Source organism: Eleutherodactylus coqui, chromosome 7, assembly GCF_035609145.1.
Source record: "Eleutherodactylus coqui strain aEleCoq1 chromosome 7, aEleCoq1.hap1, whole genome shotgun sequence".
NCBI lineage: Eukaryota > Metazoa > Chordata > Amphibia > Anura > Eleutherodactylidae > Eleutherodactylus > Eleutherodactylus coqui.
Genome location: NC_089843.1, coordinates 58,881,701 through 59,025,879, shown reverse-complemented (window position 1 = coordinate 59,025,879; position 144,179 = coordinate 58,881,701). Strand labels below are relative to the sequence as shown.

Below are 144,179 nucleotides of genomic sequence, written 5' to 3'. Positions count from 1 at the left end.
TAAATGTTAGTCTAAAGCAAAATGTGAAAATTGCTAGTTTTGGATGTTTGTAGTTTATTGTAGTGTTTTGGGACTTTAACAAATCATGCCTTCGGTATACTTAAGGTATACACATGCACAAGATCACCCAGTAACTTGGAAGATACCCCTACAAGAGGGGGTGCTAATTGGTGGAGCCCGATTACAGAGACCACCACCAGTCCAGAGCATAATGCAATAAAGGCAGCATGGTCAGTCACATGCACACAACAGCTCCATTTATTTCAAAGAGACCACTGTAGATGGCAGAGTTAAAGGGGTTGTCCCACGCCGAAACGGGTTTTTTTTTTTTTCAACCCCCCCCCCCCCGTTCGGCGCGAGACAACCCCGATGCAGGGAGGTAAAGAAAGCTCACCGGAGCGCTTACCTGAATCCCCGCGCTCCGGTGACTTCTCTACTCACCGCTGAAGATGGCCTCTTCCTCCGTGGACCGCAGCTCTTCTGTGCGGTCCACTGCCGATTCCAGCCTCCTGATTGGCTGGAATCGGCACGTGACGGGGCGGAGCTACACGGAGCCCCATAGAAGACTGCAGAAGACCCGGACTGCGCAAGCGCGGCTAATTTGGCCATCGGAGGGCGAAAATTAGTCGGCACCATGGAGACGAGGACGCCAGCAACGGAACAGGTAAGTATAAAACTTTTTATAACTTCTGCATGGCTCATAATTAATGCACAATGTACATTACAAAGTGCATTATTATGGCCATGCAGAAGTGTACAGACCCACTTGCTGCCGCGGGACAACCCCTTTAACGCATTTGGCCACCTCTGGAGGTCCCACTGAAATGAAGGGAGCAGAAGTACATTTGTGCAACCACCAATGTCTTCACTGCAGTATACTCTGAACTACTGTTCTCAGTGGAGGTCCCAGCTGTCATCACCACTGATAACCAAGTTGCCCCTTATCTTGAAGCGTAAGCTCTTTATATGGGACAGTGCCTTTACAAAGTTTGTACAGGGTTGTACAGAGTACCAGCCTTGTCTGATAATGGGACCTGAGCTGCAGTGACTCCAATGAAGCTGCAATCTCACCCAGCCCCAAACCCTATGGACAAGGGTGGCACTGTTTAAGAAAGCCATGCTTTCCTAATGCTAGACAACCCCTTTAAGAGTTTACAGTGCCACAAAGTACATTTAAAGGAATTTTCTGGGCAAATACTGTTTATGCCCCATCCCCAGGATAGGTCAACAATACTGGCCAGCTGGGGTCTACCACTCAGGACACCAACTGAGCAGCCGCCCTCTGTCAAATCCACAATATTTTACAGAACATAAACAGATTGCGCTGAGCAGGTTCAGCTTTCATTAAGATCAATGTACTGCAGTTACCAGCACTGGGCACTACATGAGGGTCGGAGCAATCTGCTGAGTTCTGAAACTCAGGGCCTCAGCTGATCTATTGATGACCCTGAGAATAGATCATCAATAGTATTTGCCAGTTAAAGCTCCAAGTCTGGTATAAGATTACATGTGGCAAATTGAGGGCAAGTCCTCCAAACCGCTAAAGTTTGCCAAACAAAACTTAGGTTCTTAAGAGTTGTCCACAAGATGTGAAGTCAGCAGCGGTGTAAGCGCACATGTAGAGAACGGTCAGATGTAAAACGGAGCTGCAACATTTCTCACTGCACGAAGCAGATGACATGTACTAACCAGGTCAATGTCTTGCACTAGAACAACAAAATGACAATGCAAACACACCCGTGTCTTCCAGCATGATGACGTGGAGTTTAGGGTACGCTGGAGCATTTATTTAGCCGTCTGTTTCGGGGCACTAGCCTGCTGTTTGTCCTCAGCTGTTTCGGAATTGGCCCATTCTCTGTACACACGGGACACTGTTGCACGTGAAAAGCCAAGCAGTTTTGCAGCCTCTGCTACACTCTTGCCCGTAAGAATTGTGCCAATTATCATGCCGCGTTCAAATTCATTCAACTCTTTCATTTTCCCCATTTTGAAGCACTGACTACTGGCGCACACAACAAGAAAGTCTTACTTATAAAAAGTTCCACTGTTGGAAGTTTCACTTCAAAGTCACTGAAAGAGCAATGGATTTCCAGGGGAATTCCTACAAGACAAGAAAAACAGATACATTTAGTACATGTAGTTCCTACAGACATGCAGGAAGATGTATCAGGAGTACCAAGAGGAACCAACTGATTGTGTCAAGTATTCCTTCTGGCTACAAGTGCCCTCAGTAACCAGGGTGTCCAGTCCTCTGACAGATGTGGCTGTACTATTATACAGAGGCGCCATGGAACATGGAGGTAGCAAAGGGTATGGCTGTAATGTATTAAGAGTCCCGAGTCACTTCTGGGGATCCCTTTATGTCATTTTATGAACAAAGGAAAACGTATTTCTTAAATGGACAAGAGATAAATGTATCATTGGGGGTCTGAGCACAGAAACTATGTGGCAATTCCCAGACAGTGAATAGAGGTGGTCATGCAGACAGCTTTCCATTCACACAATGGGGACTACTCGTGACCAGTTTGTTCCAGCAGTAAGGCACCAGAACGATTGTTGGGCATCTGCAGACAAGTTGTCTCATGTAAGAGGGCCCCATGTTAGATGACCCGTTTGAGGAGCTAGCAGCACAAAGGTTATGTGTATTAAAATGAAATCCCTCAAAACAAACAACTTTCTAAAGGGAGGTCAAAGAACTTTGCAAACATTCCACAAATCTAAGCGTAAAAAAAAACACCAGACTCGCCATACTGCAGGAGTGGGGACTAAACTTCAGGGCTGTGGGGTTTCTGGCCTGCACAACATGGTCCCACCAGAGACTAAGGACACAAGATCTCACTGCTGAGACCAAGGCCGGCTGCACACAACTGGTTTGAATTTCAGCACCTGCACCAGTCTCACGTGCGGACGTAGCATTCTGCATTCATTCAGACCAACGGCACATCCGTATATCCGCCCAACTCGTGGAGGAGGGGTAGAAGAAAAAAAAATTCTCAGCATGCTTTATTTTTTGTACTGGCTCTATCCGACCCGCGATAATAGTTTTGGCTAAACGCACCATGAGAGCCATCAGTCCAGCTGATCTCTTTAGGCCTCCTGTCCAAGGGGAGATATTACATTGCGTTATCTGCAGCCATAGCCCACCCGCGGGTATAGCGCATGAAATGCTTAACTATAGGATTACTGTGCAAAGTGCAGCCCGATGCACGAGTGCAAATCTGCTGCGAATTTCCGCTTGCGTATAAAAAACGTGGCATGCTCCAATTAACTGCGGTTGCCGCAAAGACAGCTATTGAAGTCAATAAAAGCTATCCGACCCGCAGTCGTCATTGCGGATGCGCCACGAATTCCGCAGGAAGAGCAGATTTAAAAAAATAAAATAAAAGTGAGTTGGCATGTGCGCTGGCCAACACATCCGCAGTACAGCAGAAAAACACCACGTGGACCAGTACGCAGGGTCAGGATTCTACATGGGCCCGTAGGCATGAGGCCTCAGGCCGATACTGCAGTGTCTGTATATAGTGATCTACAGGAGCTGCAGAAGTCAAAGCTTTTAAGATCACCCCTGCAGCTAGCGCAAAAAAAAATAAAATATTTTTTTAACCTCCCTTCAGGGGATTCCTATCTGCAAATGACCGATTGCTCCGATAATACATTGCAGTACTTCTGTACTGCAGTGCATCATGTGATCTCCTTGCCATCAGGGGCCTCTCACACAGGTTTAGCATCTGCTCCTGTATACAGGCAAATATATGGTTAACAGCCAGTCAGTATTAAAACCAAATGATGATTTCACCAACCGGCAGACCAACCCTCCTCCAATCGGCCGCGTTTACACCGAACGGTCGTTCCCATTCAAAGGATCCATCAATTTAATGATAATCACTTAAAGTAATCGCAGCTCTAGGCCTCTGGTTGCCATGCCAACTCATTGTCCTCCCAAGGCAACTTGGAAGAGTGCCATCTTTGTTAACTCCATGTATACCACAATCACTGATTCAACACATAAGGGGTTAATGGCATAAATTAGGGTGAATTAATCCCCCACAGCAACGAAAAAAATTCCACATGAGCCCAAAATACATTTAAAGGCGGTCATATCAGCTAAAGCAGAACACCATTGTCCTGCAATATACCAGAATTTAGGTGACCACCATTATGTGCAAACTGCCCCCCTAAGTGACCCCAGCCTTTAAGGACCGTCGGGGTCACGTGCCGCCAGCAGGACGTGCGCGGACGGAGCTCCCGGCGAACAATAAGGTTCTTGTACCTCCCGACAGGATACGGAGCGGACAGCGCCGCCCCGCGTTAGAGAGAGGACGTACTCTGCCCCCTCCGTTACCACCTCAGGGCACCGCAGCAGCTCTGAGTGGGTCATGGAGGGGCGGTCCAGGCAGCACAATAACCGCAGGCGGAGCCACAAAGCGGCCCGCTGCGGAGAGCAGGCGGCAGCCCCACACCGTCTGTATAAGGACGGGTAAGACGACCGCCGCCATCACCCCGGCCTCCTCGCTGCAGCCGCCTCATAATCCCGCCACACAAAGGAGAGCGTCGCCTAGTGCAGCCCGAGCCCCGCAGCTCACACCAACACTTACCAGCAACCAAACCCAGAGAGGAAGAGGAGGGCCCCGCCACAAGCTAATAAAGGAGAGCAAGTCTCGCGAGAGTTACCCACTCCCGCGATATTACCAGACACCACGTGACTTATATTTTCCTCTTGTGCGCTCAACTGTGCACGGAACTACAATTCCCGACATGCCTCACCGCTACATTATGTTGTCTTGGATAATGGGAGTTGTAGTCTGTAGGGGGTCGTTTCTGTTTCCAATTTAATAAACCTACACAAGCAACACCAGGAAATAAACCATAAAATACCAATTTGTCACTAGTAAATACAGAGTGTAATGGTCTTTTTTTCACAGGCCAAGCATTCCTCAAAGCATCTAATTACCCAACAATGAGGCCGCTCTCACACTACCGTTTTTTACAGCGTATCACAGACATAATGCGCGCTAACTAACTCTACATTACCGGCAATGGTGCCTCTTACACAGCACGCAAAATGGGCGTGCAACAACTAAAAAAAAAAAAAAAAAAAAGACATGCCCTTTTTTGGCGCGTATTACAGGCCGAGATAGCTTATGTGGATTTGTCAGCACGCACAGGAGATACCGTATGACCCGGCACATGATTGTTTAAGAGAAGCCTAAGACTGCCTGTTCACGGGCGCTTTTGCATTGCGTTCCCCGCGGCCATAAATCTGCCGTGGGGAATGCAGTGCACGTTTTCCATAGCGTTGCTATGGAAAGCGCAGCCCCCCTGTCCACGAGCGGAGAATCATAGCGATTTTCTGCTCACGGACGGGACATCGCATGCTGCGAATTGCCGCGATTCACCGTGGTGAGCCTATCTGTCAGATAGGCTGCCCACGGAGATCCTTCAGCTGGCTCCTGCTCCCCGGCAGCGGTGCCCGCAGTGGAGATCCACTGCGGGATATGGCAACGCCCATGGAAAGGAGCCCTAAGGCTGGCTTAACACAGCGCACAATTGCTGCAGGAAAACCAGTAGTAAATAGACAGCGGTGATAACGCACCTAAATGGTGGCGATGTGACAATGGATATACTTGCAGAAATGCTGCGGATTTTAACTCTTGCATTCCAATTGTTGTAATCCGTCGCATAAATAGAATGGCTGGGGATTACGAATCCGCAGGGTTATAAAAAATGCTGCAGATTTGTTGCGGAAAATTTCCATACCACGAGAGGAAGATTTTTGAATTCTCCACGTGGCTCTTACTATAAGTGTATACTCACATGGCGGAATTCACCGCTGCATTTTCCGCTCAAATTTAGTCTCTAAAGACCGTGTTAAAATCCACAACTTTCTGATGCCGACGTAGCTCTGTCAATGCGCAAAATACGTCTGTCACTTCTTGACGTGGAAACGCTAGTTTCTGCATCAGAATTCTGTATACGGATTTTGCCCATTGACAGACTTAAATCCACGCGCAGATCCAAGATGGGTATTGTGACGTAGAGTCAGAATTCGTGTGAACGAGGCCTAAATGCTGTGGATTTTCTTCCGTAATATCACTTGTGGAAGTTCCATAGAATTTCCAGCATCTGTGAAGCCGCCCTTAAAGGGGCCAGTGATCAGCCAATGAATGGGCGTTTGCTCGTTCATCAGCTGATCAGCATATTTAGGTAACCATAAAAATGTTGGCTTATCGGCGGTACATCTCACCATGTGAACAGGGAAATGTACAGCTGGCACATAGAGACCAGCGATCATATCAGCAATCGTTCATCCCAATAAGCCATTTCTTGGCCGAGTAAAACGAGAATCAAACAAGTGCCGATCAACATGCTTGTCAATCCGCGTTCCTTATACTGGGCCGAAAATTCAGCCCTTGTAAGTCTGCTTCACATCTGTGTCAGGGTTCCGTTTTCCTACTCCGTTCGTGGAGCAGGAAGGGGAATCCTCTGACCGAACGGGATCCGTTTTATGATGGAGCTAAGCAGTGCCAAATGGACCCCATTGATTTGTTTCTGATTCACTGTCCGGCATTTTACCTAACTGCAACTACCAGCATGCTCTGCCAACCTATGACTAGCAGGGCACGGTTAGTGTTGTTTACCGACAGCTGCACAGCCACAAGTTGGGGAAAAATGCCGTATAAGGTCTAATCAAATCATGACCTCCAACTATGACTCACCGTTCCAAGGCATGGCCTGAGAATGGCCGCATAGAACATCCAGCCTGACTCCATCCATCACACACGGACGGAAGCCATGTATTCTGAAAGAAATAGACACCACATTGCTCAGCATGAAGACTGGCACCTTGCTATAAGGAGGAGCGTTGTACAGGTGCAATATATAATAATGAACAACCACTTACACACCTTCGACATATTGGGGGAACCCAGGGTGGCGGTGCCAGTGTGATTCACTTCTGAGATGCAGGGCAACCTGAATCATATGTGGCATCAATAATAGGCTGTAAACCTGCATGGTGCACTACACGTATCATTTGCCCTGGCACCCTTTGTATAACTTGTCTTTGTGCAAGTGTTATACTAAGCAGCTACTCCCTTCAATATGTGGTAGCTGTGTATGTGGTGGTTATCAGTATTTTGTACTTGTGCAACACTCCTCCATATAGTAATCTGCTGTCTGCATGCTGAGGGATGTGTTGTCTATAAAAAAGGGGGCCCCTGGATGGCATTTGGGTCCCTAGACAGGAAGGGGCATAAGTGGCCTAAGCAGGGAGCCAAGGATGTGAGAGCAGTTTGAAGAATTCCCGTGGTGTGAGGCATGGGCCCGGTGCTTTCAGAGGTGGTGGGAAATAGTCAACTTGCTACCGCCCTTGCCCGTCTTCGGCATGAAGAAGGACATCGTTATAACTGATTCTGCTTGCAAACAAGAAGTCTTTATATTAAGGAAGAAGAAATGATTTTGCAATAACTCTTTACAGAACACTTGTCCTGGAGAGACCACATGGCGGGCTTTAAGGCTCCAAATGTGAGGCTAGGCAGCGGTTTACTGGCGATAGACTTTTCTCGATTCCAGTGTTCCACTTGGTTCAAAGCTGTAGGTCTGTAGCTGTTGTAGAGAACTCAGTACCCGGCAGCGCACCTAGCAGAGACTGGAATGGAATGTGATATGTGGTGTTAATGTTCCCCTCATTGTACTCTGCTGGGGAATTCTCATTGCATGTTCTTCTGTGTTCTCTAGATTTATGAACTGACGTTACATTACACCCAACACCGGGACCACAATGTGGTAACGGGGGCCCTGGAGCTGCTGCAGCAGATATTCAGGACGCCTCCCATCGAGCTTCTCCATGTTCTGACCGCAGCGGGAGGCATTCCCCATGTCAGTGTGTGCCGCGACGAAGCTCAGGGCCGCAGCATTGTGGAGCTTATAGACAAGCATTGTGCAGATGTGTAATGAGGCCACATTATTTTATAAAGTTGTCACATCCAGATGTTTCTTCGTTTTTCTTCTATATTTGTTGAGCTTCTAGAGCCTAGTATCAGCCCAGATATGGACATAACTTTATCTTCTCCACAACATCCTGCAGAACCAGTCAGATTGGACTGTGTGATGCTGGACTACGAGATCCTTGGATTATCCAAGATTATTAATTGTTTAGGCAACAATTGTTTTGAGTAGTTTGCAGTAAAATTGCTTTCTGTAGAAGAAAGAGCTGAGGAAGTGACATTGCTGGATGCAGGCTGCCATTTACTGCAGTCTGTAGTTTCTCACTTGTTGTAAGTTCATCTGTTAAATTTAGAATTAATTGCAAAATAATTATTTTGGGATTACCTAAAAGTAGAAGCTCTCTTTGAATTTCTTATCTCTTGGATTTTTGTAACACCTTGTAGTCCGCCATCACACAGCTGTCAGGAGATCTGTAGTAATCTGGCTGCACGGTAATTGTTGGACATTAATATCTATCCATGAATGACTCTGAGCTGATCCTCTAACATGAATTCCGCGGGAGAGGGGCTCCTCTAATACTGCATGCTCGCTATTAATCTCTCTGCGCTCTTCCATTCTCTGTGATTGCAGCCGGCGGGAGCTCTACCTGCAGCTCTGCTCTGTCCAGGAAACACAGAGGTGATTAATGTTACTTCTTCCCTCCGCTTATTGCTTTCCTAATCTCTCCAGTCATTTGCTTGTCAATGATATCACCATATTGTTTGCCCATGCTGTTGACCGGTAGCTTGTGGGTCTGATACAGAACAATTTATGCACTATACATATACACCAATTGGCCAGAACATTAAGACCACTGACAGGTGAAGTGAATAATGTTATTGCATAACAAGACCAACAGCCTAATGTGTGGGGTATCTTGGGCAGCAAATGAACAGTGAGTTCTGGTAGTTGTTTTGTTGGAAGGAGCAAAAAACGGGCAAGCATAAGGATAAGAGGGCTAAACTTTAATAACTAGACAAATAGGTCAAAGTATTTCCTAAATGGCAGATTTGTGGGGTGTTCCCAGTATATAGTGATTACTACTTTCCAAAAGTAGTCCAATGAAGATCAATTGGTAAACCAGCAAGAGGCTCATGGAACAAACCATGCTTTTTTTGTGTGAGCATCGGTGTATCTCACTGTACTGTGCAATATGGACAGTAGTGTCTGCTACCAGTTCAGTCTGCACTGATGGTGGCCTGGCAAACAGCTGCTCATGCTTAGTGGGTATCTTGAGCAGCAGACCCCTGCCAATCAACTATTGATGACATCCTGGGGAAAGGTAAAAGTCATGGACAACCCCTTTACATATTACAAGGCGCTTTGACCAGTATATTAAGTTGCAAACCCTCAACTGTGTCTTATGCACTCTTTGTAAAAAAAAAAAAACAAGCACCTCGGAGTAGTCGTTTTGCTGCAAAACGCAGCATGCAGTTACATCTCAGGCATAACAGAGTATGTTAGGCTGAAAGAAGACAATGTCCATCTAGTTCAGCATGTCCCCCCCCCCCCTTCCTTATGGTGCAAATGATTCGAGTTGTGGTGTGATTAGATGAATGGTCTTGCCACCTTTGGCCCTAAAAGTGGTTCCACCCATGGCCTTTAAAATGGCTCTCAGAGGCTACTTGTGTGTTGTGGACCTCTTTTTCAGCTTGTATAGAGCATGTTGACCATTAGACACCTCTATGACATAGAGAAGAGATTTCACACCGTTACCAGGGTTGAGAGGGGTGCATTATTGGGATGTGAGAAGCTGGATGGTCGTATCAACGAATTGCCCCCCACCTGGGCCGTTCTGACCAGACTATGAGGAGGTGTTGCGACCAGTGGATGTATGGGTGCACACACAGATGGCAACCGAGCTGAGGATGGCCTCAACAGACCACCAGTAGAGAGGATCATCTGACAAGCATGAGCAGCTCTAACTATTTAGTTGCCGTCATCTAGAGACAGGTGGCACCATCGTTACAGGCCCCTGTGTCTGTCAGAACCATTTTCAGACGCTTGGCTGAAGGACATTTGGTCTCACTGCGCCCATTATATGTACTGCCTTTGACACCCACCCGTCATTACCCCTGTTTGCAGTGGTGTCGTGAATGATAAAACTGTACTGCTACATAGTGGCACTGGGTTGTCTTCAATCCTGCCTATGCTGAGGAGCGACATACTGCCCCCTGCTGGTGTGATGGTCTGGGGGGCCAACGCATATGACAATCAGTTCCCTCTAGTATCGGTGTGTGTTGTCTCTCATGTCAGGGCTTACAAGAGGCATTTTCTAGCAGGATAATGCTCGGCACAAGAGTGTTACAGGAATGTCTCCCTTCCGGGCCCTGCCCGGTTGCCAAATTGATCGCCAATTAGAAGTAAGCTTGCAAAAATGTACCCTTTTATGTATTTCAACTTTATTAACGCCGTACTGTCCTTTTGATATTATCTTCCGATTGCAGTGTTGTTTATAATTTTTATTATTACATAGTAACATAGTATGCTAGGGCGAAGAAAGACATATGTCCATCCAGTTCAGCTTATTATACCCCCTCCCCAATGTTGATCCAGATGAAGTAAAAAAAAAACCAATGAGATAGAAGCCAATTTTCCCCATTTAAAATAAAAATATTCCTTCCTGACTCCAATCTGGCAATTTGAATAATCCCTGAATCACTGACCCTTCTGAAGTAATCAGTGACTATAACATATAATATTGTATCGCTCAAAAAAGGTGTCCAGGCCCCTCTTTTACTCTTTTATTAAGTTCGCCATCACCACGTCCTCAGGCAGAGAGTTCCATAGTCTCATTGCTCTTACAGCAAAGAACCCCCTTCTATGTCAGTAGAAACCTTCTTTCCTCTCGACGTACAGGATGCCCCCTTGTTAGGCTGCCTGTCCACAGGTGAATTTTCATTGTGTTCCCCGCGGCGATAATCTGGCCGCGGGGAACGCAGTGAACGCTTTCCATAGCATTGCTATGGAAAGCGCAGCCCCCTGTCCATGAGCAGAGAATCATAGTGATTTTCCTCTCGCGGGTGACAAGTCGCAGCATGCTGCGAATTGTCACGATTCTCCGCGGTGAGCCTATCTGTCAGATAGGCTCAGTGCAGAGAACTGTCAGCTCTCTCCTGCTCCCGGGTGGTGGCTCCCGTGGCGGAGATCCGCCGCGGGATATCGCTATGCCCGTAGACAGGCAGCCCTACAGTCACGTTATTGTTATTTTAATAATATAAACACAGATTTAGCCTTAAAGGGGTTGTCTCGCGAAATCAAGTGGGGTTATACACTTCTGTATGGCCATATTAATGCACTTTGTAATGTACATCGTGCATTAAATATGAGCCATACAGAAGTTATTCACTTACCTGTTCCGTTGCTAGCGTCCTCGTCTCCATGGTTCCGTCTAAATTCGCTGTCGGCTTGCTTTTTTTAGACGCGCTTGCGCAGTCCGCTCTTCTGCTCTGAGCACGAGCCGCTTCAGTGTGCTCGCCGCTACAGCTCTTCTGCGCATGCGCAGATGAGCTGTATCCTCACGGGAGCGCGCTGGAGCGGCCATTCTGCTACCATCCTCTCTTAGAGGAAGGTGCAGAGCCGCCCAGCTGCCCAGCAGAGCCGCCCAGCCCAGCCGCCCAGGTAAGTGATGGGTGACGGACTGACGGGGGTGACGCGTGACGGACTGCCGCTGTGGCCCCGGAGCCTACCGCTGTGGCCCCGGAGCCTACCGCTGTGGCTCCGGAGCCTACCGCTGGGCCCCGGAGCCTACCGCTGGGCCCCGGGGCCTACCGCTGGGGAGCCGGGGCTAGCGCGAGGAAGCCGGGGCTAGCGCGGGGGAGCCGGGGGCTAGCGCGGGGGAGCCAGGGCCTAGCGCCGGTTACCCGCTGCCTGGCGGTGGGTGACTGGTCGGCCGCGTTCAATCCCGGGGTCCGGTCGGCGGCTGCGGGGCGTCTGGTTGTCAGGGAGACACAGCTGGTAGCGTCTCGGGAGCGCGCACGTCGGGCTACAGCAAGCAACGGGAAAAGAGCCAGCGGCCATCTTGGGGAAACTTTTTATAAGTTGCTTTTTAGGTCAAAGGCTATTGATTGGCTTTTTTTCTGGGCTTTTTGAATGGTTTTCTTTATAGGACATAAAAAGCGCTAGAAAGAAACGCGGGTTAAAAATGTGTGTATGCAAAAAAAGGCACCCAAAAAACACAGATACCATCGACCTTTTATTAGGATAAAAAATACACCTCAGATAGTGTGTGTGACGGAAGTCTAATATTAATTCTCTTATCGAGGATAGGGTGAAGACTTTGAAAAGGAAAGAAAAACGTTGGCAATGAAGTATTTGGTTTCCCTGGCAGGTTAGGTCAATATGATCACTCAATAAAAGGACAGACATTCTTCGGATAGATACCAGACATATTCATACCGAAGTCACATAATAAAATGAAGAATAGAAGAAACATTGATTGATAGCTAACCTGCCTACTTGAACTAGAGCATCACTCAAAATCATTTGTCTTTCTTTTCCTAATTTGGTTGAGGACATTTCTTAGTGAATTCCGCTTTTTATACAGATTATTATACATAGGAACAGGATAGTTTAGTAAATATTATATTTCTAGGCAATGTCAATGACAATAATCTGCTTGCATTTTGCAATGTATTAAATAAAACTGACTTCTGGTTGATGGACCAGGGTTTTTGTGGTCTCATTTTAATTGTTTCTTTTTCACATCGTCAAAGAACTCGCTGGTTAAGGCCCATTTAGACAGAACAATTATCGCTCAAAATTAGCTCAAAAGCCGTCTTTTGAGCGATAGTTGTTGTGTCTAAATGTGCCCCTCTTTCACTGCTTGGCCGAACAACAGTTTTCAGTTCTGTTTGAAAACCATTGTTTGGCAGAACAGCCGATAAGCAGGACCGCACTCTGTGTCTGCTGTCCATGGTGCTGCATTCTCCACAGGGAGCCTGTGGCTGAACAATGGAGCTAATTGCAGAGCTCGGACCTCCTGCTGAGTTCTGTAACAGCTCACAGAATTTCATTAGCATTTGCATAATTAGTGCCTATTAGTACTTTATGCAAGTGGGTAGGAGCCCTCAGGGTATGTCTACAAGGGGAGGATTTCTTGTGAAATGTCTACTTTCCCATGGGGCAGAAATACTGCAGATTTTCGCACCAGAAAATTCACACTAATTCCATAGCAATTGGTGGTATACCAAATATACAAACTTATTTTATGCAAACACAGCAAGCTCAGATAGACAAGATCTATAGATTTATTTAATACAAATGCAGATAGCACAAATGGCATATAAGGAACAAAACAAGGAAACTGACCCTGATCTCATGGATACGGGGTGATCGCCCTGATAAGGACAACTCCATATCAGGAACTTGGAGCGACCCTGACTTTCCCTAGATGGAAACAGGGAACAGTAGCAAAGATGTACATTATAATACCACAAAGTATATGGAACATTATGTAATAACATGTAAGTAAACAACATAATGACTTATCTTAACAGAAGTGCAGGGCTGAACCAGGTGTTGCAGATGAGACCACAAAACACATTCAGTGTCTTCATACAGGACTCAGAAAGAGATCTGAACAGCAAACTGGGGAATAACCAGCATCCTCTGAGAGGAGGGGCCAGAAAAAATATGCACAGACAATCGTGATTGGCTGAAATCTTGTGCACCCCTCTGACTATGTCTTCTTGTGTATGCGCAATGCTCCGGTGAAGTCAAAGTGAATACCTCTCACTTCACTGCACGTGTGCGAGGATGGCGTGGCGGGAGGGGTCCACAGCACATTCGCTAGATTTCAGCTATACCATTGCTGACATCAATACATAGGGAGAGGCGGTAAGCAGGAAGAGAGGTTGGGTTTTGGTTGTGATGCGCTGACTCAGGGGTATGCTGGCACCACCATTTTGACAGGAGCCAGTGCATTTGCTTACTGGGTGCTCAAAGTACAAATTTCTGGTGAAGCTAAAAGGCTTCTTTTTTGTACAGTTGTGTGTACCCTGCTTGTGTCATTCTACATAGCACTACGGGGGCGGTTTTAAAATGATTTTTCAGCTGACAGGTTCCCTTTAACTTGACCCTTAAAGTATGTCACAGAACTTTTTCTTGCCTTTCGAATGGCTTTTGTTGTGCTTAGATAACTTGTTGCGTTATACAATTTGCCGCATCTGTAACACAAATCACAAAAATGGCGGTATGCAAGATTCCTGGCCATTTTATCTACTTAAAGATAAAATGGTTCAAGAGAACTACTCTTGGTAATAAATTCAGTTTGTGCCCCTCAGTCAGTCTTATTTTAAGCGATGTAGCCTCTCATCTGATAAAATGTATTTCTGCATAGATTACCACAATTCTCTATTAAAGGCAGACGTCATTACTTTCTCTTAGCATGTGATGTGTTTTCTTCCTATGCCTTGCTATATCTAATCAGCATTAGCTTTTACAGTCTGCTCAACATACGCTTCCATTTAATCTATACAGTCAAAAATGCATTATCTATATATTTTAAAGGGGGCGCCGTGATAAAACAGTCCGCGTTAATGCAAAAAATCTGGATGTAAAACAGATTGCTATGACAGATTTATTTATTATAGCAGAAGAATGCGCCTGCTGTTTTCATTCAGAAGCCTGGCCGCTGGAATGTAAAGGCATATTTAGGTATAATAGGACAAAAATAAAAGTTTTGTTTTCCTTGATATGTGCCAAATACTCACTCCCCAAAAGCAGGCAGAGCTGACACCCATGTGAAAGTCCTGCATGATCGACTATGATGAAGAAGTGGGGCTAACATATAAAGAAAAGGCAAACTATTTTGCCCACCACCACTTTTCCATATTCCTACTTATGGTACATCACATATTTCTATGTAGAGTGATTTCGGGATTACTGAAGGTATGCAATGTCCCTAGTGGATCAGGGGAGCTACATATGGAGGGAAAAAATCAGTTGCAAGTCCGGCTACACAATTTGCAGCAAGAAAGTTAAAGCGACCATCTGATTTTGGGACAAAATTCTTTCCCAAGACCAGAAGGCGAGAGAGTATATTACCTGCAGTTCTGGATTCTGTTTTCGGCTGTCCAAGACAGCTGATGCAATCTTTAGACTACTTAATCCCCACAGTGCTCAAGAGATCAGCACTGGCCAATCAGAGAGCAGTGCATAGTATGCATTAGGAACCCTGTTTCCCCCCCCCCCAAAAAAAGACCTCCCCTCAAAATAAGCCCACCCCCTAATTTTTCAGGATTTTCGGGGAGGCTTGAAATATAAGCCCCACCCCCAAAATAAGCCCTAGCAGCATTACATAAAAAAAGGAATAGGTAACCTAGCAGTCTCGGTCTAGGTCCCTCCTGCTGGTCTCCAGAGCTCCGGCACGGTTCCTGCAGTCCTCAGCTGATCATACAATATCCCTTCCTGGTTACGGGATTCATAAATCCCGCATCCAGGAAGTGATGGCTCTGATTGGTTCTTTGAGCCCTGTTCAGCTAATCAATGCAGCACTTGATGAAGCTATGCGATGACTTCATCAAGCTCTACATTGATTGGCTGAGCAGCGCTCGAAGAACCAATCAGAGCCATCATGTTGTGCAGGTGGGATTTAAGAAGCAGCCATGGCTCAGCCAATTCATAAATCCCACCTCCACAACGCGATCACATTGGTTCATTGAGTGCTGCATGCATTGGCTGGCAGCACTTGAGAACCAATCAGAGCTATCGCTTCCTGGAGGCGGGATTTATGAATCCTGTAACCATGAAGTGATCTTCTAGGGGCAGCCGAGAACTACAGGAAGCGCGACAAAGCTCTGGAGAGCAACAGTAAGGACCCGGACGGAGCCTGCTAGGTAAGTATAATAACACCTCCCTGAAAATAAGACATTGCGCGTGTGGGTCCCCATGTGAAAGAGGCCTAATGGAGGGTCTATGGCAACAAGAGGCTCAAAAAATGGGAAGTACCACCTGAAAATCAAAACTGAGATATGAAACGGTGCAAACAGCAGAAACGAGCAGGTATGGAGAACTTGGTGTATTTTAGAAAACTTGTTGAAAACTCAGGTATGCTTTTATTTAATATATATTCATTTCATTAGGTCCGGTGCTAATTTAAGGGGTTTCCAAGTAATTTTTTCAAAATTCTGCTGGCTCATGCCCAAAAGTGATGAACTACCATATAATCGCCTGTCCCAGGTTCACGCAGCTCTGGGGTGAATGGAAAGGTGTCAGTGCAGCTGTGAGGATCCAGGACAGGTGAGTGTAGGATACCTAATTATTTTGGGGCATGACCAGCATGATTCTGAAAAACTAAAATTACTTGAAAAACCGCTTTAATTTCACCATGCTTCCTATTCCCAATCATTGTTATAAAGACCTGTATAAATGTCTGACATTGATTTGAAGGAATGCTGCCATCCAATAGGTGGCGCTGCAAAGGTATTGTTCCATCTTTCTTAAGAACGGCACCTAAACAATGCAGTCTCTGATTGTCTGCAGCAGTCACATGGTGTTCGTTCCACAATCCAAACCATGAAGACCGCAGGGCTGCACCGCCGGATCGCCAGAGCTCAGGACGGGTAAGTGCCATTGGTTTTATCCTTTTAACTAATTGGGATTGAATTTTAAGCAGGCGTTTTGTAGCCGAACAACCCCTTTAAATGACAAAATTATTTCTACCTGCAGGCACCACAAACTGATATGACAGATGAACTGCTGTATAATTTCGTATGTGAAGAGGTCCCTGTAGTAGCTGCAGGAGACTAAGAATTTTAGAGAATAACTGCTCGTGGAAGCTGTCTTGAACAGAGTCCCCAAGTGCACCCCTGTGATACCTTGAAGAGGTATCAGGCATATTCATTTTCAATATGCCTAATCCTTTATTCCTGCAAGCACTTTTTTTTACAAGACTGCCTGAATACTGTACTTCCTTAGGCTCCCTTTTGACTTGTCAAAAATGTCAAGATTTTTATGCATTTTTTTAAGTGTTTTTTTTCTTGTCACTTTCCAGGCCGCTTCACACTGGCGATGGTGATCTCACCCCTCCATGTGTTTTTTCCAAGGATTTCTATGGAGGTAACTACCAGCTAATTACTACTATATGCTGCACCAAATGATCCTGCTCAAGAGTCAATTGGAAAAAGTCTGAAACTTGTCTGCTCAGTAGAGATGAGCGAACGTACTAGTCCGAGCTTGATACTCGTTCGAGTATTAGCGTGTTCGAGATGCTCATTACTAGAGGCGAGCACCACGCAATGTTCGAGTTACTTTCACTTTCATCTCTGAGACGTTAGCGCGCTTTTCTGGCCAATAGAAAGACAGGGAAGGCATTACAACTTCCCCATGCAACGTTCAAGCCCTATACCACCCCCCTGCAGTGAGTGGCTGGCGAGATCAGGTGTCACTCGAGTATATAAATCGGCCCCTCCCGCGGCTCGCCACAGATGCATTTTGACATAGCACAGGGAAAGTGCTGCTGATGCTGGAGCTGCTATAGGGAGAGTGTTAGGAGTGATTTTAGGCTTCAAGAACCCCAACGGTCCTTCTTAGGGCCACATCTGACTGTGTGCAGTACTGTTGAGGCTGCTTTTAGCAGTGTTGCACTTTTTTTTTTTTTTTGTATATCGGCCATGCAGAGCATTGCGTCCTCAGTCTGCAGTAATTTTACATAGTATAGGGCTAGTAGTAGTGAGGCAGGGACAGAGAAAAACGTGAAAGAGATATACTGTCCATATAGGCAGTGGGCTTTTTCCCAAAAATTTGGGGAAAAAAAATCTATTTGGGCTGCCTGTGACCGTCCTCAGTGTACTGCGTCTCTGCTGGGGGTAGTAGTCCTAATTAATATGCAGCCAGCTAATTGTTACAGCAGGCTTGCGCAAAATTCTTTCTTGGCTCTGCGTTGCCCGTTACATCACCGCTGTCATCCTGTCCAGAGGGAAACAGTCTGCAGTAATTTTACATAGTATAGGGCCAGTAGTAGTGAGGCAGGGACAGAGAAAAAGGTGAAAGAGATATACTGTCTATATAGGCAGTGGGCTTTTTCCAAAAAATTTGGGGAAAAAAAATCTATTTGGGCTGCCTGTGACCGTCCTCAGTGTACTGCGTCTCTGCTGGGGGTAGTAGTCCTGATTAATACGCAGCCAGCTAAGTGTTACAGCAGGCTTGCGCAAAATTCTTTCCTGGCTCTGCTGTGCGTTCTGTAAGCGAAGTCCGCCTCCAACCACAGGCCAATAAGCGGCACATTTAATTACAGCGTTCTGTTTCTGCACTACTGGTAATACACCATGCTGAGGGGTAGGGGTAGGCCTAGAGGACATGGACGCGGGCGAGGACGCGGAGGCCCAAGTCAGGATGTGGGCACAGGCCGGAATAAGGAAATAGTGACTGGCAGCATTCAGCAATGTAGAAAAATACAAGATTTATTTCCCCATTACAAAAATTACGGCAACGTTTCGGTCGTAATAGACCTTCCTCAAGCCAATACATATCATACAAAGTGCACCATATATATAGGAAATGTGAACACCATTAACCAATGACATACAAACATGCACAGGAGTGTCTCATCACTGATTACCTCTCTCCACACGTCTCAGCTGTTATCCGGCGCATCGTTGATGATGTCATATGAGCCTCGTGTGGTGCAGAGTGTAAGCTCTCGCCTACGACCTGGAGGTTGCAAGTTCGATTCCCACATGAATCAGGTAGCCGGCTCAAGGCCGACTCAGCCCTCCATCCCTCCAAGGCAGGCAAAAATGAGAACCCAGCTTGGTGGGGGGCAATAAGTACTAATTACCCGAAAGCGCTGCGGAACAAGTTGGCGCTATACAAATACCATGATTTGATTTTTTTGATGTCATCTTTAGTTGACCTCCTCACACATTGGTGCGTCCATCTAAGTTGAACCGCACCCTCTGCACATGTGCCGAGCTACAACTATCGCGAGAACACGCTCTAAGCCACAGTAGGGCACAGCGGCCATATCAGACATGGGCAAACCGCACTAAAGGTGCGTCTGCGCATGTGCCGGTCGTCGGGCCCAGCGACCACGTAAAAAATGGGCAAACCGCACTGATAGTGCATCTGCGCATGCGCCGGTCATCTGTCATCACAGAGGCCGATACTCGGTCCCATCACCGCGCCACAACCTTACTTCCGCATTCCACCTATATATTATATTATCTACTCGGATACCTCCTCAGTGCATTGGTCACCCGTAGTGATGCAATGCAAAGTGTCAGGATCGCCGATCATGCGTTACCACAACTGACACTGACCGCATACCGCATAACCTGCAGCATCTACTGAGAGGACCCCGATGTATATATCTTATCTAATAATATACATTCTCACCCATAGAGTATGAATAGTCCAATGTTAACCCATTGTATAAACCAATAAAACAGAACAGAACACCAACTGTTAACTGCCTAGTCAAATTGTGATTTTATTGATACTATACATCACTATGCATGAATCTATATTTTTTCTTCAAGATGATGAAATAATGGACCGTCATATCTCAGACGTGTGGCGAGGGAACCAGCGAGAGACCAACAACCTGTGTAAACAAAACAAAAAAAATACAATTACACATATACCCATAAAAAATTCATTAATAAAACATATGTACAATTCATATACTGATGTGTGTAACAAGATTTACAAGAACGGCTGAAAAATGTACTCCTGATTAAGTCCTTTTGGGTGCATGGTGTCCAACTCGTATATCCATTTTAACTCACGCTTTTTTAATAAAAATTCTCTATCACCCCCCCGTGGAAGTACGGGGACATGATCAATGACCCTAAATTTGAACTGGCTGATGTTGTGTTTAGCCTCCAAAAAATGTCGCGATACAGGTAATTGTAGATTTTCCGTCCGAATTGTACTCTTGTGCTTCACCATACGTGATCTCACCTCCATAGTGGTTTCACCCACATACCCAAGGCCACATGGGCAGGTAATGAGGTAGATCACGTATGGTGAAGCACAAGTATATCTCCCCTGTATCTTGTACCTATTGCCCCTGAGAGGATGCCGAAATTCGTCACCCCTCACCAAATTGTTACAACAACTACAGGCAAGGCATGGGAAGTTCCCCTTTCTAGGGGGTTTAAAGAAACTCTGGACGGCTGATTTGTGTGAAGCAAAGTGTGAGTGGACCAGTTGGTCACCTATGTTTCTACCTCTTCTATATGCATTTATAGGCTTATTTTTAAATTCAGGTATTACAGCCCCATCTAATGTCAGCAGTGGCCAATGTTTTTTGATAATGTTACCAACGGTTCCACTAAGATTATTAAAGGTACTGACAAACGGAATCCTGTCCATTGTCTGTTTCTTTAATTTAGGTGTCAAAAGATCTTGTTGTGGTATTGCCCTAGCTCGTATGGCAGCTTTTGTGATGATTGGTGCAGGGTATCCCCTATCTAGGAACCTCCTACACATCTCATCCAATCTTAAAGGGGTTGTCCCGAGGCAGCAAGTGGGTCTGTACACTTCTGCATGGCCATAATAATGCACTTTGTAATATACATTGTGCATTAATTATGAGCCATACAGAAGTTATAAAAAGTTTTATACTTACCTGTTCCGTTGCTGGCGTCCTCGTCTCCATGGTGCCGACTAATTTTCGCCCTCCGATGGCCAAATTAGCCGCGCTTGCGCAGTCCGGGTCTTCTGCAGTCTTCTATGGGGCTCCGTGTAGCTCCGTGTAGCTCCGCCCCGTCACGTGCCGATTCCAGCCAATCAGGAGGCTGGAATCGGCAGTGGACCGCACAGAAGAGCTGCGGTCCACGGAGGAAGAGGCCATCTTCAGCGGTGAGTAGAGAAGTCACCGGAGCGCGGGGATTCAGGTAAGCGCTCCGGTGAGCTTTCTTTACCTCCCTGCATCGGGGTTGTCTCGCGCCGAACGGGGGGGGGGGGTTGAAAAAAAAAAAAACCCGTTTCGGCGCGGGACAACCCCTTTAAATCAATGGTTTGATCGTGTGCTATTCTTCGCACTCGTAAAAGTTGACTCCATGGTAGTGAGTCCTTCATGGCGACCGGATGGTTGCTACTATAGAGCAATAAACTGTTCCGATCTGTCTTTTTTGTGTAAAGATCCGTTACCAATCCCATTCCTTGTCTTTTAATCAAAACGTCAAGGAATTGGATTTCCACAATAGAGTAAGACATAGTGAACTGAAGTTCTGGGTAAATAGCGTTTAGAAAGGTATGGAATTCCTGTAATGTTTGGAGCGAACCCTTCCATAGAGCAAACACGTCGTCGATGTACCGACCCCAGTACACCAACGACGCCGCATATATGGAGGTATAGATATACTTCTCCTCAAATTGGTGCACAAAAATGTTGGCGTATGTTGGCGCCACATTAGAGCCCATAGCAGTGCCCTGTCGCTGTCTGTAGTACACCCCCCCAAACAAAAAATGATTGTTGCGGAGGATGTACTCCAGCAGCGACAGGGCAAACTGCATGCACTCAGAGGACATATCCGATGCCATCAGAAATTGTCTGACGGCATCTATCCCTTTATCGTGACTGATAGAGGTGTATAGCGCAGTCACATCAAAGGTGACCAGAATAACATCTTCGGTCATATCAAACGATGCAATTTTTTTCAAAAAGTCAGATGTATCCCTGATGTGTGAATCCGCCTCATCTGCAAAACGCCTCAGGACCTTGTCCAAAAATCGTGCGATATTGCAGAAGAGTGAGTTTCTGCCTGAAACAATCGGTCTCCCAGGGGGATTCTGGGGATCCTTGTGGACCTTTGGGAGGGTGTATAAAGTGGGAACAATGGGGTGCTGGATATCAAGGAATTTCAACAGCTTTTTATCGATCAAACCTGCCCATAGTGCCTCATTCAACATTCCCCTGTGGGCACAGGCCGAGCTCCTGATCCAGGTGTATCGCAGCCGACTGCTGCGGGATTAGGAGAGAGGCACGTTTCTGGCGTCCCCACATTCATCTCACAATTAATGGGTCCACGCGGTAGACCTTTATTAGAAAATGAGCAGTGTGAGCAGGTCCTGTCATGGATGGCAGAAAGTGCATCCAGCAATCTATCGACCACCCAGAGTTCTACGCCGTCCACTGCTGCAACTCTGAATCCTCTGGCTGCTGCTCCTCCTTCCTCCCAGCCTCCTCACTCCATTACAATGACACATTCTGAGGAGCAGGCAGACTCCCAGGAACTGTTCTCGGGCCCCTGCCCAGAATGGGCAGCAATGGTTCCTCTCCCACCGGAGGAGTTTGTCGTGACCGATGCCCAACCTTTGGAAAGTTCCCGGGGTCCGGGGGATGAGGCTGGGGACTTCCGGCAACTGTCTCAAGAGCTTTCAGTGGGTGAGGAGGACGATGACGATGAGACACAGTTGTCTATCACTCAGGTAGTAGTAATTGGAGTAAGTCCGAGGGAGGAGCGCACAGAGGATTCGGAGGAAGAGCAGCATGACGATGAGGTGACTGACCCCACCTGGTTTGCTAAGCCTACTGAGGACAGGTCTTCAGAGGGGGAGGCAAGTGCAGCAGCAGGGCAGGTTGGAAGAGCCAGTGCGGTGGCCAGGGGTAGAGGCAGGGCCAGACTGAATAATCCACCAACTGTTTCCCAAAGCGCCCCCTCGCGCCATGCCACCCTGCAGAGGCCGAGGTGCTCAAAGGTCTGGCAGTTTTTCACTGAGAGTGCAGACGACCGACGAACAGTGGTGTGCAACCTTTGTAGCGCCAAGATCAGCTGGGGAGCCACCACCACCAGCCTCACCACCACCAGCATGCGCAGACATATGATGGCGAAGCACCCCACAAGGTGGGACGAAGGCCGTTCACCGCCTCCGGTTTGCACCACTGCCTCTCCCCCTGTGCCCCAACCTGCCACTGAGATCCAACCCCCCTCTCAGGACACAGGCACTACCGTCTCCTGGCCTGCACCCACACCCTCACCTCCGCTGTCCTCGGCCCCATCCAGCAATGTCTCTCAGCGCACCGTCCAGCCGTCGCTAGCACAAGTGTTGGAGTGCAAGCGCAAGTACGCCGCCACGCACCCGCACGCTCAAGCGTTAAACGTGCACATAACCAAATTGATCAGCCTGGGGATACTGCCGTATAGGGTTGTGGAAACGGAGGCTTTCAAAAGCATGATGGCGGCGGCGGCCCCACGCTACTCGGTTCCCAGTCGCCACTACTTTTCCCGATGTGCCGTCCCAGCCCTGCACGACCACGTCTCCCGCAACATTGTACGCGCCCTCACCAACGCGGTTACTGCCAAGGTCCACTTAACAACGGACACTTGGACAAGCACAGGCGGGCAGGGCCACTATATTCCCCTGACGGCACATTGGGTGAATTTAGTGGAGGCTGGGACAGAGTCAGAGCCTGAGACCGCTCACGTCCTACCCACCCCCAGAATTGCGGGCCCCAGCTCGGTGGTGGTATCTGCGGCGGTGTATGCTTCCTCCACTAAACCACCCTCCTCCTCCTCCTACGCAACCTCTGTTTCGCAATCAAGATGTGTCAGCAGCAGCATGTCGCCAGCAGTCGGTGTCGCGCGGCGTGGCAGCACAGCGGTGGGCAAGCGTCAGCAGGCCGTGCTGAAACTACTCAGCTTAGGAGAAAAGAGGCACACGGCCCACGAACTGCTGCAGGGTCTGACAGAGCAGACCGACCGCTTTTTTGCGCCGCTGAGCCTCCAACCGGGCATGGTCGTGTGTGACAACGGCCGTAACCTGGTGGCGGGTCTGCAGCTCGGCAGCCTCACGCACGTGCCATGCCTGGCCCACGTCTTTAATTTGGTGGTTCAGCGCTTTCTGAAAATCTACCCACGCTTGTCAGACCTGCTCGGAAAGGTGCGCCGGCTCTGCGCACATTTCCACAAGTCTCACACGGACGCTGCCACCCTGCAACATCGGTTTAATCTGCCAGTGTACCGACTGCTGTGCGACGTGCCCACACGGTGGAACTCTACGCTCCACATGTTGGCCAGGCTCTATGAGCAGCGTAGAGCTATAGTGGAATACCAACTCCAACATGGGCGGCGCAGTGGGAGTCAGCCTCCTCAATTCTTTACAGAAGAGTGGGCCTGGTTGGCAGACATCTGCCAGGTCCTTGGAAACTTTGAGGAGTCTACCCAGATGGTGAGCGGCGATGCTGCAATCATTAGCGTCACCATTCCTCTGCTATGCCTCTTGAGAAGTTCCCTGCAAAGCATAAAGGCAGACGCTTTGCGCTCGGAAAGGGAGGCGGGGGAAGACAGTATGTCGCTGGATAGTCAGAGCACCTTCCTGTCTATATCTCAGCGCGTTGAGGAGGAAGAGGTGGAGGAGCATGAGGAGGAGGGGGAAGAGACAGCTTGGCCTACTGCTGAGGGTACCCATGCTGCTTGCCTGTCATCCTTTCAGCGTGTATGGCCTGAGGAGGAGGATCCTGAAAGTGATCTTCCTAGTGAGGACAGCCATGTGTTGCGTACAGGTACCCTGGCACACATGGCTGACTTCATGTTAGGATGCCTTTCTCGTGACCCTCGCGTTACACGCATTCTGGCCACTACAGATTACTGGGTGTACACACTGCTCGAACCACGGTATAAGGAGAACCTTTCCACTCTCATACCCGAAGAGGAAAGGGGTTCGAGAGTGATGCTATACCACAGGACCCTGGTGGACAAGCTGATGGTAAAATTCCCATCCGACAGCGCTAGTGGCAGAAGGCGCAGTTCCGAGGGCCAGGTAGCAGGGGAGGCGCGGAGATCAGGCAGCATGTACAGCACAGGCAGGGGAACACTCTCTAAGGCCTTTGACAGCTTTCTGGCTCCCCAGCAAGACTGTGTCACCGCTCCCCAGTCAAGGCTGAGTCGGCGGGAGCACTGTAAAAGGATGGTGAGGGAGTACGTAGCCGATCGCACGACCGTCCTCCGTGACGCCTCTGCCCCCTACAACTACTGGGTGTCGAAGCTGGACACGTGGCCTGAACTCGATCTGTATGCCCTGGAGGTTCTTGCTTGTCCTGCGGCTAGCGTCTTGTCAGAGAGGGTGTTTAGTGCGGCTGGGGGAATCATCATGGATAAGCGTACCCGCCTGTCAACCGACAGTGCCGACAGACTTACACTCATAAAGATGAACAAAGCCTGGATTTCCCCAGACTTTTCTTCTCCACCAGCGGACAGCAGCGATACCTAAACAATACGTAGGCTGCACCCGCGGATGGAAGCATTGTTCTCTATCACCATCAAAAACGTGGACCTTCTAGCTTCATCAATCTGTGTATTATATTCATCCTCCTCCTCCTGCTCCTCCTCCTGAAACCTCACGTAATCACGCCGAACGAGCAATTTTTCTTAGGCCCACAAGGCTCAGTCATATAATCTTTGTAAACAATTTTTATACGTTTCAATGCTCATTAAAGCGTTGAAACTTGCACCTGAACCAATTTTTATTTTAACTGGGCTGCCTCCAGGCCTAGTTACAAATTAAGCCACATTAACCAAAGCGATTAAAGGAGATGTCCCGCGCCGAAACGGGTTTTTTTTTTTTAACCCCCCCCCCCGTTCGGCGCGAGACAACCCCGATGCAGGGGTTAAAAAAACCACCCGCACAGCGCTTACCTGAATCCCGGCGGTCCGGTGACTTCAATACTTACCGCTGAAGATGGCCGCCGGGATCTTCTACCTTCGTGGACCGCAGCTCTTCTGTGCGGTCCACTGCCGATTCCAGCCTCCTGATTGGCTGGAATCGGCACGTGACGGGGCGGAGCTACACGGAGCTACTCGGAGCCCCATAGAGAAGAGGAGAAGACCCGGACTGCGCAAGCGCGGCTAATTTGGCCATCGGAGGCCAAAAATTAGTCGGCTCCATGGAGACGAGGACGCCAGCAACGGAGCAGGTAAGTATAAAACTTTTTATAACTTCTGTATGGTTCATAATTAATGCACAATGTACATTACAAAGTGCATTATTATGGCCATACAGAAGTGTATACCCCCACTTGCTGCCTCGGGAAATCTCCTTTAATGGGTTTCACCTGCCCTCTTGGTTGGGCATGGGCAATTTTTCTGAGGTACATTAGTACTGTTGGTACACCAATTTTTGGGGGCCCTCGCCTACAGTGTAATCCATTAATTTTTTGCCCACCTACATTAAAGCTGATGTTACATCAGCTGTGCTGGGCACTGCAATGGGATATATTTATGTACCACCGGTGGCTTCCTGGCACCCACCCATGCTGTCGGTCCACATGGACTTCCCATTAGGGAGATGTACCTGCCTGTGTATACTTATAAAAAATTCGAGCCTGACTGGGGCATGCAGTTTGGGCCGAAGCCCACCTGTATTTAATCAGACGTTAGCTCTGCTGTCCAGGGCACTGCAATGGGATATATTTTTGTACCGCCAGTGGGTTCCAGGGAGCCACCCATGGTATCGGTCCACACGGACTTTACATTAGGGAGTTGTACCTGCCTGTATCTATGTATTAAAAACCCTGGTCTGACTGGGGCATGCAGTGTGGGCCAAAGCCCACCTGTATTTTATCTGACGTTACCTCAGCTGTGCAGGGCAATGCAATGGGATATATTTATGTACCGCCGGTGGCTTCCTGGCACCCACCCATGCTGTCGGTCCACACGGAGTTGTAACTGCATGTGTCCACTTCTAAAGAACCCCAGTCTGACTGGGGCATGCAGTGTGGGCCGAAGCCCACCTGCATTAAACATGACATTACCTCAGCTGTGCTGGGCACTGCAATGGGATATATTTATGTACCGCCGGTGGGTTCCAGGGAGCCACCCATGCTGTCGGTCCACACGGAGTTGTAACTGCATCTGTTTCCACTTCTAAAGAACCCCAGTCTGACTGGGGCATGCAGTGTGGGCCAAAGCCCACCTGCATTAAACATGACATTACCTCAACTGTGCTGGGCACTGCAATGGGATATATTTATGTACCACCGGTGGCTTCCTGGCACCCACCCATGCTGTCGGTCCACACGGAGTTGTAACTGCATGTGTTCACTTCTAAAGAACCCCAGTCTGACTGGGGCATGCAGTGTGGGCCGAAGCCCACCTGCATTAAACATGACATTACCTCAGCTGTGCTGGGCACTGCAATGGGATATATTTATGTACTGCCGGTGGCTTCCTGGCACCCACCCATGCTGTCGGTCCACAGGGACTTCACAATAGGGAGTTGTACCTGCCTGTGTCTATGAATTAAAAAACCCCGGTCAGGTTGGGGCATGCAGTGTGGGCCGAAGCCCACCTGCATTTAATCTGACGTTAGCTCTGCTGTTCAGGGCACTGCAATGGGATACATTTATGTACAGCTGGTGGGTTCCAGGGAGCCACCCATGCTGTGGGTGCACACGGAATTCCCATTGCGGAGTTGTACCTGCCTGTGACTATTTATAAAAAACCGCGGTCTGACTGGGGCATGCAGACACCTTGACAGAATGAATAGTGTGTGGCACATAGGTTCCCCATTGCTATGCCCACGTGTGCAGCTCCTGATGGAGGTGGCACAGGATTATATTTCTCATTGCTTCAGTACAGCATTGTGGGCTATCGCCCCGCACCTTTTAAAGAGGGTCGCTGCCTAGCCGTGCCAACCCTCTGCAATGTGTGCCTGCGGTTGCTCCTCATGTCAGACGCACTTATAAATAGACATGAGGGTGGTGTGGCATGAGGGCAGCTGAAGGCTGCGCAGGGACAATTTGGTGTGCGCTGTGGACACTGGGTTGTGCAGGGGGGGGGGGTTGGGCAGCATGTAACCCAGGAGAAGTGGCAGCGGAGTGTCATGCAGGCAGTGATTGTGCTTTGTTGGAGGTAGTGTGGTGCTTAGCTAAGGTATCCATTGCTAATGAGGGCTTTTCAGAAGTAAAAGTTTTTGGGAGGGGGGGGGGCCCACTCTTGCCGCTATTGTGGCTTAATAGTGGGACCTGGGAACTTGAGATGCAGCCCAACATGTAGCCCCTCGCCTGCCCTATCCGTTGCTGTGTCGTTCCCATCACTTTCTTGAATTGCCCAGATTTTCACAAATGATAACCTTAGCGAGCATCGGCGATATACAAAAATGCTCGGGTCGCCCTTTGACTTCAATGGGGTTCGTTACTCGAAACGAACCCTCGAGCATCGCAAAATTTTCGTCCCGAGTAACGAGCACCCGAGCATTTTGGTGCTCGCTCATCTCTACTGCTCAGTATACAAAGTGGATATTACCTGTGCATGACTTGCTGCATTCCTCTGTGACGAGGCCAATGGGCTTGTACAGCATTGCACATCCTTAGCAACCAGACACTAACAGAGGCCAGGTATGGAGTCTAACTGTGAGTCTCTTCATATACATTCTCTTATGGGGTGGGATGAAAATATGCGTGTATTGCTGCTGTGTGTATTAGCTGACTGTATGGGTAGTGTATTGTAGCACATCATAGGTCAGCCAATGTTGAGAGCAGCCTATAGTCTGGAAGACAGGTAGGTGCAGGTCCGTTCATGTCCTGGAGGCGTTGGTAACCTAGAAATAATAAGCCTGAAATGTTCGGATTTAGTTCTCTGTTGTAGCCAATGCCGGATGTCCGGAGATTCCAGAGTTTCTAATACTTTTTTAGATACAAAAGAAGTATGAATGAAGGACTTCTATACTGTATACTTCTATGTTTTTGTATGTTTTGTTAAATAGTGATTCTTGGATCATAGCAAAAATGGGAGGGTCCTGCTAAGGAAGTGGCTTATGATTTTTGCCGTGATTTTCTTCTGGCGATATTGCGATCGCCAGTGTAAGGGCTCCTTCACACTGGCGATCACGATTTTGTCATGTGAAAATCGTGTCAGAACGGCGTCTTTTTCCCCCGCAATTTTTGAGATTCATCGCTGCTTTTTCTCGCAAAAACATCACTACCGCTTGCGATTTTCTTACACAATTTTGCCGCGATTTTCTTTTTAGCGATAAAGTCAATAGAACTTTCCGATGTTAAAAATGCATTGCATCGTGGTTTGCGATGCCCTAAAAAGGAAGCTCCATAGGGAAAATGGGATATTAGAAAAGGAAACTTAGCATGCTGCGATTTTGTTTTTTGTTTTTTTTCACGCAACATCGCATGAGTGAAAACATCGCAAATAGGAATGAAACCATTGCAAATCATTCGTTTCATAATCATGCATTTTCACTCACTTTCGCATCGCGCAATTTTATCGCAAGTGTGAAGGCACCCTAACGAGCCCTGAAAAAAAAGAGAGCATGAATAGAGAAAATAAATACAGAGAATGAAAAGAAAGAGAGAATGAAAACGCAGTGAATGAAATCCATGATTTCAATAGGTTCATTCCCCCGCTTCCTTTTTGCACCCGCGTATTGTTTGCTGAAAAAACCCCTGCAACATGTTCTATTTTTATTTACATTTGCGCACCAAAGGTCCCCATAGGAGTTTATGCATTAATCACTGCGCACATATGTATGCGCAAAATGCTGCACATACCCGCGAACACCGACTCCTCAAGAGGCTAATTAGCCTTTTAAATCCAGGCAGAGGTGATTCCCCCACCAGTGTGAACAAGCAATGCCTGCACAAATATGTTCGCAAATTTTACGTATGTGTGCAGCCCCCCTAAGAGAATAGAACCCATTGTGTGAGCATTTCTGGTGCACGCAAAAAAATATGACCTGCTCTATTTTCCTGCATATTTGCATATTAAATGGCCCCACAAGAGTCTATGGGAGGTGCACAAATGCACGTGCAATATGCAAGGGGATGCGAGAAACATTGCGCAAAAGCACAGCGAAAAGAACACGTCTGAACCTCATTAGGCTAAATAGCCTTTTAAATCTGGGGAGGGGCTGTTGTGCGCACATTAACATGCCCTGCGTGTGCAAAATAGCACAGTTCTATGCGCAGACATGCGCGCAAATCAACCTTGTTCACTGCGCAAATTTGTTGCACTGAGGTGAGCGTATTTGTGCGTATGCTCATCTGAAGCCTCCCTACGGGCTTAGGCTGCATTCACACGTACGTATATCGGCTCGGTTTTTACGCCGAGCCGATATACGTTGTCCTCATCTGCAGGGGTGTGGGGGGGGGGGGGAGGATGGAAGAGCCAGGAGCAGGAACTGAGCTCCCGCCCCCTCTCTGCCTCCTCTCTGCCCCTCTGCACTATTTGCAATGAAAGGAGGCAGAACGGGGGCGGGGCTACGTTTTGAGAATTAGCCCGCACCCGTCCCACCTCTCCCCATTGCAAATAGTGCAGAGGGGCGGAGAGGAGGCAGAGAGGTGGCGGGAGCTCAGTTCCTGCTCCTGGCTCTTGCACCCCCCCCCCCCCCCCCGCAGATGAGGACGACGTATATCGGCTCGGCGTGAAAACCGAGCCGATATACGTTCGTGTGAATGGAGCCTTAAACCGACGGGCGTGATTTTGTCCCATTATGTAGCTGTAATGATCATGGGCCATAACAGGACAAAAGAAAACCATTGATTTCAATAGCTTTATTTAATTAGGTGTATTCTCGCTTGTTGATAGTACGGATGAGTAAAGATAGAACTTCCCCTGTATTGGTGGGTTTTTTTTCAAACTCGTTCGCAGTTGCGCAATGTGCCACCTGTTTTTACCCTAAGGCTACCTACACACGGCCATGTGTGATATCAGGCCGTGAAACTCATCTTGATATCGCACTCGTGAACATGCGATGTAGCCGCAAATGTGAGGCGTTTTTCTATCAAAAACGCCTCCCGTAACTTTTGTGAGGTTGCGATCCTCAAGCGCAGCTTTCAGTTGCATCGGGGTATTGGGAACTGTTTCTCATTGTTTCCAAGGGAAACCTCGCATCGCACTCGTATGCACATCACACGCTGTGCAATGTGTTATCCTGTCCCATTGAAAGCAATGGGTAATGAGCTCCCAGGAATGCGCAAATATAGGACATGCCGCAATTTTTTCCCGCACTGCGATGCGGGAAAGAAAATCACTCATGTATTCAAAAGAATGGGGTTCATGTTCGTGCGAGATCTCTCACAGCGCACAAATTCTGCACGCTTTTCTGGGCTGTGTGAATCCTGCCTCAGGGTGCCTACCCACTTGTGAGAAAAACATGAGTATTTTGAGCGATGTGAGAGTAAGTGAAAATGCAGAATTATGAAACCAGTGATTTTCCATGGTTTCATTCCTATTTGCCATGTTTTTACTCAAGTGGAGTGAAAAAAAAAAAAATCGCAGCATGTCCTATCTTTCTGCGTTTTCCTTTTTCTTATCTCTCATGTTTCCCAATGGAGCCTCCTTTCTATTGCATCGCACGAACTTGCGATTTTCCTGTGATGCATTTTTAACGCTAGAAACTCCTATTGTCTATTGCAAGAAAAACGTCATCATTCGCTCGTTGGAACGATTTCTCGCTCCGTGTTATAGTCTTTTCTGCTGATTACAGCTCTCCTCCTAGTCAGCTGAGCAGCGACTTGAGTTGACCACCTGTCAGAGTCTGTGAACGCCAGTGAGTCTTCTGCTGTGCTCCATGCTCTGCACAGGACTGGCTTCTGAACGTAGTAGCATAGTATCAGAGGAGTAACTTGAAGCTTCCGGGCCCCAATGCAAAACCTGTAACAGGGCCCCCAACTATAATGCTTTATTCATAGTACTGGGCTCTCTATATGGAGAAGAGAGGCCTTATGGGCCCCCTAAGGCTCCTGGGCCCGGGTGCAACCGCATCCCCTGCATCCTCTATAGTTACGCCCCTGCATAGTATGTAAGGCCGATAAAAGACACATGTCCATCCAGTTCAGCCTATTACCCCCGAATGTTGGTCCAGAGGAAATTCTTCTAATGACATAGACAGAAGGAGGAGCCATTGCTTCCAACTAGTGGCACGCTGCGGCATTTCAGTGCCTAGTGGTCCCTGCAATACAGCGCTGACACAGGGAAGAGCAGGAGAAAAGAGTCCATTAAAAAAAACAATTAGGGCGCATGTCCACGGGCAGGTTTGAATTCCGGGATCCACGTGGTATACCAGCGTGGATGATCTGGACTTCACGCCGCCCATAGGCAATTCATGGGCACCTGCAGCTTACTTAAAGCATGCAGGTTTGTTTTGCGGACTATCCGCTCTGGAAAACAAATCGCAGCATGCTGCGTTTTGCTGTGGGGACAGCTTCCATTGACGTCAATGGAAGCCGTCCGCTCCGCGGCACACCCGGAACTATCACTCCGGGTGTGCTGCGTGTCCCGTGGGAAAGCAGGAGATAAATAAAAAAAAAACTCCCTGTGCATTTGCGGGGGTCTGTCGGTCCACATGTACGGAGGAGACGCCGGACGACCCACACACGTCCGGCATGTCCTCATGCCATGGGCAGGGTGGGAACCACGCGGATCCCGGAATTCAAACCCACCCGTGGACATGAGCCTTTAATAGGGATTATCTCTACACTGCCAATACAGAACAAGTGAATGACACCAGTCTCTGGGCGTCTGTTTGAGGGGGCATGAAAACTGAGCAACTCCTGGCAAATATGTTGATAAGTCTGTGGATGTTCTAATATAGGCATTGGGCAGAAATATGATGGATGAGGAGCGAGTCTGATCATAGTAAGACCCATTAATAAAGGGTTTACATGTTCCATCTCAGCACTTTGTTACCCCAACTACAAGCCCTGCATACTTGAATCCTAAGAATTTGTGACTGTAGTAACTTATAGACACAGGATGTTCCCTAGAGCAAGAAAATGTTAATCTAGGTCAGATCTGTGCTAGAAGCATTTACTTATTTCACTTTAAATGCTTAAGAAAAGATAAATCTATATCATGTATGAAAGATGAATAGATAAAGAAGAGGGGCTGTCAGAAAAGATAGAGTGCAGAGCCGTCCATATGGTCCTACATGGGGGCCGCACCGCTAATCTCTAGATCATAATTCATATAGTACTAACAACTAAACACCTATGGTCCCGAACTGTCCGCACCCTCCACTCTTTATGGTGTATATTAACAAGTCCAGATGTAAACCATAAAATCAATGCAGCTAGAACTGGTTAGAACAGGCCATTCTGGGAGAAGTGGTCATGTCAGAAGAGGACTAGAAGACGTTATGCAATGGATCATTATAGTATAGCGTAGAAAAAGAAAAAATCATAATTATCTATAGTACAAAAAGTAAAGGGACTTTGTGAGCTCCTATAAGTCCCATAAACTAAACTTATAGGCTCATAGGAGCTGAAGTGCTAAATCGGGGGATGTGACTATCATACTTACCATCCTCAGCGTCCCTCAGCTGCATGCTTGCAAAGCGGTGGCTGCATGCATCCCATTGACTACTTATGTGTGTACACAGAATGGGACAAGTCCTCCCGTTATGAGTATGCACCCAGTGTTCGACTGAAGACCACTAGTAAAGTTAATTCTGGGGACCCCCCAATACAGCTACACAAAAATAGTACCTGATCTCCATTTACAACTTCATTAATCAGCTACACACAAATAGTACCTGATCTCCATTCACAATTTTGTCAACCTCCATTTTCCATATGCTTCAACAGAAAGTTGGCATGTGGTCATGTCTCCACTGAAGTATATGGAGAATACAATGGACAGGAATTGGTAGACTTAGTTAGTTAGTTATCTCGCTGGGACGATGAGGAACCGTAGCGCCGATCTAGAATGTCCACGACCGAGAGCATTGTTCCATTCGGTGTTGATGTCGGAGGAGGTACCGTTGCCTATCTGTTGCACCCACGAGTGCCAGGGGGCCTCCGCCATTCGGCAGGGGGTCGTCTCCCGATTTTCCTAGCAATTTCTGCGGTTGGTGCACCGTGGGCCGGAACAACTTCTGACAAGCGTGCAACATGACCAAAAAGTGCAAGTTGTCTCCTTGTTATTGTTTTTGGGATTGACTCAAGCCCCGTGCAAGCTTGGATCTCGCTGTTTCTGATGAAGTCAAACCAACGGACACGAAGAATCTAGCATTGGCATCGCAAGTGAAAGGACTCCAGACGCTCAGTGGTTTGCAACAGCAAGGTCCAAGTCTTCGAGCCGTACAATAATATTGGCATAACGCAGGTCTGGTAGAATCGAATCTTGGTCCTGAGTGTTATGTTCTGCCTGCACCAGAGTTTATCCAGGGACCTCATCACTGAGGCTGCTAGTGCTATTCTCCGCAGGATGTCCAGAAGCGCCCTCCCATCTGTGTGCTGAACGCTTCCGAGGTACACAAACTCACTGACAGTGTTGACTCTCTGTCCGTTTATGTCTAGGTCCGGAGGGATTGCACAGGCTCCTAGATTCTGCAACTTGTTTTTTTGCCAGGAGATGTGAAGCCCAAGACAGGACACCTCAAAATCGAACTGTTTCCATGAGTGTCTCAGATTATTAGATAAAAAAGGATGTGAAAAGAACTGGTATGGAGGCGCAACACTCTAAGCTACTAGAAGATGTAGATCAAAGTCCAATGTGTGATGGTGAAAGCACTTCTTTTTTATTATTTTTTCAGAAATTAAAAACCAGCAATGGAATACGCGTTTCGGGGAAGAACCCCTTCGTCAGTTCGGCTGGATAGGACAACAGGATGCCTAGGGGTGACACGATCCCAAAGGTATATAGGATGTGTCGGAGGTCCTGTGTGCAGGAGGACAGGGGAGAAAAAAGTGCTTGGTTAAAGCACTTTTTTCTCCCCTGTCCTCCTGCACACAGGACCTCCGACACATCCTATATACCTTTGGGATCGTGTCACCCCTAGGCATCCTGTTGTCCTATCCAGCCGAACTGACGAAGGGGTTCTTCCCCGAAACGCGTATTCCATTGCTGGTTTTTAATTTCTGAAAAAATAATAAAAAAGAAGTGCTTTCACCATCACACATTGGACTTTGATCTACATCTTCTAGTAGCTTAGAGTGTTGCGCCTCCATACCAGTTCTTTTCACATCCTTTTTGCTACACTTACGCCCACACTGGTGGAGCGTCATCTGGTTGGCAGCACCTCCACCATTCAAAATACTCAATCATTGAAAACTCTGTGTACTCCATAAATATTCCACTACCCTCACTGGGTCTTGCTCCACCCTCCTTTTTCATTTCTTTTACTCAGATTATTAGATGTGACATCCAAGAGTGTACTATCGTCGGCATAGTCCAGGTTGATGAAGTGGTACTCCGGAAGAGTGACCCCATTACATTGGACAATACGCTGAAGAATCCAGTCCATGGCCCTGCAGCAGACTGCAGGAGCTAAGACACAACCTTGTCGAACACCAGATGAGGTCTCAAAATTAGCAGAGGTTGAACCGTTGATACGGACTTTGGCGAATGTGCCCTGATGCATGTCTTTTAGTAGGTTTAGAAGGGATGTGGGGACGCCAATGCCACGCAAGACCTTCCAGAGCGCTTCTCTATCGTCCTAGTCGAACGCCGCCTTGAATTCAACATATGCGACGAGGAACAGTTTGCTAAATTCTCTATGTATTTCTAAGAGGAGCCTAGAAGCGAGTATGGCATCCATGGTGGTACGGCCTGCCATGAAGCCTGACTGCTGGGGTCTCTGCTCGGAGGTCAGGAGTGGTTGAACCCTTGAGAGGAGAATGTGTGCGAAGAACATTCTTGCCAGGAACCGAGAGGAGCGTTATCGGCCTGTAGCTAGTGTATGTTGTTTTTGGGCCTTTCCCCTTGTACAGGACGAGGATTATACCCTCCTTCCATTCGACAGGGACTTTCCCACAAGACCAGACGCGCAGAAATAGTTGATGAAAAGCAGTGCTTTTCGGCTCAATTGCACATTTCAGCTGTTCAGGTGGAATGCCATCTGAGCCGGCGGCGCGTCCGTATCTAATTTTCTGCATAGTAGAACGGACCTCTTCCCATGATGGGAGCATCCGTAGGCACAGAATGGTCATCCACAGCAACGGATGCGAGGTCATCGAGGTCATGGCATGAACTAGCCAGTGGATGGTTTAGGACGGATAAGAAATGTTCACGCGCCAGCGTTGAAGTGTCTTGTCATAGTTGGACCCTGAGGACCCTCGGATTCTGTTGACTGCTTTGTATGCTGCTCTTACATTGTTTGACTTCAGACCCTCCTCAGCTTCATCAGCCAGAGCATTATAGTATCGCTCCCTGTCTTTCTTGGCCTTTTCCTGGAACACGTCCTTCAGCCTCTTACATTCCGCTTGGTCATTTTTAAGATGGGCTTTCGCCTTCGCTTCAAGGACCTGCATAGTCTTGTCTGTTAGCCAGGGATGCCTACGGGGACGCCGGTATCCAAGAACGGTCTTTGCGGTTTCACGGATAGCGTCTCTTGTGACATTCCAAGCTGCCTCTGGTTCATTGCCTAGAACGTGGAACCAGGTTTGATTGCAATATTGTATTGACATTCAAGTGTTGGATTTTCCCTCAGGGTGTCAACATTTAATGAAGGTTGTGATCTAGTCTTATGGGGCAGACAGAGTGGAACTGCTATTTCGGCAACAAGCAAATGGTGGTCTGTGTTTGCTGGAGCTTCTGAGCGGTATCTCAACACAATTTGACAGAATTGCGATGACAAATGAGTATATGGTCCAGTTCCTTTTTTTGTACATCCATTGTTGGATATGCAGGTAAACCTATGAATGCTACGTCTCTGGAACCAGGACCCTGCCACTGTGAGGTCCATTGAGGCACAGAATGACAGCATCTGGTGTGAATTGTCATTGGTTGAGCCTGCGCCAAAAGGTCCAACGACGTCTTCATAGCCAGGAGTCTGGGGACCTGGGTTTGTATTAACAGATCAGCTGTTTCCCAGACTGAGCTGATTTCTGCAGAAAGCCAACAGCTCTATTCCCACTGCAGTGGCCAGGTTTGATATTACAGACAAAGTGCCCATTTACTTTAGTAGGAACTTTGCCTGTAGTACCAAGCCTGGCCACTGCAGTGGAATGTTGCTCTCTGCTTCCTGTAGAAATCAGCTCATTGCAGAAGCACAGCAAACAGCCGAGGTATTAGTGTATCTTGACGCCACCGGAAGGTAGGGGTGTGACAGGGCTTACATACAGGGACGGCCCTGTCACACCCTACCTCCGCATTGGCAGTTAGTGAGCGTGTAGTGCCATGCCTCCACAGCAGTGTTACTCACCAGCCAGGCGCCTCGTTGCTCTGTGGTTCAGCGCGGGTCTGCTGGGTGCTGCTTGTGGTGCGGCGGAGGACCTTAGTGAGGACTCCCACTGCAGGGCCGGAGGAGCGGGTGAGCACAGTGGCGCTGGGGAGCAGCGCCACGGACATAGCAACGGCAGAGCATGCAGCGGAGCACAGGGGAGACTACAGGCAGCCCCACCTCAGACTCCGGAACCCAGTGGCGAGCATGGAGCACAGCGAGTGACAGAGCAGAACAATGCACATGACTGGGGACCGGAGGCTTTAAAGGGGTGGTCTCGCGAAACCAAGTGGGGTTATACACTTCCGTATGGCCATATTAATGCACTTTGTAATGTACATTGTGCATTAAATATGAGCCATACAGAAGTTATTCCACTTACCTGCTCCGTTGCTAGCGTCCTCGTCTCCATGGTTCCGTCTAAATTCGCTGGCAGCTTGCTTTTTTAGACGCGCTTGCGCAGTCCGGTCTTCTCTATTCAGCACGAGCCGCTTCAGTGTGCTCCCTGCTACAGCTCTTCTGCGCATGCGCAGACGAGCTGTCACTGCTCGGGAGCGCGCTGCAGCGGCCATTCTGCACCTTCCTCTGTTAGAGGAAGGTGCAGAAACTGGAGCTGCCCAGCGGAGAAGCCCAGCCCAGCCCAGCAGCCCCGAGAAGCGTCCCAGGTAAGTGATGGGTCGGGGGGGAACTAGCGCTGCGCCGGGGGAACTAGCGCTGCGCCGGGGGGGGGCTGTCGCTGCGATGGGGGAACTAGCGCTAGGCCGGGGGGGCTGTCGCTGCGATGGGGGGGCTGCCGCTGCGCCGGGCTGCGCTGGGGGGGGGCTGTCGCTGCGCCGGGGGGGGGGCTGTCGCTGCGATGGGGGAACTAGCGCTAGGCCGGGGGGGCTGTCGCTGCGATGGGGGGGCTGCCGCTGCACCGGGGGGGGCTGTCGCTAGGCCGGGGGGGGCTGTCGCTAGGCCGGGGGGGGCTGCCGCTGTGATGGGGGAACTAGCGCTAGGCCGGGGGGGCTGTCGCTAGGCCGGGGGGGGCTGCCGCTGTGATGGGGGAACTAGCGCTAGGCCGGGGGGGCTGTCGCTAGGCCGGGGGGGGCTGTCGCTAGGCCGGGGGGGGCTGTCGCTAGGCCGGGGGGGGGCTGCCGCTAGGCCGGGGGGGGCTGCCGCTAGGCCGGGGGAACTAGCGCTGGGCTCCGGAACCTAGCGCTGGGCTCCGGGGCCTTCACCTGGGCTGAGGGTCTAGCGCTGGGGAGCCGGGGGCTAGCGCCTTACCTGCTGCCTGGCGGTGGGCGTCTGGTCGGCGGCTGTGGGGCGTCTGGTCGGCGGCTGCGATGCGTCCGGTTGCCATGGAGACACAGCTGGCCGCGTCTCGGGAGCGCGCACGTCGGGCTGCAGCGAGCGACGGGGAAAGAGCCGGCGGCCATCTTGAGAAAACTTTTATAAGTTGCTAAAACGCTGGAACGGTAAGTACAAACCAGCTAGAAATGTCATTTACAGGGGTAATTAGTAATGTGTACTTAATGGGGGGGACTGGGCAAAAAAAAAATTTAACTGCTTCCTCGAGACATCTCCTTTAAGCCACTGCTAGAGTCCAGCGCAGCGCAGACAACTGGAAGCAGAGGGGAGCTGAGGAACTCCTTGAAGCGCACCGCCGGAGGCTGCAGAGCAGCTGGTGGTGAGGTGAGCAGCGCAATCGACCAAGCACGGAGCTGAGACAGGGGGACATGAGCCTTTAAGAGCAGCGCTGTAGCCCGTAGTGCAGCCGGGGGAGGTGAGCATCGCAAGCGGTGGAGCGGGGAGCAGAGACGAAGGGTGAGGGGAACTGAAGCTAGGCTATCCTTCAGTTCTTGAGCCAATTATAAGCTAGAGGTGTGAGAGGGGTGTTCCTCCTGTCAAACCCCTAGCTTCTGGTGGAGTCAAGATGCACTAATACCAACAGCCGATTGGTGGGGATTCTGAATGGCAGAGCCACACTTATTTACCATTGATAGCCTGTTCTAATGATAAGCCATAAATTTTACAACTGGACAACCCCTTTAATATGTGCAGATCCTGTGTGCAGCTGGGGTGGGGTCCTGGGGCCCACCCTAGCTCGGTGACCACCAGGGAATTTACTTGTTCCCCTGTGGGCCAGTCCCAGCCTTTGTGTACCCATGTAATCTGTGGGATGCATACAGGTGTGACTTTTCAAGAGAACAGTGGGGAAACGCTGAGGAATATAAGTATGAAACTCACATCCCCGGATTCAGCGCTGCAGGTGCTATAAGTTCCTTTAAAATTACATTATTGATGTTGAAGTTTTCTATAATTTTACTGCCTTATTTTTTGTACTCCGATAGCAAATATATCTAGCAGTGAAACATGTGTAAGGCTGGCTGCACACGAAAGGATTTGCATTGCGGAATCCGCGGTCAGCATCTCCACCGCGGATCTGCAGCAAGCATCGTTCGGAACATGCTATGCAAAAACACTTCTTCCTACACACTCGTGGAAACAATTTGCGATTTCTGCGAGTAGAGAAAAAAATTGCTGCATGTTCTATTTTCATGCGGATTTCACATGGACGGCTTCCATTGAAGTCAATGGAAGCCGTCCGACCAGTGGCCCGTCCACAATTGACAATGTGGATAGGTCGCGGGTACCCGCGTCATCGTGGGGAAAAACACAGATGTAAGAAAAAAAAATCTGTACTGCGCATGTACGATGTTGAGCAGCGTTGGCCATCAGCAATATAGGTTTAAACAGGTATGCACGTTCGCCGGCTGCGGTCAGAACCGGATTCCGCTGCGGACTCCTGCATATGGAATCCAAACCACCAGGCTAAGGATGCATTCACACGACCGTATATTGGCTGGGTTTTCACGCCCAGCCGATATACGGCGTCTCTCTCTGTAGGGGAGGAGGCTGGAAGAGCCGGGAGTAGTGCTCTGAGCTCCCGCCCCCTCTCTGCCATCTTCCCACCCGCTGCACTATTTTCAATGAGGAGAGGCGGGACAGGGGTGGAGCTAATTACTGGAACTTAGTCCCGCCCCTGTTCCGCCTCCTCTCATTGCAAATAGTGCAGAGGGGCGGAGAGGAGGTGGAGAGGAGGTGGAGAGGAGGCAGACAGGGGGCGGGAGCTCAGAGCACTGCTCCCGGCTCTTCCAGCCTCCTCCCCCTGCAGAGAGAAACGCCGCATATCGGCTGGGCGTGAAAACCCAGACGATATACGTTCGTCTGAATCCAGCCTTAGGGTGAGTGCTGCATGCAGCCTTGTCCTTGTGCAGACACCGGATGCAGTTTCTGGATGCATGCTGCGCAAAGAATTGACATGGATGAGCAATGGCGCAGCTTTTCATAGCATTCAATAATATGCTAAAGTCATACATGTTTGCTGTGGATTTGGGTGCGGAGTCTGCGGAATTACACCATGTGAATAAAGAAGCCCTGTGTCACTTATTGTTATGCTTAAGCGACCTACCATCTGACTGCAGCAGAATACTACATTAGCAGTTTACCAACTTTAAAGTGATGTGAGGCGGCCCACAGACTTACGCCCAAGAAGTGAAGAGGCTTGGACAAAGGGCACTGGGTCATCATCAGCAGTCCCCAAGGACAGCACTGATCATGGGCAACAGGACCAGCCACGGACAATATAGAGGAGCCGGAGAGTGCTTGTGCAGGCAGTGATCAGTTACACCATGTAGTAGCCTTATTACTAGCCCCTACCCTTCCAGCTCCACACAAATATGTCACCTGACTGACTTGCTGGAAAAACCACACAGGTAAATGCGCACACTGCGGTGACTTCACCGTTACTTCCTCTCCCTCTGATTGGATAATGCTGCTACCCTCTGACAGGGTGCAACTGCCCCTTTCCCCTATTCTTTAATCTCTTTAGTGCTGCACAGTTAGTGCTGCACAGTGGCCTGCTGGCAGCTACAATAAAACACATGGTGCAGTGAGGTTTTTTTCTTAGCTTAGAATCCTTTTCGTAATTGTGACTGCAGCGAACTTTATAGGTGCGCTACTGCGTCCAAAGAACTCCAAAAGGTTCACTTAATTTTGCTTGCAACTGTAAATATTATTAAGGAAGGCTGGTCTGTAGTTTCTGCAATGTGCTATGCTACATGATGAGTCCTTCAATGCTCTGCTTAGTGTAGGACCCCCCATATATGGCACATAACCTAGCCCTGCCTGATCTTATGGCACTTGATGTGCCAGATGTTGGAAGAGTGCATGGGGATAGATGATGGATGTGTAGGTGAGTATCGGCCAGCCAAGTGGGGATGGTAATGCAGGCAGCACGCCACAAGACAGGGAACCAGGGTTATCGGGCTGCATGGTGGTTCTTGTTCCCAGGAGCCTCCCAAGTAAGGGACATGGAGGGCAGAAGTCAACAGATGAACAGACAGAGACCACATGTTGCAATGGTGAAGAACTTTTAAGGGGATACAATCCACATTGTGAGTTAAGTGTCACTCGTGGAAATAGCTCAAATAGTTCAATATCAGAGCAACAGCACAGGTTACTTTCACCTGTACCCAGCGGTGTTCAAAGAACAGCGGAGCAGAGAAGCTCAGCGTTCCAGCTGCATTCCACTTGTCAGCGGTCCAAACGGTGGTCTGCTGGTCAGAGACAGGCTCAGCATTAGTCTGGTTCAATAAACAGTCCCAGCATAGAGGTGTCCACGACTCCCAGATGGATGCAGAGCTTGGAGGTCAGGCCCTGCGCTCAGCACTTGGTAGTAGACTATCTTTTTCAACTGAGTCACCGGATCACAGAATGAGCTTGTCTCTCCTATTACAGTTACTTCACTTCTGGCCTTAGGCCTTCCTGGGAGGGTCCGGAAGCCCTGGTCATTTCCTGTCTTGTCACGAACACTAATCTCCTCTACCCTGGGCCCACCTTTTATGACCATAAACAAAAGAACTACAGAGTAATTAAATAATAAAAATGCAGGAGTGTGTGATGTCATCCATCATGAAGAAAACACAGCCCCGCATGATCACTCAACCTTGACCGCAAGATAACTTTAGAAACCATATTGAAAGTTTGAGTAGGTGCTTTCACTTTATGTAAAAATAGCAGTAATTAAAAAAATTTCTCAGAAAAGCCCTTTAATGCTGACACATATTTTAACTTTTTACTCATTTTAGTTACAATGGTCTCACATCTGTGTCGGAATCTCAGGTCAAGGATGCGGCTGAAAATACTGGACGAAAAGATGCTGCATGCAGTGCTTTTTCTTTCGTCCAAAAGCCGGACAGCAGGGCGGAAAGCAGGCGGACCCCATTATAGTCAATGGGGTCCGTCCAGCACTGTTCAGTTCTGTTCAGAGACTGAACCATTCGGCCGCAGGGATTCCCCTTTCCTGCTCCCAGAATGGAACAGAAAAGGGGAATCCCCAGCGCAGGTGTGAAACCACTTTTAGGCTGCATTCACAAGAAGGTATATCGGCTCGGTTTTCATGCCTAACCGATATACGTCCTCCTCATCTGCAGGGGGGGGAGCCTGGAAGAGCCAGGAGCAGGAACTGAGCACCCGCCCCCTCTCTACCTCCTCTCCGCCTCTCTGCACTATTTGCAATGAGAGGAGGTGGGGCGGGGCTAAGTTCAGCAAATTAGCCCCGCCCCCGTCCCACCTCTCCCCATTGCAAATAGTGCAGAGGGGTGGAGAGGAGGCAGAGAGGGGGCGGGAGCTCAGTTCCTGCTTCTGGCTCTTCCAGGCTCACCCCCCCTGCAGATGAGGAGGACGTATATCGGCTCGGCGTGAAAACCGAGCCGATATATGTTCTTGTGAATGCAGCCTTAGGCCTTTTTCACACTGACGGTATTTTGACGTGATGTACGTGTGTCAAAAATCGCATCCATTAGAACCAATGGTTTCCTATGGATTCCTTCAGACCAAAGATAGGAAATAAGCGCATTAGTTCAGCGCCAAAATTTCTTGGTGCGCTAAAAGATAGGTCTTGTCCTATCTTTTGATGGACCAGTGCAGGAGGCTCCATAGACTCCTATGGGAGCCTTCCGAAAAAGGGAGGGAGAGGCAGTTTAGCTGACGGCTGCCTCTGATTAAAGTACTTTTGCCGACTAAGGAATTTCGGGGCTGGTGCGTTAATTCACCGCAGCCAGCCATGTGAATGGACAATAAAATCACAAAAAATAGCCACAGCCTGGTCGCGGCTATTCTTCATCCATCCGATTTTCAGCAGAGTTAGTCGCAATTTTTTTAGCGCGGCTCACTTTGCTTCAAAATAACGCCTGTGTGTAAGAGGCCTAAGTTTGCCACACATTGTAGGTACATCAAGCCTAGAAAGGTAACTTAAAACTTGCAGGGAACTTTCAGCCCACTATATTCGGACTGTATTGCCTAAGTTCTTCATATATGTTCAAATGATGTAACTTTTTATATATGACAATACAATTCAATGAAACAGACTATAAAATTACATTGTTAATCTGTAGCAAATAAGGTGATACATTCCCTTAAGATAACACCCCACAACTCCTGACCATGTATAAATGTACAATAATAACAAACACATTTTACCGGAGGGACGCAATGATGTATGAACAACTAAATCTCACTCCAACTCTGCAATTAGCCCAAACTGGCTCGTAATGGGCATTTTTGTCGAAAGCTCAGTCAATAATAATGTCATTTGTTAAAATGCACCCAATAAACATTCTTCAGGGTCTGAACCCAGGCTAGTATGTCATATGTGAGAGGAATGCAGGAAATAGCTGACACATCTTTACTGAAGGACTCCGAAGTGCCAATAGTGGTCATTATAAGTCTTTAGAGAAGCAGAACCGTTTATGAAATATAGCGGTTTTCTATTGCGTAGTCGTTCCCCAAACCTCTGCCGTCCCCTTGTTCCTGCAGAGGAAACCTTTTGTAGATAATATTACACATTATATTGTTGCAGCCCACATCCATATATGCTGCAGTTTGTAAAATTGTGTAATTACCATATAAAGGCTGCATATTATATACAGGAGGTCTACAAATCAGTAAGAAGGTGTCATGTATAACAGCTAGAAAAAAAACAAGTGTCCAACAGGGGTCCACATCATGCTTAAAGGGGTCTTACCAAGATAACAAGTTCCTATGAATAGGGGATAACTTGCTAACTAGTGGGGATCTCACTACTGAGAACCGCAGTGATCTTGAGGTCGGGGGTCCTCACTACAAAATTACTGCACTCCCTGCACTGCGTGGGAGACTGAATGGAGCACTGGTAGTGCAAGCGCGCTGATGCTCCATTCACTTTCAATGGGATTCCGAACACAGCCGAGCAGCAAGCGCATTAGTCCCAATGCATGCTCAGCCAGCGCTCCGTTCACTGTGACATCACTGCGGGAAAAGAAGTGACCCCCACAGTGACAGGCAGAGGGAGGCATGTGATCCCCATTCTCAAAATCGGGAGGAGTCTCAGTAGTCTAACCCCCACCAATCAACAAGTTATCCCCTATCCTTTGCAATCCCTTTAAAGCGTCCCTAACTTTTCAGATGACTTTTCAGAATAAACTGCTTTGTGTATATACATGAGGAATAGCAGTATATCTGACCATTATTTATCACCAGCTTTCCCCTCTCTAGGCTGTGTCTCTAATTTTCAGTAAGCTCCATCAGCACATCTGTGTGAGTCACTGCCTCTACCCCCCCCCCCCCCCCCCCTCCTCCACCTCGTCCTTCCCCTTATCTCTCCATAGATTTCTATGGGTAGGATAAGTCAGCATTCTCTTCCATGTCTTGTGCTTTCTCTTATTATCTCTGTTACTAGAGACTGACTTCGCTTGACAAAAGGCAATTGACAGCAGATTAGAAGGGAGGGAGATCCCCAGTGCGCAGCACTTTAGAGGGATTTTTCATCACAAAAAAGTGTTGTTTTTTTTTTTAACCCTTTCCAATCCAATTTTGGATTCAGGGTTTCCTTTGGGCATTTCTCTTTCTGCTGTAATACAATGTTGCCGTCTGCTGGCTAGAGCCGATACTGCAGTATGTGACATGACAGAGAGGCTATGACAACGCAGCCGACAACATACAGTAAGAATACCCTGTCGGACGTCTTCCAACATCAGAGCTGTACAGGTTTCAATCATAATATCGGAAGATGTCCAACAGTGGATTGTAAAGGGTTAAGTAAATAAAGTGATCTGCACTTTTTCTAATTCTCACATTAGCTATCATATTAACATGGTAGCGACCATTTAAGAGTGGGAGACACTCTTTCTAACCTCTACTTGGTGAATAAATGAGGGTTGTAACATGGGATCTCCATTTATTACCTAAGGATTCCCCAGCAGAGAGTCTGAAAATCAGTTCTATAAACCAGACAACCCCTTTAAATTCTAATAATTCTTGGTATCATATAGTCATTGTCTTTTTATCTACAGTTTCTCTGGCATTAGGCCCATTTTAGATACATGTACATACTTATTTTTCAGCCATTTACTGTCCTTGTGCTCCACAAGCAGCACATGGCCCCATTTTTGGGGTGTTATTTGGGTTTTCTTCATTCAAACTTTTTAAATGCCATTCCCCCCCTCTCCTCTCCCCCCCCCCAAAAAAAAAATGCATGTAGGAAAAGACAACATTTTTAACTGGCATGGGCAATCTTCACAATCTTTTTTTTTTTTTTTTTTTAAATACACACTTTTTTCTGATGTTTTTCATATCCTATAAGGAATACATGAAAAAGACTAAAGCCTACTGCTGGCAGAGTCGTTGTTTACAAAATCGGTAAAACTATATATTTTTAGAGCATTAATTTTTTTTGGGGGGGGGGGGGGGCAAAAGAAGCCACAAACAAGTGTATGTATACGGAGGAATTTTCATGTAAGAGATTCACCCCCCTTAAATAAACATCTAGGGGTCCTATCGCTGCAGCCTCCAGTGATTTTGAGTCCGGCGAACCTGGATGCTCCATGTGAATGGCGCGGCAGTGCTAATGATTAACCACTGCTCCATCCACTTCTATAGATGCAGAGATCGATGAGCCCATCACTCTTCCTCCCATAGAAGTGAATGAAGCAGCACTCACACATGCCGAAGAGGTGTGAACCCCCAGCCATTCCCTATCCTATAGATAATTATAAAACCCCTGTAAAAGCTTACCATACTATCAGGGATTGCTTGTTGAACACTATTAGTGGTCACCAGGACACTCTTGTGTATATGAACAGATATTTCAAGTATGGGACAAATCTAGAAATCTGGGACAGCAGACCATGGATTATATATTTGCCTCCTCTCCACCCCCTCTCCGCCCCTCTGCGCTATTTGCAATGAAAGGGGGCGGGGCAAAGTTCTGAGAATTAGCCCCGCCTCGTCCCGCCTCTCTTAATTGCAAATAGTGCAGAGGGGCGAAGAGGAGGCAAAGAGGGGGGCGGGAGCTCAGAGCACTGCTCCTGGCTCTTCCAGCCCCCCCCCCCTTACTGCAGAGAGAGACGACGTATATGGGCTGGACGTGAAAACCCGGCCGATATACGGTCGTCTGAATCCAGCCTTAATTTTATCATTTATTTCAAGTGTTAATTGATGCATTAAATCTCTATTTTTTATAGATGGATGAAATTAATTTAATTCAGAGCTGGTCCAGATACAATAATAAGATACAAGCCCTGCAGCAGTCACTTGGACTTCCATCATGGCACAAATCAACGGTAATTATGATTGCTTCTATGTGATGGCTTCTCTCTCATCTGACTTAGGCCTTATTCACACAAGCGATGCGTTTTTCTGTTGGCTGCATCGCAGGTGGAAAATGCATGAATGAGAAAAAGATGCGATCAAGTCATGGCTAAAATTTGCGTTTTCTTGTCCATTCCTTCGCCCGGCATAAATCTTTGGAAATACTTTTAATGGCTCAATAGAGCCAGCTGACATGTTTTAGCAGCACTGGCTGCTGCTAAACTCCCTCTCCCTCCCTTTGCCAGCAGCTCCCATTGAAGCCTATGGGAGCTGCCAGCTGATTGCACCCAAAAGATAGGGCAAGACCTATCTTTTCCGGTCATGTCAAAATAGCGGCCGGCATATTTGGCCACCGATGTCCTATCTTTGCCAGCCGGATGTTTTTACGCGGCTAATAATAATCGGCCATCTGAATGAATGCATTGGAATCCAATCCGTGTGGTGACCTCCAACCATCTGGACTGGAAATGCTTGTCTCTGTGCGGCTGCTCATATGTAATTTCCCTGTCCGAGAGTAGAGAAATGGCACATAGCTCAAGAGCAGACATGGGCAAGTACTGATGGTACACTGTATAACCATCTCTGGGTTTGCATATATCGGGAGAATGAGGTCCCTTTGTAGTGGCCTGAAGTTAGAGCCACTACAGCACTTGTCCAGCTGCCTCATGTGGAGTGTCTTTATGTGTTTATACATCTTTGTTTGTGTTAAGTGAGTCTGAGTTAGGTTTATTGTTTTCCCTGTTGGCATAAAGGTCGTTGTCAGTGTCAACCAACCTGTATATGTCTGTGCCCAGTACACCCTAAGCTGTTCTGTGCCTTGTCAGTTGGCTAGCTCTGGATGGATTTGGGGGAGGAGTTGAGTTAGGCATAGGCTGGGAAAGATGGAGAAGGGTTAAAGAGAAACAAGGGAGAGGACGTTAACAAAAAACTCAGTATCTGAACAAAAATTCTTCAGGAGAGAAAGAAGTAGATTGGAGAGAGATATATACATTCTGCTGCGACCATCTGCAAGTTCGTAAAATCTAATGTCAAGGATTTGTTGTGGACATTGTTCACTTCTCTGTTGGATTGTCAGACTATCCATATTAAGTAAACTGTGTGCCTTCAGTTTACCGCTATTTCTGTGCACTGGACTCTTTATTTCATACACTACATCTCATTATCATTAAAAAGGCACTGGTGTCACATGACATTTTAGACTTCTCAGTGGTGTACCACCATTTTTCTTTTCTCTTATGTTTTTTTTTTCACTGGAGCCGTCTGACCAGCTGCATGCATCACCATCCCTCGGGTTGGAGGAGCCACCACCATGACGTTGAATGGGAGCTCCCGCTCGGGTTCCTCAGGCCAACAGCGTACTGCAGCGGGGTTCGGGACAACTGCAGCTTGACCCTTATTTGGCACTCCAAAAAGGAGTACATGATTATCAGTGACTGTCTCTGCATGCGGCTTTCTGAATTGTAGTGTATGGGAGTTATAAAATAGTATACTGTTACTACATTACCCATCATCTACAATGGGTCGAGCCACATGCATAGTTGGTCCTCTTCTTTCTGGAGTGCTGATTGGGGAGAAGGAGTCTGCAATTCTCCCAGTAGGTGGAAGTACTGGAAGTAGGAACGACACTTGTGAGATATTGATGGCATATACATTATCCTACCAAAAATGTGTGGACACCCCTATCAGTAGAACGGATCGTGTCTTATTAGTATGTCACATGCCCTAAATAATGCTACATAAGATGCAGACCCTTGGAGGTGTCAGCTATAGTTTGTGACGGGAAGTGCACGCTAATCAATATATGGGTTATACCACTACACACAAGCTATCCATCACCTTGTGCAATGCATCAGCCCATCATCATGCAAGGAGCATCATCAATGGAAAGTTGAGCAATGGAAGAGCGCTCTATGGAGTGATGAATCATGCTACTCCATCTTCACATCAGATGGAAGTACCTGGGTATGGAGTTTTCCTCGGGAACACCTTTTGCCTGAGTGTGTTGTGCCAACAGTTAGTACGGTGGAGGTTCCTTTATAATCTCGGGATGTTTTACATGGCATGGTCTAGGTCCGTTGGTTGTAGTGAGAAGAACCATGAACACAGAGGTGTACACTGACATCCAAGACAATAATGTGCTGCCGACAGTGTGGTAATAATTTGGGAATGGTCAGCCATACTTCCAACAAGACAATGCGCCTTGTCAAAAATCCAACAAATTGGTTTGATGATATGGATGTTCTACAATTAGACCGGCTGCACAGAGTCCTGACCTGAACCTACTGAACATCTTTGGGATGAACTGGAACATCAGGTCACAAAATGCTAACAGCGTCCATCTTCTTTAAGCAAACTCGCCAGTTGTCTGCAGGATAAATGGAGGGAAATACCAGCTGAAGTATATCAGACATTAGTAGAAAGTATACCACAGAGGGTACCCAATGTAATTAGTGCCAAAGGAGCCCCACTAAGTATTACCATATGTAAATAAATACTACTTTTCATTCTTGCTCAGGTGTTCAATCACTTTTGTAGGATAGTATACTTTTGGTGTGCCATAAATCTTTCTAATGTAAATAAACCTTTACGTTTTATTGTGGCCCTTGGGATTGGTTCAGTCTTGTGTTGCGGCCCTTGGTCAAGAAAAGCTTATGTAACCCTGCTGTAGAGAGTGTCAAATTTTCGCAACCAATCATGGGATCCCATAGTAGTTATTGGAATGGGGCTTCACTTCACTACAGCCATGACTGGTCGGAAGTCCTATTTTTGGGGTCTTTGATCAACATGTTGGTGTCATTTAGAGTGCAGCTGCATCCTCTGGGCTAATCCTGTAAATCTTCTGCTTTTTCTCTTTTTTTAAATTTTTTTCCTGGAACCCAAAATAAATACATGGACATAACGAGCGCCCACACAGTTTAAGAACTTACGATAAATGTGTAATTAGCAGTGACAACTTTATTGTATCCACCGAAATACAACTGTAAGCTCGCTGACTCAAAGTGTGAGAGAAGAACATGTTTAATGTGAATTGCTGCAGCAGAAGATCTTACATAAACATTATGCGGCTGGAATAAACAGTGCTTGTGACTTGAAGTTTCCCTGCGCGCCACCATGTCTACAACTATGCCCGTTGCAAGGATTCCTTACATTACAAGCAAGTGATATAAGCTCCGGAAGAGAGCCAGGGACCTGGGCCTGATTAAGGCTAGGAATGCCATGTAATTAGAGCTGATAACACTACATTTATTATTAGACAAAGTGTAGTGAGTCCAGGAAGCCATGTAGCTTGAAGTGATCGGACTGCAGACACCGTTTCTGATTGACATTTCCTGCTTTCTCCACACTACAGCCAACATTTCACAAGTCCGGCCCTCCAAATCCAGATGACACCTCCAGAAAGATATTTCAGTCTGGCCGACGGCATATGATTGGCAGCGAGCTCCAGAGAGAGGTTCTAAAACACTGTGGACCATCTGCCTTCCATGAAATGATGGAAAGTTACTCGGAAGGTGGGAAACTATGTTTGCTTATTTGTACCATATAATAAAAAGTTACAAATAGGAAACTGAGCAAACCTAAAATATGCTGTGATTGTATCAACAACTTTCCATAAATGATCAGAACTTATGATTAGAAGGGAGTACTATTGCGGGATATTGTGCATTTATCGGTACTTTTTACTGTATTTTCCTGCACTGTTGGGACCGTTTACATCGGCGTGGGACACACCTGGCTGTGCATACTAATTAGTCCATGGTATTATCGATTTTTCCCAGCAAAATGATGCAGTGCAGTGCGTGATTTTGTGCGGATCAAGTACGCATTTACGTATCTTCAAAGACTCCTATGCGCACAAAAATAGCGTATTTTTTCATGTACACGAAAATTCTGTGCAAAAATGCATAATGTGAGGGAACCCATTTGATTCTTTGCATTTTGCATATGAATATTTTGCGTAAAAACGCGTGTGTAAAAAAAAAGCCTTAAAGTGTTACATTTTTCTGCGTGTTTGCATACCAAAGGTCCGCATAGAAGTCAGTGGGGGGCGGGGACGCAAATGTACTCACAAAACGCAAGGAAATGTGTGAAACACGTCTGGAACTAATTAGCCATTTCATTTTGTTTTTGTTGGTCACGCGCAAATGAACATGCCCTGTGGGCAGGAAAAGTGCAGTGAAATACACTGATGTGAATGGAAAAAAGCCTTGTTCAGTGCGTAAATACGTTGCGCTGAGGCCGCTGTTATCAGACCACACCGGTACCAATCTGATGACCTCGTTGCCAGGTGCCAAATTGGTAGATATGGAATCCCATGATGAGGAGATTTTGCTAGCATTATCTATCAATAGCATGAAATCACTCCATGTTATGTCAAGACACTTCTCCAATGAATTCTACTTTATTGTGAACATTGCCAATTCTCATACAGGAAGAAGAAGGCGTATCCAAATGTTGCTTGGTACAAAGATTAGTGTTACATAGTTTATTGTTACAAAGGTGAAAATACTTATTGATCACAAGACTTATTGACATCTACTAAATATTCTCAAAGCTCTTAAGGGTCGTCTCAGACACAGAATTACCTAAGTCAGGATATTGCTGCTGCATTAGACAATAGTTCTTCAATAAATGTGTGTCTTCTCTGTTAACATAGCTTAGCCTTATTTAATTTGTCTGTTGACTTCTTATCTTAAAATCCTAGTTCCTGACACTACAAAGCATAGGTTTAAGCCTTCTATTTAAGGGCCAATAGTCCAATACAAGGTAAGAAACATACACTTATTGCATTCTGAAACTTAACACTTTATATTCCATGACACCGGCCTTAGGATGAAACCCATAATGTTTCCACTGCGTATTACACGGCAATTGGAGTTAATGAAAGTCATTGGACGTTTGTTGATCAAAGCACATGTGCGTATAGACACATGTGCGAGAAATAGATTGCAGCATGCTCTATTTCTCTGTGTACGTACGCAGCGTGAGCCCTATACATTGGTATAAGCAGTGTATGATACTCTGTCCATACACGATACATTGCATATGGGCAACGTTTTCATGTGCATCCCCGCTATAAAACGAAGCAGGAAATTAAAAAAAAAGCTGCACTGCGCATGACCGTGATACTTGGCCAAGCGCAGTGCACTCGTAGCCATACGTGATCTCTGCCGGCTCTCTGCCAGGAGAGCCGTTCTCTACAAAAACCGTAAAACGCTGCGGGGGAGACCCGCAGCTTTTGCTGATGCGTTCGTGGATATGAGCCCTTAGTCAGCATATTGGTTGCCATCATTAACAACAGGTATAACGGAAACTCCTTCAGACTGGCTTCACATGTATAGTTTTGTGTCAAAAGGCCACGTTTTTCACTTTCTTACTCGCGTTTTTTGCAGCAAAAAACTCTGTGGACAGATGCTTACTGTAGATCAACTAAGGGGTAATTCCCACAGATTTCTGCCACGTTTCCTGCGGCGGAGTAACGCAGCTATTAGGTTCCACTGAACCTAATAGCTCAGTGCTTACATGCGCGATTCTGCCACGGATTTCCACCACGGGGAAAAAAAAATCGCCCGTTGGGTAAAACGTTGCTGCATAAGATGTATGTGCGGGAAGTCTATGCATTTATTGTGCCTCTTTTTCCTTGTTGTCAGGGAAAAAAAGGAAGCAACCACAAAAGTCAGTTTGAAAAAATGCGCGGCTGGCATAAAGAAGCTGCTGTCCGCATATGACAAATACCTCTGTAAACTCTGTATTGCTAAAATGATTAAGGAAGAGTCAGGGGGATTTATGAACGATATTAAATCCTTGATTAGGGTACGCTCGGCCTTGCAGGAGGCACATCCAGCTGTAGCCTCTTCTCAGAGACGACAGAGGAGAACAAGCAGTCCCTACGGGTTCTCTGACTCCGGAAGAAGTTTTTTAAACTCGGACTCAGACAAACAAGCAGACCCTGCAGATTCCTTGCAACGGCAAACAGGCATAGAGCTGTGCCTGGCACATCGAAGAAGAGGCTGCAATGCTTCCCCAAGTGCCGCAGATGTTTCAAGCAGCTGGTCAGCAGGGGCGCCAAGAGTCATGGGTCATATATAAAAGTCCTGGAAAACCTCTTTAATTTTCTCCGTACAAAAACACCAGCAGAAACCAACACAAGCACTGTGAAAATTAAGATCACAATTGTAGCCAAAATACAGATAAAACATAGCAATTTTTCAATCTGTTATATTGTACTGATATAGAAAATGAGTGTGTCAAATGCATGCCAGTTCTGCCGACTCATAAATTCATGCCTCTTAATACACTTTAGATAAATATCCCCCAATGGACCTATCAAAACTGGACTTTTTCCCCATACCAACAAATTGTACAGTACAGTAGATCAGTGTAACAATGATGATTTACGGAGATGGCAGAATTGGACTTCACCTATAGCTCACCTTTTTTGGATACGAATGGTTTTTCCCTATACTCAGATACCCCGGGACGTACAGTAGAGATGAACTGTGTAATAACCTTACTGTCGAATGAGCAATAATATGAAGCCCATATCAGAGAAATAACTTCTGGGCCCCAATGCAAAATCTGTAACAGGGCCCCCAACTATAATGCTTTATTCATACTACTAGGCTTACTGTATGAAGAAGAGAGGCCTTATTGGCCTCCAAAGGGTCCTGGCCCCAGAAGCAAGCGCATCCCCTGCATCCCCTATAGTTATGCCCCTGGCCCATACCAACACTAATAGATGACAAAAAAGCTAGAATAGGAACTCACCAAATAGATGAATAGAACAGAATGATAATCAGATGATGGCACAAACAGATGATGGTGACAGATATCAGATAATGGAGCAGATCGGTTGCGATGAGCAGTTAATAACTGACTGACTATAACTCACCCTAAGGCCGCCTGCAGATGAGCGGGTCGGATCCGGCAGCGAGAATTCTCGCCGCGGGACCCGACCCGAGAGCCTGCAGGGACGAGCGCGTGCGCAGACCGGAGCCGGCGACCGGTGAGTGCGAGCCCCGCACAAAAATAGGACATGCCGCGGCCGTCTGCATAGGAGTGCGTATTGTAATGCACTCCTATGCAAACTTTCAGTGGCGGAAATCCCGGGGGAAATACCGCCGCGGGATTTCCGCCCGTGTGCAGGCGGCCTAACTCTTGCTTTCCCTTAGTTTTCCACTAAACTATCCCTGAGGCTGACCCTGACACCAGACACCACTGTCCCTGGGTAACCTAAAATATCAATAATAGAAACACTATCTGAAACACTCATGCTGACAGACAATGAGAGACCCCAAAAACAAGAAAACCACACGGAGCAAAGCTGAACTTAAAGCAAGGCAAAGACAGACACAAACAGGAAAATACCAAACAACAAATTACAAAGCTAAAAAGCAAGGACTAGACTAGAAATAACCACTGACAAAAAACAAAGCTAGACAGGGAACAATTTACTAGAAGCATACAAGTAATACTGAATTTAAATGAGCATAACATACACTATAACCTGCAACACATTGCAGAAGCTAGGATTTTTTAAAGAGAGGCTATTCAATCAGAAACGACCCTCCAAATGAGCCTGGTATGCATCAGCGAGGTCAGCTGATCCACTCTAATGGATCAATGGTGAAACACTTGCATAAGAATGGTGCCAAAAACAACCAAGTTGACAGGAAATGACAAAACAGCAGGAAAATGACTGCTGATTGTAACATATTTTATTGCCTGAACTACTCTGAAAAATTGAAAGCTGCACTGTGATTGGTCACTATTGGCAATAGGGTCGGTTTGTTCTCTTAAATAGTTTTCATAAGTGGGAGTTATTAAGCTCACTTTAATATATGCATTATAATGGTAAAGTAATTATCTTGTTCCTTTTCAAGAATAATTGAGACAAATTCTTTACGAGACTTCATTATAATTTATTCACACGTTATAACAATGCCTAATTTTTGAAGTGCACAAATGTCTATGCTTCTAAAGAAAATCTCCCAGTCATTAAAGCAACAAAATAGGCTGTAGAATTTTTACTCATTAGCAAATAAGCCATCTGCTATCATGCGCTGGATGTCCTCCGAGGAGGTCTATTAAGTATGTTTGCAGGACAAGTGCTAATTATACTATATTATGAGTCATTAGAAAAAATGTATTACACAGCCAGAGACAATTTCTGTAATGGAAAATGAAAACGAACAAACAAATGTTACTTAAGGTTAAAAAGGCGATTATTAAAATGTTCATTATAATGTCATTAAAGAAAGAAAAGTTTGTATGAATAGTTTGCACTGTGCAGCTGGTACTGAACTATTATGCAATGCAGCTTATCCTTATTTCACTTTGAAGCATCAGGATTGTAGTGTGAAGCAGGAGCCGCCTCGTATTACTGAGGTGGAATTAGGTTAGATTCAGGTTATGACGATAAACACTTTGTCATTGCAAGAACAGCCGCAATTTCAAAAAAGTTGGGACGCTGTCTAAGGTTGGGTTCACACGGGGAGGGTTTGCCGCGGAAATTCTGTGCGGAATTTCGCCGCGGCAAATCAGCATGCGGCCACTAATCCTGGGATTAGCCAGCCATGTGGACGACATTTCTCAGAATTCTCGTCTACATGGGACGGCAAATCCGCTGCGGCTAAGCCGGCAGAAGCCGCCGCTGCGGCGCGGATTTGCCGACCGCAGCATGTTCATTTTTTTTCCCGCTGTGGCCGCGCTCTCCTCTATGGGAGCGCCGGCCGCAGCGGAAGAGTGAGCGTCCGGGCCACTGCAAAACCGCCGCGGGTTTTGAAGCAGCGGTTCTCCTGGCGGAAATCTCGCAGTTTTTCGCTGTGGCCAACCCGTGGGATTTCCGTCGGGAATCCGCCCCGTGTGAACCCAGCCTTAAATGTAAATAAAGGTAAAGAAAAAAAATAATGTAATGATTTGGAAATATCACTTAATCATATTTTATCCCACAATAGAACATAGAACTAGAGATGAGCGAGCATACTCACTAAGGACAATTACTCGAGCGAGCATTGTCCTTAGCGAGTACCTGCCCGCTTGGAAGAAAAGATTCGGGTGCCGGTGAGCAGTGAGTTGCGGGAGTGAGCGGGAGGGAGAGAGGGAGAGACATCTCCCCTCTGTTCCCCCCTGCTCTCCCCCGCCGCTCCCCGCCAGCACCCGAATCTTTTCTTCCGAGCGGGCAGGTACTCGCTAAGGACAATGCTCGATCAAGTAATTGTCCTTAGTGAGTATGCTCGCTCATCTCTAATCAGAAGTTGAAAGTCAGACATTTTTCTATTTCTTTTTTTTTAATTAACTCATTTTTGGGATGTGTAGCTGCCATTAATTTCTAAATGAGTTAATTTTTTTAATGAAAAAAGAAAAAATGTCTCACTTTCAACTTCTGATAAGTCTTCTATGATGAAATGATACTGGTAGATTGTCACCCATCTTTGATTGTCAGATCTTCTACCTTTCTAGTCTGAGGAAAGTTGACTTGAGACCTAGACAGATGGTTGAGTGTATTTACTGCCAAGCAGAGCTCATCAATATTCATTCCATTGCCATTCACACCTGTACCAGAGGGGGTCTTTGATGTCACTTGCTCTTTCTGGGACCAGCAGGGGGGTTGTGATGTTAACTAAGTTACCCAGTTACAAGGGGATGTGATTTGTTATATCCCCCAACCATCTGTCTCCCATCCTGTGTCCAATATGCACAACCCAGGCATTATGGCACACAGCTTGACACTGTTATTAATCAAAGAAGGAATTAATAGCAGAGATTATGGGTCATCTATAGGTCCCAGCCCAATTGAGGTTATATTTTCGGAACTGTGAGTTTACCGCAGATCCGGTGTATTCACTTGCGTCACCGTGGGACTCCTAGCACCCGCAGATTTGCATATCAGTGAAGTTAATCATCTATTGCATATCATGTTTGGTATCCGTGAGTAAGTAAATTTATGATATGAAACATGATCGCCATAGCTTCCCAATTAGAGTGCCTCCGAGGGAAATATGGCCGAAATGTTAAATTGTGTTTCTGACTGGAAGAACTGCGCATATATGTAGCCAGTCCATCGATGACGTAAAAAAAGACGTTGACAGAGGTGGGACTCAAGGAGGGTTTAAAACAAAGGGGGATCCCAACCACCAATTGTCAGACCTTGGAGTGGCATCTAATGTCGGCCTGCGCCTCCTTCCGCGTGCTCCGCACACAAGGACTATTGGAAACAACTTCATAGACTGGTGTTTTCCATTACTTTATCCCTTCTTGTTTTCATACTGTTGTCTGTGTATTTGTTCCTCCTTAACCTTTTTGTAAACATCTACTTTTATGTATTTTTCTCTTAGCACTGTTAACCCTTTTTAGAATAAGGCTTACAACTGTATTAGTCCTTGAACGCTTTAAGCAATCCATAACACTGAAGTGAATTAACTGTATGTAGGCTGGTGGAAACCGAGGTGGCTGACCTACCTGTTAGAAATGGTCAGTGGTGGCAGCGAGGTGTGTTGGGCCATGCTAGGCAGTAGAATTTGGGCTCCATCGTGCATAAGTGCTGGATCCTTGGAGCTGGAAATAAATTGACCCTGGGTGCCATATATCACAGGTTGGTGACTGCCGGACCTGTAAACCCCGTCGCTCATTACATGTTCTATGTTGTATTGTGACTAAAATATGGTTATGTGATATTTCCAAATCATTGTATTTTTTTTTCTTAACATTAATTTACATTTTACACAGCGTCCCAACTTTTTTGGAATTGGGGTTGTAGAAATAGCACTTAACGGGCTATGGGCATCAGTTTATAAGTCCACAAAACAGGAATTTGTAACACTGCCATGTGCGTGAAGCTTCTCAAATGCGAAGTGGAAAAAAGTGAATGAGTTATTTAGAAATGAGAACATAAGTTCAAGCTAATGGTTAGAGATACTAGTAAACTGTAACTCTCATACAAGATGCCCCTGTTGCCGTCCTGTGATATTATACAGGTGCCTCTCTAGTAAAACTATTTTATGTCACCAGAATACAATTTACACTGATGGATTATAGCAAACCATGTTGTTAGTTACTTGACCTATCCTTTGCACCTTTTGCATTTATTGGCAGGGACCGCTGCTTATGATCCCCACCAACTAGCCGATCCTGTCAGTGCATTGGTTGTCAGAGCTGGAAATGTAATAGAAAGGCTTCTCTCCCATTGAAATCAATGCGAACAATGCCATCTATTACACTTCTGGCATTGATCACAATGAAAAGTTGCAAGTGTAACAGAAGGCATTGCTCCCATTGATTTCAGTTGGAATGAAGCCTTTCTGTTACACTTCCAGGTCTGATCACTAATACTAAGGCCCAGCTTGGTAGCACTGACAGCAGCCAGAGGATCAGCTGATTGGTGGGGATCCCGAGCGGCACAACTCTGCAAATCAACTATTGATGACCTGTCCTAAGGATAGATAATGGTAAATGGCCGGAAAGCCCATTTAAGTCTCCAGATTCTGCACTGTTCGTCAGGAGACATAAATAATGTTACCTTTATGCTGAAGTCGAGCATGATTACGGTGATACAATGTTTACACTTTAAAGGTTTACCAAAAACAACTATTTTTGTGATGAAATATTCTGAGAGCCATAACTTTTATATATTTCTGTTGATGGAGCTGTGTGAGGGCTTATTTTTTTGCAGGAAAGCTGTAGTTTTATCTGTATCATTTTGGTGGGTACTGTTGTATCTTGTCTCCACCACAAAAGTGGGTGGAGGCCTGTCATTGTGCTGTGGGAGGTGTAGGGTACACCCCCAGCTGCTGATTGGCTGTACGATTCCCTCCAGTGTTAGCTGCAAGCGCCTTCCCCGCCGGCCTCCCTGCAATGCCGCCGGTGAGGAGACTAACAGCAGGCGGCAGACAGGAGCACAACTTTAAGTGTCTTCCCTGCCGGCCTCCCTGCAATGCCCCGCGGTAAGGAGAATGACAGCGGGTGAGGCAGCTGGGATCACAGAGCGCCGGGAGACAGTGAGGGATCGTCGACCCCATGGAAAGGAGAGTGACAGCGGCTGGTGAAGACACTGAAAGCACAGAGGGGAGGACAGCGCCGGGTGAGAGTGACAGAGCGCGGGTCCATGACATGACATGGCACAGCACAGGGTGGGGTGGGGGTACAGTTACAGCGGCGTCAGGAGCGGAGAATAGGAGGAAGTGGGGCGGGGGGTGGTGGATGAGCAGAGTTACACTCACAGCATCCCAGGAACCACAGGTAGTGGCCTTCGCCATGAGAGACTCACAGCAGTGGGGTGAGGGGGGGTCGGCATGGCAGATAGGTGCCGAGATTTTGACAGCAGCGTCTTCAGCAGGGGAGATGAGAGCGCTGTTGTGGGCGTCACCAAGACCTCCCCTACAACTCACCCAGGTCAACCCATGTCTCCACCCATTCTTCCGGTGGAGTCAAGATACAACAGTACCATTTTGCAGAAGATACAACTTTTTAATCACTTCTAATTCTATCTTTTGGAGGCAAGGTCACTAAAAAAAAACAACGATTCTGGCATTGTTTGTATTTTTTTAAGATGTTTACCATGCGGTATAAATATTTTTTTTTTTCTTAAAGCCCCAGCATCTAACTCTCCTCCAATGCAAAAGGTGATTGACAAGGTTCTGATCAGAAGAAGCATGGCTCAGGTAGACAGAAAGAAGCAAAGGGGTGATACTATCAGGTATTACAAAACATAACATTCCCTAGGTAAATAATAATAATACTTGTGAATGCTGCACTTTACCTATTTGTCTTAGTTAAAACAGTCCTTACTTAATCACATCATCTTTCCCACAGAAAGTCAGCGAAAGGCTGAAAATTGAAAAGAGGTTTTGTTAAATATCCTAAATATAGAAATTTATTTTTTTAAGAAAACTGGAAGCGGCCAAAGAACATTTGAGGAAAGAGCTGAAGAATTTGGAAGCACAGAATGAGTTCTTTGGAAATGGTATGTCTTTACCAATTATGGCAGGCAGTTACGTACTGTTTCTTCATATCTTAATCTGCGAACATGGACACAAGACGACTATTGCCATTTATGGCCAGAAGCCAGCGAATAAAGCAGCCAGATCAGAAAAATGTGACACTCTTCATTAGTATATGGCTGGGATCTAGAGACCCTTACACAGGAGAAAGGACATTGTATTCACTAAAAAACTCTCACATTAGTACAGCAGAACAGTACGGCTATTATAGGGCTTGACATTTAGTATATTTCCATCCAATATTTCTTTTTCTCAATATCCAGGGGAAGCGACATATTCAATCTCTCCAAGTCATAATACAAGGACATTGATAGAATAACGTAAGAGATACAATACCATATTTGTACACGGCGCTTGAAATACACATTTTACATGGTACAGCATCTATTAATGATGTAATAGGCATGATAGCATAGAGTTTGTCAGAGAGATATGATAATAATAGTCTTTATATATCACCATCATATTATGCATCACTTCACAAGTCGGAGAGAACTTGTACAGACAAAATAAGAAATTGTATACAGTATGAAACTAAGAAATGGTAAGAACAATAGCAGCGTGGGCTCTGCTCAAGAGCTTGCAATCTATAAGGAAATAGAGGCGATACAAGTGGTAGCAGTACTTCTTCTGTACAATGGTCTAGACAACTTTTAAATAAATATAGTATTATATATATAGCTGCATGAACCTTCACCAACCGATATCTGTGTATATACAGATATGACATAAATTAAGGTGTATGAGGTGTGGGGCATACAGTAGGATGAAGGGAGTCCGGATCTGAGGGGAAGTGTAGAAGAAGGGTAGACTGAGTAATGTTAGATTAGGGAATGAAATAGGCCTCTCTAAAGAGATGTGTTTTTAGGGCATGCTTAAAAGTGTGGTTGTTGAGGATTAACCTAATTCTCCGAGATAGTGCATTCCAGAGGACTGGTGCAGCTCGGGAAAGTTTTGGGAGACAGAAGTGGGAGGTTCAGATTAAGGAGTTACTTAGTGAAAGGTCATTAGCAGAATAGAGGGCAGTGGTAGGGTAGCAGACAGAGATGAGGGAGGAGATATAGGATGGTGCAGCACTGTGGAGAGCTTTATAGATGAGAATTATGAGTTTAAGTTGTATTCTATTTTGGAAGGGCACCCAGTGCAGTGACTGACACAGGATTGAGGTGTCAGTGTAGCAACTGGCACAGGGTGGAGGCATCAGATTAGTGACTGGCACAAGGTGGAGGCATCAGTGTAGTGGTTGAATAGAAAGATAAGCCTGTTGGCTTAACAATTATCCTCCGCCAATTTAAAGACATAACTCTTCCACTAAAACCCCAAGGCTCAATAACTATCAATATGGTAATCACTGGTTAAATGTTATTTTTTTGTTTCAATGTTAACAATGTTACTAATGAAAAAAATCCGAATATTACAGGTTCCAGATAAATTTAAGCAACAAATCTGTATATACGGACCACTTGCTGTATAAGAATGTATAGTCTATCCTTCGAAATTAATCCTGATGTCCGCAGCTACAAATATACTTGTATGTTATGTTATTGAAACTACCAATAAAAGTCATTGAAAAAGAAAGATACGTCTGATTCCTGCTTTCAGGACAGATTGGAGAGGGGTGGGTATAGTGAGAGAAAGGCCGATTAATGGTAGGTTACAGCAGTCAAGATGGAAATTGATCAGGGCAACGATAGATCAGAGTCAAATATGACCCCCAAGACAGTGAGTGTGCTGCCTTGGTGGTATAACAGCACCACAGACTAAGATAGAGACATCAGGTTTAGGTCAGCTAGTAGACAGCAGAAACACAAGAAGTTCAGTTTTTGAAAGATACAGTTTCAGAAAGAGAGAGGACATCATGTTAGAGACAACGGACAGACAACCTCTAGTGTTTTGCGGTAATGCAGGTGTGATGTCACAAGAGGAAGTACATAGTTGGGTGTTGTCAGTGTAGTGATGATACTGAAAGCCATATCTACTGATAGTTTGTCCAATGAGGGCTGTGTGGATTGAAAAGAGGAGAGAACCTAGGAGCAAACTTTGAGGGACACCAACAACAAGAGAAAGAGCAGAAAAAAATAAAATAATTTCCATGTATGTCTCCTACAAAGAGTTTCCTTATGAAGAAGTGGTCTGACAGATATGTGGCACGCATCTGGAGTAGGGATTTGTTACCTTCCATAACATGTTTTAGATACTGTCAAATGTTATTTTATGATGCTGAGTTACCAGGCAGGGAGTAGACATAGCAGGTTCTTTGATTCTCATTTTTCATGCATAAGCTAAGAAAACCATGACCCTTGCAGGAGTCTGTCCTCAGGAATTAGTCTGAGAATTCCAACATGAAACATCATAAGAGTAAGTGACCTTAAAAAGTGCAGCCGACAGGTCTATTGGAGCTCGATTAATAACAGTGAACACACTTGTATAATATATAACCTGTGATTTTACTGTACACTATATCTTCCTTTACAGGGAGGAAATCACAGACTGCCGCTCCACTCACCATGACGTTTTCCCCTAACCTCAGGTTGGTTATTTGTATTCACAAATTTAAAAGATGCCTATCCGCAAATTATACGCCCCAAACGTGTCACACCTTTAGATAACCACTAAGAAGAGAAATGTTACCATTGCTTGCTTTCCCCTGCTACTATTATTGAGTAATTGATAATGGGTATTCCTCTAACGTGCAGCGGTACTGTTTATAGACACTAAAGCCCTATTTCACAGGCCAATGAATGCGACAAGTGTTTGATAGAACATGCGATCATTCAATCGTTGCCCAGAGTCAATGAGGCAGGGATCAGCCAGCAAATTAGCAAACACTCATTTGTTGGTTGATTGCATTTTTTTTGCAAAAAACCCCACAGAAAGCAGGCATACTTACTGATAGGCCGGTGCCATGCCGCCGTATTTTGGCCTTTGTTATGCATCCATGATTCGGAAGTGCATCCCGGCCTGACTGTAGGTCTCCTGACCCAAACCCTGAATACTATGATGCTTGTAGTTTGGGTCAGGAGAACAGCAGTTGGCCTATGATGCACTTCCATATTATGGATGCAAACCACAGACGAAATACAGCATTGTGTATACAAATGGGAAGATGGAACAATGCCTCTACAGTGCCACCTATTGGAAGTCAGTATTCTTGCTAGTCAATATCAGACCTTTTAACAAACCTTGTAACAATGACTGGGAATTATAAGATAACTATGCACAGACAGGCTGTTTCAGGGTGATTGCGCCTCATCAGCGTACAGTAGGTTTCTACCTTGGTTAGTTAGAGGCTTATAGAAGGGTCAGGGACGGTATTGTTTTTCCTTATGGAGAACACCTAGCAGGTGTGATTAGACTTCTAAAGCCATCCATGTTCCTCTGGGAAATAAGGCCTTAGAAGTTTCCTCACACCTTCAGTTATTGTTACAAGGCCTGTTAAAAGGTCTGACATTGACTTGCAGGAATGCTGCTTTCCAATAGGTGGTGCTGCAGAGGGATTGTTCTATCTTCCCATTTTCATATTTTCCAGAGGAGCATGGATGGTCTTCTAAGTCTCCTCACACCTTCTAGGTGCTCACTCTAAGGAGAAACGATACCCTACCTGCCCCACCAGCCACATACTGATACAGGGATACAAGGGCAGGTAAAAACTTCTTTCCAGCAGCATGTGGAACAGGCAAAATGTTATATGAAGGAACTTGCTTAGGTACAAAATACTGATAAACATCCACTCACACCCCAAAATTTCGCCAAGTACGCAAGCTTGCAACCCACGTCAAGGTGCCTCATCTTGTGAGTTCGCATTGCATATTTATATATATTTATCATTATTTTAGCAGTAAGTAGTCTGGCTTTAAAATGTTGGGGTAGCCCAGCATGTCAGTAATTGTTTGGTTCACTTGTTAGGTGCAGGACAGACAGCTGGGCTTTATCGTATGGGGTATCATTAACCCATTTAGGATCAAACACTGTAAATATATGGCGCTCGGTCCCGGGCATTAAGCCCAGCCATATGTAAAATTAGGATGGGTATTAAAACCTTCTGCTTTTGTAAAAAATCAGAAGCAGGACGGGTTGTCAGCTGTTAGACATAGCTTATAACCCAGAGGAGGTGTGAGAAGTGGGTTTTAACCCTTTCTGCCCCCTCCTTTCTTTAGTACACATCGCTCAATGAGCGCTATGTACTAATGTGAAAGTGGAAGTGTTTATTCCACCACAGGAGCCCGGGGGTCACGTGACCGCTGGGATTCTCTGCTACAGCATAGCTGCAGGGTCATAGTAGACTTTGATCAGCTCTGCCAGTGACTAATGTCACTACAAGTGGATGTTTCCCCTGTATCTGGGGCTTCTATGGATGTCTCACCTACAGTGGCAAAGTATCAAAACATGTGACTGTCCTCCAGAGGTCTTATATGACGTTATGGGAGGCATAGATAGTAAAAAACATAATTACATACATAAGTAAAAAAACCTACAGAATAAAACAACAATATATACATAAGAAAAAAATAACCCAAAGCCGACGCCAACCAAAACCGCCGCTATAAGCGCCCTGTAATCCAAACCATACATATTATATATTGAAGCGTCCAAAACAAAATGAGGAACCCGTTCCCATACTTTATTTTAACGTAAATATAATTATTTGAAAAAATAACTAGAAATGTTTAAAAAAATCTTTTTTTTTTAGCTTTTTACCCCCAATAAAACTAAAAAACGGGGGAAAAAAGTCAGTGAAAAAGATATTTAAAAAATCGCCCTACATGTCACAGGAAAAAAAATGCAGCAAAAATAATTTTGGTAGCTAAAGGAAAAAAAAATTGGTAGCTAAACGGCAGTAAAACTACCACATGGCTAAAATCCCTAAAAAGTGTCTGGTCCTTAAGGTACTAAACAGCCTAGACCTTAAGTGGTTAAAAGACTTTAGGCCTGCATGGTTTACTACTACACATATTGGTGTGACTGTCACCCTTTATATGTCTTATCTATATGCAGTATATTACTTTATCAGGCTCCCCCCAATATGTGGTAGGCGTGTGAGTGGTTCATCAGTATTTCGCACCCGTGCAAACTCCTCCTTGTAGTATTTTGCCTGTTCTACATCCAGCTGCAAAGTAGTGGTTTCACCTGCCCTTGTATCTCTGTATCAGTAATTATGGCCGCCTTCTGAAATTTTTCAAAAATATATTTGTCCCCTTTTTCTGTGATTTCTTTGCATCTTTTGTGCAACCAGAAAAATCACCGTTCTCTGCAGCACCTCTACCCATGTAAATGAGAGATGCGAGGCCGACAATGATGAAAATTATGGTGGGTGAACAATTGCTTGTGCCCCATAGAGTGTGAATGAGCCTGTGTAAAACATTAGCTAAATGAGTGTTAATTTTGATTTTTGTCAACTGTCTCATATCTGCCCTTGTAAAAGGCTCCTAAATCCTCCCCAACCCCTCTCCTTACCTGATAATTGACAACTACGGCTCTTTTTAGCTTCTTACTTTGCAAAGAGAAGTGGGAAGTCAATGACTAATGTCCATTGCAGGGCAAGTCACTGAATATCTGCCAAGTCCAGCATGCACAGTGCACTTGTGGGAATTGGAACCCATGGCATAAGCTGCTAACAAGAGTTGTAGGCATCAATGCAACTCAGTGCCATACAGTAAAATGTCCTGTTACTATGTACTACGTATATAGGAAATTGGCCAAGCACAGTAGTGGCCACATAGCAATTTAGATCAGATCATTACTTTTGACATAAATATTATTGACTGGCGGTAAAACATGAAGCATATCCAACCAATTATTAGATGTCGGAGTGATAATTTTCAGACCTGCAAACATTTTTGAGCTATGGATGATGTCATGTTGAGTATTAATAAGGTTGGTATGCTGAAGTTTATTAATACTCAACATGCGCATCATCTATAACTCAAAGATGAAAAACTGACTGCACCTATCCATTTCTGATGAGATTCTACCCATAAATAATGTATCCCATTCAGGGGTGTAGCTAAAGGCTCATGGGCCCAGGTACAAAAGTTTATCTTGGGGCCCCCTAGCTTCTCTTAACCCCTTAAGCAGAGGCGTAAGTTGAAGCTCGTGGGCCCCAATGTAAAACTTCTAACAGGGCCCCCAAATATAATGCTTTATTTATAGTACTGGGCTCCCTATATGGAGAAGAGAGGCCTTATTGGCCCCCTAAGGCTCCTGGGCCGGGTGCAACTGCAAGTTTTTCCCTACTTATCTAAGTGTTCTACAAAGTTTCATACCTGTGTCTCTTTTTGTTCAGAGGATATTGCAGGAAGCTCTAATTTTTAATGCCTCTGTACTTATACTTACCGTAGCCAAATCAACTTCTCTGCAAGACTGCAGAGAATGCTGAATCAGGTAGGGGCATATTAAAAAGTTCCATCCTTTCCCAATTCCTGCCTTAAAGGAGATGTCTCGAGGAAGCAGTGAGTTTTTTTTTTTGCCCAGTCCCCCTTATTCAGCATACAAAACTAAGCACCCGTTTAAATGACTTTTAAAGCCGGTTTCTACTCACTGTTCCAGCGTTTCAGCAACTTTTAAAAACTTTTCCAAAGATGGCCGCCGGTTCTTCTCCCAAAGTGTACAGCCCTTGCTTCAGCCCGACGTGCGCGCTCCCGAGACGCCAGTCACGTGATTCTGTTGATGACGTCATCTCTGGAGGCGGGGAATTCAAATGCTTGTAATCTCCATGGCAACCGGACGCCCCGCAGCCGCCGACCAGACGCCCCGCAGCCGCCGACCAGTCACCCACCGCCAGGCAGCAGGTAACCGGCGCTAGCCCCCGGCTCCCCAGCGCTAGACCCTCAGCCCAGGTGAAGGCCCCGGAGCCCAGCGCTAGGTTCCGGAGCCCAGGTGAAGGCCCCGGAGCCCAGCGCTAGTTCCCCCGGCCTAGCGACAGCCCCCCCATCGCAGCGACAGCCCCCCCGGCCCAGCGACAGCCCCCCCCATCGCAGCGGCAGCCCCCCCCGGCCTAGCGCTAGTTCCCCCGGCCTAGCGACAGCCCCCCCGGCCCAGCGACAGCCCCCCCATCGCAGCGGCAGCCCCCCCATCGCAGCGACAGCCCCCCCGGCCTAGCGACAGCCCCCCCCAGCGCAGCGACAGCGACGACAGCCCCCCCAGCGCAGCGGCAGCCCCCCCCCCCCCGGCGCAGCGACAGCGACGACAGCCCCCCCAGCGCAGCGACAGCCCCCCCATCGCAGCGGCAGCCCCCCCATCGCAGCGACAGCCCCCCCGGCCTAGCGACAGCCCCCCCCGGCGCAGCGACAGCGACGACAGCCCCCCCAGCGCAGCGGCAGCCCCCCCCCAGCGCAGCGGCAGCCCCCCCGGTCCATCACTTACCTGGACGGCAGGACAGCTGGGCGGCTTCTCCGGACAGCTGGGCAGCTCTGCACCTTCCTCTAACAGAGGATGGTACAGAATGGCCGCTCCAGCGCGCTCCCGAGCAGTGACAGCTCATCTGCGCATGCGCAGAAGAGCTGTAGCGGGGAGCACACTGAAGCGGCTCGTGCTGAAAGGAGAAGACCGGACTGCGCAAGCGCGTCTAAAAAAGCAAGCTGCCAGCGAATTTAGACGGAACCATGGAGACGAGGACGCCAGCAACGGAGCAGGTAAGTGAATAACTTCTGTATGGCTCATATTTAATGCACGATGTATATTACAAAGTGCATTAATATGGCCATACGGAAGTGTATAACCCCACTTGGTTTCGCGAGACCACCCCTTTAACAAAACTATTATGTGAAAGTGTAGGACCGCTATAAAGTGTAGGACCTCTATAAAGGTTATACTAGCAATACTGAATATTTTTTACTAGACCTTATTTTGCTACAGAATAGGTTTTTTAGTTTTTTTTTTCATGCCAACTATTACCACGGCTGTAGGCCTGTTTTATCCACAATACAATCCAGATGTTAATTGCTGCATGGGAGAAAGAAAGAACAAAGATGAGTGTAAACGTTCACATATAGATAGGGGTTGGAAGACAGATAAATAGTTGAATGGAAGAATTGGACTTTATTAGCTAGTGTAATCTGAAATAAAGCATATCTTTTAAGTCTATGGAACGGATGATGTTGTCATGTTTGTTACTAAAATAGCTTTATATAATCCACTTTATATTATAGACAGAGGAAATCAGATGAGAAGATAGGCCTGGTTTATAAGAGTTACGTGCTGGAGTCTGTTAAGCCCTGGCGTCATGCCAGGGCCCATTAGGCTCCGTTCAACACATTTAATAAAATACCAGAAGGATGCTCATTAATTTAAACAAGGGCTTAGGTTATAAATCTTCTTGGCGTTCACATGCTGCATTTTTTTCAGCTTTCTTTTATGAAGTCATTCATTTATGTCAAATGGTGTTTGAATGTGCTTTATCAGATGTATAGAACTACCCAAAATAAATACAAGGATCCTCGTGATGAAAGAAAGGGGTTCACAATGTGGTTAATGAGATTTTATTTCTTCCTTCTGGAATACAGAAGAACGTCTTGGCTTGCTGAAAATTATCCGTATAACTGTCTTTGGAAGCCTTAGTATTATTGCACTCACATTCAAGGACTGTAGTAAAAGCTTTGATTTTTATCATAGAGCTGAGAGGTAACCGTTGCACAGTTTGTCCGTCGTTCTGTCAAAACTAAGATCACAGATTTGTTGACTTGTTCTCTATTCTGCCCCATCTGATACCTGTTTAATTTAACCAAGATAGGTACATATGACACCACTGTGCAATGGATGCTTGATTGTTTCAACTAAAAGTAGTGTCCTAACTAACTTTTTAGACAACCTTTGCTCAGCTACTGGCTTGTGTTAGTCTTATGTAATATACTTTTATTAAAAATGTTGTTGCTTCACCACTGTAAATTACAATTGAAGTGGTTGCCACTACGGATCTCCAACTTCTCCACAAATCTATTCTCTGTCATTAGGTATAGAGCTACTGTAGTAAGAAGTACATATGGATGTTTCTTTAGCAAGAGGGGAGGAGCTATCTTCACAGGGATGCGTCTGTGCACTCAGAACCTGCAGGCTGACAGATCTTCAGACACTGAGATAACGATTTTCCTGATCTCTGCCTCTACTCCGGGTGTCTATGTCTAGGGGTGTATGCCTGAACTGTCCTAAAAGAGCAGAGGGGCAGGCATTCAAATACTGCTTTCTGCTGTTTGGATCAAAGACTGTGCAATGTAGCATGAGAAGTCAGGGCATGGAAGTGCAGGACAGTGAACTACTGGCAGAACACTAAGCTTCTGCATAAAAGTGGATTGCAAACAGAAGGGCAACAGAAAAATTAGGAAGACCACCTGAAGATCAGAATTTACAGATATGAAACAGAGTGCAAACAGTGGCACGTCTGTGGGTAAGGAGAATCTGATGTAATTTAGAAAACCTGTTGAAAACTCAGGTATGCTTTATGTATAGATACTAAACCAAAGGCAAGAGAATGGTCAAGTGTGCTAAAGGGTATGCGGAAATTTTCCTCATGTAATTTAAATCTGCACCAAAATCCTAAATGACAAGTAGTGACCTATATAGAAAAGAGGGGAGTTCATAGCAAAAGCATGGCTGTCCCAACGGTCTGACCCCCCCCCCCCCCCCCCACATGTCCTGGGGAGGAATGTCTTTAGTAAGTAAAATCCCTGTAATGTTAATGTGCAGTGTATGTAGATAATTAATTAAGTGTCAACCATGTGTCAATTATACACATCTTAAAGTCCTTTTACAGAGGCCAATTGTTAGGCCCTGACGTTCCTCCTAATGCTCATTCGCCCAAAATTGGGCAATAAAAAAGGGACAATCAATTGGTTGATAAACGAGTGAACATAAAAATGCTTGCTAATCAGCAGTACATACTCCTGTGTGATCAGGGAGATGTACAGCTAGCCTATAGGGAAGAACAATTGTCAGCCCATGTAAAAGAAAATGAAATGAACACCAATTGACATGTCAATCGGCACTCATTAGATTGGGCTGAGAATTTCACTAGTCTAAAAGCCCCCCTAAATATAAGACTGGGGGTAATCTGGCTGGATGACCACTCTGCTTATAGGTTGGGTTTTCTGTATCTGTGAGGGCAGGGTCAGTTTCTCCATCTTTGTTCTTTAATAAATATATTTAGTGTTATCCGTGTTTGTACTTGTGGGATATTTTCCCCATTTTTGGGCACTATATGTATTTACATCCGGCAGGTTGCTATGGTTGCATCTTGTTCGGACATAACATTCTCTCATTCATAGGTGTTCTTTGCATATATATATATATATATATATATATATATATATATATATATATACAGAGGTGTAACTTGAAGCTTCTGGGCCCCGATGCAAAACCTGTAACAGGGCCCCCAACTATAATGCTTTTTTCATAGTACTGGGCTCCCAATATGGAGAAGACAGGCCTTATGGGCCCCCTAAGGCTCCTGGGCCCGGGTGCAGCTGCATCCCCTGCATCCCCTATAGTTACGCCCCTGTGTGTGTGTGTGTATATATATATATATATATATATATATATATATATATATATATGCAACATGGGCGTTACTCGCTTACAGGATCACCATCTTTTTTATTCAGGATGGTTGGCACCACGTGCACAAAGGCTAAGAAGACTCAGATATCTTGAAATTCCGGCTCGCACCAGCTTTTATTTCACATTACAGCAAATTGTTGTGGAACATAGTTGCAGGGTTCACAATAGCGTCCTCCTCTGTCAGACCTTGTCATACCAACCGACGTAGCAAAATTATTCATACTGTTTTCATTTTGTTGTTACAAATATTTGCAAGCTATTCTCAGAAAACAAGAACATTCAGAAAACTGAATCTAATTCCCAGCTCCCAAACATCTGTCCCTATTCTTTGTATTTACAAAAAAATATTAATATTGCCATTGTTCTTTTTTTTTTTTCTTCTGGAAATAGTATTGAGAAACCGAGTCCAGCTGGAACTGACCTTCTGAAAGGTTTAGCTATGGTATGTTGACATGTCTGGTGTGACTGAGAAACGCTAATATTATTATATTTGGCTGATCATTAAGTTCTGTTTTTCTCTATTTATTGGTCAGGATGATTCTCTCCTAGATGAAATAGTAGAAGAAATAATGAGTTCCAATGTATCACTCCAACCCCTAAAAATGGATGCTAAGGAAAAACGGTATCCTTTTACTATATGTAAGGTACTTATTCTAAATGTTGCACATAAAACACACAATGTATCATTAAGCAGCAGCAAAGGACTACGAAAACTCAAAAGATGTCCAATCCTATTGATGCCACATGTCAGAATGTTGGAACTAACCTTGTGTCCACCGCAATAATTGTAAGTTTCTTGATCTTTTATTATCTGTAAATTTTTGGGAGTATTGTTAAGCAATTCGAACTAGTAGAATCCTGCTGCAGGTCGAACTCTGCTAAATGTTCAGTTCAGCACAAACTGAGGTTTTGGCAAAGTTCTACCGAAAACCGAGTTCTCCTGGTTCGGTTCTTTCAACATTAGTCCTAAGTTCTGGTTATAACACTGTCTAAAACCTATGAAAGCCCTGTATAACACTCTCAGCTCTTCATAGCTCTTCGACAGTGCTATATACCAGTTTTAGGGGTTTTGGTGAACTTCTGGTTCAGTTTGAACTAATGTGAACGCAACCAAACCTTTAGCAAAGATTTGGCAAACTGGCTGATCCAAAGACTTCAAAATTCGCTCATCACTATCTGGGAGCAAATTAGACTATAGCTTTGTCCTATTAAATGTAAGCGTATGTGCTGTAAGCATATAAAAGGATTTAGAACAGCATGGCACAAAAAATTAAAGAACATGGTTACAAGAACAGAGTAGCATGGGTCAACGGCGTATGTATCATAGAGGCAGACCATGCAACTGCTATGAGGTCCCAGCTCTGATTGCATCATCTCTTTTGCTACTGGATAATGAGAACATATATAGTACCAGGATCTTACTCCAAAGAGGACCTGCATTGTTAGCAAATAAGGAGGTAGAGAATTGGTCCAAGGATCATTTTAATGGAATTAAATGGGAAACAAACACCAGGCCCTCCAGACCTTGGTGGGGTGGCAAAAATTGGCACCATACTGGGAAAGGGGGGTGGCACTTAACTTTTTGCTATGGTGCCCCATCTCTTCTATGTATGCTACTGGCAGTAGAGTTAGAAAAACTGTGCCACTTCATCTTCTGTCCTACAAGCAACTTGGTTGGCCATATGGTCCCTGGGAAAGGCGAAATAACAGGATACAAAATGGCAGTGTTTTTGTGGCAACTCTGCCACTTTGTTCTAGTATTTCATGAGAGTTACAATGGTTGGACTTTCACCAATCAGTAACTGATGTTCACTAATGATCACTGACATTCATACAGAGCCCACTCCATCAAGTGCAGTAAAAGTAGACTACAGGACTGAAAATACTTTCGCTATAGGTTCACCTGGGAACTGGCCAGAGTTTACTACTCCCTGCATCAGCTCCTAACTTACAAGCGTGTATATCCACCTACATAGATGGTGGTAAGCAGATTTGTTTTCTTGTTTGTCTGTATTCCCTCCACCCAGCGTTTGCAGCTCCAAATTCATTTTCATGGCTTCTTCCCAATTTCCTACCTCAAAATTGTTGACTGTTCTCCCAACTAGAATAAAATACAACTTTGGAGGAGGGTTGGTAATACAATTCTTAGAGAACAAAAGTTGAATTGGGCTGTAAAAGTTGATTTTGCCCATATTTTAAGAGACCTTCACAGGAACCTTACATGGTCACCCCACCTTAAGACATCTGTGTTAATACGACAGCCACTGTGATAAGTATCAAAAGTAAAAAACCCTTTCTTTGTCTAAAATTATGTTTTTGCCCTGAAGAAATCCCACTAAAGTGCTGAGTACTCGGGATCTCACTTCTATCTAATTTGCTGTGCATTGCCTGTTGGCATGTGAAGTCTGTCTCTAGTAGAGCAGAGATAACATGATGGAACACAGGCAGTTGGTGATGGTGATGGGATGTCTTATGCAGCCCATAGACGTCTATGGAGAGGGAGGAATAAGCAGCTGGTAAAGGAGAGACTGACACAGATCTGCTTCTCCTGCTGTTAATGGTTAGTAATTTACAGCTATTGGAATCACATCTACACTGCTCAGTACTTCTCTAGTGTCCTCCATGCTGATATTATTATTCTGTGTGTACTACAGAGAGTTAAAGAGCAGAATCTGCTGTTTTCTCCATTGTATGGAGACATCATAACCAATGTCTCCCCCCACCAGTTCAGAGAGAGCAAAAAATCAGAGATGCAGCCTGCAGAGGGGAAAACTGATAATAAATACAGGATACAAGTCATCTAATGGCCAAAAAAAGTGTTTTTCCTCATGTGGCAGCTTATTCTGAAAAGTCATCTAAAAGTGCGGGTACGCTTTAAAGTAATATGCTTGTTTTCCAGGCTGTTTTCATTTACGTTTGTCACTGTATGGTTGTAGCCATAATATTAAAGGGATTCTCCAGGACTTTAACTATCGGTGGCCTATCCTGAGGTCATCAGCAGTTGATTAACAGGGACAACCACTCAGAGTTCCTGTTGCTCAGCTGATATCTGGCACCATTGACAATCCATACAATACTGGAAGCCATATCAACATGGCAGTGGCCAGGCTTGGCACACTTGCCATTGATTTCAGTGGGAGCTGTGCCTGCATTGCCAAACTGGGCGACTGCAATATGGACAATGCTTTCTGTTTCCAGCCTTGTCCGCATTGACAGCTTGTTGGAAATCAGCTGATCAGCGGGGATCCCAAGTGGCAGGCCCCTCCCTATTAAAAAAGTACTTTTCTTAATGAAACTGGTATAAGACAATTCCAGAGAAGAAAGTTACAAGCGTCCATGGACCTCGCCACTCTTCTGATAGAAGAGGAAATTATTCTTGAGGTCAGTATTCCTCGCTATTCCAATAATGATAAATTATTCATTGACCCTGATATATACTGATAAAAATGTTGTACTTACTACCAACTATAATAGGATTATTGAACTAATACAGTATGAACATTCCATGTTCTGTAATTTTTTATGAGATCTCATATTCTCTAAGTCTCTAAGGGTAATTCCCACGGGCGTTGCCCCGCAGCTATTAGGTCCTATTGATGCATTTGTGGATCTAAAAGAACTCAAGCTGCAGTAGGACACAACATTATAAACTCTTACCATTCTGCAAAATCCCTTATGCGTAATGTCCATGGCCGTGACGGGCCCCGCAAGTGGAATACCGGAGCCCGTCACGACGCCCCCTTCCCCCTTAACCCATACTTACCTCCGGATCAGCCGCCCGATGTCCCGCATGATGCTCTGGCGCGCATGCGCAGTAGAGCACGTGACGTATTAAACCTAATAGCACAATGCTCACGGTGCGGAATTCCACCGTGGAATACCGTCCCGTGCATTCTTCCGTACTCACCCGCGGCATGTTCTATTTGCCGCAGGCGTACGCGCAGACAGCTTCAATTGCACTCAATGGAAGCCGTCCGTCACGCTATCTTCCGCTGTGTAGCACAGTGGAAGATAGCGTGAAAACGCTTCCCTGCCTACCGCCGGCCGCGTCATATGACACTGCCGACGTGTCATGCGCTCTACTGCGCATGTGCGCCAGAGCGTCATGCGGGACGTCGGGCAGCGGATCCGGAGGTAAGTATGGAGTCTCTGGGGGGGAGGGGGGGGCGTCGTGATGGGGCTCCGCTTGTGGAGCACGTCACGGCCGTAGGCATTAAGCCTAAGGGATTTTGCAGAATGGTAAGAGTTTTTAATGTTGTGTCCTACTGCAGCTTTTTTCTTTTACATCCACAAATGCATCATGTTATTGCTTTTTTTCAATGGTTTCCTGATAAGTTGAAACACGGGTTGTAAATTCCCTTTATTATGGAGCTCTGATGCTCCATTTTTTCCCTGCATATAAGAGAAAATGCAGCTAGAAGTTTATCACTGAACTCTATAGCCGTATGAAGAAACCGAGGATTTGGAACTCTGTATCATTAAAAGACCCCCCCATCGCTGTCCTGCTTCAGCCTTTCCCGCTGGCAGCTACTTCTAGTCTGCGAGAGTTGGCCAGGCTTACGGAAACAGCCCGGCATCACAGACAGCCCATAGACAAGAGTGGCACTGTTTCTGGAAAAAAGCAACTATGTTTTCCTAATCTGATACAACCGATTTAACACAATAAGTCCCCCTCAATAAGATTGCTCTGAGTAGAAGAATGTCTCAGAATTGCAAGTAATACACAGTTATTAAGAAACATGTTGAATGTGTAGTGCAGTTAAGATAACTCTGATTGCTGTGAAATCAGACCATGTATAAAAGATACATCCAAATACAAAGATCTTGGCGGTAGATGTATAATTCTAAACACAGCATGCTATGGGGACCAGCACCAAACACAATTTCATAAATCACCGATTTGGATTATTTCCTAGAAAGTTTTGTTATTAAAAGTATAACTCAAAGGTTTGTGCTTAGACAAATAGGGCATAAAGTCAGAAGAGAGAATAGAGAAATGGATCATGTGTTACATAACCTGCACTATCCTACCAAAAGTATTTGTACACCCCTATCTGTAGAATGGATCGTGTCTTATTAGCATGTCACATATCCTAAACCATGCTACATAAGATGCAGACCCTTGGAGGTGTCGGCCATAGTTTATGATGTGAACCGCACACTTTTGTTATATGGGTTATGCTGCTGCACATAAGCTGTCCATCATGAAGCACAATGCATCGGCCCATCTACAGTGGTGCAAGGAGCATCCTTATTGGGAAGTTGAGTAATGGAAAAGTGTTCTATGGAGTAATGAATCACACTACTCCATATTCAAAATGATGTATTGTGCCAACAGTTAAGTACAGTGGAGGTTCGGTTATGGTCCGGGGATGTTTTACGTAGTATGGTCTCGGTCCTGGGAATGGTCGGCCATACTTCCAACAAGACAACGCATCTTGTCATAAATCCAATGCTGTTTTATGTTGGTTTGAGGATATGGATGTTCCATGATTGGACTGGCTGCACAGAGTCCCAACCTGAACTCTATCAAACATCTTTGGGATGTACTGGAATGTAGGGTCAGGAAATACAAAGAGCATAAATTTTCTTTGAGAGAACTCGCCAGCCATTTGCAAAATGAATGGAGGGCTGAAGTGTATCAGACGTTAGTAGAAAGTATGCCACAGAGAGTATCTGATGTCATTAGGGCCAAAAGAGGCCCCACTAAGTATTAACGTATGGAAATAAATACTACTTTTCATTCTTGCTCAGCTGCCCAATTACTTCTGGTTGGATAGTGTATTAAAGAGTACCTGCACTTTCACACTGGAGTGCTCATGCTCAGCCTTTCGGCTCCTTCCATCAGCTGAAGATGTCCCCTTATAGCATGCTAAATGGAGCCATTTTCAGCCTGCGGTAGAAGCTGAAAACGGCCAACATAGTGGAGGTAGTCTTTAAGTATCGTATACATGCTTGCCAATATGGTATAACAATAATTAGTATCCCATGTAGCAGTGTTATAACTTAGCTCTACCATGATAAAAAATGTGTATTGAGTGCATTATCTTTTCTATTCTTTGCATACTACAAGACTCTTATGTGTAGACTTGTGGAGCTCTAAGTGTGCACCAGTTATGTATTATTCCACACAAATCTAGAGAGTTTTTCCTTACCTGGAATATCTGCACAGTCGAGTTACATCATTATAACCACCTCCTACTTTTGACGTCGGCAGTGAGTAGCCTATGAAAGATGTGACGTGTTGTGAATTGGCTTGGTGGGTTTATAAGGTGTGCGATAAGCTGTCTGCTCACATATCACTTGTTGTCCCGGGTAGAGGGTAATTTATCAGTGTTCCAAAAAGTGATGATTATTGGCATTTGGACCAAGGGTGGTAGTATTTCTCACACTGTGCAGTATGCAAACGGTTCGCGTGCTTCTGTGCTGAAAGTGTATCGTGAATGACTAATGGCAACATTGGGAATAACTGATGTAGAAACTGCAGAGCACCATGTACCATTGATGTCAGTGGTTAACGACAGCTACGAAGGTGTGCGAGGGCCAACTGATACGCTACAGATGCAGTGGAGCAGCTAACCAGCTGAACTAGGGAGCTACCAGATGTGTGTCTAAAACACCTACTGCGTATGGGGCTCCTAAGCAGATGGAAGATCACTGCAGCTATGCTAACATACATGCATCAAAAGAAAATGCTTCAATTTCCACTGTAGTATCGGAATTGGACCATCGCAGATTGGCAAAGAGTTGCCCTCTCCGATTAGGCACATTTTCTGCTTCATCAAATGAATGAACATTGGTGTGGCAGGTGAAAAACTTCAGAGAACAAACACCTGCAACCATTGCTGGAAGAACACTAGCTGGTGGTGGCAGCAGTTTTATGGTCTGGGGAGTTTGTGGGAGGGGGGGGGGCATTCTCTGGGCCGCTCATCCATGTGGAAGGCACTCTGAACCAATTTGGCTATGAATTCATCCTTGCAGATCTGTTACATCCATACTGGCTGTTTGTCTCCTCTGGGGCAGTTGGGATCTTCCAGCTAAACAATGCCACATGTCTCACAGCTAGAAATGTCAGACAATGGTTGGAAGAGCATGACCAAGACTTCCAAGTACTTTCCTGGCCCCTAATTTCCCAGACTTGAACCTAATTGAGCATCTGTGACACCACCTTGATTGTCATGTTCACTTTATGGATTCTCCCCAATGCGCCCTTCAGATTCTCCTGAGAAAACTTACCAACACCTTATTAACCCTTTCCAATCCAAATTTGGATTCAGGGTTTCCTAAAAGGCTTTCTCTTTTTGCTGTTATACAATGGTGCCATGTGCTGGCTTAAGCCAGTGTGTGTGCGCCAGAGAGGCTCCGACAGCGTAGTTGCTGGCATAAAGGGTAAGAATACCCTGTCGGACGTCTTCTGACATTGGAGCTGTACAAGCTTCAATCAAAATGTAGGATGAAGTCTGAATGTTAAATTGGTAAATTAACATTTTTAGTGAACAGCATTCCTCTGAAGCATTCAAAATCTATGCCATAATGGTCAGAATACCCTCGGGATTGGACTTTTTATTTTAACAACACAGCATGACTTACTGTTTGGGGTTGGAATTGTCAGTCTACAATGTTCAATTCAAGTGATGACATCAACATGGAGTTGGAAATAGTTGCAAAGTATTGTAGTCTTCAGTTCATGGAACTTTAATTTTGCTGCTGCAAACTTCATTCTACCCTTTTGTATGGCCAAAGGTAACTCTGTCATTTAATATCCTGGCATTTTAGAAGGCGAGGTGTCCTAATTCTCTTATGAGATAAGATATTATTAGTATAGTTTAACATCATTAAAATAGAAGTCCTGGGAGCTCCTCAAGGTGGAGATGGTCATTTCTCCAGGAACGTTTCTGGAGTGTGACCTCATGCATGTTTAGGTAGACCCACAAGTCTTAAATTGCATCACTGGCATTGATCTTCTTGTTTGTCCATCATGGACTTGGAGGTTGGTGGTATTTTGAATCACAGATCCTCTGGTAACGTAGCTAAGTTGTCCTCCACAACATTGATTCTTTTTTCAGTTTGTGGATTTTACTCTAAGTCTGGGCATAGTGAAGGTATATAAGAGGAGTAGGTGCAAAATGTTTTCAATCAGGTTTTTGTATGTGGCATCAGTGGTGTTAAGTGAACTGAAACAGCCAAACCCTGTTTTGAGTTGAAATTTGCTAAAAATGTCTTTAGGTATGAACCTTGGTCCGAACATGCTAAAGGTAATAGGAGGAAAATAATATTTTTCTTTCTTATTTGTCCTTCACCTTCCATCTTCTTCTTCCTCCTTCTCTTCTTCTTCCTTTTTCATTACGTTTGCCTTGCAAACAGCTCAAAATTACTTAGACACACTCTAAAGTGACCCAAGAGTTTTATACAGGGCTTTTATGGCTCTTAGACAATGTTATACACCATTTCTAGGGGTATTGGTGAAGTTCTGGTTCAGTTCAAATTAATTCAGACGGAACCAATCTTTTTGCTGAAATTCGGTAAACCAGCTGAACTGAACTTCTCAAAAGTTTGTTTATCATTAGTCAGCAGCTTAGCATACAAACTTGCCTACATTTATTTATGCACTGGCCAAATAAAAAACAGGCAGAATAGTCCTATAATGGTATGGTAAAGGTAAATTCTCTGGTGCAAGCACCGAGTCATGACTAACTTCTAGGGTGACATCACATTGTGACGTTTTCTTTTCAGACTCTGTTTTGCAGGGTGGTTTGTCATTGCCTTCCCCAGTCATCTTTTACCCCCCCCAGCAAGCTGGGTACTCATTTTACTGACCTCGGATGGATGGAAGGCTGAGTCAACCTTGAGCCCGTTATCTGAACCACGTGGAGATTGAACCTGCAACCTTCAGGTCTTGAGCGAGAGCTTAGGACTGCATTTCTGCCGCCCTAACACTCTGTGCCACAATGCATTGAGGCAAAAAGCCTTGGTGAAGCATGCAGTATTATTGATACAGAGTATTTTTCTGACCTTAGAAATGCCTAGAATGTGTAGCAAGTCCAAGTGAGAATAATTGGGAGTCCAATAGAACACAATATGAAGCCTTCAGTAGTTTTGCAGATTGTCCGGTGTAGAGGACTGTAATGGCTGGTACTAGGAGCCATACTTAAAATGCAGGCAGAGAGGCCTGTTGAAAAAAGTACCCCCAAGTTGAAGGAGATGGTCAGGCAAATGGCTGAGATACACCTAAGTTGGTGGTGGGCAGAGCATGGGAATCCTGTTGGATGTGGTCCATCTATGTGGCCCCGTGATGACCAGTAGGTCATAAATACCAGAACAGATGGAAATTACAGGCAACACACTTGAACCCTTACAAGGACTGGAATTGAAAGATTGTGGGGCAAGTAGCCATCAGTCCTAAACTTCTTTTATATGGCCTTTGCCAAGTTAACATATTAGATGCGGTGCTAAAAGTTCTGTTGGTATGGAACCACTATGTATGTTGCCAGCCGTATCCTAACCAGAAGTATATTTATGCTCTTTTTGGTGGGACTGTTCTTTATTGAAGATTGTTCAGCAATAACTAATGTGGCATTCTTAGCAGTCTATAAACCTTCAAGTAAGATCTAAACCTTGTTCCCCTTCAAAGCTATCCGAAGATGAATCAAGAGGTGAAACAACAATAACGTAATAGTTAAGAAATGAAGTGGTTTGGAGAAGCATTGTGTTTTGGAAGGTGACCATGAGAACTACAGTACTTTCTAGGTTCCTTCATAGTGATCAGTGGAAATGTTAAGCCACCAGCTCTGAGTCTACTTTTCAGCATGAAGTTTTTGAAAAGCTCCTTAGAGAAGAGACCTCATAAATCTATAGCCGTAAGCTAAATATACTTAAAAGGTTTCTGATCTCAGTGTTTCTATGAAACATTGAATCCTATAATACCTTTGTTTAGACAGGAAATACACGCCTGAGTTTTATGAGCATGGGGTGGGGGTTTGTGTCACGTCTTATTTACCCTATGCTAGATAAGAGCAGAGCAATTTCGTTTTATTATCATACCCTATGCATGAGCTTAAACATCCATTTTCTTGGTTAATTATGGCTTATGGATCAGGATAAGATGACTATAGAGTTAATATTATCCTAGCATGCATTAAAATAGTCACATTTCACAGCCACTTGCATGTTGTTGCTATACTTTCTGTAAACCTTCTGTAGTATATACCATGTTTCCCCAAAAATAACACCCTGTCTTATAATCTTTTTTGCACAAAAGAGGCACTAGGTCTTATTTTCAGGGATGTCTTTTTATGCTTACCTAGCTGGCTTGGTACGGGTCCCTCCTGCTGCTCTCCACAGTTCCGACGCACTTTCTGTAGTCCTCGGCCGCCCATATGACAACACTTCCTGGTTATGGGATTCATAAATCTCGCCTCCAGGAAGCGATGGCTGTGATTGGTTGAGCAGCGGTCGAAGAACCAATCAATGCAGCGCTGGATGAACCAATGCAATGGCTGTGATTGGCTGAGCATCGGTGAAAGATCGATGCAGAGCAAGCATCGTGTTGTAGAGATGGTATTTATAAATTGGCTGAACCGCTGACAATTAAAACTATCATATTGGTTCATCCAGCGCTGCTGTAAATTCTCCTATATGCCTTTTTATAATCACTACTAGAGTGTCTAGGGACATACCTTATTGAAAAGGGGAATGGTAACACTAACTTTTCTAATTTTATTTGTGCATTTCCAGGAAGGCTAACCGATAAACACTGTTGAAATCAATGAAAGGACTGAGCATTGCCTGTGATTGGCTGAGCGCTGTGACCAATCACAGGCAGCGCTCAGCTCTCATTCATTGAATGGCTGAGCGCTGTCTGTGATTGGCTGAGCACTCAGCCAATCAGATGCAGCTCTTTCAGCAGGTGGGGATTTTAAATCCCCACCTGCTCAAAAGCTTTAGAGTAGCGCAGGGAGAAGACAGCTGCACGCGGCTAAGCCCCGGCAGTGGCGGACAGGGGAATATATATATAATTTTTTTTTTATTACAACTAGAGATGACTTTCAAGGAAGGGTTTATATTGAAAGCCCTTACCCAAAAATCCCTGCAGGGAGAAGACACAGCTACACTCAGCTGAGCCCCAGCAGTGGCGGAAAGGTGAGTATGTATTTATTATTTTTTTTACTAGAGCTAGGGATAATTTTCAATGAAGCCCTTCCCCGAAAATTACTGCGGGGTTGCCGACAGCCCATTGCATTCAATTGGGCCGTCGGCAGCAACGATTGAATACCATTGAAATGAATGGCAGAACGAATTAATGCCATTTGCATTCATTTCAATGTGGAAACTGGTTTTACATATGTCAGTTGCTGCTGCATTTCCCACCCTAGGCTTTTACTCGAGTCAATAAGCTTTCCCAGGTTTTTGTGGTAAAATTAGGTGCCTCTGCTTACATTCAGGTCGGCTTATACTCAAATATATACGGTAAATACTGAGGACATACAGATGCATCCATATGTGAATCACTTTCTATAGATTATAATGGGCATATTTTTCACCAAAAATGGACCAAAGTAGCGCATGCTGCGTTTTTAAAACATGGCCGTAAAAAATACGTCCATGTAAATAGAATTAAATCCTCTTACATTCTGCAGAATACAGACCAAATATGGACTAGAAATAGGCTGGACCTAAGAGGAGCCTACGTCTTTGCTCACATCTGTGTCAGAGGCCCCTGGCGGTGATCCATCCAAAACTCCCGGATAAAGTAGCTCAGCATGTTGCACTACTTTGTCAATGGAAATTCCAGATAGCATATCAGGATCCAGACAGACCTTTGTTATAGTCAATGGGGTCTATTTTGCCTCATCATAGAATAAATCTGGCTTTCCGTTTTTATGACGGAACAGCAGAATAGAAAGCATAGCGCAGATGTGAACACAGCCTAAAATAGCGCACAGTTCCTTAGTAAACCGACTAACCCATTTCTCACTTCTTATTTGCATTAGCGCAGTATTTAAAACATGTCTAAAGTTGTTAAAACAGCATTGAAAAACATAAGGGTTGCTAGGACCAAAAGAATTGTTGTAAAAGAATTTTCTTCTTAGCTAATAAATCATTCGGTTAAGCTATTTTTAATGTGACCTTGGGTTTATTATATCTCATTCATTGCTACAGCCTTACAGAATAACATTTTTGTTGACCTGCCATGAAAGGCGCTCTCTGACTTACAGTCACATTGTGAATATATTACAGTGGTTACTGCTGAAATCGCAACTTAATTATGCAACTGAGTTTTGACTGGCCGCATGATATGTCAAAAGTAATAAGTCACGGCTGATTTGGAGAAGGGCAAATCAAAATAATGGAGCTGCCAAAATAAGTTAACCAAATATACTAATTATTGCAGCTGACTTAATGGAAAATGTTTAAAGTTATAAGATTGGGTTTTGTTAACAGAAATCTTGAAACAAATGTATTAATAAAAAGGCCAGTGTATCAGTATTAATAGTTCTCCCCCATTGCTTAATTAATAGAAGGATTTTCCAGGCAAAATCCATCAATGACCTATCCTCAGGTCAGTGCAGCAGGCCGGACATTGTCATAGGGGACGGCAGCGGAAGCACCATGAAATCTATGGGAGCTGAAGGCAGCTATGACACTTCTGGCACCTCTGTCTCTGACACCAGGGTCTGACACGGAAGTGTAATAGTTGCTTCAGCTCCCATTGATTTCAATAGGATTGAAGCCAGCTATGGTGCTTTTGCTGCCGTTCCTTACAACAATGCCCGAAACCCTGTTGCACCAACAGCAGGTCAGGCGATCAGCTCATCCTGGGCATCCTGAGTGGTGGGTCCAGAGGATAGATCATCAATAGTGTTTGCCCTAGCAAAGCCCTTTAATGGTAAAATATTGACATATTATTGGAATACAATTTTTTAAATTAGAAACCTATATTAAATACATTTTATGTGTTTTTCATCACCATCCCCTTAAACATTCTTGAAATATTGCAGTTTTCGTATTATTCACTAGAGCAGGCATAATAGCTCTCACTTTCTGGTTTTTGTAGCTTGCTTGATAACTTTGCAGTATAGAGTGGGACAGAATGGGCAGAGTCATCTCATTATCAATATAAGATAAAGGATTATTACATGCTCTACTGTATTGTTGTACGATTAAATAAGGCCAGGTCGTAACACTATACACACATAAGGCTCTGTATGATTTTCTTTTGTCACTCCCTAGTTTTGGAGGAAAAGGGTTATACTGTATTACTTCCTGGAGACTACAATAGTTTAGGACATTTATTTGTCAACTGATTGCCATTAATTTCAGTTACCATAAAGCATAAACACTCTGATGTGTATAGGAGCATATAGGAGAAAGTGTGTGTCTCAAATATGGCTGCCCCAGGGAAGTTTTTAAAATAAAAAAAATTTACCGGAGGGAGAGACAGGCTTTGTAAGGACTGTAGTCAAAGAATAGGATCCTGAACAGAGGACCTCTTCTCCATTTACTCAGAATTCCCTAAGGGGGTATACGAAAGTGGGTATTTTAAACTGGACATCCCTTCATTAGGCAATATTCAGACTCCTGATTGGTGGCTTCATCTGGGGGTTTTATCATAAACGCTGGAAAAAAGATCACAGCATGTTGCACTATAATTCCAATAAAGTGACCAAAACCATCACTGAGGGGTTCCATCAGGCGCTGATGGTTTTCATCATTTTGATAGTCCAGCATGCCGTTATATTTTCATTTCTCTGTTCCCTAACAGAATAGAAGAACGGAAATGTGAATATTGCCTTAGAGGGAGGTCCTCTGTTCAGGATCCTCATCTGTTAGCCAAAGCAAAGAACAATTACAAAGGGTGTATTTCATTCTTTGCCCTATTTGCATTGTTTGTGCAGCAGTTTGTTACCAGCCATATACTGTAGCATGACTCTGGTTTGGGTCAACTGGCTTGTGCCACGGTGCGCCTCCCATATCATATAAATATCGGGCTCTTATTTTTGGGGAAACATGGTATGTCTCCTATAGCCAGGCGCTGAAGGTGTAGCTCCATGTACCCCTGAGGATGCCAGTTGACTGGTGAAACATGTCAGGGGAGCTCTAGTGTTATGTCTTAGCTTCAGATTTATGCTGTAGGCATTTATCTCCTCACTACTGATTGTGTTTCTTTTAGTATATTAGTACCACTGATACCAGTTAGTGACTAGTGTTATATCTGCATTACTTCGATGCCCTGGCATCAACATAAATGGAAATACTGCTTCAGTTCAGAGACGGCTATTTCTAGGTGTTTTTTTAATAACATTGGATATTTAATTAATATCGTAATACAAAATAGTTTGTAATAATGACAAGTCACAAATGTCCTAAAGTAATTCTAAGTAAACGTTATTCCTGAACCACTGAGTAAAGAGTAAACAACTCCTTGGTGAATGTCTTAGGCAGTAAAATGGCTGGCTCTGACCTACTTATTCCAAGGCACAAAACTCATTAATAGACTATTTCTTGATTTTCTCATATAAATAGAAATGATTGTTTCCATCATGTTTATTCATTGTCTGCTGAGTTTCTAGTAGTCCATCCAGTAAATACTAGGAACGGCACAACAATGGGAGACATTCAAGGAAGTTTATAAACTCCAAGGAGCAGTCCAAAAATATTTCCAAATTTATTTAGAACTGGCTTTTAGAAATGTGGAAATTTCATCACAACTAAAAGATGGTAAAATTTCTGCTTGCAGTTTCCACTCGTAGTGTTTAAGGCCTCATGTCCACGGGGAAAATCAGGCCAGCTACGGATTCTACATGGAGAATCCATAGCGGGTTCCTCCTGCCTCGCGGACATGAGTGCTTAAAATAAGAATTTACTCACCCGCAGCGGACCGGGCAGATCTCCTCTTCACGGTCGGATCTTCTTTCTTCGGCCGGCGGATGTGCTCGGCACGCCGGCTGCGTGCCGAGCGCATGCGCCCGGCACATCCGCTGGGCAGAAGAAAGAAGATCCGGCTGTGAAAGAGAGAAGAACTGCCCGGTCCACTGCAGGTAAGTTATTCTTACTTTAGGTCTCCCGCAGATCCGGACGGCTTCCATAGGGTTCAATAGAAGCCTCCGTGAGCTGTCCGCGCGGGAGAACCGCACAAAAATGGAGCATGTCCATTTTTTTCATGCTCCATTTTTTAAAAAAATCACTTTTATTGACCATCCATATTTATCTACCTGCGGGTGGTCAATGCATCCCTACGGGATGCGGATCCGCTGCGGATTTTAAATGCTATTTTGCCCGTGGACATGAGGCCTTAGGCCTTGGTCACAGTCTGCAGTGAACCATTTGATAATTTGGGGGTAAATCAGCAGTAAAGCAGCATCTATAACAAATCTATAATACCCTACAATACAGTAGGTGACATCTTCAGCAAATCTGAAAGAATTTTTTAAAAACAGCATGTTGGCAAGATTAAGATCGTTTAAATTCAACTGATGTAATATCTCCATGTAGTTTATATAGAATAACCGCGGTTGGAGGCGTTGACCCCCCTTAGGGAAGTATTTAAAAACTTGCGGGAATGGTGGGTCTATGTTAATTATAGATTCTTTGTTGCAAATGTTTTCCATAGCCCTTAGTTTTCAAGCTACACGCCCCTTGCTCGGTTGAGGTCCGTTCCCCACTGGGTGGAATCCCTAATGGTATGATGGCAGCCTATGGAGGAGCATGTAACCAGCTCATCATCTATTGAAAAACAGTGCATATCCCATCTGCGTATGAGCAGCTACTGGATATTGGGAATGAGTGCACCAGTGGAGGTGGAAAATGATGACGTGTTGGTCACATGCTCCTCCATAGGCTACTATTTTATGGGCAGGAGCGCCGTCTAGAGGGGACAGGAAGTCAGCTAAATGTGTGGGATGCGGGTCAGGGTGGTGGTAAAAATGTATATGGAAAAATGGCACAAAAACTCATTAGATGCCGTACACCAGGTATAATAGATAACAATGTAGTTAACCTCTTAGTGACCACCCCATAGTGTTTTTACGTCCTGCCTTAGTGGGCTTTAATTCCCTAGGATTCCTCTGGGGATTAAAGCCCTGCGGGCTCTGGACACGACAGCTCCAGGCTGACGACTCCTGGAGGTAGCCAACAACGTGGAGCTGTCATTGGGGGGCTGCAGGAAGTTCCCACCCATCATGTGATCACATTAAAGTGAATGGAAAGTTAAACAAAAGTCAAAGTTTCAGCTCCCCTTACGGATCAAGTCCCTAAGGGGAGCTGAGGATACTCACCCCCGTCCTCCAGGAATGTCCTGTGGCATTCTCATCCTCCAGGACCTTACGCCGGTGTCTGCCATGCGCATGCGCAAAAGCCCCAGGGGCCTGGGAGATTTAAAAACTCCCTGCTCTCGGCTAGTATGAGTAGCCGAGAGCACAGAGCTGTCACTGGAAGCTGCTGTATGTGGTCCCCGGTCACATGATCGTTGTTATCCAACAGATAACAGCGATCATGTAAAAGTTAAAAAAAAAAAGTGTGAAAAAAAAAAGTTTGTTTCATCTCCTCTCATGGATCATATCCATGAAGGGAGACTAAATTACGTCCCTAAGGCCCCCAGATGTATCCGTGGACCTTACCGTAGCTTCTGCGCATGCGCCCGTCATCAAAAAGGCGCAAAAGTTTTGGATTGCGAGGATAATATAAAACCTCCCTGCTCTTGGCTACCAAACATATCCGAGAGCCTGGAAATTTCACAGGGGGCCGCGGTACATGTTCCCTGGTCACATGATTGCTGCTATCCAATATAAAACAGCGATCACGTAAAAGTAAAAAAAAAGTTAAAGTTTCACCTCCCGTCACGGATCCGATCCGTGAGGGGAGGTGAAATTACTTACCTAAGGCCTCTGGTGATGTCGCCCAACGGGATCTTTATCCGCAGACCTTTCCTTATCTTTGGCGCATGCACCCGTCACCAAAATGGCGGACGCAAGTGCAGAAGCTTGGGAGGGCCCGGGAAATTTAAAATCTCCTTGTTCTTGGCTAATAAAGGTAGCCGAGAGCCTGGAGCAGTAACTGAGGGCCGAGGTGAACAGTCTCCGGTCACGTGATCGCTGTTATCCAAGCATAATGGCAATCACGTAAAATTTAAAAAACAGTTGACGTTTCATGCTCTATTTGGTTTGGGCCTCATTGTGCATATAGACATAATATTAGGGCCACAATGGATATGTTTCTGAACACAGGACAAACAGGGGATCCATTTTGGGGTGCAAGTCTTCAGTCATATGTGTGCTGTACAAAAAAAACTGTTTTTAAAATGACACATTTGCCAAAAAAATGAAAATCCTAATTTTTTCCCTCTGCTTTGCTTAGATTCATTCAAAAACTGTGGGGTCAAAATACGTAGTACACCCAGAGATGAATTCGTTAAGGGATCTAGTTTTCAAAATGGGGTCATTTGTGGGGGTTCTCCATCGTTTTGGCTGCTCAAGGGCTCTATAAGTGTGCAATAGGGCCTAAATCACCTTCAAGCAAAATTTCTGTTCTGAGAGCCACCAGCTGCTCCTTCTATTTTGGGCCCCGTTGTGCATACAGACATAAGATTAGGGCCACAAATGGTATGTTTCTGAACACAGGACAAACAGGGGTATCCATTTTGAGGTGCAAATCCTCATTTTCATGTGCAATATAGAAAAAAATATGTCCTTAAAATGACATATTTTCAAAAATATGAAATTTTATTTTTCCTCCTCTTAATTGTATTAACTCCTGAAAAAACGTGGGTCAAAATACTGCTGCCCCCCCCCCCTCCCAGTGAATACAAGGGGTGTAGTTTTTAAAATTGGGTAATTTGTGGGGGTATCTATCATTCGGACACCTATGAGTCTTTGCAATCTTGGCTTGGTGCAGGAAAACAAAGTGTTCCTCAAAATGTTAATATTCAATGTTATATTTGTACTAGAGATGAGCGAACGCGTTCGTCCGAGCTTGATATTCGTGCGAATATTAGGGTGTTCGGGATGTTCGTTATTCGTAACGAACACCATGCGGTGTTCTGGTTACTTTCACTTCCTTCCCTGAGACGTTAGCGCGCTTTTCTGGCCAATTGAAAGACAGGGAAGGCATTACAACTTCCCCCTGCAACGTTTAAGCCCTATACCACCCCCCTGCAGTGAGTGGCTGGGGAGATCAGGTGTCACCCGAACATAAAAGTCGGCCCCTCCCGCGGTTCGCCTCAGATGCCGTGTGAGTTAGATGAGGGACAGTGCTGTTTGTACCGGAGCTGCTGTAGGGAAAGAATTGGTAGTTAGTGTAGGCTTCAAGACCCCCCAAAGGTCCTTATTAGGGCCACTGATAGCTGTGTGTTGGCTGCTGTTAGCAGTGGCAAATTTTTTTTTCTCAAAATCGCCTCTGCAGACCGTTGCACCTGGCATTAGGGACAGAAGTGCTGCATAGGCAGGGAGAGTGTTAGGAGTAAGTGTAGCCTTCAAGAACCTCAACGGTCCTTTCTAGGGCCATATTTATCAGTGTGCAGTACTGTCCAGGCTGCTGTTAGCTGTGCTGCATTTTTTTTTGCTTCTCAAAATTGCCTCTGCAGACCATTCCACCCTCCATTGATACTGCAGGGAAAGAATTGTATAGGCAGGGCCACAACACAGTTATTATTCATAGAATATACGCAGTGCTGCCTTTTGGTGGAAAAAAACTGAAAACAAATCTATTTGTCCAGCCTCTGTCCGTCCTAAGGGCGGTGGACACGTGTGAGCTGCTTGAACAACATTGCTAAATCAGACGCACCCAGCTACGCTTTACTGCTGGCTTCGCCATTTGCTTTCCTTAATTGGGAAAAAAATACCTGCTCTCCAAGAGTTATAATAACTCTGCTACCCTCACGTTCTGTGACACATAAGCAGGGACACAGCACAGTTATTAAACTTCTCATGTTCATTGAATATACGCAGTGCTGCCTTTTGGTGGAAAAAAACTGAAAACAAATCTATTTGTCCAGCCTCTGTCCGTCCTAAGGGCGGTGGACACGTGTGAGCTGCTTGAACAACATTGCTAAATCAGACGCACCCAGCTACGCTTTACTGCTGGCTTCGCCATTTGCTTTCCTTAATTGGGAAAAAAATACCTGCTCTCCAAGAGTTATAATAACTCTGCTACCCTCACGTTCTGTGACACATAAGCAGGGACACAGCACAGTTATTAAACTTCTCATGTTCATTGAATATACGCAGTGCTGCCTTTTGGTGGAAAAAAACTGAAAACAAATCTATTTGTCCAGCCTGTGTCCGTCCTTACGGGCGGTGGACACGTGTGAACTGCTTGAACAACATTGCTAAATCAGACGCACCCAGCTACGCTTTACTGCTGGCTTCGCCATTTGCTTTCCTTAATTGGGAAAAAAATACCTGCTCTCCAAGAGTTATAATAACTCTGCTACCCTCACGTTCTGTGACACATAAGCAGGGACACAGCACAGTTATTAAACTTCTCATGTTCATTGAATATACGCAGTGCTGCCTTTTGGTGGAAAAAAACTGAAAACAAATCTATTTGTCCAGCCTCTGTCCGTCCTAAGGGCGGTGGACACGTGTGAGCTGCTTGAACAACATTGCTAAATCAGACGCACCCAGCTACGCTTTACTGCTGGCTTCGCCATTTGCTTTCCTTAATTGGGAAAAAAATACCTGCTCTCCAAGAGTTATAATAACTCTGCTACCCTCACGTTCTGTGACACATAAGCAGGGACACAGCACAGTTATTAAACTTAGATTATTCATTCACTAGAGGCAGTGGGGCCTTTCGTTTTCCAAAAAGGGAAAAAATTATATTTGGCCTGCAGTCTTGCGCCAATTTATTTCCTGCCTGTGAAATCAAATCACTGGTAATACAGCATGCTGAGGGGTAGGGGTAGGCCTAGAGGACATGGACGCGGCCGAGGACGCGGAGGGCCAAGTCAGGGTGTGGGCACAGGCCGAGCTCCTGATCCCGGTGTGTCGCAGCCGACTGCTGCGCGATTAGGAGAGAGGCACGTTTCTGGCGTCCCCACATTCATCGCCCAATTAATGGGTCCACGCGGGAGACGGTTATTAGAAAATGAGCAGTGTGAGCAGGTCCTGTCCTGGATGGCAGAAAGTGCTTCGAGCAACCTATCGTCAACACGCAGTTCTGCGCCGTCCACTGCTGCAAATCCGAATCCTCTGTCTGCTGCTCCTCCTTCCTCCCAGCCTCCTCACTCCACTACAATGACACCTGCTCAGGAGCGGGAACACTCCCAGGAACTGTTCTCGGGCCCCTGCTTAGATTGGGCAGCAGCGGTTCCTCTCCCACCAGAGGAGTTTATCGTCACTGATGCCCAACCATTCGAAAGTTCCCGGGGTCCGAGGGAAGAGGCTGGGGACTTCCGCCAACTGTCTCAACAACTTTCTGTGGGTGAGGAGGATGATGACGATCAGACACAGTTGTCTTGCAGTGAGGTAGTAGTAAGGGCAGTAAGTCCAAGGGAGCAGCGCACAGAGGATTCGGAGGAAGAGCAGCAGGACGATGAGGTGACTGACCCCACCTGGTGTGCAACGCTTACTCAGGAGGACAGGTCTTCAGAGGGGGAGTCAAGGGCATCAGCAGGGCAGGTTGCAAGAGGCAGTGCGGTGGCCAGGGCCAGGGGTAGAGGCAGGGCCAGACCGAATAATCCACCAAGTGTTTCCCAAAGCGCCCCCTCGCGCCATGCCACCCTGCAGAGGCCGAGGTGCTCTAAGGTCTGGCAGTTTTTCACAGAGACGCCTGACGACCGACGAACAGTGGTGTGCAACCTTTGTTGCGCAAAGCTCAGCCGGGGAGCCAACACCAACAGCCTCACCACCACCACCATGCGCAGACATATGATGGCCAAGCACCCCACAAGGTGGGACGAAGGCCGTTCACCGCCTCCGGTTTGCACCCCTGCCTCTCCCCCTGTGCCCCAACCTGCCACTGAGATGCAACCCCCCTCTCAGGACACAGGCACTACCGCCTCATGGCCTGCACCCACACCCTCATCTCCGCTGTCCTCGGCCCCATCCAGCAGTGTAGTTCAGCGCACCGTTCAGCCGTCGCTTGCGCAAGTGTTCGAGCGCAAGCGCAAGTACGCCGCCACGCACCCGCACGCTCAAACGTTAACCGTCCGCATAGCAAAATTCATCAGCCTTGAGATGCTGCCGTATAGGGTTGTGGAAACTGAGTCCTTCAAAAGTATCATGGAGGCGGCGGCCCCGCGCTACTCAGTTCCCAGTCGCCACTACTTTTCCCGATGTGCCGTCCCAGCCCTGCACGACCACGTCTCCCGCAACATTGTGCGCGCCCTCACCAACGCGGTTACTGCCACGGTCCACTTAACTACGGACACGTGGACAAGCACAGGCGGGCAGGGCCACTACATCTCCCTGACGGCACATTGGGTGAATTTAGTGGAGGCTGGGACAGAGTCAGAGCCTGGGACCGCTCACGTCCTACCCACCCCCAGAATTGCGGGCCCCAGCTCGGTGCTGGTATCTGCGGAGGTGTATGCTTCCTCCACTAAAGCACCCTCCTCCTCCTCCTCCTCTGTCTCGCAATCAAGATGTGTTAGCAGCAGCATGTCGCCAGCAGTCGGTGTGGCGCGGTGTGGCAGCACAGCGGTGGGCAAGCGTCAGCAGGCCGTGCTGAAACTACTCAGCTTAGGCGATAAGAGGCACACGGCCCACGAACTGCTGCAGGGTCTGACAGAGCAGACCGACCGCTGGCTTGCGCCGCTGAGCCTCCAACCGGGCATGGTCGTGTGTGACAACGGGCGTAACCTGGTGGCGGCTCTGCAGCTTGGCAGCCTCACGCACGTGCCATGCCTGGCCCACGTCTTTAATTTGGTGGTTCAGCGGTTTCTGAAAAGCTACCCACGCTTGTCAGACCTGCTCGTAAAGGCGCGCCGGCTCTGCGCACATTTCCGCAAGTCCCACACGGACGCTGCCACCCTGCGCACATTGCAACATCACTTTAAGCTGCCAGTGCACCGACTGCTGTGCGACGTGCCCACACGGTGGAACTCTACGCTCCACATGTTGGCCAGGCTCTATGAACAACGTAGAGCTATAGTCGAATACCAACTCCAACATGGGCGGCGCAGTGGGAGTCAGCCTCCTCAATTCCTTTCAGAAGAGTGGGCCTGGTTGGCAGACATCTGCCATGTCCTTGGTAATTTTGAGGAGTCTACCCAGGTGGTGAGCGGCGATGCTACAATCATTAGCGTCACCATTCCTCTGCTATGCATCTTGAGAAATTCCCTGCAAACCATAAAGGCAGCTGCTTTGCACTCGGAAACGGGGGCGGGGGAAGACAGTATGCCGCTGGATAGTCAGGGCACCCTCCTGTCTATTTCTCAGCGCGTACAGGAGGAGGAGGAGGAGCATGAGGAGGATGAAGAGGAGGGGGAAGAGACAGCTTGGGCCGCTGCTGACGGTACACCGGCTGATTGCCTGTCATCCTTTCAGCGTGTATGGCCTGAGGAGGAGGAGGAGGAGGAGGAGGAGGAGGATCCTGAAAGTGATCTTCCTAGTGAAGACAGCCATGTGTTGCGTACAGGTACCCTGGCACACATGGCTGACTTCATGTTAGGATGCCTTTCTCGTGACCCTCGCGTTGCACGCATTCTGGCCACGACGGATTACTGGGTGTACACACTGCTCGATCCACGGTATAAGGAGAACCTGCCCACTCTGATTCCCGAAGAGGAAAGGGGTTCGAGAGTGTTGCTATACCACAGGACCCTTGCGGACAAGCTGATGGTAAAATTCCCAGCCGACAGCGCTAGTGGCAGAAGGCGCAGTACCGAGGGCAAGGTAGCAGGGGATGTGCGTAGATCGAGCAGCATGTACATCCCAGGCAGTGCAACAGTCTTTAAGGGCCTGGCCAGCTTTATGGCTCCCCACCAAGACTGTGTCACCGCTCCCCAGTCACGGAGTCGGCGGGAGCACTGTAAAAGGATGGTGAGGGAGTACGTAGCGGATCGCACGACCATCCTTGGTGACGCCTCTGCCCCCTACAACTACTGGGTGTCGAAGCTGGACATGTGGCCTGAACTAGCGCTGTATGCCCTGGAGGTGCTTGCTTGTCCTGCGGCTAGCGTGTTGTCGGAGAGGGTGTTTAGTGCGGCTGGGGGAATCATCACAGATAAGCGTAGCCGCTTGTCAACCGACAGTGCCGACAGGCTAACACTCATCAAGATGAACAAAGGCTGGATTTCCCCAGACTTCTGTTCTCCACCAGCGGACAGCAGCGATACGTAAGCAATACGTAGGCTGCACCCGCGGATGGAAGCTACGTTCTCTCTCACCATCCAAAACGGGGACATTTCTGCTTCATCAATCTGTGTCTAATATTCCTCCTCCTCCTCCTCCTGCTCCTCCTCCTGAAACCTCACGTAATCACGCTGAACGGGCAATTTTTCTTAGGGCCACAAGGCTCACTCAAATAATTTTTCAGAACAATTTTTATAAGTTTCAATGCGCTTAAAAGCATTGGAACTTTAACTTGAACCAATTTTTCGTTACACTGGGCTGCCTCCAGGCCTAGTTACCACTTAAGCCACATTAACCAAAGCGATTAATGGGTTTCACCTGCCCTCTTGGCTGGCCATGGCCAATTTTTGGGATGTACATTAGTACTGTTGATACAGCAATTTTTGTGGGCCCTCGCCTACAGTGTAATCAAATTAATTTTTAGCCCACCTGCATTACAGCTGACGTTACCTCAGCTGTGTTGGGCAATGCAATGGGATATTTTTATGTACCGCCGGTGGGTTCCAGGGAGCCACCCATGCTGTAGGTGCACACTGAGTTTTTAATACATCTGTACACTTGTAAAGAACCCCAGTCTGACTGGGGCATGCAGTGTGGGCCGAAGCCCACCTGTATTACGCACGACATTACTACCTCAGCTGTGTTGGGCAATGCAATGGGATACTTCTATGTACCGCCGGTGGCTTCCTGGCACCCACCCAGGCAGTGGGTCCACAGGGAGTTTAACCTACATGTGTCCACTTGTAAAGAACCCCAGTCTGACTGGGGCATGCAGTGTGGGCCGAAACCCACCTGCATTAACCCTTTCCAGTCCACTGTGTGACCTGTGAAGACATTAGGGTTTAAGGCTGTACAGCTCCGTTGTTGGTAGACGTCCGTCGGGGTTCTCTTACTGTATATTGCCAGCCTCTCTGCTGTCGGAGCCTATCCTACGTGTCAGCTCATGCAGTACTGGCTTTAGCCAGCATATAGCGCCGTTGTATAACAGCAGAAAAAGAGTAAGCCCCCTAGGAAAACCATATACAAATTGGATTGGAAAGGGTTAAGCACAACATTACTACCTCAGCTGTGTTGGGCAATGCAATGGGATATTTCTATGTACCGCCGGTGGCTTCCTGGCACCCACCCATGCTGTAGGTGCACACGGAGTTTTTACTACATCTGTACACTTATAAAGAACCCCAGTCAGACTGGGGCATGCAGTGTGGGCCGAAGCCCACCTGCATTAAGCACGACATTACTACCTCAGCTGTGTTGGGCAATGCAATGGGATATTTCTGTGTACCGCCGGTGGGTTCCAGGGAGCCACCCATGCTGTGGGTCGACAGGGACTTCACAATAGGGAGTTGTACCTGCCTGTGTCTATGAATTAAAAAGCCCGGTCTGACTGGGGCATGCAGACACCTTGACAGAATGAATAGTGTGTGGCACATAGGTTCCCCATTGCTATGCCCACGTGTGCAGCTCCTGATGGCGGTGGCACAGGATTCTATTTCTCATTGCTTCTGTACAGCATTGTGGGCTATCGCTCCGCCACTTTTAAAGAGGGTCGCTGCCTAGCCGTGCCAACCTCTGCAGTGTGTGCCTGCGGTCCCTCGTCATGGCAGACGCAATTCTAAATAGACATGAGCGTGGTGTGGCATGAGGGCAGCTGAAGGCTGCCCAGGGACACTTTGGTGTGCGCTGTGGGGGGGAGGGGGGGGGGTTGGGCAGCATGTAACCCAGGAGAAGTGGCAGTGGAGTGTCATGCAGGCGGTGATTGTGCTTTGTTGGAGGTAGTGTGGTGCTTAGCAAAGGTATGCCATGCTAATGAGGGCTTTTCAGAAGTAAAAGTTGTTGGGAGGGGGGGGGGCCCACTCTTGCCGGTATTGTGGCTTAATAGTGGGACCTGTGAACTTGAGATGCAGCCCAACACGTAGCCCCTCGCCTGCCCTATCCGTTTCTGTGTCATTCCCATCACTTTCTTGAATTGCCCAGATTTTCACACATGAAAACCTTAGCGAGCATCGGCGAAATACAAAAATGTTCTGGTCGCCCATTGACTTCAATGGGGTTCGTTGTTCGAAACGAACCCTCGAGCATCACGGGAAGTTCGTTCCGAATAACGAACACCCGAACATTTTGGTGTTCGCTCATCTCTAATTTGTACATCTCCTAAATCGTTAAAAAATGAAAATTTTTCAAATGTGCACCCAAAATAAAGTAAACAGATGAAAATATATTGTATCAAAAATTTGTACAGTATGTTTGCACATATTTGAGATATTGCAATTGAAAATATGAAAAAAAATTTAAATCTTTTTAAAATTTTCCTAATTTTGTCCCTTTTAATAAATATACACAAATTCTATTGGTCTATTTGTACCACCTAAATGAAGTACAATATGTGGCAAAAAAACAATCTCAGAATCACTTGGATATGAAAAACCTTAACGGAGTTATTCTATGTTAAAGTGACACATGTCAGATTTCCAAAATTTGGCCTTGTCATTAAGGCGCAAGCAGGCTTGGTCACAAGGGGGTTAAGAGGGATACTGTATTAAGAAGCAAAACAGTAAAGCGCAAGTGTGCACAATATTACTTACAATAAAGTACTTTTAATAATATTGTGGAAGTGTAGTGGCCCGAAGTTGTAGCGTTGATGTATGTGAATGACTGTTGTGAGTGAATCGTGTGTGTATGCCCCTTTAACTGCGTGAGTGATGTGGTTGTACATCTTGGGTAGTTAGGGGTGGAGTTTATAGAGAAAGAGGGAAGTTGAGAGAATGTAGTCGGAGGAGGTGGACGTCCCAGCGTGAGGCTGAGGCGTTAAGTAACGGTTCTCCTGCTACCACCAAAAGAAGAAAAGTAATTTAAGGAAAAAAGAGAAGCTTTAGTGAATGCTTATACTGTGTAAGGAGTGCAAACCCCACGGATGGTCTATCAGGTAACTGAGACTGAGGACATCTGGAGTTCAGGGGGAAAAGTGTCTCCTAGTGAGCGTGTGAAACTGAAGGTGCTAGAAAGCAATGAAAGCTTGTAAAGAAAATGTTATACCTGAAAAGTGTAGTACGCAAGTGATTTGTTGGAGAATTAAAGCTGGAAAAGTGAGTAAAGTACAGCAGGGGTCCCCAACTCCAGTCCTCAGGGACCGCCAACAGGTCATGCATGACCTGTTGGCGGTCCCTGAGGACTGGAGTTAGGGAACACTGAAGTACAGTCGTGCACCTCCGTTTTTTTTTTTCTTGAAACTTCACTATTGGACTGTGGACTCTTTATTTTGCGCCGTATGACTAGCGGCCTAGAAGAGGTGCTGGCGTCACGTGACATTTCTATTCAAAGTCAGGAACATTATAAGCCTGGATGCTCTGTTCATGTTCACTCTGTGCGCGTGACCGAGCTATACCATGCTGACGACGCTGTCGGGAGAGATCATAGCGCTACCCGTGACCACCGTCATAGTTTCCCTGTGGTCTCACCTGCAATGGTGGGCCTCGCGCTTGGGCCGCCGCAGAAGTGTGTTGATTTGTAGTTTTATATTTGTTTATGTATGCACAACTCCCAAGGTGAGACTTTGCTCTAGTATTTATATAACTTATACATTTGTAATGAAGACTCTTTTAGTAAGTCACATAAAGCCACCATTCCAATATGGTTCTACAAGCTCCCCTAAAAGGGGCCAAACCCATTAAGAATGGTCTGTATACTATAGTATTATTAACACTTTGATTATTGACAGCTGCATACTTCAATAATGCAAATTTCTGATATAAGTGTATTTGGACCACCTTATTTCTCAAATTCAGAAACCCTCTTCCAACTAACCGGCTGACTATCGGAACAGATGGGGGGTTGGAGAGAGGGTGTAATGATGTATGTGCATCAGGTACTAGACAGAGAGAGGTCGCAACAAACAACTCTAGCCAGGGTCTTTAGATATAGAGCAAGGACCGCAAAGAGAATTTTTGCCCTGGATAAAGGAAAGTCTAGTATAAAGAGACACTACTGCTATAGTGAAACATAGCAGCTGCATGTATATTCTATACACGGTACACACAGGGTTTGTGTGGAGTAGACACCAAAAAGCCATGGACCTCAGTTATCAACAAGGCACTGTGTAGGCTGGTGGTGGTTCTACCCTAGTGGGGGGTGTTCTTCTTGGTAACCATTTGCAAACTTTCATGGACTTCACGTACCCCAACAATGATGGGCTATTCCGGCAGCATAATAAACTATGACATCGGGCCTAAGTTGTTGAGAACTGATTTGTGGAGCATTCTGGAGAGTTCCTAAGAATGGTATGACCTGCACTTTCTCCTGACATGAGCTCAATTAAGCATTTATGGGACATAGAGGAGAGATCAAGTTACACCTGAGATCCTGCACCAACCAATACCATGGAGCTTTGGGTGGCTATCTAGACGGCATTGCACAATATCCCTCCAGACATCTTCCATCCACTTATGGGATTAATGCCAAGTCAAGTTGCTGCAATTTGCTGGGCTAGAGGATATCCTGCATGATGTTAGTTCCTGTCCCATGATATGTAATAATTTCTGATAGTGCCCAACCCTATTGTTAGAGTTGGGTGCTATTCCGATAGGTCAACACTCAACAATCTTTGAAATTGTCCCCAGTCTGTATGTTCATGAGTGATTGCTTTTGCTGTACCGGCGCCAAGGAATTAATTGATGATATATTAATAATAGGAAATAGTAATGCAAAAGATCCATCTGAACATCATATCTCAGGTTTGTAATGTTTTTTTACTGCACTCCAATTTTGCTTCAGAAAATGTACAAAATGTGCCTATAATGAACCTCAAAGCCCCAAATACATGAAAGGTAAAATGAGTTAAGATTATATCCGAGTTCTTTTTTTTGCCTGTATTTCATATAAGAATTTTGCCATATATTAACTTTCATCAGTTTTAATTGTTCTCATCCAGAAGAAGACATAAGTCTAGTTGCACATGTGCAGGTAAATGTTCCAGGCAACCTCCCCTTCCCCATAAAACTGCCTCGTGCTAGTGATATGGCAGCCCGGGCACAAAGTGGATTTACCTATTATGGGCTGTTCCCATACAGTATGAGCCATATCACATGCATAGGACTGCTAGTACAGTTGTTACACTCTGTTCTTGTACTTTTGTTTTCTGCTCTTTGCACTGTATGCAGCTAATCTTCTCCATCTTGGAATCCTCAGGTTTTTGGATCGCATTGCTCCAATTGATACATTGTTATTAGTGAAAGCCCCCGCCCAAAACATTAATAATGCAGACAGTTTTAACTGAACCCTTTCCATCGCTCCTCGCATGAAAGTCTCTGTAATCAGTTGTGTCAATCACCCTTTTATTGGAATTCAAAGGAACCTTTTTTCTCCTTCTTGTCTGAAACATTTGTTCATGCCTAATGTAGATTTTGTCGACCAAATATCTTTTTAAGTACAATTTATACTGTTGGCAGCCACAGCCATCAATGGTAGAAACACGTGCGCATTGGAAGCTGGTGGGATGTTGCAGAACAATTCATACCTAGAACAATACATTTTTTTGCAAACCCAAGTACAGTACATGTGCAACGGTTACTAAATTATTACAAAACAATGAACTATATAAACTGGAGAACTTAGTAGAGATGATTCTATGAAGTATTCCAACCAGTGGTCCAGGAGCCATATGGACCTCTTGAGACCTTTATATGTGACTACCAAGTTGTTGGCAACTGTAGATATTACAGGGCACTAATAACACTAGAAAATAAAATAACATTGTGGAAACTTGGCGCTCAGGTAAGAAACATAAGAAGTAAAAGTGATTTGTTCACCAAGTACAACCCCTGCCCAACCCCTGTTGATCCAGGGATTATACTGATTCCCGGACTGGAGTCGGGAAAGAATTTTTTTCCCCTAAATGAGGAAAATTGGTTTCTACCTCATTGGCTTTTTTTGCCTTCCTCTGGATCAACATTGGGGTAATAGGCTGAACTGGATGGACATGTCTTTTTTCGACCTTGCATACTATTTTACTATTAATAATAAGTCATAATAATAATTTTATTTATAAAGTGACAATATTTCCAACGACCCTGCATAATAAGTTACAAGCTACAGTGACATACATTTATATAGTAACACTGTATCTGATCACAACTGTAAGGGGCTAAGATGTTGCTATTTCAATGCACAGAAGATGCACCAAAAGTTGTGCCAAATTTGTTAGCATGGCAGAACTGAGCATGCCTAGTGATTTCTTACTAATTGGCTGATGCCTGGCATATACAAGTGGCAGTTTCTTGCTGCACTACAGGAGAGCACAGGGACTGTGACCGTAACCTAAGATGCAGCTGTCAGGAGAGGCGCAATAGTCTGAAGAGGAGTCAGTGCTAGAGAGACAGAGAAGAGCAGCAGGAGCACGGAGGCTACATGTCAAAGGGCTGTTTAGGGAGCAAAGAAAATGCTGCGCTGACCAGAGGAACCAGTGATTACTTGCTACAAGGAGGGAGAAAGTAAGCATGTGACAGCGAGAACCTGCTGAGGACAGCTGATTGTGCCAAGTACCTGAAGAGAACTCATGACTTGGAACAAGGCTAAGTCAGTAGTAGTGGCGATTACCACACAATGGAACTGTAAGTGAGGTCGACCTCAATTCTGAAATAATTAGATGTGCACACCTGTTAACAAATCTATGGACTGTGTAAAGGATATCATACAGTTGAGTGAACTGGTTTCTGCTTCTACAGTTGAGCGAACTGTCATTACGTGCCATGCAACAGTTGGACTGAGATATCATACAGAGGGCAGTGCACCCATTAATTTAAAGGCAACCTGTCACAAGATTCATGCTGTCCAAACCACAGGCAGCAGAACTCAATAGAGGCACTCATGTTGCAGTTGTGTATGTTTTATTCTGAAAAGCTGTGGCATTTCAGTAAAAGGCAAATTCTGAAAATCTGCTGGGAAAATCACATGGGCAAGCCTTGCCAGCCAGACCCTGCCCAGTTGTCATAGACTGGCAGGTCTCTTCCAATAAACAAACAGGGAGGGAACGGTCAATCTAGGCAAGGAGAGACTGGGGAGGCCTCACCTCCAGGGCTCTGAGCTCTATTTTTGGCAAATTTTCAGCATGTTTTTTTCTGAAAGGCTGCCACAAATTTATGGCTACAATGTGGGTGTCTGCACCAATTTCATGCTGCCCGTGGTTTGGACAGTATATCAATGGTGGCAGGTTCTCTTTAATCTACAATAAATGGAGCTGATGAATTTGAACATTACTGGACCAACCAATCTAAAAAAAAATACTTATACTGTAAATAAGTGCAGATTTAATTGGGTGATCCACAAACCCAGTGGGGTTCTTAGTAAGAAGTCCTATGGGTGCAAATATTGTAGAGCAAGGAGGGAGTGGAAGAAAGGACAAGAAGAGAGGAATATATGGTACATTTCTTCAGCTAATATCATGGTAAGCTTCATTGAAGCTGAGGATTTTTTTAGCCTTCAAGGCTTTGTATATTGCTCAACAGTCTTATGGAATGGAAGAGCGCATTCCAAAAAGGAGGAGCAGCACCAGAAGGTATAAGGGTGCGGGAGGTTGTTACCAGGGATGAAGACAGTAGTTAGTCCATAGAAGAGTGGAGTGCCTTGTTAGGAGCTTAAGAAGATATAGAAGACAGACAGGTGCAGCATTACTTTATTGCTTTACTAATTTACTTTACTATTCTAAGGCAATGTGGTCACGTTGCGGCTCTCAAGTAGCCGTGACTACAACTCACAAATTCCAAGAAATCCATCTTTTATTTTTTTTTTTTATGATCTGCAGGTTATTTTGTGACAAATTAGACCTCGCCTGAAGCTGAAAGAGGTCAGCCATGAAGAAAACCTAAAAAAAATGGCAGCCATATGCTTTCTGATCATGGTGCACTGTATGTATGCCATGTGCAACTCCATATGTACTCCAGAGAACTCTGCAACAACTTTTATTTCCCCATATTTATTGAAATGTCCTCATCATTTTTCATACTGCAGCATATGTCACTGCTCTAACTCCTGCTGTATAATAAGGATGCACAGAGTAGACACAGAGGAAAGTTAAAGTTAGACTGTTTGAGGTGCTGGACCAAGGCCAACTGCTGGCCTGCTCCATTAAACTTTAATGATGTGATTGTAACCTTAACTAGAGGTAAACTCAGTTCTGCGAATCGTATTTTTGGAATATTATAATAAAGATAAGAATTTAATTGCGGTTACGTCGAGCCTGAAGCCTGTTGTGTGTGATAATAACTTCTTGTCTAGTTATTAAAGAGTGGTTTGCCAGTTCTACTATGTGCAGATCAGAGGACCGTGATTTCACATTATAACTTATAAAACCCAAAAGTGCTGGGCTTTCTTTCCTACCAAAGAATTATGTCTAGCAAACGTGATGAACAATTGATCTCTTCTATGGGGGCAGCTGTGTGGCATTTTGTGACAGTGCCAAGTATCTGGTGCTATCTCTATTACTGAAGTAGCAAAGTTTATTTTGATTGTGATAACTTTCTGCGACAATTTATCATAAGACATTGAAAAGCTATTGTTCTCTCATCTTAACACAACGGAGGACATTGAAATACTATTGAAAGGGCAAACAAACTATGGCATAAAACTTTCTCTTAAACGGGCTATCCAGGACCCCTGGACCAGCCACCTCTAGCTGCGTTCTGACAATGCCCACGCGGCCTGTGGGCAGTCGTTGGCAATCATGTTATAGGTGAGGGACATGCACAATTAGTTTGAGGACATTGCGATGGAAGGTGATTATAAAATATGTATAAATTGAATCGGACTCGCCTGTTGTGAGCAACCTGTCAATAGACAGGCTGCCATACCGCGGATCCTTATTCACCTATAGATACAATTATGGTCGTTCACTCCACCAGTGAATCCTTATCAATGTCCAAATTGACCGGGAGAGCATTTAGGGAATGCCCAAGGCATGTCTGTGACTCGGACACAGAATCAAGGAAATAACAGGTTACAAAAATAATACTGCACTTCGGAGTGTGTGGTTACATGCAAAGTACAAGAGATATAGTTTAAACTTTCTTCTGTGAGGGGTTTGTGATGACCAACGATCCAGGTTGGCCTTCACGATAAATGCACTCCCCATCCAGATTTCTTTTCGGAGAGTGGGTGCTCTTCCCTTCTTTATTCCAAATACATGTAAAGTGCATTATAGGACATACAACGCGTTTTGGAGATCTTTATAACATGCCTGACTTCTTTATCAAGCACAAACTGTAAGGGCTTATATATATATATAAATATATATATATATATAAATCTTGTTATTTGTATAGCGCCAGATTATTCCACAGCGCTTTCAGGTAATTTAATTATTACCCCCCACCAAGATGAGTACTCATTTTACTGACCTTGGAAGGCTGAGTCAACCTTGAGCCGGCTAACTGAACCATGCAGGGGTTGAACCCACAACCTTCAGGGCGAGAGCAAGAGCTTAGGACTGCCTTAACACTCTGCTCAGTTGCTGGTATAGGTGGTTTCTTATACCTACTGGTGAGGGACAGGCTGTCGTCTCATTGTAATAATTAAGCAAACTCCTTTTTCTATCACCGCACCCCATCTTAGCACATAGCATTATGGCACTTTGGTTTGCAGACTTTTTTGTGCGTTTTTTAGCAAGTAATATGGTGAGTTTATGACATTTTACTTCCATGTACAAAAACCAATACATTTTAAAAACACCATTGAAAAAGGTATAAAAGGGCTAATATATACATGCAGTCTTGTTTTCAATGAAAAAAAAACACTTTTAGGAAACCCAGTGTGCAAGAGGATTGCTGATAGGTGTACAGCACCACCACAGATACATTACATGCTGACCATTGTGCTATTGAATACTCAGACATGCTGTATCCCCCAGACTGATAAACACTCTTTTTTTTTTTTTTTTTGTAACAATAACTTTTATTGAATTTTCAATAATACATATAAGGGCATAGCAGTGTTATAAAAAGATTTCTCGTCTTAATACAATAATATAGCTACTAGCCTTATATCTTTGGAGTGAAGAACGTCTGATAAAATAGTAACCATCAGATGTTATCGTATGTTGCATTTTTCATTGCTATTGTCGGAAAGAACATTACACAAGAATGAACAATGGCCTGGCCAGGGCCAATTCACAATATAGGAAGGGATGGAAAGGTACGGGGGAGAGTAAGAAGGTGGTGGGGGGTGGGGGGGGGGAATTCTCTCTCGCCCAGGGCTGTCACCCCAAGGGGCAAAGATACCAGAAAACTGGGATTAGCTTATTAGGCTCAACCCCGCTGTAGGAAAGGTATAATTTATCCATGGAGTCCAAATACTAAGAAATGTATCATTTTTATCTTCTGTTATCGAGGTTAGCTTTTCATTTATGAGATACCAATTCATTCGGCGTTTAACTTCGGAAAAATCCAGAGAAGCTTTACGCCAGGAATGAGCAATAGTTTGTAGCTAGGAAAATAAATGAAATTAGTTTTCTGGAATTTGGGGGTATATTCTCGATCTTTTTGTTCAACAGAGTCTTCCATGGATTTTTGCGCAGGTTATAAAACGTTACTGAGTAGATTAAAGAGTACGTCCTAATCCAAAATCGTTTGACTCTAGTGCAGGACCACCATATATGGAGCATGTCTCCAGGGGAAGAGCAACCTCGGAAACATTCTTTTGAATAACCAGGGACCACATGTGCAATTCGGGTGGGGACTAGATACCAACGTAGAAGGATTTTATATGAGGTTTCCAACATTAATATGTTACGGACACCGCTATTGGTGGATCTCCAAATCTGAGACCACTCCTCCTCACTCAGAACATCCCCCAGATCCCGCTCCCATCTAGTTACATAAGATAATTGTGTGCGGAACTTGGTGTGGACAAGGTTCGAGTATATTTGGGAGATGAGACCTTTTGCCTGAGGATATTTAAGACAATAGGATTCGAAGGGGGTGAGGGTGTATGGAGGTTTTGTGTTCCTCAATAGGGAAGATGACCAATTTTTAAACTGTAAATAGCGGAATATTTCTGAGGATGGTAAGTCCTTATTCGTCTGTAGGATGGGAAACGCCGTCACACCTTACTTTGGAAGTAAATGGTGTAATTTGGTAATACCTCTATTTGTACAATTTTGAAAAGCTAAAGGGGAGTCTTGGCCCGGTGGAAATAAAGGGTTACGTAAGAGTGGCAGGAGGGGTAGGTGAGGGGAGGTCAGGTTTCCTGAGTTTTTAATGAAGTTCCAAACTCTTACGAGAATGCTTTATAATGGGATTAGATATACTAGGCCTGTGAGTCGGGGGGATCCACAATAGTGAATCTACCGTGAGGGGGTGAATTTCCATGGCCTCTATGGAAAGCCAAAGAGGGGCATTTATAGTGGAATGTAGGGAGGCTAACTGGGCTACCTGGGCCACCTGGTAATATTTTGTTATATGTAGAGCTCCAAAACCTCCTTGCTGTCTATGCCCATACAAAGTGGAATGTGATACTCTGGGGATAGAGTTATTCCAGATAAAGCGGAGGGTCATCTGTTGAAGTGTTTTCAAAAAATGCCCAGGAACCTGTACTGGAAGAGCTTGAAAAAAATAGAGAAGTTTAGGAAGGAACGACATCTTTAAGGAGTTCACCTTTCCAATCCACGATATATGGTATCGGTTCCAACTTTCCAATAGTTGACGAACTTTATGGAGGAATGGTATATAGTTTTGCATATACAACAAATCGTAGGAGTTAGTCAGACTCACCCCCAAGTAGCCCAGTGACCCTGTCATCCATTGGAATGGGAAGTTGGATTGCAGTAGAGAGAGTGTGTGTGAGGGCATGGTGAGGTTAAAAGCTTTCGATTTTGTTTCGTAAATTTTCAAGCCGAAGATCGACCGATAAACACTCTTTTTAGACCCTCTATTCTGAGTATTTGTGGAGGTCTCAATTATTAGAATCTCTTTGTCACGTTGTGCTCTTGGGACCTGTGGTTCTGATGGGTTTCCAGGATTACACTGTTGTAAGTGTGGTTGATTTGGCAGGCTGATGGTGTGGAGTTCTCCAGCCAACCAATCACCATGCATCGGTATATATAAATATCAGCCCCTCTTACTAGATTGTGTTAGGCATTTTTCCATTATCCTTTTCCTACTCAGTACTAGGTGTTTTGTGTTATGCATTCTGCTAGTTTGAGTTGCTTTTCCCACTATCCTGAAGATGGTCCCCTAGTCTCCCTGTCTGCATGTTTTGTGGGCCCCTGCTCCCTTCCCTTTTATTAGGTGAAGTCCAGACATCTGATGTCCTGTATGTTGGCTGGTGGGTTATATCTGACAACATGTTTCTTTTACGTCAGTTTGGTGTCTGACACTCTTTCCTCTTTCTCGGTGTGTTGATACTTGAAGTAGCTCCTGTTTGTCTATGCATGCATGAAGTTCTGAGTGGGGTTTCCTTCTGTCCCTGAGGTGAGCGGACTTCAGGTGTGAACAATGACTTGTTCAGTGCATGTTTTGCAGGTGTGGAATACACTTGGTGTGAACAAGGTCCTGTTCAGTGTATGTCTGAAGATGTTGACACTTGTTCTGTGTGATGTTCCCTTTATCTTACAGTCACTTGGTGTGAACAGGATTGTGTTCTGTATGTCTGTAGGTGTTGACTACACTAGGTGTGAACTGTCCTGTTGCAGTGTGTATTATGCTGTATTTTCCTTGCCTGGTGTTCCTGCCTGTTACCATATGGGATGAGCCAGGCTCCTAGGTACCAGCATTGGGCCGTCCCTATTAGGACGATCACCCTGCTTGTAGACAGAGTTCCCTCATTGTGGTTTTAGTTGTCTTGTTAGTGTAGGGACATACAAGACAATGAGAATACTTGTAGTGGGCTTGTGAGCTTACGTATTCTGGCCAAAATACAAACCAATACCGCGTACATACTTATTCATATTTCCATCTGTTTGAGTTGTAGTACATTGGTAAGTATTTTGGCGTCTGTTGTCTTTGTGGTTGTTTGTCTTCACATTCGGTTTATATATGTTGTTGGTTTCCATTTGAGTTCATATTCCTTTCCCCCTTTTTCTTTTTAGCCTGCTATTTGGGTTGCGTATGTGTACGCCGCTATTCCCACAGCCTGCATGGATGTAACACTCCTCCATTAGCTAAAAGTGACCCTCCTGTTTTGTAACAAAATTCTTTCCCAGGGCTGGATAAGGCAGGGGTGTATTACTTGTGGTTGTTCTTCTCTGTTGCCCCTTAATCTGCTGGTTCCTGGTCCCATTTTAAGCTTTTCAACGCAATCTTCAGACTAACTAATGCTCACAGTGTATTGATAGTGTTAGACTACCAATTGCCTACACCTGCTCTCTGATTGGCCAGAGCTGCTCATATGACCAGTAGTGGACAATCAGAGAGCAGTGCACATTGTAATAGGTAGTTAGAAAATTGCTGCAGCCATTTTGCTGAAAATGGGTCCCAGAGCCTGCTGATTGAAGGGGCCACAGAGAAGAACTACAGGCCTGGAGCCATGACATGACATGCATACGCAAATTATGCAGTAACATGCACTTAAGTTGTTGTACAGATGTACATTCGTAGACTATCAGATATCACAATGAGCACGGCTTTACACACCCATATGCACAAATACGCTCGCCTCAGTGTATGAACGTGGTTGATTTGCGTGCGCGTCTGCGTATAGTACTGTACTTTTTGTGGACGCAGGGACAGTTCACACAAGCGCACAATGCAACCCTTCTGTGGATTCAAAGGCTATTTAGCCTAACGAGGTCCAGATGTGTTCTTTTTTTCATGTTTTTTCGCAGTGTTTCAGTTCCGTAAAATGAGTACCCAGCTTGGTGCGCGGTAATAAATAAATTACCTGAAATCGCTGCAGAATAAGTCGACGCTATACAAATAACAAGATTTTATTTTATTTTATTTTTTTACTTTGTTTCGCACACGCAAAACACGCCCATGAGGACAAAATCATAGGGCTCTATTCTCTCTATTTTTCACGCGTGTATTTTATGTATAAACGATTGTGTGACGAGGCCCGGGTTTTCACAATAGGCTTCGTGAACTGGCATATTAAATTGAATATAACATTGTATGTGTGATACAAGAATCCGAATCATTCCTGCTGGAAGCCTTAGCCAAATACAAATACCCTCTGCAATCCTGTCCAGAATCCGTCTGGTGAACAATTGCAGAAGTTATGGGTTTGGCTTCTACACCAATACACACAGTACAGAACAAGAGAAGAGCTCTTGTCCCGGCCTTACAACGTGCAATTGTTTATTGTGAAGGAAGCCTCGGTCCGATACATGTGCTTTTATTTAGAAGACCTGACACGTACAATGCTTCAGATACTGAACATTTACTTGTAATCACAAATTTACCAAATAAGTCTATAACAGCAGCAGCCTGTCAAATAATTAACATTGATTGATTCCTGTCTGGTTGGGAAAGAAATACAATGCATATTAGGCTTTATTCCCACGAGCGTATAATCAGCCGCCATTTTCACGGCCGGCCAGTAAACGCTGTGATCTGATGCATTGGATTCCAATGCATTAGATCACATGTCTGTATTCCCATGACGTAAAAGCACCCGGCCAGGCCAGTACAGCGCCAGGCGTTTTTACGTCGGGCCCAAAAGATAGTCCTGGAGTTATCTTTTGGGCCGGAATACGTCGGCCGCTGCATGGGCTGCTATAGGAGCACATGACAGCGGCTGGAGGTGGCTGCTAAACTCCCTCTGCTCTCCTCCCCACTTGCAGGCTCACCTCTGCTCTTCTCCCTGCTGGCTCTTTGCAATAGGAAGGGGTGTGGGCGGAGCTAGGCTCCATTCCGCCCCTTGTCTGCAGCCAGCAATGGGAGGAGGCGGGGGCAGGGTGGTGCTTAGCTCCGCTCCTGCCCCGACCATTCCCACTGCAAATAACGAGCCTGGAGGAGAGCAGAGGTGAGCCTGTGAGGGGGAGGGAGGGGAAAGGGGTGGCGGCATGGTGACCTCGGCGTATATGTGCCTGGGCCGATGCCGTGTGAACGGGCGCCCAAATGCTATATTTACGCGCCCGTTCATGAGCTTCTACGCCCCAGAATGTAGCGTATATCGGTGGCCGTGAAAACGCCGGCTAATATACGCTTGTGGGAAAGAAGCCTTAAGGTAACAAAACACTAATTATAAAATATAGTCTTTCAATAGAAAACTGATAATTGCAGCTTATTCTCGCACAGTTTCCTGGGAGTTGCGCATGTATATAGAGTTTTTTTGGTTTAGATTTTGTTAGCATTTTTAGTAATTGAAAAACAAAAAAATAAAAGACTGCATAATTAAAAAAATAAGACTATACAGTGCAGGGCTAACTGTACACAAGGCTTCTGCATGAATAGTTATGTAGCTGCTGTCTTCCAGTCAGTGCCCCTTTACTACCACAAATATATAGGTGCAAAAAGAGCTGAACATTCTTTGTGATGAGTCAAAATAAGGAATCTAGTGGTGGACTGGTAGGTGTTTCAGCCTTTCATTGTGAATTGGTGATGTCATCATATTGGCACAGTGCTTTTATAAGTAGCTTTAGACTCGTTAAAGGGGTTGTCCAGTTGTAAACTAATAATTTCCCATCTGCAGGTTAGGTCATCAATAGTAGATCAGGGGGGTACTGCTGTCCAGGATCTCAATTGATTAGTTGTTTACCTTGCTACTGTGTCCCTGCCTTGAGCTGATATCTGCAGGAAGCAGACAGCTCCGTTCCCACTGTAGTGGCCAGACTTGGTATTACAGACCATTAACTACAATAGGACCTTTGTCTGAAATACCAAGCCTGTGAATTGGTGATCTGATCATATTGGCAAAGTGATGCTGTAAGTAGCTTTAGACACGTTTCGAGGGGTTGTCTAGTTGTAAGCTATTAATGGCCTATCTGCAGGATAGGCCATCAATAGTAGATAAAAGGGGTTCCTCTGTCCGGGATCTCCACTGATCAGCTGTTCATCTTGCTAATGCGTTCCTGTGTTGAGCTGATATCTGCAGGAAGCAGATAGCTCCATTCCCAATGTAGTGGCCAGGCTTGGTATTACAGACCATTAACTTCAATAGGAACATTGCCTGCAATACCAGGCCTGGCCATTGAACTGGGAATGGAGCTCAATGCAGGAACACACCAACCAAGATATGAGCTGATTAGTGGGGATCTCAGTTAGCAGACTCTTGTTGATCTACTACTGATGATGTACCATGCGGATAGGTCATCAATAGTTTACAACTGGACACCCCCTTTAATCTTTCAACACTTTCAACACTTCCAATATCACAACAGATATTTTGGCTTTTTAGTTTCATTTTTCATCCCTGCATTCCAAGAGTCAAAACATTTTTTATTTTTCCATCAACAGGGCTTTATGAGGACTTGATTTTTGTGGCAAGAGTTGTAGTTTTTAATGGTACCATTTATTGTACTATATCATGTATTGAAAAATGTAAAAACAATTAATTCTAAATTGGGTGAAATGAAACTCAATGGACTCAGAAAGAAGGTAGGGAGGATCTAATGGCTGGATGTTCATAAGGGCAGAAATGTCAAGATGGTTGGGAAATATTGTGAAATGAGATTCTCAAAGCACAATCATTAACAATCCGTAAAAGAAGGAAGAATGGGAAGCATTTAAAGAGACCAGGATGGATGAACACAGAACTTAAATACATGCTAAAAAGGAAGAAAATATGTTTATCAAATGGAAAGAGGGAGAAATATCTAAAGAACAATATAATGCAGTCTGCAGAAACTGTAGGGCAAGTGTCAGAAAAGCTAACACTAATAATGAACTGAGGCTTGCAACAGAGGCCAGAAGCAATAAAAATAGGATTTTGAGGGTATGTCAAAAGCAAAAAAAAATGGTGAATTGGTTAAGAATGATATTAAGAAGGCCAAATTTTAAAAGTCCTATTTTGTATCGGTTTTCTCTCAGAAAGTAGATGAAACATCAACTGATCTTCCCTGTGCTATTGGGGGAATAAATGAATGCAGGCTATCTATAAGCAGAGAGATGGTGAGGGAACACTTAGCTAACTTAAATGAATTCAAGTCTCAAGGTCCAGATGAATTACATCCTAGGATACTAAGGCCTCCTTCCCACGAGCGTGACGGGCTCCGCCGCGTAATATTACGCTGTGAAGCCCGTCACGGCGCCCCCCAGAGCCCCTATACTTACCTGCGTGAGATAGCGTGAAATCGCTTCCCCGCCCACCGCCGCCGCGTCACCGCCCGTCACCGCCCACCGCCGACGCGTCACCGAGCGTGTCACGTGACGCGGCCGGCCGTGTCACGTGACGCGGCCGGCCGCGTCATAAGGCGTCATATGACGCGCGGCGGTGGGCGGGAAAGCGCTTTTTCACGCTATCTCCCGCTGGTTACAGCGGGAGATAGCGTGAACGGACGGCTTCCATTGACTGCAATGGAAGCCGTCAGTGCGTACAGCCCGTCCTCACCCGCAGAAAATAGAGCATGCTGCGGGTGAGGACGGGAGAAATCGCGGTGCGTAATTCCGCGGTGGAATTACGCATCGTGAGCATTGTGCTATTAGGTTCAATAGAACCTAATAGCTGCGGGCAACGCAGTGGATTTTCGCCGCGAATTACGCGGCGGAAATCCGTTCGTGGGAAGGAGGCCTAAAGGAAGCAGTGGAGGTAATTGCTGAACCACTCACCGTAATCTTTGAAAATTCATGGAGAACAGGATAAGTCCTAGAAGATTGAAAAAGGGCAAATGTTGTCCCTATCGTTCCATAAAAGGAAGAAGGTGGATCCAGAAAACTACAGGCCTGTGAGCCTGACTTCTACACCGGGAAAGATCTTTGAACAAATTATTAAACAGCTTGTATTCAAGTACTTGGATGAGAATGGAGTAATTAATCAGAGCCAGCATGGGTTTGTAACAAACAAGTCATGCCAGACGAGTCTAATTTCCTTCTATGACAGGATCATCGACTTGGTTGATAAGGAAATGCAATATCTTGACTTTAGTAAAGCATTTGGCAAAGGATCACATACCATACTTATTGAAAAAGATGACCAAAGGCAACTGTTAGGTGAATTTAAAACTGGCTGAGTGATCGTACTCAAAGAGTGGTCATAAAAGGCAGCACATCCAATTCAAGGAATGTGTCAAGTGGGGTTCCACAAGGCTCTGTCCTAGGGCCAGTGTTGTTCAACTTTTTTTTATAAATGATTTGGAGGAGGGAATTGAGGGGAAACTGATCAAATTTGCCGACGACACATAGCTAAGAGGGATAGCTAACACTAGGGAAGAGAGAGAAAGTATTCAAAAAGATCTGGAAAAGCTTGAATAGTGGGTGGTGACTAACAGAATGGTATTTAACAAGGAGAAATGCAAAGTCCTACATCTGGGCAAGAAAAAAGCACATCACCTGGAATACTGTGTCCAGTTGTGGTCACCCCACTTTAAAAAAAGACAGACAAAATAGAGCAAGTTCAGAGAAGAGCCACCAGGATGGTGAGCGGTCTGCAAATCATGTCCTATGAGGAGCTGTTAAAGGATCTGGGAATGTTTAGCTTGCAAAAAAGAAGGCTGAGAGGAGACGTAATAGCTGTCTACAAATATCTGAAGGGCTGTCACAGTGCAGAGGGATCAGCTCTATTCTCATTTGTACAAGGGAAAGCTAGAAGCAATGGGATGAGACTGAAAGGGAGGAGACACAGGTTAGATATTAGAAAAAAAAATTCTGACAGTGAGATTGATCAATGAGTGGAACAGGTTACCATGGGAGGTGGTGAGTTCTCCTTCAATGGAAGTGTTCAAACAAAGGCTGGACAAATATCTGTCTGGGATGATTTAGTAAATCCTGCACTGAGCAGGGGGTTGGACCCGATGACCCTGGAGGTCCCTTCCAACTCTACCATTCTATCATGAAAAAAATGCAATTGTTCTTCTTTTGTAGGATTTACTCATTTACGCGTCCACAGTGCAGTAAGAATAATATGTTAAATTTACTATGTGGATTAGCGTGATACCGAATTAATGTACTCTTGTTTTTCTATTAAAAAAAAAAGAAATTGTTAAAAAAATGGGTTTGCTTTATTCTGACAGCTATATATATATTTTTATTTTAATTTCTATTCAGCTGTGTGTGTTTGTTTTTTCACAGGGCAGGTTGTAGTTTCTGTAGGTACCATTATGAAGTAGGTATGAGTTTTTGACTGCTTTTTTAAATTTATTTTTATTTTATTTTATTCTATGTAGACAATAGGGTAACCCAAAAAATTCCGTCTTGCATTGATTTCTGATGTCTTTCACTGATCAGGATAAGTATTGTGGTATTGTAAGTTGGACTTTTACAGATATGGATACAAATATGCCAAATAAATATATATAATTTTTTACCATGTTTTTATGCATGTTCTGTTTTTTTAACTTCTTAAAATAGTTTTTAAATATCAAAAAAATATATTTCCTTTTTTTTCTGTGGCCCCTTTAGAGTATGTGTGGTTGTTTGATAGATACTGCAATAGTTATTTCTAAGCCCTTCCACACGCCTTAATAGGGTGAAGTCCATGGCAACCCTAAGAGCCTGCACTGGTCCTCAGGCTCAAACCCACTAATTCCTTTGCAGGGGGCGTTCAAAGGACAAACTGAGCCCCTTACCTCGGTCATGCCATTTAAAAGCCACAGACAGCACTGATGGCAGCATCCATAGGGTTAATGGGTGGCTGTCTATGAAGTAAATTTGACTCCCAAGCCCACTCTTTAGTAATCCCACTAAACCTTGTACAAAGTGGTCAAGAATCAATTAAGTGATAAGTGCAGTCAGGAGAGCTGAAGGTAATGGACACATTTCTGAACGAGTGACCCCTCGCAGCTGCCAAGCTCTCCACTCTATCCAGATTGTGCATGAGCATTGCTTTATTTCTTTATAGCTCATACGTGTTCTGCAGCACTATACAAGGACTCATCATCACTTATTGGGTCCTGTTCGCATGAGGGTTTAATGTCTATAGTTGTCTATTAGTATCTTTTTTGGAGTGTGGGAGGAAAACGATGCAAACATAGGGAGGGCATACAAACTCCATGCAGATGTTGCTCCATTTGGATATTACATCCGGTGTGACCCGTTTTCCGCGAAGCGCCGATACCCCATTTTTTCTTTTACCACCATTTATTTTAATATTTATGTACAACATCTTCCAAACTAAAGTTGAAATTAGAATGAAGGAACCTTCTTGGGGGTCATAACATTTTTTTTCCCATTCTTGCTAGAAAGGACAGAAAGTTGGTGAACAAGCATCAAGTGCTCCTGTCTCAAGATGAGGAGGATGTGCAGTACGAACCTACACAAAGGGGTGGCATTTTGATCTCTGCTCTGGGGCCATGTTCCTCTAGATCCTCGCTAATTTTCACTATAATTTTGCATTTTATTTAACTTCCTGTCACTTTGATATTTACACTCTCTTTTCACCTTTTGTGTCCCAAATTGGCATTTAAACAGGTGATTTTAGAGTTCCTATGAAAATGTTTTTGCCTGTTTTGATTAGTATGTAGCCAAGATTATATGGTGCTGAAATGCATTTCGATGAAAGCCAGTGGGCGCCTGTGCAGTATGTTCTCAGAACGAATCATTCTTTGTCATTACGAAGATGAATTCTTGGAACTTGAATGTTCAATGCCCTTAAAAAGCCTATCTGCATTTATAAATCATCTTCCTAGTATAAATACCCTGGTAAATAATTATTTGCACATTGTTTTCCCCGAGATTTACTGAATCCTCATAAAGATGCATGTAACTACTACCAAGAATAACATAAAAGCATAATAACTTTACTACCAAGAATAAAAATGTCAGAGGAAATCATCCAAGTCATCCGTTATGTTTACAGCTTGACATGGTTTCTAAAAATCAAAAGACGTATTTGTCTGTTTCCAGAAATTAAAGAGTTTTTCTGGGATTGAAAAAAATCCAATTTTATTGGATTTATTTGTAATAGAAAAATATGCTATAATCACACCCTTAAAGGAAACCTCTCACCAATACTTCAGCAATTAAACTGTATTCACTCCTAACTACCATGTTTCCCTGAAAATAAGACATAGCATGAATTTCCTGAATTTTTGAGGATGCAAAATGATTTTTCAGGCTTTTTGAGGATGCTTGAAATATAAGCCCTGCTCCAAAATTAAGCCCTGCTAACAGTTAATTAAAAAAGTCAATTTAAATAGTGCTCAGGTAAAACATGTAAAAAAGTTAAACCTTTTTGAACAAAAATTAATATAATACACTGTCTTATTTTCAGGGAAGCGCGGTAGTATGCTTTTTTCACCTAATACATTGTGTTTCCCAAATTCAAGAACTGCCACATACTGCAAAATCAGTCTTTATAATATTCCCACCCTGTGTACTAATGAGCATGTAGGGGTTATCCTTCACTGCGGGGGGATTAAGAGGTGAACACACACTGTGGTCAATAGGAACAGTCTTCACTTGGTAGCTGAATCAGCGGTACAGTCTCTTTAACAGAACTGTACACAGTTCAGAATAATGCAACATAGTTCCCACACTTAGCAGGGTTGCCTCTAGAATATGTTCACACAGATTTAGCTAGGAAGCTCATGCAGAATCAAGACACGGTCTCTTAAAAATATTCACAGTCTCATTACCTACTCGCGGTCTCTTTAGCTACTCCACAGTATTTGTGTGACTCCATGGACACTTTCTCAAAAATTTCATGGATGGTCTCGATTTACGCTGGTATGCATTCACAGTCTCCTAATGGACTTTTACTTGTAGTAGATTGCCAACCTCAGTCTCTTTGACTCAATGGTCTAGACTGATTATGCTGTTTCGGCTATGACACAAAATTTCCAATGCATGCACACAGCTCAGTGTTTTTTGCAACATTCAATCTCTCATGGCCCTTGGAGCTGTCTAACAGCGAACAACTCAAATATGCTGTCATCCTTTTACAGCGCTCTCATTCGATTATGCACTTCCCTAACAGCAGTAACACAACAGCAGTTTGCTGTTATACTAAACGCAGCCCCCACTAGACAGGATGACATACCTTACTATTCTTCCATCAGACACACAAGTTCTGCCCAGAATGGTGATGACTTCTGAATCTTAAAGGGGCCACCGCACTGAGAGGGAGACCAAGCACAAATTATGTCCACAGAGGCCATGATAGAGACTGTTACATTGCCCAGTTGCATAATACACAGTAGACCTCAGCAGCGGTGCCATACTTATCAATCTCTATAGCATTTCCCCCAATAGACATCAACATTTATAACATTTTTCTTAATAATTAGGAGCCTCCTATGTTAGCTCTCTCAATAACTACTATCAATTAGAGAATTTGCATGACTATATTAAGTTAAAGGGAATCTGTCAGCTCGAACATACTGTCCAAACTTCAGGCATCATGTTAAGGTTTTGTTCCTGCGAACGTATATGGGCCGCCATTTTCACAGCCAGCCAATATACGCTACAATCTGAGCAGTAAAAACTGGTGAACGGGCTCACAAATCTAATATTTGTGTGCCCGTTTAGACGGCATGGGGCCCCGGCGCATATACACCGAGGCTGCCATGCCATTGCCCCTTCCCTCCGCCTTAAGGCTCACCTCCTCTCTCCTCCCCTCCGGCTGATTGCAATGGGGGGGTGGAATGAGGGTGGAGCTAAGCCCCGCCCCCTCCCATTGCAATCAGCTGGAGAGGAGGAGAGAAGAGGGAGGAAGTTTAGCAGTCATGCTGCTAAACTTCCTCCCACCTCCCATCTCCAGCCGCTGTCATTGGCTCCCATAGGAGCTCCTGCAGCAGCCGACATATTCTGGCCCAAAAGATAATTCTGGAACTATATTGCCCAGCCGGGTGCTTTTACGTTGCGGGAATACGGCCATGTGATCTGATGCATTGGAATCCAATGCATCAGATCGAAGCGTATATCGACCGATCGTGAAAACGGCGGCCGATATACGCTCATGTGAAAGAGCCCTTAAGAGCAGGAAGAGCTGAGCAGATTGATTTTCAGTTTTTTGGGGAAAGATTCACTATACTTGTATTATACTCATTTAAAGCTTTGCTCATTTTAAGCTAAGCAGTCCAATGGGCCGTCCTGTCAGAGATTGAGAGCTATCTGTGCATGACTGTACATACAGTGGCAGCAGCCAATCACTGATAGCTCTGCCCACTGGACTGTTCAGCTCAGAATGTGCAGAGATATAAATGAATAAAATACAAGTTATGCTGAATCTTTCCCCATAAAACTATATATCAGTCCGCTCAGCTCCTCCTGCTCTATAACATGATGCCTGCAGTTTGCACAGGATATTTGAGATGACAGATTCCCTTTAATTCCTTTAACCCCATTAAAGAAGCAGTGAGTCACATGAGCTGGGCACTAATGACCAAAACCAGAGCGGAAACGGGGCTAGAGCCACTGGTCTGGAATCAGTGTGACTGTTCCCTTGAGATATGACTGTTTCTTTTCTGCTTATTTACATCCCCTATCTAGCAATAAGGTTATTTTAAGAAGTAAAATAGCAATTACAGCTCCCCTTTAGTTGGTCCAATTGTTACAACTGCTCCAATCCCGGATAAAGCTGCAGCGGTCACATGCCATTCATTGTACGCAATACTGCTCAGCCAGTCATAGCCTTCTGTGGTGATACTGACACAAATGGCTTTATTCTGTGAATGAACAGCTCCACATGGGCTGCGATATAGTGGATGGCATTCCTACACTCCCTGTACTATATATTGATATAAGGGGTTCAGAGGAAGCATTTGCATCCAAAAACTGGGGAAGATGTATCCTTTCAAAACACAGTATTAGGTGGATATGACCACTTTCAATAGATTGGTGTACTACTTCTACCTACCTAAAGACACAAAGATTAATCGATGACTTCTTTGTATTCACAGGTGACATTTGACATAGCAAAGCAAGTATCCACAGATGTTGTCAAGAGAACAATGTTGAGCTCTGAGTTTGAATCTTGCTTTGGTTCTGAAAAGGTAAAAATATTTTGCTTAGCAATGGCCAATTGTCCTTCTTTTTAGTCTATAAGATAAATCAGTGCTTCAAAGTTGCAGTTGACAAGTAGTAAGTGTACTTGCCAGTGAGATAAAGGATGCTAATTGATAGGGCTTTCTTATCTCCCTTTGCTGGGTAATTTCATAGTTGCTAACAAGTAAAAAGTTTTTCTAGGGAAACTTCAGCTCCGATGGGTCATGGGTTGACTGCACAAGGCTTAGTATGGGGCGAGATTAGTAAGAATGCATTTTTTTTTTATTCCCAGCATATTGCAATTGCTGTAAAGACTTTAGGGTGGTTTTACGTGGGGTAACTGTCAGGTGCTTAGGCACCTGACTAGTAATTATTAGTAAATTATAGTACCAGTGTTTCTGGTGGCGCAATGCGCCACACAGCTCTGCTTCGTTGCTTTTGCATATGAGCTGCACTTGATTTATAAACTTCAGCAGCTCACTGAGGAGACATGTTTGCTCGTAGCTTTTACATATCGGCTGCATGAGATTTACAAACTTCAGCTGGTGGCTGAGGTTAACTCATGGCTTGTTGCTGTATCATGTAAGCTGCATTAGCTTCATGGCGGCATTGAACCCTCTGTGGTGTCATGTTTGCACAACAGCGACAGTTTGTTTTAAATTGGATAACGTTTGACGATTAGATGAAGGCTGGGCTGGTGTTGGCAGCATTGGCACTTGAGATGACATGATATCACGTTCAGGGGATGTGAAGATAGTGGGGAAGGACTATGCTTCAATGTTGTTGGTCAATATGCCATGCCAGCTATATAGGTGTACATTTGTGAGGTGTCATTTATTGGAGTCTCCACACAGGTGTGCAGCTGTCTCACAACCAGCTAAAAACTGCCAGATTGAAGACTGTTGTATCAATAGCAACTGAGGCCGCAGGGGTTTGTGGGGGATGTAGTCCGCTCACAATCCCTCATTCAGCTCAGAGACCATATGACTGATCACATGATGGTGACATCATCATAGGTCCTGTCAGCACACGAGCTATGTATATGTAAATTTGTGAGGTGTCATTTATTGGAGTCTCCACGCAGGTGGGTTTGTGAGGGATGCATATATCTATATTACTCCCCAAATCCGCACCATTCGCAACCTGATTGGTTGTTTGGATTTACTCATTCCCAGTGATTGGTTATTTGGGTAGGCTGATTCACGGTGATTGGTTATTTGAGTTGGCTGATTCATGGTGATTGGCTATTTGGTTTGGCTGATTCACGGTGATTGGTTGCTTAGGTTGGCTCGTGTAGAAGTGGGGAGTAAAAGGCTAATATGCATGGGGGATGTAGTCTGCCCATAATCCCTCATTCAGTGCACAATGAGGATAAAGGACCTGTGATGACATCACCGGTCATCAGCGGGCGGAGCTAAGAGTCGGTAACTGATTACATGATGATGACATCATCACAGGTCCGATCAGGTTCTGCATGTAACTCACACAGTACACACAGACTGACGGACAAGTGGTCATTAGCACTTTGAATGCTATGAAAATGACCACATGGTCTCTGTTAGCCAGTTTGCCTCAAGGGACACTTAATTTACATACAGGTCACAATTTTTTGAGCTGCAACACTTGGCAGATGCTTCTATTAAAAGCTGTAAAGTGTTGTTTTTTTTAAGTTGTGCATTATAGACTATTAGATTGCACCCAGAACAGGGCAATATTGTTATATTAATACTCATCATGAAATGTACATACTATCAATAGATGACTCAATATGAAGGCTTGTCAACCCATTCACTGCTCTTATTGATACATTACTTATTTTTATGCGGTGCGCTAGAAACAGTACAAAACCCCCATCATTTTAGTGTAATTCTCGACAAGCAGGAACACGATATCAAGAAATGAAGAGAACAAGTTAAATTTGTGAATCAACGCCGGTGGGAGGTGGCTGTTGTCCCCAACTCACAGGCTCTGCAATTAAATCTGTGAATTAGAAAGACAGCGAATGTTAGCAGCTTGTCCTGCCGTTTATGTTTTCTTATAAAATAGGCATTAATGTTCTACAGAACAAAATGTTTCCGCTTATAAAGTGAAAATCAACCGAGATTTACCCCTTTTGGTTTACATTTAAAAACTGATAATTAAAATGTACAATCACAGTGTCTCTAAGGTGGATTAATCATCCGTTGTAACTGTGAACCAATAAATATATTTTATTAAATATACAGGGTGATTCCAAAGTCAGGGCCACCTAGAATATCTAGATAACTTTAGAGAACAAGATAGATGGGTAAAACTTTTTGGCACTGTGGTGTTGCCTGTCAGTCTTCTTAGTGGTAGCCATCTTGGATTCAGCCCAAAAAACCTCACTGGAGAGTAGGGTCATAGGATACATGATTTAAGGGTAGAATTTCATCAGAAATTGATAGGTGCAGTAAATTTTTTTTTCAATATCTACAACCATTTTCGAGTTATGGATGATGTCATGTTGAGTATTAAAAAAGTTGTTATTTTTAATTATATGGTATGAAAACACTAATCACATGTCTTTTCAGGTACCAGAGGATGCCATTAAAAATTAAGGACAGAAGTGAGATCATTCTGATGGTCAGTAACAGAAGTTCACGTGAGGTGACCAAAGCGCTCCATCAAAAACAACCAAAAAGACAACCAGCAAGTGTGCAAACTGTTAGGAACTTGATTCAGAAGTTCAGGGAAACTGGTAGTGTCCAGGGCAAACTGAAAACTGGTCTTCTGAGTAGTGCTTCTAATCCCCAGGTGTCAATGACTGTGCTAGCTGTTTTCATGAAATGCACAGAAAAGCACCAGGAGACTAGTATTGGGGCGTAGTGTGAGTCAACTTACTATTCTACTCTCACCAGTTCTCGACTAGTTCTTATTTTTCTTGACCAATTCTCAGGCAACCAGTTCTCGGTTTGTCCTGGACACCACCAGTATTCTTGAACTTCTGAATCAGTTTCCTGACAGTTCATGCACTTACTGGCTGTCTTCCTGGGTGTTCTTGATTGAAACCCTCGGTGACCTCATGTGAACTTCTGTTACCAACCATCAGGATAATCTCAATTCTCTCCTGGATTGTTAAAGGCATCTTCCGGTACCTGAAAAGACATGGGATTGGTGTTTTCCATACCACATAATTCAACATAACAACTGCATTAATATTTAACATGATATCATACATAACTTGAAAATGGTTGCAACTATTGAAAAAAATGACAGCACCTATCAATTTCTGATGAAATTCTATACTTAAATCTTGTATCCCGTGACCCCTTTTCCATTGACATTTCTTGGGTTGAATTCAAGATGGCTGCCACCATGATGGCCAACAGGCACCACCTCTGACACAGTAGCATTTAAGAAGGCAGCGTTCTTAATGTGATCAGTGTTCCAAACCGCGTTGTTCTTTTGGCAATCAGCTTTTAGTTCCACTGGACCAACAACCCCCTCTGAGAGTTATTTTTATCCCCCTGGAAGGTGCAGAACCTGGATGCCCGGCACTGCAGCTGGTATGCCGTGCAGAATACCTCCGTAGTCCTACAGTAGGTCCTGTTGAAAAACTGCTCAAGCATCTGGCTCCCTTAGCATCTAATTCTCCTCTGGCCTTAGGCTTCTCCCACCGGAACAGGAACACAGGAACGCTTTTCACCTCAGTTCCATCCCATTTTCTTAAAGAAACATCAATCAAAACTATATTAAAACAGAAACAATAATTAAAAAAGAGGTGGGAGAAAGAGGTACAGTGTTATCTAATAGATGCTCTATGAAGCTCTTCTCTATGGACTACTGCTCGTGGGCCCAGCTACAAAGCATGCCTTGTATGTAGACTAACCATCTTGGTTGATTAAGGGGGTCCACATGGCCACATCTACCACTCCATAGTAAGAAAAATCCTATGAAAACTACCACATTGTCATTGTTGGCCAATTAGCCTTGAGGGACACTTAATTTAAATACACATAATTTACAAAGAAACACCCTAAACACGAGCACTGTGGATCCATTCAATTCAATAGAAAAACCTTAGATTGCTGAGTACTTGAACTTGGCTATCTCCGTATTCCCATCAAAATGAATGGAGTGACAGCACTTATACGCAGCCACTTCATTAATTCGTGGACCTTTGGGACCCCCATTCTCCCAATCAGGGGGGGTTCCAGTGGTCAGACCGCCACTGATCAGAAAATTATCCCCTATAATGTGGAAGAGGGGTAATTTTCTATCGTGACACAACACCTTTAAGCAACTTCTTTGTTGGCTGTCAGTGACTGGAAACATGCTTATTTACATCCACAGATTAACCAGTCATATAAACCTTCTATCTGAGGGTATGTTACAATGTATCAGTGTAGGTGTTCAGTTGTTGAGTGAGGGTACCCTAACAGTGAATCCCAGCTGCTGGCTGTGTATGTGTTTTACCATGAATTGCTGGGCTGCACCTAAACTTGCAACTAAAATTATGGCAAGTGCAGGTGTAGTCTAGCACCGAGTGGTAAACCGAATCCAATGTCTGCAGCTGGAATGCGCCATGTACAGGCATCCTTAGCAGTCCAGGATTCTTATTTCACAGAACATTGTATAGACTGGATATATTCTGTCAACATCCGCCCCGGTATTATTGTATCATGACTAGAGATGAGCGAACGTACTCGTCCGAGCTTGATATTCGTGCGAATATTAGGGTGTTCGGGATGCTCGTTACTCGTAACGAGTACCACGCGGTGTTCCGGTTACTTTCAGTTTCCTCTCTGAGACGTTAGCGCGCTTTTCTGGCCAATTGAAAGACAGGGAAGGCATTACAACTTCCCCCTGTGACGTTCAAGCCCTATACCACCCCCCTGCTGTGAGTGGCTGGGGCGATCAGATGTCACCCGAGTATAAAAGTCGGCCCCTCCCGCAGCTCGCCACACATGCCTTGTGACTTAGCTGAGGGAAAGTACTATCGTGCTGGAGCTGCTGTAGGGAGAGCGTTAGGAGTTAGTGTAGGCTTCAAGAACCCCAACAGCCCTTCTTAGGGCCACATCTACTAGTGTGCAGTACTGTGCTAGCACAGTATTTTTTTTTTTTCCAAAATTGGATCTGCAGAGCATTGCGCCCTGCAATAGGGACAGAAGTGAGGGTTAGGCAGGGAGAGTGTTAGGAGTTAGTGTAGGCTTCAAGAACCCCAACGGTCCTTTCTAGGGCCACATCTATCCGTGTGCAGTACTGTCCAGGCTGCTGAAAGCAGTGTTGCATATTGTTTTTTTCTTCTCAAAACCGGCTGTGCAGAGCATTGCACCCGGCATTAATACTACAGGGATAGAATTGTGTAGGCAGGGCCAGAAGACATACATTATTCATTGAATACACGCAGTGTGGGTGTTCCTTGTATAAAGCAGGTAAAAAATTCTATTTGGCCTGCCTCTGACAGTACTCAGGGCTCTGTGTACGTGTGTGCTGTGCACTGAACGTTCAGAAAAAATCAGACGCAGTCAGCTACGTTTTACCGCAGGCGTGCGGCAATTTTTTTCCTGCATGGGAAATCCCTGATCTGCTGTAGGTAGCGAATTACTTTGCATCACTGCAGTTCTGGGACAAATTGGCAGGGCCACAACACAGTTATTAAACTTAGTATTCATTGAATACACGCAGTGTGGGTGTTCCTTGTAAAAAGCAGGCAAAAAATTCTATTTGGCCTGCAGGCTTGCGCCAATTTATTTCCTGGCTGTGAAATCACTGGTAATACAGCATGCTGAGGGGTAGGGGTAGGGCTAGAGGACGTGAAGACTCTCAGGAACTGTTCTCGGGCCCCTGCTCAGATTGGGCAGCAGTGGTTCCTCTCCCACCAGAGGAGTTTATCGTCACTGATGCCCAACCATTGGAAAGTTCCCGGGGTCCGGGGGATGAGGCTGGGGACTTCTGCCAACTGTCTCAAGACCTTTCAGTGGGTGAGGAGGACGATGACGATGAGACACAGTTGTCTTGCAGTGAGGTAGTAGTAAGGGCAGTAAGTGCGAGGGAGGAGCGCACAGAGGATTCGGAGGAAGAGCAGCTGGACGATGAGGTGACTGACCCCACCTGGTGTGCAACGCCTACTCAGGACAGGTCTTCAGAGGGGGAGGCAGCAGCAGGGCAGGTTGCAAGAGGCAGTGCGGTGTCCAGGGGTAGAGGCAGGGCCAGACTGAATAATCCACCAACTGTTTCCCAAAGCGCCCCCTCGCGCCATGCCACCCTGCAGAGGCCGAGGTGCTCAAAGGTCTGGCAGTTTTTCACAGAGACGCCTGAGGACCGACGAACAGTGGTGTGCAACCTTTGTCGCGCCAAGATCAGCCGGGGAGCCACCACCAACAGCCTCACCACCACCAGCATGCGCAGACATATGATGGCCAAGCACCCCAGAAGGTGGGACGAAGGCCGTTCACCGCCTCCGGTTTGCACCGCTGCCTCTCCCCCTGTGCCCCAACCTGCCACTGAGATACAACCCCCCTCTCAGGACACAGGCACAACCGTCCCATGGCCTGCACCCACACCCTCACCTCCGCTGTCCTCGGCCCCATCCACCAATGTCTCGCACCGCACAGTCCAGCCGTCGCTAGCGCAAGTGTTGGAGCGCAAGCGCAAGTACGCCGCCACGCACCCGCACGCTCAATCGTTAACCGTCCACATCGCCAAATTTATCAGCCTTGAGATGCTGCCGTATAGGCTTGTGGAAACGGAGGCTTTCAAAGCTATGATGGCGGCGGCGGCCCCGCGCTACTCAGTTCCCAGTCGCCACTACTTTTCCCGATGTGCCGTCCCAGCCCTGCACGACCACGTTTCCCGCAACATTGTACGCGCCCTCACCAATGCGGTTAGTGGCAAGGTCCACTTAACTACGGACACGTGGACAAGCACAGGCGGCCAGGGCCACTACATCTCCCTGACGGCACATTGGGTGAATTTAGTGGAGGCTGGGACAGAGTCAGAGCCTGGGACCGCTCACGTCCTACCCACCCCCAGAATTGCGGGCCCCAGCTCGGTGCTGGTATGTTCGGCGGTGTATGCTTCGTCCACTAAAGCACCCTCCTCCTCCTCCTCCTCCTCCTCAACCTCTGTCTCGCAATCTAGATGTGTCAGCAGCAGCAGGACGTCGCCAGCAGTCGGTGTCGCGCGGCGTGGCAGCACAGCGGTGGGCAAGCGTCAGCAGGCCGTGCTGAAACTACTCAGCTTAGGAGATAGGAGGCCCACGGCCCACGAACTGCTGCAGGGTCTGACAGAGCAGACCGACCGCTGGCTTGCGCCGCTGAGCCTCCAACCGGGCATGGTCGTGTGTGACAACGGCCGTAACCTGGTGGCGGCTCGGCAGCTCGGCAGCCTCACGCACGTGCCATGCCTGGCCCATGTCTTTAATTTGGTGGTTCAGCGCTTTCTGAAAAGCTACCCACGCTTGTCAGACCTGCTCGGAAAGGTGCGCCGGCTCTGCGCACATTTCCGCAAGTCCCACACGCACGCTGCCACCCTGCGCACCCTGCAACATCGGTTTAATCTGCCAGTGCACCGACTGCTGTGCGACGTGCCCACACGGTGGAACTCTACGCTCCACATGTTGGCCAGGCTCTATGAGCAGCGTAGAGCTATCGTGGAATACCAACTCCAACATGGGCGGCGCAGTGGGAGTCAGCCTCCTCAATTCTTTTCAGAAGAGTGGGCCTGGTTGGCAGACATCTGCCAGGTCCTTCGAAACTTTGAGCAGTCTACCCAGGTGGTGAGCGGCGATGCTGCAATCATTAGCGTCACCATTCCTCTGCTATGCATCTTAAGAAGTTCCCTGCAAACCATAAAGGCAGCCGCTTTGCGCTCGGAAACGGATGCGGGGGAAGACAGTATGTCGCTGGATAGTCAGAGCACCCTCCTGTCTATATCTCAGCGCATTCAGGAGGAGGAGGAGGAGGAGCATGAGGAGGATGAGGAGGAGGAGGGGGAAGAGACAGCTTGGCCCACTGCTGACGGTACCCCTGCTGCTTGCCTGTCATCCTTTCAGCGTGTATGGCCTGAGGAGGATGAGGAGGAGGAAGAGGAGGAGGAGGAGGAGGATCCTGAAAGTGATCTTCCTAGTGAAGACAGCCATGTGTTGCGTACGGGTACCCTGGCACACATGGCTGACTTCATGTTAGGATGCCTTTCTCGTGACCCTCGCGTTGCACGCATTCTGGCCACTACGGATTACTGGGTGTACACACTGCTCGACCCACGCTATAAGGAGAACCTTCCCAGTCTCATTCCCGAAGAGGAAAGGGGTTCGAGAGTGTTGCTATACCACAGGATCCTGGCGGACAAGCTGATGGTCAAATTCCCATCCGACAGCGCTAGTGGCAGAAGGCGCAGTTCCGAGGGCCAGGTAGCAGGGGAGGTGCGGAGATCGAGCAGCATGTACAGCCCAGGCAGTGCAAAAGTCTTTAAGGGCCTGGACAGCTTTATGGCTCCACACCAAGACTGTGTCACCGCTCCCCAGTCAAGGCTGAGTCGGCGGGAGCACTGTAAAAGGATGGTGAGGGAGTACGTAGCGGATCGCACGACCGTCCTCCGTGACGCCTCTGCCACCTACAACTACTGGGTGTCGAAGCTGGACACGTGGCCTGAACTCGCGCTGTATGCCCTGGAGGTGCTTGCTTGTCCTGCGGCTAGCGTCTTGTCGGAAAGGGTGTTTAGTGCGGCTGGGGGAATCATCACAGATAAGCGTACCCGCCTGTCAACCGACAGTGCCGACAGGCTAACACTCATCAAGATGAACAAAGCCTGGATTTCCCCAGACTTCTCTTCTCCACCAGCGGACAGCAGCGATACGTAAGCAATACGTAGGCTGCACCCGCGGATGGAAGCTACGTTCTCTCTCACCATCCAAAACGGGGACATTTCTGTTTCATCAATCTGTGTCTAATATTCCTCCTCCTCCTCCTGCTCCTCCTCCTGAAACCTCACGTAATCACGCTGAACGGGCAATTTTTCTTAGGGCCACAAGGCTCACTCATCTAATTTTTCTAAACAATTTTTATATGTTTCAATGCTCTTAAAAGCGTTGAAACTTTAACTTGAACCAATTTTTCGTTAAACTGGGCTGCCTCCAGGCCTAGTTACCACTTAAGCCACATTAACCAAAGCGATTAATGGGTTTCACCTGCCATCTTGGTTGGGCATGGCCAATTTTTACTGAGGTACATTAGTACTGTTGGTACACCAATTTTTTGGGGCCCTCACCTACAGTGTAATCATAGCAATTTGTATGTTCTTCGCCTGCACTCATGGTAAAGAAGTGTGTGTGGGGTTGGCCTACACTTTAGCTACATAAATGTAACTTGGGCCTTGGCTATACTGCAGCTACTGAAATGGAACTAAGACTGCGCTCCCACTATACTGCTGCTTCGGAATTGTTACTGGGGCCTGTCTTGAGTGCTACTATTACTGACATGGAACGAAGACTGCGCTCCCGCTATACTGCTGCTTCGGAATTGTTACTGGGGCCTGTCTTGAGTGCTACTATTACTGACATGGAACGAAGACTGCGCTCCCGCTATACTGCTGCTTCGGAATTGTTACTGGGGCCTGTCTTGAGTGCTACTATTACTGACATAGAACGAAGACTGCGCTCCCGCTATACTGCTGCTTCGGAATGGTTACTGGGGCCTGTCTTGAGTGCTACTATTGCTGACATGGAACGAAGACTGCGCTCCTGCTATAATGCTGCTAGTGATATGTTAGTGGGGCCTGTCCTAATGCTACGGCTGAAATGTTACGAATTATGGGCTCTGCCTATACCGCTGCTAATGGTATGTCTCTGGGGTGTGGAAACAGAGGCTTCCCAAAGACATGATGGCGGCGAGGCCATTTCCCACCAACGCGGTTACTGTTAAGGTGCATATAACCACAGACACGTGGAGAGGACACGTAGTGCCTCAAAAACATCCCCCTCCTCCTCCAACAGGGAAAACATTCTTGGCAAATGCCTTTGCATTGGTTCGTCTGGTGCCAGTCCAAGAATTTCACCTTTACCGACACTACAAGAGAGCCCCCCCACCATCCCCCCGCCACGGCCCACTTAATCCTGGCCGCATTCCGAAAACCAACAAAATACAACCGCGCTACTAGGTTCGCAGTCACCACCACATTGCCACCAACGCGGTTACTGTTAAGGTACATATTACCAGTCTGACTGGGGCATGCAGACACCTTGACAGAATGAATAGTGTGTGGCACATAGGTTCCCCATTGCTACGCCCACGTGTGCAGCTCCTGATGGCGGTGGCACAGGATTCTATTTCTCATTGCTTCTGTACAGCATTGTGGGCTATCGCCCCGCCCCTTTTAAAGAGGGTCGCTGCCTAGCCGTGCCAACCCCTCTGCAGTGTGTGCCTGCGGTTCCTCCTCATGGCAGACACACTTCTAAATAGACATGAGGGTGGTGTGGCATTAGGGCAGCTGAAGGCTGCGCAGGGACACTTTGGTGTGCGCTGTGGGGGGGAGGGGGGGCGGTTGGTCAGCATGTAACCCAGGAGAAGTGGCAGCGGAGTGTCATCCAGGCAGTGATTGTGCTTTGTTGTAGCTAGTGTGGTGCTTAGCAAAGGTATGCCATGCTAATGAGGGCTTTTCAGAAGTAAAAGTTTTTGGGAGGGGGGGGGGCCCCACTCTTGCCGCTATTGTGGCTTAATAGTGGGACCTGTGAACTTGAGATGCAGCCCAACACGTAGCCCCTCGCCTGCCCTATCCATTGCTGTGTCGTTCCCATCACTTTCTTGAATTGCCCAGATTTTCACACATGAAAACCTTAGCGAGTATCGGCGAAATACAAAAATGCTCGGGTCGCCCATTGACTTCAATGGGGTTCGTTATTCGAAACGAACGCTCGAGCATCGCGAAAAGTTCGTTCCGAGTAACGAGCACCCGAGCATTTTGGTGCTCGCTCATCTCTAATCATGACGCCACCAGGAAGTCCTGGTGGAGTCAGAATTGACGGGCGGGGGGGTCCAAAGGGAATGGAAAAAACATACAGCAAGCCCTAGTACTAATGCACTGCCACAGTTGCAACGTTGGCACCGAGCCACTCGGCGGAACCAGGCTCACTTTTGTAGCAAGGAGCCGAAAGCGTCATGAAGCGGCCTTTGCTGGGCAGCCGACGGTGCACCGCAAGAGGCACCCCCACCCGATTTTACTTTGACATACCGACCCCTGCAGGGCGGGGAGACAGAGAGTCAGCAGGAGAGCGGCATCCATCCAGAGTCCCGCTGGAGGAGCAGAAGCATTGAGATTGGCAGCTCTGAGCGGGGCTCTGGCGAACAGGGAGCTGAGAGTTCCGGCGGCCAAACACAAGCAGTGAGGGCGGCATCTGTGAGCAGGGGATCTTAGAGTGCGAGTTACATTACTTCTTAGCCTTACACTATAACATTTTAATGCTGCCATGTTACAGTGATTGTGAGAGGGGTGTGAGAGGGGTGTTCCTCCTGTCAAACCCCTAGCTTCTGGTGGTGTCAAGATACAATAATACCCATCCGCCCAACCAACCAAAGAGAAGATTGAATCATAAATTTAGCAAACAATTTGTATTTTTTTGGTTGATAAATGGTTCTGAATGTTGTCTTTTGACCAGTTTATTGTATTGCTACTTCACCATAGGAGAACTTGTTTCCAATGTTAATGTTGTCTTTAGTTTCATTATCCTGGGTGAGAACTAACAATAACTGCTTATTTACATTCTACTTTTGTTTTCCAGGTTCAAGAATACTTAAAAAGCACAAATCCTTTGGAATTCTAAACATGTATTTACTCTATAGGAGTCATTTTTGGTCACAGTATTAGCCTCAGATTATATAATCAGAAGCCAAATTGTGTCATTTTTGTAAAAATGCTGCAGTTTTCCCTTGACTTTTGTAAAAAATACAACAAGAAATGACACATGTAATTACACCCCAATGGAATCAGAAGTAGAACATGCTAGAATATCCAATAGTAGAACATATTCAGACATCCACAGCTAATTATGGACTGAAGACGGCACTGGTCAACAAATAAAATTGTAATATTATGAAAATTGACAATTTTATACTAGATTAATGGTATTTATTGGAAATGTAAGGGGGGGTGTCACATCTGTGCCTGTCCCTCAGTCTTTTGTTTTCCTTTTTTCTTTTTAAATTACAAAAATGGAAGCTAACTGTACCCATAGAGAGACATACATTTTTTACTCTCAGTTTGGGTTTAGTTTGACTCCGTTTTCGGTCGCTGAGTGGAAAAAAAGCACAGCTTGCAGTGTTATTGTTCCCGTCCAAAAAATGGAAAGCAGCTTTTTATTTTGATTTTTGCATTAAAGTCAATGACAGAGGGAAGCAAAGTGAAGGGCTTTAGTCTGCTTCAGTTTTGAATGGATCCTTTTTATCAGTATACTGCAAACCAAAGCAATAGGTGACCAGAGGGAAAGAAGGGGAGAGGTAGGGAAAGGAAGGCCAAGAAGAAAAGCGGGAGGGAGAAGCCCAGCCCCCACCCACCAGCCAGGACTGTGTATTGTGTGTATTGTGCTGTCTTAAAGGATGAGCTCTGGCAGATCTCCCAGAATGAGGGTGCATTCAGATGACCGTATATCGGCTGGGTTCTCACGCCGGCCGATATACGGCGTCTCTCTCTGCAGGGGGAGGAGGCTGGAAGAGTCGGGAGCAGTGCACTGAGCTCCCGCCCCCTCTCTGCCTCCTCTCCGCCCCTCTGCACTATTTGCAATGAGAGGAGGCGGGATGGGGGTGGGACTAAGTGCCGGGAATTAGCTCCACCCCCATCCCACCTCTCCTCATTGCAAATAGTGCAGAGGGCGGAGAGGAGGCAGAGAGGGGCGGGAGCTCAGAGCACTGCTCCCAGCTCTTCCAGCCTCCTCCCCCTGCAGAGAGAGACGTCGTATATCGGCCAGCGTGAATACCCGGCCGATATACGGTCGTCTGAATGCACCCTGAAACTCATGGAGTGTGCAATGACCTGCATATCCAATTATTAGCTACTCTACCCCAAAAAAGTTATTTGCATGCATGCATCAGTTCTGCTTCAGTTTGTAATCAGTCCACATCCACTTAAAAACTGATCAGTTTAAAAAGAACTCCAAACGCAGGTGTGAGACCACCCTAACACAAGCATAATAAATAAATATCGCAATATACCAATATATTATGTATCCTATATATTGTGTATGCTAATTCTACCTGTGATCCCTTGTAAAAATCCTGCTGGTATACATAGACACAAGTACAGTATAAGGTATTCTAGTGAAGTCCCACCCATGCAGTTAAATGACGTAATCCCATGACCTTAATGTCTGTTGGCAGTTTCTGTGAGGAGCCTTTACCACACGTGCGGAATGTACCCGGGGTGTGTTCACACACAGCAGATTTGTTACCAAAATGTCTGCAACTGAAAAATCCATTCCATACATCTGAATGTTTTTTTTTTTTCGCAGCACATGCATTTCTGAAATCCCTATAGAAATGAAGTTACATAGTTGCTTCGGCCGTGTGTTGATGTACCCTTATGTTTTGCAGCCAAACTGGTCATTTTAGCTTCTGAAACAAAGCAATGATAAGTCTGAATCTATAGTTTCAAGAAAGAGTAAGTGAACCCTTTGCAATCATCTTCATTTCTACATTAAGTATGGTCTGATAAGTATCGAAGTCACAATTACAGGCAAACCCAATCTAACTAAACTACTAACACACATACAGTTGTGTCGTTCATGTCTTTTATTGAGTACAGATCCACAATGTAGGGAAAAATAAAGTAAGGTAGCCTCTATATTAATAACTACTCCAAGAAAAAGTTGTTTCAATTAAAGAGATGAGATAGGAAGTATGGGTTTCACAGATGCTTTGCTTGTTAATTAAAGGGATACAAAGCCTGGTTGCTGATGGATCTGTTCTTCTCAGAAAAGATTGATCAGTGTGAGCCATGCCTTGATGCAAAGAACTTTTGGTAGACCTCAGAAAGTATGTTATAGAAATGTATAAGGATGGAATGGGTGACTAAAAATCTAGGTGTACATCAAAAAAAATAAATTACCTGAAAGTGCTGTGGAATAAGTTGGCGCTATACACATAACAAGATTTATGCATTTTTGATTTACTTATTTATGGTGCGTGCCCTACATTAGTGCACAGTAGGGTTCTGGTTTGGCTAGGTAGGAGGCCATCATGGCGAGTCTGGGGGGTAATTTGTGTCCTTGTGGATTTTCCATGGATTTTCCTTCTGGACCTTTTGTATGGAAAATCAGCGGCGTTTACAGTAGCAGCAATGCGGATGAGATTTTCAAAACGTCATCCACATGCTGCAGGAAAAATTTGCAGTGGAAATGGACCAGCAGTGCAGGACTTAAAGGGGTTGTCCCGCGGCAGCAAGTGGGTCTATACACTTCTGTATGGCCATAATAATGCACTTTGTAATGTACATTGTGCATTAATTATGAGCCATACAGAAGTTATAAAAAGTTATTCACTTACCTGCTCCGCTGCTGGCGTCCTCGTCTCCATGGTGCCGACTAATTTTCGCCGTCTAAAATGGTCGAATGGCCAAATTAGACGTGCTTGCGCAGTCCGGGTCTTCTGCTTTCTTCAATGGGGCTCCGTGTAGCTCCGTGTAGCTCCGCCCCGTCACGTGCCGATTCCAGCCAATCAGGAGGCTGGAATCGGCAATGGACCGCACAGAAGAGCTGCGGTCCACGGAGGAAGAGGATCCCGGCGGCCATCTTCACCGGTAAGTATAGAAGTCACCGGAGCGCGGGGATTAAGGTAAGCGCTGAGCGTTTTTTTTTTTACGTCCCTGCATCGGGGTTGTCTCGCGCCGAACGGGGGGGGGGGTTGAAAAAAAAAAACAAACCCGTTTCGGCGCGGGACAACCCCTTTAAATCTGCAGTGTGAGAATTATAGCACTGGATTTGCAGGAGGTTTCCACCTCTTTAACCCCTTTGAGACAGCCCTTTAGTGCTTTTACGTCCTGCTGTTGCAGGATGTGTATGGAGGGAGATAGTGCCGCTATCTCCCTCCATACAGTGCGGGCGTCAGCTGTGTATTATAGCTGACACCCGCGGGCAATAGCCGCAATCCGCCGTTCGGCTAATCGCGGCTATTAACCCTTTAAATGCCACTGTCAATTCTGACAGCGGCATTTAAATCCCCCAAACAATGTTCGGGGGTCCCGTACGGTTCCCCCGCAGTGAGATCGGGGGAGCCGTGCAGGTGTCATGACAGCCAGGGGCCGTGGGGTGGCTTGAAAGACTGCCTGTCAAAAAACAGTATGATAGCATTACGTCATACTGTAGGAGTGATCAAAGCATCGCTGGTTGTAGTCCACTAGGAGGACTAAAAGAAAGTGTAAAAATAAGATCAATAATGTTTTAGTAATTATTAAAAAATTATTTTAAAAAAAGTAATAAAAGTTCAAAAAAACACCCTTTTGCCATATTTGCAATAAAAAAATCATAATAAACTGAAAATACGTGTTTGGTATCGCTGTATCCATAAAAGTCTGATCTATCAAAGTAATGTATTATTTAGCCCGCACGGTGAACGTGGTCCAAAAAAAAAAAAAAAAGAACGCCCGAAATGCACTTTTTTGGTCACCCTATCTCCGAGAAAAAATGTAATAAAAAGCGATCAAAAAGTCAATTGTATGTGAAAATGGTACCAACGGAAATGACAGGACGTATCGCACAAAATGACCTCTCGCACAACTATGCCGACAGAAAAATAAAAAAGTTATTGTGCGCAGAAAATGGACACAGAAAATCATTTTAAAAAATTAAATATCTTAAAAAAATACAAGTAGTACAGCAAAAAAAAAACTATATAAGTTTGGTATTGTAGTAATCGTACAACCATAGAAAGTTATTTTTGTTGTAGTTTGTGCGCCGTAGAAACAGAACACACCGAAAGATGGTGGAATGTCGTTTTTTCTTCCATTTCTCGCTTAAAAATTTTAAAAAGTTTTTCAGTACATTATATGGTTCAATAAATAGTACCATTAAAAAATACAACTCATCCCGCAAAAAACAAGCCCTCATACAGCGACGTCGATGGATAAATAAAGGAGCTACGATTTTTTTAAAAGTGAGGAGGAAAAAACACATATGGAAAAAAACAAAAAAGCTCCATCACTAAGGGGTTAAATGAGGCTGTGAATTCTGCACCAAATTCTATGCAAATGAGTGGCTCCACAGAGCCACCTATCAGATGGTTGCTACCCTTTGAGTCAATATTTGACCTAACATTCTTTGCACCAAAAAGTAAAGCCTTTTTATGAGGTTTTAATAAAAACCTGAAGTCTGAGTGATACGCAATTCATAAGCAAATCACGCATTAACATACTTGAGTAACTCCAACTTGACAGACAAGCTTATTTTTTGCCACTTATTTGCATTTCAATGTTGTCATGTAACCCCAGCCTTAACGTCTCACATTGTGTCCCAAGTATGACAACTTGCAGGAAATTCCGCAGTTCTCCACACTGCATAGAATATTACATTCCTCTGTCAGCGGGATAGTGAGGTCTGTGAATTCTGCTCGCTGGAACTTTCCTTGCACATGCATAATGAGCCACAAATGTTGGGGTCAGCAGCAGGTCTTCTGGGTGCTGAATTGCAGCATAGACTGTATCAGCATCATTACACTAATTTAAAACATGTGAGAATGGACTGTCTCAGCCAAGACTGTTGGGTTTTCCAGCATGCTGAAATGTATTTGTAATGTACAAGCTACAGCATTGTACTGAAAGTCAGTATCACATTAACATCAAATTAATCAACTCCATTGCCAATGAGCTGCCAGGTCATGTTTTCTTGTGTTTTAATCAAGTTTTAACTTGTGTATTCTGTCACCCCTATTATCTGTCCATGTAAGTGGTGCAATAATGGAAAACAGAGGAATTTCTAGCAGCGGGATTTCAGAAATTACAGTATTTGTTTTCTAAAATTATGTAAGGGGATACAGCTTGACAAGAGAGATGAGTATGAATGCAGGGGCGTAACCTTAGGGGATGCGGTTGCACCAGGACCCAGGAGCCTTAGGGGACCCATAAGGCCTCTCTTCTCCATATAGAGAGCCCAGTACTATGAATAAAGCATTATAGTTGGGGGCCTTGTTACAGATTTTGCATTGGGGCCCAGAAGCTTCAAGTTACGCCTCTGTCAGCGACTATAAGATTTTACAACCTACAAAGAAACTTAAAAGGGTTATCTAGGGAGGTTAAAAACTTACATGAACCTGCAGCGTTGGCACCTCCATTTCTGACTCATTTCCGACACAGGGTCAGGTAGTATGGCTCCTCTGTCTGTGCCCATCATGGTCATCGGGGCTTATCTGGCCACCTTCTGTTCAGTTATTAAGATGAGCCAAACAGCCAGCCCCCCAATGGTGTGAGGGGCATGGAGAGAAGGGCCATACCATGTGACTCGGTGTCAGAACTGGGCCAGCAGTGATATTCCAACTCTGCAGGTCCATGTAAATATCTAGTCTCCCTGGACAACCCCTTTAAATAGAATATTACCCCTTTTTTTATTCAAATATGTCCAAAAATTATATGCTAATGAATTTCTCAAATAATCTTTATGGCATTTAGAGCTCAATCTTGACGGATACAGAACTTCAGATAACCTGCATAGACTTAGAACAAAGTATTGACACATTGTAAAGGGGCTAAATGTTATCCCCCCCCCCCCCCCCCCCAGCCCAAATTAGTGGTGTGGTTATTTAAGAGGACTGTTAATTAATATTTTCTGTAGTTGTTATATGTAGTCGAAGAGAACGGACCCTATAGCAAAGATAAAAATGTACCCTTTATTAAGGTGCTGGATTATGGCCCCCAGGACAGATGGCTCCGGTGTTTGCTTTCCTCTCCACTCCCTTTCCATAACCCTTAAAATTACATTTCCCAACACCTTTGTTTTCAAACAATTCAATTCACCTGGAAAGCAGAGTCCTGCACTGGGTCTAGCCAGCAGAAAAGAGGGTGGAACCAAACATTTCTGTGCCCCCTCGTTCCATGAGCCTCATAGCAGCAGCATGGCTTGGCTTGCCTCCACGTTCCGTACACCCCTGGTTATATGTGTATGGTATGTAAACACCATGTGAATAAACTGTATGTACTGTAATGTGCCATGTATTCACTGTGCAGCATTGAGCCTTTGCATTGTTTAAGACGGTCGGGCCCCGTTATACAGTGGAGGCACCATGCTCTGTTAGGGAAGATTGGAAACTCGAATAGTAGTTTCCTGGCTGCCAGGCTGCAGGAAGAGGTACTCGTGTCAGCATAGGACCAGGGATAGCCTGGCACTGATGTAGGTGTGAGCTCGGAGTGCTAGAATGTTACACCACAATGATGGTAGGAAACGGCAGAGTGATTTAAGAGTAGTGTTTAACGCCACACAGGGAGAGTAGGCATGCAACCACATGAGGTCTCAGGCAGACTTGCTGTTAGCCCGAGGAAGAAAGTAGGCCCTGAGCTCGTCTAATCGGTGGGCTGAAAGCTGACTGAGCTGAGTGGAGGCCATGTGATTGGGCTTCCTAAGTTGTGACAGGTAGCCAGAGGTTCAGAAGTGCCAGAGTAGTACAGTGCAGCAAGGCCCCAGTATCATCATGGGGAGGCATTGGGTGAGCCGACCAAGGGAAATGTCCTGTGACCTTTTGGTAGGAATTTCTGTCTCAAAGTAGGCCATCTCTGAGAGACTGTGTGGATTGTGTGATAACTCCAGCTATTCAATCAGTAGGTCTTCGGGCTGTGTGAGACCTTCAGACCTAAAAACAAGCTAATGACCTGTATCCAGCAAGAAATTAGCCAGCCTGGAGCCAAAGAAGGGGCCTGTGTATATGTTCAGTCCTGTGAGCAAGTGACTGGTCAAGAATATTGGAATGAACTCAAGGGGTCTCTGTTGACAAACGTTGGACTAGAAATAACCGAAGAGGGATGTATCCGTTAAAAAAAAAAATCACAGAATGTGGCCATATACTTGCAGATATACTAATACAAAGTACAAGGGCATGTATAGGCACCACATCCCTATAGCATGCAAACAGCGAAATTGCTATGTGGAGGAGCATTACACAGGTGCAAAATACTGATGTACAGCCACTCATATACCTACCATATATTGAGGGAAGTGGCTGCTTAGTATTATACTTGCACATAGATTAGGTGTTACGGTATACTATCCTTGATACGCCAGCCTGGGTACCCTAGATCTCACTCACAACCCCTGTCCCTGCCTACTTGCCTCTACTCCTGACTAACCCTAGGTGGGCAACTGGGCAGCGTCCCTACTCTCACTAGGGACCGAAAAAGGCACTCTGGCGTACCTAGATAGAAATGGTAGAATACCTACAGAAAAGGCAGATGTAAATAACCAACATGAACAATACTAAGAAGAACTTAGGCAGATGGAAAAACCTGGAGGATAATAGCACAGTATAGCAGACAAGCTGACAGAAGCAGGAGACCAACAGAGGCAGACTAGCTAGCACACTGAGGAAAACCAATAACTGGCAGTGATTGCCAGTCTCTGCCCGACCTTTAAACAAAAGCCTCCGCCCAGGGGCGAAGAGAGGGAGACCGCCAACTCCCAACTGAACATAATAAAAGGGAGCTCGTGCAGCTGCACTCCCAGGTGCGCGTGCGCACGTTGCCGCGCGCCACCAGCACCATGACGGCCAGGCACCCGCGCCCCTGGTAGCCGGACCACAAGCCGGGGGAACGCTCCCTGACCGCGGGACCCCGCACCCCGCTGCCCCAGGAGGACCAGCAACCGCAGCATGGTAACATTAGGGATAGAAAGGGTGCCAGTCCAAATGATATGTGTAGTGCACCATACAGGTTGCCCTGCACCCCAAAAGTGTAGCACGCTGACACCCTGGATGCCCCAAGATTTAAAGCCAGACAACTTGCTACAAAAAATACCGGTGAATATCAGTTATTGCTTTAATTTTTGGCCAAAATACATAAGCTCACAACCCAACGACAAGGGTCCCCATTTTCTGGCGAGTTCCTACACTAATGTCACATACAAATCACAGAAGAGGGGTATATCAATTTAAAAAAGTTGGACTAGAGAAGAATTCCTCCTCCTGTGAAGGATCACCTAGTATACAAGGGGAAGATAACCTATGACAAGATGAAGTTGGCCTTTTAACATTGACCGGTTTGAAGTTATCATGAACAGTTTGAAGTAAATTCTACTATTGTTTTGCTGTTAATGCAAGTGGTCCTTTGACAACAAGGACTTGGACTGTGGCTGGGTAGCCACCCAGTGATCTGGGATCATGCTCTTACTATGCAGAGTTGGGTGAGTTGTATGATTGCAGGGTTGCAACCAAGAGTCATTGTGAGCAAGACAGTGAAAGGTAGTGACTTACCAACAATGAGGATGGACAGCGATGCTGGGTAAACTTGTATGAAGCAGCTAATGCACCCCATAAGAAACATGTAGGGAATATATATTTTTTTCTTCCTCACATTGGCACATAATGGATATGGCAGATCCTTATGATCTATTTTGTAACTGATCGCATTGACTTAGAATAGTGCAGAATACTACGCATTTCTGGCTATTAAAGAGCAACGGGAACGTAATGAAAAAAGCCCAGAAATATGAACACGCCCTAATTCTGCAGGTATAAATATAACATAAATGTACAGTCTTTGTGGCGTACACAGCCCTACTCCTGCATGTATATTTTTTGGTTACACAGAAGATATTAACACGCTCGGAAACATTGCTTTTAGCGTTCTCATAAACTCTTCATTGACCTAGAAATATAAATATGATGTGCCAAATATAAGACATTTACAATTTTGTGCCAACTACAAAGACAGAGTGCATTCTTGGCATGGGTTCACAGGTCTACAAGAAGGAGGTTAATGGGTGACTAAAGACTAACCGTTTCATAGAATACCCCCTACATGGTAATCTTAATCTTCAAGCCTATCTGGTAGGAACAGGAAAAGGAGGATCCAGGGAAAAGCAAAAAACTATTAATTCTGATATATTAAAAACATAGAAGGATGCCGACCACCTCTCTGTGTTTTTAATATATCAGAATAAATAGTGTATTTTATTTTTTCCTGGATTCTCCTTCACCTGCTCTAATAGTGCCGCACCCACACAGCGCTTTATCCAGGATGAAGTGTTAAGTGGAAGGGAGAATTTCTCCCCATGCTGCAATGTGGGTGCTAAAGGTATTTATGTTATTTTGTAACTGGTAGTCCTTGCTTCAACTTTTATGTCCTTGTGTATATAAAAAGAATTCAGAGAAAATGAATAAACATATGGCTTACATGATTTTTAGGTTTAAAGGGTTTATCTAGCTGAAAAAACTTTTAAAAAAATGTTTCTAACTTGCTTATGGTGGTAGAGAAACATAAAATAAGCCATACTTACCTCCTCAAGACTCCCGATGCTCCATTCTGCCAGTGCCCTGTCTTCTACAGGTCTTCACTTCCTGCTGCAGCAGCGATGGCATCCCAACATGGACACATGCGACTGCGGCAGCTATTCACCTGCCAAAGTGAGCTGGTCAATAGCTGCAGTGGCCACATGTCCCTGACATTATCTCAGCATCAGGAAGTGGAGAGCAGTGGGAACCAGGCACCGGCGAAATGGGAAGTATACTGCTGCTTCTCCTCTCTACCAATCCCTTCAGTACTTACACATCACCCAGCAAATACATTACAAATGTTTCCTCTACACATCTGTCACCTTACAAAAAAAAGACTCCTGTATTATCGTTATTAAATATTTGCTAAAAGGTTTTATCAAACAACAACTCATGTCAATAAAATGCACAAAATCCCACTAAAGAAGGATATATATATATACCAGAGAAAGATCCTAGTGAATAGCAATATATGGATATGTATCCTCTACTAATATAAAAAAAGCAGTTTGAGATATTAAGCACACCTGATGCAACTAACGAAACCCTTGATTAGTTGCATCAGGTGTGCTTGAGACAACAGCTGATTTGTAAATGTGTGCTATTATAAGGGATTTTATTAGGGAGGTTGAATAATTCTGAGACTGCAGTAGCCATTAAAAGTGGTATTTTGTGGTGAATATTTAAATTTGGAGAAACCATTTGTTATAATAGTTGTGTCGAGCGGTTTAAATTGTTCTTTTTTTTTTTCTTTTTGTCAAACAGCTGTTCGGAAATTTGGAAATAAACGTAATTTGGAATAGGGGATAAATCAATTTTGATTGCAACGGTATTGCTGTTCTGTTTTCGCATTAAATATTGTTACGCAAGTTGTACACATGATTTGTCATTTATGAATTAAGCTTTCACAGTGAGCCAAGCGTACTCCTAAATGATAATAAAAAGGGGGAATATTGAACACATGGCCCTTTCCCTGTACTGTTTATTCCGCTTGTAATGTCTCCGCTATGGATAATTAATTAGACAGAAATGAACAACCCAATTTATCCCACTTTTGGAATAGACCATAGTGATTGTGCAATGTAGACACAGTGGCATTCACATTCCTTTGTTTCAGCAGGCTCCCGTTATAATTGGAAATGAAATGTTTATTTAAGAGGTAAATACAGATTCTGAATTAGGGCCCATGTTTAGCATGCTTGTACAATATAACAATGCCCGCTATGGCGCATAAAGTGTATACAGTAGCTTAGCAAATTTACTTTATTGCATTTAGTTGATATCCCAGTGGTAAGAGGCTACACTAAAGGGTTAAAATTTTGCCATGGAGATGGACTAAGAATGAACCATAATTATCTTGTGTGCCAAATGTTGGCGAAGCAGAAGCTAAGCATGCTCGGTGGGAACTTTGTAGTGGGATGATGCATGGCTATAAAACGGACAATTTATAATGTGCAGCAGTGTGTGCAGGGACAGTTGCAGAGTGAGAGGAGCTGCTGGTTAAACTGTGACGAGAAGATACCACTAGAATAGGAAAGCAGGCACTGCACTAAGGAACTAGAGACTACATGCAACCAACTAAGGAACTAGACTACTGCTACATGGAACCAACAGAGAGACAGTGGTCATACTGCACAGGAATTCATGCTACAGCCCCAACCTGATGGAAACCATTGAACTGTGACAAAGATCTAAGGGAGCTGTGGTAGAATCAAACTTCTTATCTCGGACCAGCCTGGATCAGTAGCAGTTTTGACTCTCATAAAATGAATTGTAGGTGAGGCTGGCCTCAACGTATACATTAGGTGTGCACATATGGGCCAAGGAACAAACTTGGTCAACAGGTCTGTTAACTAATTTACAAACTATATGGAGCATACTATACGGATGAGTGAACTTTCATTACGCGCTGTGCCACAGTGGGACCGAAATTTTATACAGAGCGCCAGTTAGGGATTGGAGTGACATTTGCAAGTGGGTTCGAAACCCTTTAAACACAAACTGTGTTATGTTACATGATTTATATTTCTGTGCAATGGGACTGATCAGTTTATAGCCTTATTGATAATGTTTTTACAGCATTGGCATTATTTTGGATTAAGTACAAAGCAAAATTAATTTTAGGATTTAGCTAGCGATAGTTAGCCACAAGGCATTTTAAGGTGCCTTGTTCACTTTCATTCCTTTGTTCTTGAATAATTATTGTACATTTTGGCTACCCCATTGGCTGCATCGTATCCTGAGTCTGGGACACCACCTACCCGCAACACGTGGACAAATACTGTTTACTGTGCACATGACTGCTCAGCCCCCCCACCCCCACAGTCTACTACCACTTTTTTTTATTGGAAAAGTCCTTTAATAGAATTAATCAGAGGTGCTGGGCTGTAACTTAAAGTTCCTCTGTCTCAGTGCAAAATCTGTAACAGAGCTCCCTGCCCAACTACTGTATGCCATATAAAATACTGATGCCCCCTATGTGACATTTAGGCTCCCTCATGCACCAGATGGGACTGTTACTTTTATACCCCCTATAGCTACGCCATTGTAATGGAGACAACCAGTATAAACATGTAAAGTAAGCGAGAAAGGCCAAAGTATCATGAGACAAACAGACGGAAATTCTCAGAATGACTTCAAATGCCTACATAGAGGCACCTGCCATGTTTTAGGAGTGCTGGCTACTGCTAAACTCCTTCCCCCTCTCTTTTTCAGCAGCTCCCATAGAAGCCTACAGGAACCACCAGTGTATATCGGCCGAAAGATAGGGAAAAACCTATCTTTTCCGAGTATGTTTAAAATCGTTCGCTGTATGTCCTATTTTTGCCGGCTCAACAATTTTACGCAGCTAAGCATCGGCCAGCTGAACAAATGCATTGGAATCCAACGCTTCAGATGGTCGCGATTTCTGGCCGACCTTTTATCACAGCTAAATAGCCACGTAAAAATGCTTGTGTGAATAAGGCCTTAGGCTGTAGCCTTATCCATGGTCTTGCTTTTCCCATATATTATAAAACAAGCATGGCAGTACTCTCTTCTTAATAAAAGGGGCATCAGAACTTCTGAGTAAGGCATCCAGAATCTGGAGATGGAGTTCCACCTGCAGTATATCTAGATTACTCCAGTTATTAGCGCCTAAAACAACCAAAAACATAATTAAAATCCACAATAATATCACAAATATATACAGAAAAGTGCACTTTCAGTTCTGAACAGGAGATCTACGGAAAAAAACAAAAAAGAAAATTAGTAAAATAATACAAAGGAAAAACCAAATATAAAATATAAGAAAATGAAAATAAACATTAAACAAACAAAAAATGTAAAAAGCACAACCAACTGGGAGAATATATATAATTGAAATGGTTTTATAGTAAAATCCAAATTCAGGCCCTATGCCTAACTCATAAATCCATCTCAACAGTTTTTGCTGAGAAGTCTTTCCCTAACTCCTCCACGCCTCGGGAAACCAAATCTATAATGGGAAATCTTAACTGACTAATATTATGACCAAACTCCAAAAAATGCTTCAGGACCAGTAAATCAATGTCACGTCTGGTACAACTTGTTTTTGAAAAAATGCAGGTGAATAATAGTCATACAGCCAAGTGTAACTAGAAACTGAGAACCAGAACCCACACCAGACCGGACCCTCAAGGATGACGCCACTATGACAGAGAGACCAGAACTGATCCGAATCTATCTGACAATAACTACACTGATATTAAAACCCTTAAGCTAATTGATCTAATTCTCCAAAGCTGACTGAAACTAAACTAATACACTGACACTATGAGGATCATAGTTCTCTGGCACAGCATGTGGCCGATACACAAATAGTATAACCAGTAGGGTGTATTCAGAAAGACACCAAAAAAACCTGATTGATCGGCTGGGCAATCAGTCATCCCAGCCAGCCCAATAGCAAAACTAATAAAGTAGCCGACTGGCTGGCTGGGCTATCAATCATATCAGCCAGCCCAGCAACTCATAGAGGACTGTCACCACACCTGAAGTCTAGGTCTGCAAAAAGATACACGAGTCTTCTGAACATAGGCATCCAAGAATAAAAGGTGCCAAAAAAAACAAACTCTCATCTGACCGAGCCCTTAGGTTGAGTCAAAAATGTCCGTCTTCCTTGTTGTGATTTTCTACCAATATCAGATTTGATCAATCTGTCTTTCAAATCCCAACCTCTTCTGTATGTCACAGAATATCAGGCAAAAAATTAGTCAGACACAAAAAGTTTCACAGAAATGTGTACTGTATTTTTAAAATTCAAATTTTATTAGTAATTAAATTATATTAAAAAAACGAACTGCACCCTACAATACCCCAAACTATAACATCTAGATAAGTAGGCGCAGTAACCACCCTGAAAAGGGCAACCCCTTACTAGAACTTAACCTGCCTCACCCTATATTTCCCTAACTATCTTCTCTTCTCCCTATTTTTAGTTAGGGAAATATAGGGAGAGGTAGGCCAGGTTTCAGTGTAGGGTCGCCCTTTTCAGGGTGGTTACTCCGCTTGCTCACCTAGATATGATAGTTTGGGAAATTGTAGGAACAGTTACGTTTTTTGTATAAAATTTGAATGCCAAATATGAATATAGTACATGTTTCTGTAAACCTCTTTTGCACACCATTATACGTGGATCCCGTAAATGTGTACCCCTAGTGATAAGGTCCCTAAGTATCCTAAAGAACTTGTTAAATGTAGACACAAAAGGAATGCGCTAAGCAGTAGTTCTCTCCTTTTTAGAATGCAAGAGGGAACTCTTATCAATACTCAACAGCCCATTTACTCGACAAATCTCTGGGGTATCCATGTCTCTTAAACATATCACAAAGGACATTTAACCTTTCATTCGGGCATAGAAGATCTGAAGCAATCCTCTTTACAATGATCATCTTCTTCTGGGACAATAGGACTTCTAATGTGATGCACATGTTTGTCATTATTGTATGCCCAATGAATGTAAATGATGTGATATATATATATATATATATATATATATACACACACAAAAAAGTGCATTCTTGGAAAAGGTGGACATTTTAGCTGAAATGCTGGACTTTATTTTGATGGACCATATGGAATAAAGCAGCTGGATTGAATTTCCATCTGCTCGCCTCGTGACGCTCTGACCTTTCTTTTGCTATGGATGGATTTGAAGGTGGCACTTCCTGGCGGGGTATCCTGATGCTGTTC

The 144,179-nt window shown here is 45.3% G+C and overlaps 1 protein-coding gene and 2 long non-coding RNA genes across 4 annotated transcripts in view; 1 reads left to right on the top strand and 2 right to left on the bottom strand.

The window, feature by feature from the left end:
- Positions 1-4,618, bottom strand: part of LOC136572483 (uncharacterized) — a 7,227-nt gene extending 2,609 nt beyond the window's left edge. The window contains exons 1-2 of one of the 2 annotated variants that reach the window (XR_010785805.1): positions 4,596-4,618; positions 1,738-2,101 (exon numbers count right to left, since the gene is read on the bottom strand). This is a non-coding gene — a long non-coding RNA (uncharacterized lncRNA). Of the gene's footprint in view, positions 1-1,737; positions 2,102-4,270; positions 4,293-4,595 lie in introns of those variants that run through there. The other variant, XR_010785806.1, reaches the window with a different exon arrangement.
- Positions 4,619-19,392: 14,774 nt separating this feature from the next.
- On the bottom strand, positions 19,393-28,304 carry LOC136573327 (uncharacterized). Its single transcript, XR_010785871.1, has 2 exons — positions 28,179-28,304; positions 19,393-19,531 (listed from the first exon to the last, which is right to left on the bottom strand). It is a non-coding gene; the product is annotated as an uncharacterized lncRNA (long non-coding RNA).
- Positions 28,305-36,493: 8,189 nt separating this feature from the next.
- Positions 36,494-129,658, top strand: LOC136573326 (uncharacterized). Its single transcript, XM_066574616.1, has 11 exons — positions 36,494-36,514; positions 46,593-46,691; positions 50,069-50,228; positions 59,305-59,410; positions 59,601-59,677; positions 62,190-62,244; positions 70,656-70,707; positions 70,799-70,887; positions 73,571-73,646; positions 117,474-117,566; positions 129,296-129,658. Exons 1-11 carry the CDS (start codon positions 36,509-36,511, stop codon positions 129,335-129,337), a joined length of 855 nt encoding a protein of 284 aa, XP_066430713.1. The 5' UTR covers positions 36,494-36,508; the 3' UTR covers positions 129,338-129,658.
- The last annotated feature ends 14,521 nt before the right edge of the window (positions 129,659-144,179 follow it).

What these genes read in the sequence shown, in the direction of transcription:
- LOC136573326 (XM_066574616.1), top strand. An exon ending in CAAAGGGGTGATACTATCAG is followed by an intron (nt 59,411 to 59,600) that starts GTATTACAAAAC and finishes TATTTTTTTAAG; the next exon opens with AAAACTGGAAGCGGCCAAAG. An exon ending in ACGTTTTCCCCTAACCTCAG is followed by an intron (nt 62,245 to 70,655) that starts GTTGGTTATTTG and finishes TTCTGGAAATAG; the next exon opens with TATTGAGAAACCGAGTCCAG.